This window comes from Mobula hypostoma, chromosome 2 (assembly GCF_963921235.1).
Source record: "Mobula hypostoma chromosome 2, sMobHyp1.1, whole genome shotgun sequence".
Classification (NCBI taxonomy): Eukaryota; Metazoa; Chordata; class Chondrichthyes; order Myliobatiformes; family Myliobatidae; genus Mobula; species Mobula hypostoma.
Genome location: NC_086098.1, coordinates 165,974,940 through 166,119,118, shown reverse-complemented (window position 1 = coordinate 166,119,118; position 144,179 = coordinate 165,974,940). Strand labels below are relative to the sequence as shown.

The 144,179-nt window shown below is 45.5% G+C and overlaps 2 protein-coding genes across 9 annotated transcripts; both read right to left on the bottom strand.

The window, feature by feature from the left end:
• Positions 1–4,747: 4,747 nt before the first annotated feature.
• On the bottom strand, positions 4,748–44,983 carry LOC134342644 (14-3-3 protein beta/alpha-1-like). Of its 4 annotated transcripts, none has more exons than XM_063041013.1 (6): positions 44,833–44,983; positions 22,576–22,874; positions 17,551–17,674; positions 13,800–13,963; positions 8,723–8,818; positions 4,748–6,603 (listed from the first exon to the last, which is right to left on the bottom strand). In XM_063041013.1, exons 2-6 carry the CDS (start codon positions 22,864–22,866, stop codon positions 6,547–6,549), a joined length of 732 nt encoding a protein of 243 aa, XP_062897083.1. In that variant the 5' UTR covers positions 22,867–22,874; positions 44,833–44,983; the 3' UTR covers positions 4,748–6,546. The 4 variants fall into 4 exon arrangements, with proteins under 4 accessions (XP_062897083.1, XP_062897081.1, XP_062897082.1 ...); XM_063041011.1 differs by lacking the exon at positions 44,833–44,983 and adding an exon at positions 37,770–37,849; XM_063041012.1 differs by lacking the exon at positions 44,833–44,983 and adding an exon at positions 37,778–37,819.
• A 33,782-nt stretch (positions 44,984–78,765) lies between these two features.
• LOC134342642 (neurocalcin-delta-like) lies at positions 78,766–139,551 on the bottom strand. 5 transcript variants are annotated; one of them, XM_063041005.1, is made up of 6 exons: positions 139,287–139,411; positions 118,992–119,119; positions 102,533–102,660; positions 91,122–91,513; positions 86,097–86,202; positions 78,766–83,808 (listed from the first exon to the last, which is right to left on the bottom strand). In XM_063041005.1, the coding sequence occupies exons 4-6, from the start codon at positions 91,497–91,499 to the stop codon at positions 83,711–83,713; spliced, it is 582 nt and encodes a 193-aa protein (XP_062897075.1). In that variant the 5' UTR covers positions 91,500–91,513; positions 102,533–102,660; positions 118,992–119,119; positions 139,287–139,411; the 3' UTR covers positions 78,766–83,710. The 5 variants fall into 5 exon arrangements, with proteins under 5 accessions (XP_062897075.1, XP_062897077.1, XP_062897076.1 ...); XM_063041007.1 differs by having other exon boundaries at positions 118,992–119,116; positions 139,287–139,404; XM_063041006.1 differs by lacking the exon at positions 118,992–119,119 and having other exon boundaries at positions 139,287–139,425.
• Between the last annotated feature and the right edge of the window lie 4,628 nt (positions 139,552–144,179).

Sequence of the window (144,179 nt, the reverse complement as noted above, 5' to 3'; positions counted from 1 at the left end):
GTCACACCCTCTTGCCCCTGACCACAGACCAAATTTGAGGCAGCTAATCTAATGGTGTGTCTACCTCCTGAAACAGAGAATCCAGGTAACTCTCCCCCTCCCTGATGTGCCACAGTGTTTGAAGCTCAGATTCCAGGTTGACTTTGAGCCCAAATTCCTCAAGTAGCCAACACTTGCTGCAGATGTGGTCACCAGGAACCACAGTGGGTTCAACCAGCTCCCAAAGCACACAGCAACCACCTGATCCTGCATCTTCCTTACTTTATTTAATTATTTATAGTTTGGTGACTTTTTATTCAACCACTACAAAAGCTTTAGTTGCTACCAACTGTGCCTCCTCATTGAAGCCCAAGCCAAAGGTGGTAAACTCTGCTCTCTCCACCAGTGAACTATACCACAAAGCGACTTTTAGTCCCACCTTGTAGAGGTGCTGTTAGGCTTTCCTTATAATATTTATATGGTGGGTCCAGGACAGATCCTCTGAGATAGTGACACCTAGGAATTTAAAGTTACTGACCCTCTCCACCTGATTACCAGCTCATGGACCAGAAATTTCCCTCTTCTGACCAGTTCCTTAGTCCTACTGACATTGAGCAAGAGGTTGTTGTTATCACACCACTCTGCAAAATTTTCAATCTCCCTCCTGTATGCTGATTCTTCACCCCCTTTGACACAACCTACACTGGTGTCATCAGCAAAATTGTGTACAGTGTTGGAGTTGTACTTAGCCACACAGTCATAGTGAGCAGAGTGGGGGCCAAGTAGATATCTCTACCATGCTGATGAAGATTGTGGAAATGTTTTTGCTAATGTGAATTGACTGGGGTCTACAAATAAGGAAATCCAGGATCAAACTGCACAAGCAGCCCGAAGCCACACACTCAATGATTCAGGAACAACTTCTTCCCCTCCACCATCAGATTTCTGAATAGACAATGAACCCACACACATGACTTCACTAATATTTTTGTTCTCTCTTTGCACACATATAATTTTTTATGTATTGCAATGTACTTCTGCTACAAAACATTTTACACATGCCAGTGATTTAAAACTCGATTCTGAATCATTGTGTACAGTACTGTTCACCACACTATCTGATGTGGTAGCAACTGAGTGCAGAATAGATCCCATGCACCAAGATATTGCATGGCTCAAGTTATAAGGGAAGGCTGTGTTTATTCTAACTGTAATGTAGTTGGCTGAGGACAAACTTAGAGGTTTATAACATCATGAGGGATCTATATAAGGTAGTCTTTCCCAGGGCAAGAAGGGATCTAGAAATATAGGGCACAGGATGAAGGTGAGAGGGGAGAAATTCAAAGGGGATCTGAAGGCAAGTTTTTCCGTCTGATAGTGCTTACTTGCAATAAGGTGTCAGGGAAGATGGTATTCTGAAGCTGAGACCTATGGTGGGAGAGTCCAAGACCAGAGGACACGGCCTCAAAGTAGAAGGGTGTCCTTTTAGGACAGAGAGGAGGAATTTCTTTAGTCAGAGAATGGTGAATCTGTGGAACTCATTGTCACAGGCAGCCGTGAAAGCTAAGTCATTTAAGGCAGAGATTGATAGATTCTTTCTTAGTCAGGGCATGAAGGTATACAGGGCAAAGGCAGGAGATTGGGCTGAGAGGGAAAGTGGATCAGCCATGATGAAATGGAATAGCAGACTTGATTGGCTGAATGGCCTAATTATGCTCCTATCCATCTCTCTGGCCCTACATTCCTCCTTAGAACACCTGGAGAATAAAGACACAAATGTAAGGCTCCTTTTCATTGACTACAGCTCTGCCTTTAATACCATCGTTCCAAATAAACTGATTCCTAAGCTCCGGAACCTGGGCCTTAGCACTCAGATCTGCACCTGGATCTTCAACTTCCTCACAGACAGGACCCAGGCTGTAAAAATAGGGGACAAGCTCTCCTCTACAATCACTCTGAGCACCGGTGCTCCACAAGGCTGTGTACTCAACCCCCTGCTGTACTCACTGTACACCCATGATTGTGCAGCCAAGTTTCCATCACTCAATATACAAGTTTGCTGATGACACAACAATTGTAGGCCGTATCTCGGGTAATGATGAGTTTGAGTACAGAGAGGAAATTAAGAACCTGGTGGCATGGTGCGAAGACAATAACCTATCTCTCAACATCAGCAAGGTGAAGGAGTTGGTTGTTGACTTCAGAAGGAGTAGCAGACTGCACAACCCAATTTACATCAGTGGTGCGCAAGTGGAACAGGTCAAAAGCTTTAAGTTCCTCAGGGTCAATATCACAAATGACCTGACTTGGTCCAACCAAGCAGAGTCCTCTGCCAAGAAGGCCCACTAGTGCCTTTTCTTCCTGAGAAAACTAAAGAAATTTGGCCTGTTCCCTAAAACCCTCACTAATTTTTATAGATGCACCATAGAAAGCATTCTTCTAGGGCGCATGACAACCTGGTATGGAAGTTGTCCTGTCCAAGACTGAAAGAAGCTGCAGAAGATCATGAACACGGCGCAGCACATCACACAAACCAATCTTCCATCTGTGGACTCACTTTACACCGCTGTCGGAGCAGTGCTGCCAGGATAATCAAGGACATGACCCACCTAGGCAACACACTTTTCGTCCCTCTTCCCTCTGGGAGAAGGCTCAGGAGCTTGATTTGGGAACAGCTTCTTTCCAACTGTGATGAGACTGCTGAACCGATCCCGACCTGGATCTGGGCCGTACCCTCCAAATATCCGGACCTGCCTCTCTGTTTTTTTGCACTACCTTACTTTCCATTTTTCTATTTATGATTTATAATTTAAGTTTTTAATATTTACTAATTTTAACTATTTTTAATATTTAGTATTTGTAATCCAGTCAGTGGGAAGCGCAGAATCAAATATCGCTGTGGTGATTGTTCGTTCTAGTACCAATTGTTTGGCGACAATAAAGTATAAAGTATAGGCTAAATGACAAGATTTCAGGTTATGCTGCAGATGCTGGAAATCTTGGGCAACACAGAAAATACTGGAGGAACTTAGGTCAGACAGCATCTATGGAAGGGAATAAACAGTTGATGTTTTGAGTCAAGATCCTCCATCAGGACTGGAAAGGAAGGGGGCAGAAGCCAGAATGAGGAAGTTGGAGGTGGGGCAAGGGGGAGAAGTACAAGATGTCAGGTGAAAGAGGGATGATATATGTGAAGTTGGGAGGGTATAGGCTGAAGAAGGAACTTGAGAGGGCAGTGAACCATAGAATAAAGGAAGGAGGTAAGAAACTAGAGGGAGGTCCTGAAGTTGGGGGAGAAGGCCACCAGCATGGGGCCATTGGACAGGTAATTGTATAGCAGGATATAGGCCCACTATAGACAGATGGGATTAGTGTAGACAGGCATTGCAATCAGCATTGCGAAAATGGGCTGAAGGGCCTATTTCTGTGCTGTATAATATCACTCCGGTATCCTTTTTTAGAGCAACTGACTCATAAATGCCTAAGTTTGAGCACAGTTACTGAGCTTCATGTTCTGTGACTGAAGCTATTCAGGTTTCCGTCACCTTTGCAGGGAGAGCTGGTGCTTTTTAGACAACATTTCTGAGAACACGTGGGCACTGGTAAGTATCCGGAACACTTTGCCAGAGAGAGTGGTGCAGCCAGAGTTACTGACAGTATTTATATAGATGAGCACTTGAATCAGCCAGGTATAGAAGCCAATGGGTTAAGTGGGGAGAGAACAGATTAGTACAGATAGTTACCCAATCTGTAACCAAGGAGTTATCTCTTTTTTTTTTAAAAACCTTGTCACCTCTACTGAGGCTGAGGCTGCTGATAGCAGCTCACCAGTCTCCTCTGCTCTGGGCCAATCTTTCAAGTCCAGACGTAGCCCATCTACACATCTTCTAGGCAAAGATCCTCTCTCTCCCAGGGATGAGGTCTTTGTAGCCTGAGTTGGTGTTTTTGTAGCTCTGGGATTTTACCGGATGTGCTCAATCCTCCTCCTTTCATAGCCAGGCTTGGAGTTATAGCAAGGAGTACTGGACAATAATTATGAGTAAATAGAAATACTGCTAATTTCCCAATGATTAAATTATCCTACCCGCCAAGAGGACTACAGACTTGCCGCAGTTTGGAGGCTTGTGTACCTCAATGATCCAGAGAGCTATTTTGGCTTTATGCTTCGGCTCTTTGTAGGGTCTCCCATGCCAAACAGGTCAAAGGATAGAGGCCAGACTAAGAGTGGTCCACCAGTCCTCCAGGTTCAGGGGTTCAGCTCAGGGACAACAACCCTGACTGGTAAAACAAAACTGTTATGGAAACAGCAATGAAGAATCATTCTACATCCGAGTGTGATGGTATTCCTGGGGTCTCCAACTGGGACGTGCACGACCCCCAGTAGTGAAAACTGGAAGGAAGCTACTGATATGATGAAGGAAACCCTGAACACCACTAGTGATGGAAGACTTTCAATGCCTGAACACCAGTGGTGTAACGGGCAGGAAGTAAACTTCCTATGGCTATATGAACTAAAAGCTTACAACCCATCGCAAACAACTCCAGATATCTTAAGTCATTAGTATAGAAACAGACCTTTCAACTCAACTAGTGGTGTAGTTATAAAATTCTCACCCTGCCCAAGGGAACAGAGATCATTAAGCTCACGGTAAGACAGGAAGTATACTACTTACTCAATAAAACTTTTATTTTCACTTTGAACTGTCTTGCACATGTTCAGGATTTATTTTCCTTGCAGTCCATTTAGAAAAAACTTACACAAATCTAATTGTACATCAAAAACAAATTTTAATATGTTTGTCCTACTGTTCCACAATCACGTGTGTGCTACAACAGCAACAGAAGTGAATGGAGGCAGAATACTGATCCGTAAAAAACCAAGCAGGTGGGCAGCTGCAGGATAAACAGATGTTGGACAAGGGGCCGTTCCAAATTCACTACCAGAGATCACCTAAAAGTCGGCTAGAAGAAATTTCAATAGTATTTTTTTAAATTCAGTGCATGGTGCATTTTTCCAGTGGACAAACAGACTAAAATGACAATCAGATGAGGGGTGCGCATCTGTGAAATGTGATCAGAACAGAAGTCAGAAGTGTATTTTGCGACACTGACTACTGTTGTACATTCACACCCAGACTGTTCCCTCTCCTTTCCATTCCAACTATGCAGATAAGAATGCATTCTAACAGAACCGTGACGCCACTCAGCTGATGCCCCTGGGTGCAGCTGAGGACAAGCCTTTCCAGTAAATCCTGACGGAAACCTAGCTATCGATACTTGGTGCCAGGGAAGTGAACAGTGTAGGTTGATGCGAGGACTGTTCTTGGGTCTAATTTAGAAAACATCATTACTTTGGGGGTGGGAGGGTAAATGAGAAATTAAATGGATGACATTGACCCCCACCCTTCTCACCAGCTCTATGAAAAGAAAGCTTCAGAGCATCAAGGTAGAATTTACAGGAAAGGTCAGGGCCGATGCATCAGTGAAGAAAAATACTACTTTAATACCAAGAATATGTGTGCACAGTGACTAGAAATAGGCTACAGCTGGTTACCAAAGTTACCAGTTACTACCACAGGTGAGTAGACATTATAACATTGGATGGATGTGAATGGAAGACAGAGAGAAACAACAACAGAAATGATCCCCATTGCATGGAATGCCAGGAAATGGAGATGGTGGTGGTGGGGGCAAGCACAAGGAACCCAGAGCAGAGGGAACAGACAGCTGATGTAACCGAGCACACCCTGATATGAAACCTGAACCGCCCATGGGAGGCAGTCAGTGGCCCACAGCGGATTGTGCAGAAGTGTGGGGAGGGGTAGGGACATGGACACTGAAACTACAAACAAACACTGGGGTCATCAGCATTTCGATTGTGCAGAAGGTAGTCCCAACTGGCTGGCTCGAACTGAAAGCCCACCAACTATTACACTATCAATTATCTGTCAAGACTCCCCACTAGCACCCAATTCCCAGAGCAGGAACAATTACTGAAGCAATGATGGAAGCCAGCGATACCATCTGTTCACAAGGCCATGCTGACAAAGTGGTGGGGGTGGGGTGGGGAGTGGTGGAGATTGCACAGGACAGTCTTGACAATGGGATCTTACCTGCAGGAAAATAGAGGAATGACCAGAGGAAAGTCACAGAACAGGAAGATGAAGAAAAGCTCTCTACCTAACAGGGCTGACTGATTAATTAATTTAACAAAGCAATGAGTCTCTCACCATGAAGTGCTCCAAGAATGTGATCCCTACACTTGTCTCTTCACTACACTTTCTCTTCAAAATTATCACAGGCTAACATTTAAATCCAAGAGAAATTTCAACTTACACACCAGGTAACATCCACCCACCCAAACCAAGATGTGCAGTAACCATGACAGGTTAGAGCTACTGCTGGTGACAGACTTCTCTCAGTGTTTGCTGGTGCATTGAAATACAGGCTGCTGGTGATGCTGGTATCTACGGGATGGGGAATCAGTGATATCTAACAGGAGAACAGTGGGGCAGTTAGGCAGACAGGAGGTGAAAGTGAATAAAGGGGGCAGGAAGTGACATGAGTTTAGTTCTCCCCTTCGGCCTGCTCCACTTCCTCTCCCTGGTTGTCTGAGGTCCACAACTGTAGGAAGGAAACAAAGTTCCAGTAAGAATCATTCACACAGCAAGTAGAAATCTTCCATTTAGAGAGTTTCCAGCACTATAAAACAATTCAAAGTTGGCAGCAAGTTTCAGCAACGTAGGAGAAGGAATCAACATACACCCTGGTTCAATAAAACCATCAGCAACCTTATTATTTTATTTAGAGATACAGAATGGTAACAGGCCCTTCTGGTCCAACTAGTCCACTAACCTGTACTTCTATGTAATGTGGGCGGAAACAGGAGCATCTGGAGGAAACCCATGCAGTTACGGGGAAGATGTACAAGTTCCTTACAGACAGCGGTGGGAATTGAATCCCGATCCCTGGCTCTACTCACCCTACCATTACGCTGCTGGTGTACAGGGCAGCAATGAAGGTCCTCCGTCTCTGGTGGTGTTCAGGGTTTCCTTCATCTCGGTTTTCACTACTGTCAGTCATGCAAATCTTGGGTGAAGACTCAGGAATACTGTCACACTCAGATGTAGAAGGATTCTGCATTGCTGTTTCTGTAAGTTTTGTTTGCCCAGTCAGGGTTGATCGCCCTGTGCTGATCCCCCCGAACATGGAGGACCAGTGGACCACTCTTAGTCTGGCCTCTACCCTTTGACCTGTTTGGCGTGGGTGACCCTACCAAAAGCCAAAGCATAAAGCCCTAACTCTGGCCATCATAGCTCTCTGGATCATTGAGGCATGCGAGTCTCCAAACCATGACAAGGTGTGTCCTCTTGGAGGTGGCATTGTAAAGCTCTATGCTAACCAGCACACTACTAGGCCACCCGAATATCACACCTTTCGGTCTTACTGTCAAACGGCTTCAAGAGTAGTATTACAACACCAGCTGTAGGATCATTTGATTTCCACTGCTGTTTGTGCATTCTGAATTAGTGATACAAAGCCCCAATGCTCTACCATATCCGGGGAATATTTAGTGTAATTGACTTTTACTTTTATATTCTCAACTGTGCCATGGTAGTGTAGTGGTTAGGGCAATGCTATTACAGCTAGGGGTGGAGCTCTGAGTTCATTTCTGATGTCAACTGTAACTGTAACGATGTAACTGTAACATTCTGCCAGTGGAATGTGTGGGTTTCCTCCGGGTGCTCCGGTTTCCTCCCACAGTCCAAAGACGTACCGGTTGGTAGGTTAATTGGTCATTGTAAATTGTCCTGTGATTAGGTGAGGGTTAAATCAGGGGATTGCTAGGTGGTGTGGCTTGAAGGGGCAGAAGAGCCTGTTATGAACTGTACCTCAATAAATAAATAAATAAATGCCCAACCATGGTCAGCATGGACAAGATGGGCCAAATGGACCCTTTGCTGTGCCATACGTTTTGCTGATACTAAACAAAAAAAATCCAAAAGCAAGCTGTTGCAGATACTAGAAATTCAAAAATAAAAACCAAAATGCTGGAAAGACAGAGATTGGATGTATAGGCATCATCCTGAAGTTTTTCCCTCTCCAGTCATTGTTCAGTACTTTCAGCATTTTCCCATTTTTATTACATAAAAAGTCACTAGTTTCTCTCTAGCAATGAACGTCACTGCACGTGTTTGTGCGTAGTGAGAACTAGCAGGTGTACCGTGGAGAGCACTCTAACTGGTTGCATCACCGTGTGGTACGGAGGGGCCACTGCACAGGATGGGAACAAGCTGCAGAAAGTTGTAAACTCAGCCAGCTGCATCACAGGCACTAACCTCCCCAGAACTGAGTTCTCCTTCAAAAGGCAAACCCCATTACCTAAGCGGTGCCCTCTTCTCATTGCTACCATCAAGGAGATGGTACAGGGGCCTGAAGACACACAGTCAACGTTTTAAGAACAGCTTCTTCCCCTCCACCATTAGATTTCTGAATGGCCCACTAGCCCATGAACACTACCTCATTATTTTGTGCTCTTTTTGCACTACTTTTTAAAAATTTCTTTTTGCAAATTAATAGTATTTAATTTTTATGTACTGCACCATACTACTGCTACAAAACAACAATTTTCACAACAATATGTCAGTGAAAATAAACCCGATTCTGATGCACAAAGTGCCTGAAAAGGCAAGCTGGGGAATCGATTTAATTGTTAGGAATTTGCTCTGTGCGTGATACTTACAGTTAAATTGTCCCGTAGTAACTGCATAATCAAGGTGCTGTCTTTGTATGAATCATCAGTCAAAGAGTCTAGTTCTGTAATAGCATCTTCAAACGCCTGCAACATAAAATGGTGACGATATGTTCATTCATCAAACAACAGACTAATCAATATCTGAGCAGTCAGCAACTTGTTATTGTGAAGCTTTCTACAGAGCCTGCAGCAGGGCTTGGACAGATGGGATGAATGGGCAACATGGCAGAAGGAATACAGTGTAGGGAAAGGTATGATTATGCACTTCGGTAGAAGGAATAAAGGTGTAGACTATTTTCTAAACGGAATGAATTCATAAATCAAGAGATGCAAAGGGACTGGGTTGTATTCATGCAGGATTCCACAAAGGTTCACTTGCAAGTTGGGTCTGTGGTAATGTGATGTCAGCATTCATTTTGAAAGGACTAGAATATAAAAGCAAGAATGTAACGCTGAGGATTTATAAGGCATTGGTCAGAGTGCATTTGGAGTATTGTGAGCTGTTTTGGATCCTTCATCTTAGAAAGGATGTGGTGTCATTGGAGGGGGTCCAGAAAACATTTGCAAGGATGATCCCAGGAAAGGAAGGATTAACATGTGTCTTATTGTCTTGAACTGAATTGAAATTTCAGCCCAAAACTGTAGGGGCAAACCAGTCAAAGCTAATCAGCTTGGAACACAGATAAACTTTTACTGCACAGTTTCAATTTAAACTACGCAAAGTGTCTACTTTAACCACACGGAAGATTTGTTGGTCTTCATGACTAGGCTTAGAGAGCAGTGTGAGAAGTAAATTTATTATCAAGCTACATATCTGTCACCATGATCTCCCCCGAGATTAATTTTCTTGCAAGTATTCAAAGGAACAAAAAGATATAACAGAACTTGTATAATTACAGTATATAACTATACATAACAAAGACTGACAAATAACCAATGGGCAAAATAGGTCAAATTGTGCAAATAATAAATAATAAAAAAGTAAATACTGAGAACATGTGCTGTAGAGTCCTTGAAAGTGAGTCTACAGGTTGTGGAGTCAGTTCCTACTGAGTTGCACGATCACAATACAAAGCACGTGCTTCGCTGACGAGATCTGTAATGGTAGTCCTGTTTACTATTCAGGTCTTAGAAACACAGAAAACATACAGCACAATACAGGCCCTTCAGCCCACAAAGCTGTGCCGAACATGTCCCTATCTTAGAACCGCCTAGGCTTTACCCATAGTCCTTTATCTTTCTGAGCTCCATGTAGCCATTCATGTACCTGTAGCCCTCTATTTTTCTAAGCTCCATGTATTCATCCAGGAGTCTCTTAAAAGACCCTATCATTTCCGCCTCCACGACCACCGTTGGCAGCCCATTCCACGCACTCACCACTCTGCGTAAAAAAACTTACCCCTGACATCTCCTCTGTACCTGCTTCCAAGCACCAACTGTGCCCTCTCGTGCTAGCCATTTCAGCCCTGGGGAAAAGCCTCTGACTATCCACACGATCAATGCCTCTTATTATCTTGTACATCCCTATCAAGTCACCTCTCAACCTCCGTCACTCCAAGGAGAAAAGGTCCAGTTCACTAACCTATTCTCATAAGGCATGCTCCCCAATCCAGGCAACATCCTTGTAAATCTCCTCTGCACCCTTTCTATGGTTTCTATGTCCTTCCTATAGAGAGGCGACCAGAATTAAGCACAGTACTCCAAGTGGGGTCTGACCAGGGTCCTATACAGCTGCAACATTACTTCTCGGCTCTTAAAGTCAATCCCACGATTGATGAAGGCCAATGCACTGTATGCCTTCTTAACCAGAGTCAATATAGACTCAGATCCCAAGATCCCTCTGATCCTCCACACTGCCAAGAGTCTTGTCATTGATGCTACATTCTGCCATCATATTTGACTTACCAAATGAACCACTGTACACTTATCTGGGTTGAACTCCATCTGCCACTTCTCAGACCAGTTTTGCATCTTCTCTCAATGTCCCATTGTAACCTCTGACAACCCGCCACACTATCCACAACACCCCCACCTTTAAGTCATCAGCAAATTTACTAGCCCATCCCTTCATTTCCTCATCAGGGTCATTTATAAAAATCACAAAGAGTGGAGGTCCCAGAACAGATCTGTGAGGCACACTACTGGTCACCGGCCTCCATGCAGAACATGACCTGTCTACAACCACTCTTTGCCTTCTGTGGGCAAACCAGACACAAATGTGTGCTTTGCACAATAGTTATTCTCAATGGACACTATGCAAAAGCAATTTTTTTTTTTTTTTTAATTAAAGCTTTTTCCACATGGGAACATGGTGGCAGTCTCCTCTCCCCACCTCCCACCAATTTAAACTATTGTTAGAGTGGGATGTGAAGGTTAATTTTCTTGTAGTTTAAATTTCCTATGCTTTCTTGTAATTTTATATAATCTCCTGTAGACATGTAATTGTTCAGTGAATTGTTTGGATCTGATCTGGCTATTTCATAGGTTAATTGTTATCACTGGAATGTTGTTATCTCCAGTTTGAGTGTGAGATGACCACAACTGCTTCACCCTTTCTCTTCCTTTGGTCTCTCTTTTTTGCCTGTCATTCTTATAATATTTAATAAAACAGCTGTAAGCAACAAGTTTTATGCCTCATTCTCGACTTCCGAGAAACCTACGGATCGCAAAAGTTTCAGGATCCGACACTGCTGTGGGTACTTCAATGCAGTTTCTTTCATTTCTATCCAGCCTGCATTTAGCAATGCATAAACACAAGAGGTTCTGCAGATGCTTGAGATCCAGGGTAACTAACAATACTGAAGGAACTCAGCAGGTCAGGCAGCATTGATGGAGAGGAATGAAGAGTTGATAAACAAAGCTTCCCTGCACATCTGCTCTCACTCCCTTTCACCTGCTACTCACCTCCTATCCCAGCTTCCCCTTCAATAGAAGTCCTTCATAACTTCTGACAGCTGCAATGTGACCCCACTACCAATCACACCCCTTCACCTCCTTTCTGCACTACAGAGACCGTTCACTTTGTGCCCATCCATCAAGTTCCATCCCACACAACACCTGTCTATTCATTTGTCTCCCAGTTAACAAACAGCCCAATCATTCTGGTTGAAGTCATGATTCACTCAAATTTCTTCAAATCCAGTGCACTGTATTTTCTGTTCATATTGCAGCCTCCTCCACAAGCGACAAATGTAGAACACTACAGCACAGTGCAGGCCAATCACCCCACAATATTGTGCTGACCTTGTAACCTACTCGAAGATCAGTCTAACTCTTCCCGCCCACATAACCTCAGAATCTCAGGATTGTACGTGGTGACATGTATGTACTCTGATAATAAATTTTACTTTGAACTTTGAATATTAGGCAAGAATTTGCAGCTTTATAAAACTCTGGTTAGGCTACATCTGGAGTCCCGCATTCAGTTCAGGAAAGACGTGGAGGCTTTGGAAAGGATGCAGAAGAGGCTCACCAGGATGCTGCCTGGGTTAGAGGGACTGTACTACAAGGAGAGGTTGGATTTCAGTGGAGGGTCAGATGCTGAGGGGAGACCCGATACAAGTTCAAGAAGTTTGAGAGGCCTGGATAGAGTAATTAGTCAGTATGTTTCCCAGAGCCAAAATAAAATTAAAGGGCGTGCATTTAAAGTGAGAGGAAGGAGAGTTCAAAGGAACTCTTCCTTCACAGTGGCTTCTACGGATTCAACCAGTGTTATTGTCCTTTTTGCGACTGCAAGACCCTGCTGGACATTAAATTACTGCAGTCTACTCTATCAGTGAGTTGCTCGCCAGTAGAAACCTGAAGAAGCTGGACTTAATATGCATCGTCCTAATGTCTGTGTCAGAGGAATTAGTGCATGAAGGCTGTGTGCAGTCTAACAGCAGGTGATCATCTGAGTTGCTTTTCTTGCGATCACAAGATGCTGTTGGACATTGTTGATGTGGAACGCTGCAAGTCTGACTCATGTTTTATTGGCGGGTGGCAGGGAAGCTGCGTGGCCTCGGTTGTATCAAGCATCGGGCCTCAAGCCGCAGTGTTGCCTGTACACAGTGACCGAGGAAAGGCGGGGTCGCTGTGGCCTGGCATCCAGGCTGGAGTCAGTGCTGCCTCCTAGTGTCCACTTGGCAGAAGACAAACTGTACCGTGGTCAGCTTCAGATTTCTGCAACGTTCACGGACTTGGGGCCTTGGACTATATTTTTTATATGTGACTGTATTTTATTGATATCTTATACGTGCTTGCCATCCTGCAAGTGCTTGGTGCTGTGTGTCACCATTGCTACTGTATTTGGTCCCTTGGCCCTGGAGTAATGCTGTTTCGTTTGGCTATATTCATGGACATTCATGTACGGTTGAATGACAATTAAACTTGAACTTGAAGGAGATATGTGGGGCAGTTTTGTTTCATAAACAATGGTGGGGACCTGGAATGTGCTACCAGGGGTGACAGTGGAGGAAGTTAAAAGGCTGACGGATAAGCACATGAACAGACAGACAATGGAGGAAAATGAACAGAAGTGATGAAGTATCATTAACCCAATGACTTTGGCCCGAGATAGTCACAGACTACACCCCATCAGCAGGCCCTTACGTCCATGTAGCCTATGCAGAATTGTTATTCTGACTAGTCCCACCGACCTGCATCTGGACCATAGTCCACCCCAGAACCAAAGGACGTACTCCTCTGACGTATTGCTGTATGTAACCATGGTGCCCCCCCCACAGTTGGCTTAGTACACCTAGCTTCAGTTAAGATGAATCTGTGGAATTCATTGACATAGACGTCAGAGGAGGCCAAGTCATTGGGTATACTTAAAGCAGATTGATAGGCTCTTGATTCGTCAGGGCGTCAAACGTTACAGGGAGAAGGCAGGGGAATGGGGTTGAGAGGGATAATAAATCATCCAATATTCAACAGTGGAGCAGACTTGATGGGCTGAAAAACCTAATCCTGCTCCTATGTCTTATGTATGAAAGGCTGGACAATTGAACCAGGGAGCAAATGACGAGTGCCTCTAGCTAGAATGATGCAGCACACCCTCCAAACACCTTGTGATGTCACTCACCGATTTTGCCAGCTTGCATGCCTTTTCAGGAGAGTTCAGGATCTCGTAGTAGAACACGGAGAAGTTGAGGGCCAGACCAAGGCGGATGGGATGAGTTGGTTGCATGTCAGCCTCGCTGATTTGAAATGCCTCATCGTAGGCCTTTTGTGCGCACTCCACGGTAGCTTCAAAACAGAAATGCCAGTTTGGGTGATGGTAGATACTTGTGCAAACAAATCAGGTGATATGACAATGGTCCATTAACTAGCGACATGTAGAACCATGACTGCAGTAACACCTCTTCAGTATATAAACAAGCTTTTTAGTCCCATAGGATCTACATTATACATCAGCTTCCAGCCTCCCCTACATCTCACCTGATCAGCCTTTCCTTTCAGTCCTTGCTTCATGCTTCTGCACTTGCATTATTCACTCCATTGGCTCTAACACACAACTTTTCTTGCTATGTTAAAGCTGCTTCATAAATACAAATGCAGTTTGAAAACCCTAACAATCGGTAGAACCTCTCAATTCTTCAGAAGTTAATACCTCAAAAAGGTGGTATCCCTCATTAAGGAACCCCATCACCAGGCCATGTGCTCTTTTCGTTGCTACCAACAACAGGGAGGGACAGAAACTTGAAGACATACTCAGGAACAGTTTCTTGCCCTCTGCCATCAAATTTCAGAATAGACAATGAATCCTTGAACACTACCTCACTACTCTTTCCTTTGTCACTACTCATTTTAATTTTTATACTATATTTCTTACTGTAATTTACAGAATTTTTATTATGTACTGCTGCTGCAGAACATTTCACAACATCTGCCAGTGATAGTAAACCTAATTCTGATTAAAAATCCAACAGGAATGGCAAATGCAGGAAGGGTCTTGGCCTGAAACGTAGACTCTCTATTCCCCTCCACAGATGCTGCCTGACCTGCTGAGTTCCTCCAGCATTTTGTGTCTCCACCAGGAGACCCCACTGGACAGGTCATTTGGCCCACAATGTGCTAATATTGATGCCAATTTATAGTAAATGCCCTCTTCCTGTGTATCACCCAATCTCTCCATTCCCTTTACATTCATGTGTTTGGCTAAAATCCTCAAACTCCAAACTGCCTGCTTTCACTATCATCCCAGTAATCCACTCCAGGCATCTACCACTCTGCATGTAAAGAATTTGCCCCTCACAGTACCTCTAAAGCAGGGCTCCCAACCTTTCTTATGCCATGTACCAATACCATTAAATAAGGGGTCTGTGGATCCCAGGTTGGGAACCCCTGATCTAAACCTTCCTCTCTCTAACCTTAGAAGCAGGTCCTGTGGTGCTTGACAGATTTTATCAATCTTATTAATTTATTTAGAGACACAGCACAGTAACAGCATCTTCCAGCCTAGCAAGCCCATGCTGCCAATTACACTCATGTGACCAATTAACCTACTAACCCAGTAGGTGTTCAGAACATAAGAGGAAACTGGAGCACCTTGAGGAAATGCACAGAGAGAACGTACACATTCCTCACAGACAGCAGCAGGAACTGAACACTGGTCGCTGGCAGCATAACAGCTCTACACTAACCGCTAAGCCACTGTTCCACCCTACCCTAGGGAAAAGCTTCTGACTCTCTACCCTATTTATGCCTCTCAATTTTAAAAAGACCTCTATTAGGTCTCCTCTCAGCTTCCAAAACTAGTGCCATCAATTCAAAGAGTGCCACAGCACAGAAAAAGACCCTTTCGCCTAGTCCCATCGACCTGCACCTGGACAAGAGCCCCCCCTACCACTCCCATTCAAAGTTCTCTTAAATGCTGCAATCGAACCTACATCCACCACTTCCGCTGGCAGCTCAATCTACACCCACACCAGCCCAAGTGAATTAGTTTCCTCTCAGGTACCACTTAAATATTTCACCTTTCAACTTAATCCACGACTTCTCGCCGTAGTCTCACCCAATCTCAGTAGAAAAAGCCTGCTTGCATTTACCCTATCTATACCCCTCATACTCTAGGAAGAACAACCCATGTTCGTTCAACCATTCCTTATAGCTTGTTGGAAACTACTTTTTTAAAATAATACCTCTTATAAGATTTGTACTTTTTAAACAAACTTGTGTATTTTTCACAGTGTGTGGTGGTTCATCCCCACTCATTGGCAGAAAGTGGTATAGCAGCTAAGCTAACAGTTTATCACCTTCCTCATTTTTCATTGGCCAAGTATTAGCACATTACCCACGTGATGTAATTGTTTTAATTATGTAGCCTATTAACGAGCTCATTTCTATCCAAGGAAGTTTCCCTATCTTATCTATAAAATATGATGCACCATCTTTGCTTCTTTATTCTTTTGTCTTTGCCACCCATTCACCTCTTAGCATCGTTTCTCAGCTCTATCTAGTTTGCTTAGTATTTGTATGTTTGTATGTTGTTAAAATAAAAGTTTGAATTAAGACTGCCTTTATTCCTGACTCCCAGAAGAACCCCAAGGATCAGAAAATAAACAGAGATCCAACAAGCTAGTACCCTTTAATCGAGGCAGCATCCTGGTGAACAACATTGGTTCTATTTGAAACTCAGCTGCCTACACTTGAGTACTGAAACAAATAACTACAGAAAACATGGAAAGCCCGACTTCACGGAGTGGGGGGGACAGGCTTTGCCTGGTGCAGGTTATAAAATGGAACCTGATAAACCTCTCAAAATAAAATCTCTCCCAATTATGAAACGATATGGGAGCAGAATTAGGCCACTTGACCCATCGAGTTTGCTCCTTTTTATCATGGTTGATCCATTTTCCCTCCCAGCTCCAATTTTCTGCTTTCTCCCCATATCCCTTCATGCCCTGATCAATCAATAATCTATCAACCTCTGCCTTAAATATATCTAATGACTTGGCCTCCACAGCCACCTATGACAAGAAATTCCACAGATTTGCTACTCTCTGGCTAAAGTAGTTCTTCCTCACCTCCGTTCTAAAAGGATACCCCTCTATTCTGAGGATGTGTCCTCTGGTCTCCCACCATAGGGAACATCCCCTCTACTCTATCAAGGCCCTTCGACATTCCAAGGGTTTCAAAGAGGTCATCCCTTACTCTTCTGAATTCCAGTGAGCAGAGGACCAGAGCCATCAAATGCTCTTCATATGACATGCCTTTCAATCCCAGAATAATTTTCGTGAACCTCCTTTGAACCCTCTGCAAAGTCAGCACATCCTTTCTTAGATAAGAGGACCAAATGGTGGAGGATGTTTCTGGTAGTGGAAGAGTCTAGGGCCAGAGGATACAGCCTCAGAACAGAAGGAAGCCCCTTTAGAACAGAGATGAGGATGAATTTCTTTAGCCAGAAGGTGAAGAATCTGTGGAATTCACAGCTGTCTGTAGCAATGAAGGCCAAGTTATTGGGTATTTAAAATGGAGGTTGATAGGCTCTTGATTAGTTAGGGTGTCAAAGGTTATGGGAGAAGGCAAGAGGATGTGGCTGAGAGAGAAAACAGATCAGTCACGATTGAATGACAGAACAGACTCGACAGACCGAATGGCCTAATTTTGCTCCTATGTGTTATGCTCCATGTTTATCGTTTGTTTGTCAAGCTGCTCATCTGGTCCCAGACATGAGGAATCTTGCAATTATATGTTTCTGCAATTTCCAATTCTGTGCAGCTGAAGGACCTTATGAGAGATGAATGGATCCAAAACAGCAGTTTATCCTACTGGACAGGAGGTTCCCATGCAGAAAATAAATCCCAATTAAATTCTAAATTCTCCAAACGTACTCGTTTTCTTTGCCTCATTTGCAACTTCGGAGAGGTATCTGTAGTAATCTCCTTTCATCTTCAGATAGAAGACCTTGCTCTCAGAAGAAGTTGCATTGGCGATAAGGTACTCGTCCAGCAGTCTCTGAATTAAGAAAGGTAGAGGGAAAAACCATTGTAAACTGTTGAATAAGTAATAGCTTTTGCACAATCTGACTGCTATTATACCATGGCAAAGAGAATCACTCGTTAATTATATTTGCATTTATCTATTGAGATACAGCGCGAAACAAGCCTCTCTGGACCAATGGGCTGTGCCGCCAACAACCCACCAATTTAACCCTAGTCTAAGTGTGGGACAATTGACAATGACCAATTAACCTACTAGCCAACATGTCTTTGGACAGTGAGAGGAAACTAGGGCACCTGAAGGAAACCCACACATTCCATGAAGAGGATGTACAAACCCTAAATTTAGAGGATACTGGGATTGAACTCTGAATTCCAGTGCCCGAGCTGTAATAGTGTTATGCTAACCTCTAGGTTACCATGACCTGTATATATTTATTCCTGGAGATACCGATGTTGCTGCAATAATTTCACTTGTTACTCTACCAGAATGATAGGGAAAAAGTGTTCAATTACAAGGACAGATTGCAATGTTGGCCAGCCTACGAGTCTGGAACAAGGACTGGAGACACTGAAGTGCCCTTTTCCTCAGGCGAGAGGCCTGTTTCTGCATGAGAGTGGGGTGGGAAAGGGGTTTGTTTTGTGTTTGCTGCTGCTTGTGTTAGGCTGTATATTGTTGGTGCCAGAATGTGTGGCAACACTTGTGGGCTGCCCCCAGCACATCCTTGAATGTGTTGGCTGTTAATGCAATCGGTGCATTCACTGTATGTTCTGAAGTATGTGTGGTAAATTAAACTGAATCTTTCATTACTTTGGGAATGACTGAATCAAGATAGTTAAATGATCAAGGTATGTTCATAGGAGAGAGAAACAACTAATTAAGGTTGAGGGTTAAAACGAGGAGGGTACTCGAATGACTAAAATAAATTTAGAACATTTTTGTTAGGTGAGAGTTTTAAAGGTTAAATAATTAAGACAAATAGGCACTTAATTTACTGTAATAGCAAAGGCTCTGAAAGTTGGATGGACGATATCTGCCTTGTGGTATTCTCTGAATGCCATGGTCATTGAAAACCTACATGGATTGGCTCAGTAATAAACCATTTGGTCTCAAATTAGTGATACCATCTACCAAACTGCTTGTAATGCGTCGTTTGTACCAATGACCAACATAGACTGAGGATGTGCTGGGCATAGCCTACGAGTGTTGTCATGCTTCCTGGCATGGACAGAACTTACTAATGCACTTATTCATACCCTTACTAACCTGCACGTCTTTGGAAAGTGGGAGGAAACCCACATGGTCACAGGGAGAATGTACAAACTCCTTACAGACAGCAGCAGGAATCGACCCTGACTGCTGGCATTATAAAGCATTATGCTAACTGCTACTCTACCATGCCATCCCTGATCTAACACCTCATCTTTCTCAAGGGGGAATATTAATTTGGAACTCTTAGTTAGGCCAGTTTTACAATCAGCAGCTAGGGGTTTGTTGGAAAATAAACAGATGCCAGAAATCCAAAATAAATGTCATATAGTTTTTATTTAAGGTATTTCAATGTTCTGCTGCTGTAAAACAACTGATTTGTAAAACAATATGTCAGTGATATTATATCTGATGCTGAGATCTGGAATGAAAATGTCATCCTCAGATAAATTCACTTTCTAGTGCACCCATGTATTTGAGGCACAGGCCATCAGACTTAGAATTAAAATGCCATGCAGTTCAGTTCATTGTAGACGACTATACCATATCAGAAGCCAATTACCAAGTTTTATCTCGCTGCTGCAAAATGAATGACATTAGATACAACAGTGGAACATTCCTGTGATACCAAAGGCAGGTCCTATATACCAATCCTTTTGCCTTTTCTGATGTAAACATTAATTCTGTTTCACACACCACAGATGTTGCCTGACCTGCAGAGTATTTCCAGCATTTTGTTTCTTTCAGCTTAAGTTGTGTGAAGACTTAGCAGTTCAGTCAGGCACCAGCTCCAAGTGAGAACAGAATTCACGCTGGCAATGTTAGAATGCCACTGGAGAACTGAACAAGCAGTGCAGCTCAGAAACTTGACAGTATAAAGCCATACTAGTGGTTAGCGCAAGCTCTACAGCGTCGGCTGGAAGATCGGTAAGGAGTTTATATGTTCTCCCCATGGCCTCATCGGTTCCCCTGGGTGTTCCGGTTTCCTCCCACATTCCAACTACGCACTGTTAAGGTTACTGAGTTGTGGGAGTGCTATGTTGGCACCAGAAGTGTGGCAACACTTGCAGGCTGCCCAGCACAATCCTCGCTGATTTGACTGGATGCAAAACAATGCATTTCACTGCTTTTAAAATCTTTTTTAAAAATTTCATACAACCCTGAAGAGGAAACTGTTGAAGTGTTTGACAATTCTTATTACTATCCTCTTCCACAAACTGCCAACTCCACAGGAATTATTTCATAATGATCCATTTTACTTGTATCCTATCCTGAGCTCAGCAATCTAGTCAATCCTTTCACAGCTGTGATTTGGAATTAAAATATAATACAGTTCAAAAATCATCTGGAGCAGGCTATTATTACAGTACACAAGCAGTCAAATTATCCAGGGTGACGAAAATAAATCTCAAGCCACTCCTGAAGGAAATGTAACAGGTTATATTCCTGATTAGATAAGCCCTTTACTGATGTTTTAACTTCAGCATGAAAGGTGGGTCAAATCTATAACTGTCCTTCAGTGCAGTAGATCAACTGACCCATCCCACAATCTCTGTGACCCACTACCGTCCGGGAGGTGGTACAGGAGCATCAGGACTAGAACCCATCCCACAATCTCTCTAACCCACTATCATCAGGGAGGAGATACAGGAGCATCAGGACTAGAACCCATCCCACAACCTGACCCACTACTGTCAGGGAGGTGGGTACAGGAGCATCAGGACTAGGACTGTCAGACTGGGTAACAGCTTCTTCCCTCAGGCTTTGAGACTAATGAATACCTTGCCATGACCGAGGACTCGTCACTAGGACAGCAAGCTGTTTACTGGTGCTGTGTACTACATTGCATTTGGAATTACATTTTATTAACTTAATTATGGCAATATTTTAGTTTGTGCACTGTGTGTGATATATATATATATATATCTACCTATCTCGTGGGTGCACCTTGATGCGTAGGAACATTGTTTTGTTTGGATGTATAAATGTACAGTCAAGTGACAATAAACTTGAACTTGTACTGAGTTATTCTGCACCTTCAGACAAAACTTTGCCTCAGTGTTTCACTATCCCTAACTGTACCAGGAGTACAGATGCCCAAGAGCACACTCAAAGCTCCCAAAACTAATATGCCAGCTAAGGCACAGTTGGTATCACATTTGCCTCAGGATCATTTAAGAGTCAATTCTATATGACCATAAGACATGTGGGCAGAATTAGGCTACGCCTTTTGGTCCATCGAGTCCCCTTCCCTATTTGATCATGGCTGATTTATTACGCCCTGTCCCTATCTTCCTGCCTTCTCCCCTTTGACATCCTTACTAATCCAGAACCTAGCCACCTTCACTTTAAATATACCCAATGACTTGGCCTCCACAGCCACAGATTCACCACCTTCTCTCAAAAGAAATTACTCCTCATCTCTGTTCAAAGGGGATGTGTCTCTACTCTTGAGGCTGTGCCCTCTGGTCCCAAACTCCCAAACTCCCCCACTATGGGAAACACCCTCTCCACACTCACTACAGGAACAGGAGCAGCTAAATCTTGGACAAAGAATATAGTGCTTTACGATGGGTTGCTCTTGCACTGGAGAAAAAAAGTCGGGTTTAATATCACTGGCACACATCAGGAAATTTGTTGCTTTGCAGCAGTACAGTGCAACACAATAGGATAAATTACAAAATAAATAGAAGAAAAATTAAATTAAATAAGCAGTGGAAAAGGAGAGGGGGAAAAAGAGAAAGCTGTCATCTTTCAGAGAAAGAGCTAAGCCAAGACCTCCACCAATTTCTCAGACACAAATTAATTCAAAGGGCAGGAGGGTTCACCGTGGTATCTTGGGAGATTCGCTTAACCCTCAATCTTTGTCACTAAAACTAATCTGGTCATCATGCTGATGTGCGTTATAATGTGCTGTATATAAACTAGGTTTTCTACAACTGAGTATCAAATGTCAGTGGCTATAAAGCGCTCTGCAAATTTTTTTTTCATTTAGAGATATAGCACGATAACAGGTCTTTTTGGCCCAATGAGTCCACACTCCCCAATTATATCCATGTGACCAGTTAACCCACCAACCGGTACCTTTTTGGAATGAGAGGGGAAACTGGAGCACCTGGAAGAAACCCACGTGGAGAGAACATATAAACTCCTTACTGACAGCGGCAGAATTGAACCTGGGTCGCTGGCGCTGTAATAGTGTTATGCTAACTGCTGCCCTATGACATTCTAAGCTTCTTAAAAACATAATGGTTTCTTTCCATCTTTTGTGTGCCCACTTACATAAGGTGCATTCCAAATCACATAACTTGGTGTTAAAGCAAAAATCTTCCTCTGAAATTTAAACAATCTCACTCAAGACAATTAAGAGGCAGGTCATCTTTTTTTTGAACTACGTGCCTAAACTGTGGAACTCGATACCTAAAACTATAAAGGATGACACTTTTAAATGCCACCTCAAAACCAAATTAACCTTGTTTTTAACTAACTTGTTTGCACTTTATCCCATTGTAAAGAACTTAGAACGACATTGTCTGTGTAAAATGTGCTTTATGAATAATTTATTATAATAATTCCCTGGTTACCTGCCATTAGAGGACAAGATTTGTCCAGCCTTGAATGGGATATTTACACAGAGGAAGAGTAGAAACACAAAAATTCAGCTGCCTCTACAAGCCATCAATCTCGTGACAAGCACAAAGCTTTACCAGAACATCATTGCAGATATCCTGAAGCTCCTTCTCAATCTTCTCTCGGTAAGATTGTACCATCTGTATCTTATTTTCATTATCATTCTTCTGCTCGATGCTAGAGATGACTCGCCAGGACGAACGACGGGTCCCAACCACGTTCTTGTAAGCGACAGAGAGCAGGTTCCGCTCCTCGTTCGAGAGCTCGTCACCCTTCTCAGCGACGGCCTTCATCGCGGCCGCCATGTCATCGTAGCGCTCCGCCTGCTCAGCAAACTTTGCCTTCTCAACCAGTTCAGCCTTTGACATGTTTATGGCTGTAAAAACAGAAGTTATTATTACATAGAAATGCCAACTGACAAAAACACAGTTTACCTACCATCCAGATCATTCTATAACACTTCGAACACACCTACAAGCAGTGCTGTCAAAAGAGAGCAGCATTAATCAAGGAGCCCCACCATCCAGGCCACACTTACTTCGCACTACTACCATCGGGCAGGAGTTACAGCACCCTGACGACACAAACTCAACATTTTAGAACCAGCTTCCTTTCCTCTGCCATCAGATTTCTGAATGGACAATGAACACTACCTCACTTATTGCACATTTATATATGTCTTACTGTAACTTTTAGTAATTTTTAATGTATTGCACTGTTCTGCTGACACAAAACAATTTTCACGACACTTGTCCGTGATAATAAAACTGATTCTGAATACCTGGGAGCATAGTTCTAAGGTGGGAGAGGGAAAATTAAAGGGGCAAGTTACATTTTAAAAAATTAAATATAGAGTGCTGAGTCCCTGGAACAGGCTGCTGAAGGTGGTAATGGAAACAGGAAGCAGGTACGATAAGAGGCAGTGAAGGAGAACATAGAACAGTACAGCGCAATACAGGCCCTTCAGCCCACTATATTGTGCCAACCCTTTAATAGACTCCAAGATCAATCTAATTCTTCCCTCCTACATAGCCTTCCATTTTTCTATCATCCAAGTGCTTACCTAAGAGCCTCTTAAATGTCTCTAAGATATCTTCCTCTCCCACCAGCCCTGAAAGACTGACCGGGCTGGAAGTATTTATTTTCTAAAATCTCAAATTAGGCTAGAAAACAGGAAAATGATGATAGAAATAAAGAAAGCCTTTATACAAGTGGCAGAGTCAATTTTAACGCTATATTTTTGCCGTCATTGTATTAAGGGATATAATGTCAGGTTAACTAGGAATTAGGCTCTAGATTAAGCATTATCCAACTGGAGGTGTGGTTGGGAGGGAGAGAGAAAACTGGTTTGTTGTGCTGTGTTGTTCTGCTGAGCCTTGTGGACATGCTATGTTGGTGATGGAATGTATGGTGACACTTGTGGGCTGCCCTAGCACATTCTTAGATTGTACTGATGGTTAATGCAAACTACACATTTCACTGTATGTTTCCATGTACACATGATAAATAAGTCTGAATCATGATGTGCTGAGTGGCCAACCAAACCCCAGAGAGTGAATGGCCTCTTCCTTTTCCTTGCAAAGGGTAGGGTGACACAAAAAGTGTCTTCAAAAATCAAAGGAAGGTTCAATTAGGAATAAGGATGATGCTAACATTCAAGGAAGTAGTCTCAAATGAGATGGTCACCATTAATCTAGAGGAGGAATTTGAAGAAGTATTAACAAGCAGCAGGTAAAACAAGGGTTCCTACCAGCAGGGTGAATGAGATACATTTGGTCACTCATAGTTTAAAGTACAATATAGAACACTGAGATTCATCTTCTTGCAGGCAACACAAAAAACACGTCAACCTATTCAAAGAAAAATCCCACACAAGACCATCAAATACCCAATGTCGTTAAAAAAAATCATGTAAATAAAAAGTAAACAAATAACATGAGCCCCAGTTCCCAAAAATGAGTCCTCCATGCTGTGCCGATTGCTACAGTTAGTTCAAGCTGAAGCACCCTGATCAAATCACACAAATAGTAAAAAAAAAATCCAAAAATGTAAGGAATATGAACTGCAGAATCCCAAACCGTGTCCACAACTGTGGAGTGCGTTCCGCACTGAGACAAGCCCATCCAGAAGTCCTATGGTTGTGTAATTGTGCAATTTCATAACACTTTTACCTACAAATTGCTGTTAAATCTCTGATGTCAATGTTGACACTCATTACTACAAATGAATTAAAATAGCCTCTGTACATTAGGTATTTGGACAAAGATAAGGGAACTTATCTACCCGTCTTTCCCCTCACCTGTTCTCACCTATCACCCGCCAGATTGTACTCCTCCCTCTCCTCCCACATTCCTATTCTGGCTTTTTCTCCCCTCCTCTCTAGTCCCGATGAAGGATCTTGGCTCAAAATGTCAACTGCTTATTCTCCTCCATAGATGCTGTCTGACCTACTGAATTCTTCCAGCATTTTGTGTGTGTTGCTCTGGATTCTCAGCAGTGGAAAGGGTGAACAGTTTCACCCCGGGTGTCAACATCCCTGAAGATCTATCTAGGGCCCAATATATTGATGTAATTACAAATAAGGCATGCCAGTGGCTATATTTCATTATAAATTTGAGGAGATCTGGTATGTCACCAAAGACTCTAGCAAACTTCTACAGATGTACCATGGAGAACTGGTTGACTGGTTGCATCACTGTCTGGCATGGAGGAGCCAATGCACAGGGTCACACAAAGCTGCAGAGAGTTGTAAAGTCAGCTTCATCTGCCTCTCCATCAAGGAAGTTCTCAAAAGGTGATGTCTCAATAAGTTGGCATCCATCACTAAGGACCTCCATCATCGAGGACATGCCCTTTTCTCATTACTACCAAAGAGGAGATACAAGAGCCTGAAGACGCACAATGTTTTAGGAACAGCTTCTTCCCCTCTGCCATCAGATTTCTGAACGGACAATGAACCCATGCACATTACCTCATTATTTTTGCTGTACATATTAAAATATTTATATCTAAAACAAAAATAATTTAAGATACAATTTTATATAATATATACTTATAAGTTAATGTATTTTACTGCCACTGAACAAAAAAAATTCACGTTAGTGATGTTACGAGAATACACATAAAATTAAGATGTTTGCTGGCCTGGGCTAGCATCAGTGGCATCAGCAGTTGGTCTGCCACCTGCCCTCAGGGGAAGGAGAGATAAGGAACAATGGAGCAGCGTCTGGAGATGTGTAATGAAGGGATGTGGGAGGAAGAGCTGTCTGGAGCGGCTCCCCCCTTTGAACCCTGAACTGTTTGAAGTGATGGACAGGCGATACCCCAGCAGGGGGATAAAAAGGGACAGGTTCGCTAAGACAGACACACACGCCACCCGAGGTAACGAGACCCTGGAAGCGGTGCGCCTCTCACGAGTGGGTGAGAAGTGTCAGACAACGACAAGGGTGGAAAGGTACGATCAGCGGGAACCCGGTGTGTGTCCGCCCTTGCCTGGGTGCCGGGTTCACTGCAGAGGATCGACCGCATCTGGAGGAGGGGTCACAGTCGGTGACCTCAGGTGACATCACCAAGGACCTGCCCAAAAGCTGTTTGTGAGCCATCTCGCTGGTCTGTGAGCCATCTTGCTGGTCTGTGAGTGAAGCAGTGTTCTGAATGATCAGTTGTTCCTATTCTGTCTCTCTTCCCCCACCTTGTCCATCGCCATGGCAACGATTACTGCGAACTGAACTACAAACTGGACTGAACTTTGAGTCATTTTGAAATTGGTCATTTAACCCCTAGACAACGATAGAGCTTGATTGATGCTGTTATCTTAATTCTGTGCACATGTGTGGTTATCATTGTTGAATTGTTGCATTTATTATCCTTTCGATTACTGTGTTGCTTGTTTCTTTAATAAAACTTTCTTAGTTCTAGTACTCCAGACTCCAACTGAGTGATCCATTTCTGCTGGTTTGGCAACCCAGTTACGGGGTACGTAACATAAGTGGGGTTCTCGTCCGCGATTTTGAACGCTAAATTTGGGACGGAGTAAATTGATTGGGTTAAAATTCCCGAAAGAAAGAAAAGACAAACAGCAGAAATGGAGGTTGAGGAATTTATAAAGGCGCCGACCTTGGAGGCATTAGAGGATGCCAGGAAATCGGAATTGATAGCTGTGGCCAAACGGGTGAATCTTGCTAGGGTGAAGTCGACAATGAGGAGAGAGGAGATACACAGAGCTATTGTAGAGCACTATGTATCTAAAGGTGTGTTTCCCCAAGGTGAGCTGGGGGAGGTGTCTATTGAAAAACCTGCTGGAGACGCAGTACAGGTACAGCTTGAAAAACTGAGACTCGAGCACGAGTTCCGGGTACGGCAGTTAGAAAGGCAGGAGAAAGAGAGAGAGTTAGAAAGGCAGGAGAAAGAGAAAGAGGTAGAAAGGCAAGAGAGAGAAAGACAGTTGGAGAGAGAAGAGAGAGAGAGGGACAGACAGTTGGAGAGAGAAGAGAGAGAGAGGGACAGACAGTTGGAGAGAGAGGAGAAACAGAGGGAAAGGGAATTTGAGCTGGAGAAGTTAAAGATAAGGGCCGAGCAGGGGCTCGTGCCGAACCAAGGTGGAGGGTTCCGGGCGACCCAGGAGGTTAGGCTGGTTCCCCCATTTGACGATACCGATGTGGATCGGTACTTTCTCCATTTCGAAAAAGTGGCCATAAGTCAGGAATGGCCGAGGGATAAGTGGGTTGTCTTACTTCAGAGTGTACTGAAAGGGAAGGCCCAACAAGCTTACTCCGCTTTATCCGCGGAAGATGCCCAGAAGTATGAGGTGGTGAAGGAGGCCATCCTCAGGATTTATGAGTTGGTCCCGGAGGCATACCGGCAGAGGTTCCGGAATGCGAGGAAGCGGTGGGACCGCACGTATTTGGAGTTTGCTCGCGAGATGCAAACATATTGTGAGCGTTGGTGCGCCTCGAAAGGGGTAGAGGGGGATTATGACAGACTGCTGCAGCTGATTCTGATTGAGCAGTTTAAAGGTTGTGTCCCTGAGGGTATGAGACCCTACCTCGATGAGAAAGAGGCAGCCACGTTAGCCGCAACTGCTAAGTTAGCGGATGAGTATGCGTTGACGCATAAAATGAAGGTTGCCCCGAGTAAAGGCTACCAGAAGGGTAGTCAGGACGGCGGGGAGAGTCCGCCGGAAAAGTCAGAAAGTAAGCCGGGGACTAGTGAAAAGGATAAGGTAGACCGGGAGCAGTCTGGTAGGAAGTCTCCTGGGGTCGTCTGTTATAATTGTGGGAAAGTCGGACACTTTGCGTCCAGGTGCTTTGCCCCAAGGAAGGAGACGGGGAAAGGAAAAGCGGAAATTTTGAATGGCTGTATTGAGCTGTTAAGCGAACCGCTAGGGAAGGACAGGTCTGAAAAAGTCCAGGAAGGGCGCGAGAGGTTTATCTCGGCCGGACTGGTGTCAGTGAAGGAGAGGTTAAAACCAGTTCCAGTACGGATCTGGAGAGACACGGGAGCGTGTCAGTCACTAATACTGAAGAGTGTATTAGAGTTTAGCTCAGAGACCCAGACTGGGGAGGTAGAGGTCAAAGGTGTTGGGGAAGGGACAGAGTCAGTCCCTTTGCACCAGATACATTTACAGAGCAACCTGGTCTCTGGACTAGTCACGATCGGGGTGAGGTCCGAATTACCGATGAAAGACGTGGAAGTCTTGCTCGGTAATGACATCGCCGGAGGAATCGTGTTCCCAGTCGTGAGATTGACGGGTCAGCCTGCCAGCATGGAGGCCCCGCCCGCGATGGTGAATTTGGCTGAAACATTTCTGCCAACCTTGTATGAGACAGGGTGTAGTGAGATAAGAGGTAGTGAGGGAGCTGGGACGGACGTAGCAGTAGCCAGGAAAGAATTTGTGCAGACGCAGGAGCGAGACGAGGGGCTGATGGTTTTGGCCGAGACCGCTCTCTCTGACACAGCCTTGACAAGCTATTGTGCGGATAAGGAGGTGCTAAGGAAGAAAGGGAAATCAAGTACAGCATCCGCAGATGAGGAGTGGGGGGTGGTGCAAAAGAGTTATGGGGATGAGGTTTTTAACATGGCCCACGAGGTACCCCCCGGTGGACATTTTGCGGTGCTGGAGGAAACAGTTGGTGGAATCATGAAAGAGAGTTACCGGCTGCCCAGGGGGAAAAATGTTATTGATCATGACCGACGCGAACTGAGACGGTCACCGGCTTTTGATATGCTAACAAACCTAGTCGGTGTTAGCGTGGAAATCAATGAAGCTAGGGGCCCCCTGCTAAGAGGAAAAAACCATTTTGAAAAGATTAGGATGGGATCGGTCAGATGGGAGAAGGCTATTGTTTTGGCCAGGTCTACTGATAAGGTCTCTCCCTTAATCCCCGAAGGAGTAATTAAACGACTCGCACCCATGTGTTTGATTGTCCCGAGGAAATGCAAAGAACTGGGACGTTGGGTGATTGTGGTTACAATAGGGCGGCCAAGTAAACAACACCCATATTTTTTGAGTAATTCAGTGACTAAAGGGCTGATGAACACAGAGGTGTGTATTGGCAATTTAACACGGCTGTCTGAAGCCAGCTTGATAGTGAACCTTGGAAAAAATGAATTCGGCCACACGAATGTCACTTACCTGGGAATTGTGGTGACACAGGGGCAGCTGGCAGTGATGCAAGCTACAGTGCAGGCTATCGCTGACCTCCCAACCCCGACAGACAAGAGGGCCCTCAGAAGGCTTTTGGAGATGGTGGGGTACTGCAGGAAGTTTTGCAATAACTCTGCGGTCAATACCCGTCCCCCTCCTACTAAGCCCTTGCGAGGGAAAATTGAGTCGGAATGGGACGACCCTTGTTGTTGTGGTCCGGGACAAAACCAAATGAGAGGTTACATTGGTCGCAATTCATCAGTGTTTTTGGCCACTATGAAGTTTGCTGAGTTGGAGCCTGGTCTAAGGGATTATTAATAACACGTGTAAAAGGAACAGAAAATGTGATGACTGTCTGTCAAGGTGTTGACAATTTCAAATTCTCTGTATTAGCTAAATAACTGTTAAAGATGTATATTGTGTATGTATCAGATAATGTAGTCATGTTTGTAATTTTTACCTCCCGGTAAAAATCCTTAAAGGGGGGAAGTGTTACGAGAATACACATAAAATTAAGATGTTTGCTGGCCTGGGCTAGCATCAGTGGCATCAGCAGTTGGTCTGCCACCTGCCCTCAGGGGAAGGAGAGATAAGGAACAATGGAGCAGCGTCTGGAGATGTGTAATGAAGGGATGTGGGAGGAAGAGCTGTCTGGAGCGGCTCCCCCCTTTGAACCCTGAACTGTTTGAAGTGATGGACAGGCGATACCCCAGCAGGGGGATAAAAAGGGACAGGTTCGCTAAGACAGACACACACGCCACCCGAGGTAACGAGACCCTGGAAGCGGTGCGCCTCTCACGAGTGGGTGAGAAGTGTCAGACAACGACAAGGGTGGAAAGGTACGATCAGCGGGAACCCGGTGTGTGTCCGCCCTTGCCTGGGTGCCGGGTTCACTGCAGAGGATCGACCGCATCTGGAGGAGGGGTCACAGTCGGTGACCTCAGGTGACATCACCAAGGACCTGCCCAAAAGCTGTTTGTGAGCCATCTCGCTGGTCTGTGAGCCATCTTGCTGGTCTGTGAGTGAAGCAGTGTTCTGAATGATCAGTTGTTCCTATTCTGTCTCTCTTCCCCCACCTTGTCCATCGCCATGGCAACGATTACTGCGAACTGAACTACAAACTGGACTGAACTTTGAGTCATTTTGAAATTGGTCATTTAACCCCTAGACAACGATAGAGCTTGATTGATGCTGTTATCTTAATTCTGTGCACATGTGTGGTTATCATTGTTGAATTGTTGCATTTATTATCCTTTCGATTACTGTGTTGCTTGTTTCTTTAATAAAACTTTCTTAGTTCTAGTACTCCAGACTCCAACTGAGTGATCCATTTCTGCTGGTTTGGCAACCCAGTTACGGGGTACGTAACAGTGATAATAAACCTGGTTCTGACCGCTCTGCAGCATCTGGTGTGTTTATAAGGAAATGCGTCTTGACCATCGAATTCAAACCCAATCCCTGCACCATGACTGATAAGAGTAATGCCACAGTGATTTTGAAGAGGGATTTGTTATAGTTGACAATGGAAAATGGAGCCAAAGCCACAGTTCATTCTGTGCAGGGGCAGGTCAGACTCCAGGGAAAGGGTTGTTGCCATTGGTAGATCCACCGTGGCAGATGGGGCCAACAAGTCAGAATTTGGGAAGAAGGTACTAATTCTGAAATCTCATAGCTAAGTAGGAAGTTTGTCAAAGAGCCCTGGGCTGAGTTATGAGCAACTCTGATTTCCATTACTATTCCTTCAACTGAAATATTATCCCACTCAATTCTACCTGCCAACACAAAATAAAGGAACCTATTGTCTTGGGGGTGTGGAATCCAGAGAGAAAAGCAAACACACGCCTGTTAACAGTGGGCAGGTCTGGACAAATTAAAAAGATGCACCAAACACAAAAGACAAAAAAAGACTGCAATGCATTCAATGCAGTTGCAACAAGAGACTTACGACCACAATAAAAGAGAGACAGGTTGCTTGCAAAGTATACATAAAAACAGAGAGGAACAGTTCCCTTGGGATCCAAGGTAACACAAACCTTAGCACACTTTGGAAACCTCACATCCTTACATGGTGCTGAGCAGACATCAAAATTCTCCTGTTTACCAAAGCAACTATGACACCCCAAACACAAATCACATGTCAAAACCGGCATTGTTTTCCATTTATTAAAGGTAGAGTTGTGTAAGTGAAAATAGTCAACATTCTCAAAGCAAACTGAACAAACTAGAGCACAACACACACAAAATACAGGAGGAACTCAGCAGGTCAGGCAGCATCTGTGGAAATGAATAAACAATCACCATTTCAGGGTGAGACCCTCCCTCAGATCTGGAAAGGAAAGGGGAAGATGCCAGAATAAAAAGATGGGGAGGGGGAAGGAGGAAAGGAATATAGCTAGAAGGGGATAGGTGAAGCCAGGTGGGTAGGAAATGTAAAGGGCTGGAGACGAAGGAATCTGATAGGAGGGGGGAGTGGACCATAGGAGAAAGGGAAGGAGGAGGGGCACCAGAGGGAGGTATTAGACCATAAGACAAAGGAACAGAATTAGGCCATTCAGCCCATTGAGTCTGCTCCGTCATTGCTGATCCTGGATCCCACTCAACCTCACACACCTGCCTTCTTGCCACATACTATAGACAGACGAGAAGAGGTAAGAGACCAGAATGGGAATTAGAAGAGGAGAGGGTGAGGGAATTTTTTTTAAAACTGGAAGGAGAATTCAATATTCATGGCATCAGGTTGGAGGCTACCCAAACGGAATGTAAGGTGTTGCTCCTGACTGAGGCACAAGAGGCAGCCATGGACCAACATATCGAAATAGGAACAGGAATCAGAATGTTTGGCCTCCAGGAAGTTCTGATTTGGCAGGTGGAGTGGAGGCACTTGATGAAGCAGCCCCCCAATTTATGATGAGTCTCACCAATGTAGAGGAGGCCGCATCAGGAGCACCAGATATAGTTGGAAGTCTCAAGGATTTAAGATGCATTTAGATAGACACACGAACAGGCAGAGAATGGAGAGATATTGTACATGTGAAAGCAGATGCAATTAGCTGGTCAGCACCAGTATGATAGGCCAGAAGGCCTGTTCCTGTGCTGTACTGTTCTATGAAGCACACTGAGACTTTCATGTACCATTTTTCAGATTCAGATTTATTAACCATGCATTATGTTGAAAAATACAGTGAAATGAGTTAACAACTCAAGGATGTGCTGGGGCCAGTTCAAATGAATGCCCAATCTCCCATTGATCTTACATCCAAGTTGGTCAATAATTCAGGATTGTTTCCCGACTAGTGCTTCAGGGTTGCTGACTGCATGGCAGCAGCAATTAGCACATTGAGCCAGATGAGAATGAAAGAAATAGCACAATGAGAGCAACGACAAATTAGGGTAACAATGAACCTCACAGGACAAACCTTCAGAAATGGTCACCACACATCAAAAATAAATCAGTGGGGAAAATTAAAGAGTAAATCCATTGGGAGCCCAAGCTAATACTCAAACCTCAGTGAACTTCTTGGGCAGATATACATGGAGGCAAAACAGCAAGGACTTGATCTACTATAAAATAAACCATAGAATATAACAGCACACTACAGACCATTCGGCCCACAATCTCCCAACTTCCCCTAATGTATCTGTCTCTACCACCCCTGATAGCATGCTCCAGACACCCGCCACTCTAAGTAAAAAAAAACCCTCTCTGATACCCTCCTATACTTCCCTTCAATCATCTTAAAATTATGCCCCCTGCTATTAACCATTTCCACCCTGGGGAAAGAAGTTAGCTACTCTCTCTCTATGCCTCTCATCTTGTAAACCTCCCACCCTCCTTCATTCTAAAGAGAAAAGCCTCAACTCACTCAACCTATCCTCATAAGACATGTTCTTTCCTCCAGGCAGCATCCTGGTATGAAGTTTAGAGAATGAGTTAAAAACTAGACAACGGGCTGACCCGTTGGGGCACCCTTTGAGAGAAGTCTGATGTGACCAGAATGAACATTAGTTTTCCTGAATGCTATTGGTATCGCTTTGCTTTGGGAACTGAAGTAGAAAACCTCAGTTTATTAAAGAAGATCGATGCATAGCAAAGCAAATATGGCTGCTCCTCATTTAACGAAGGACACTTTTGATGGCATCATTTCTGGTTTATCTGCCACCCTTGTGCCTCTCATTGTCATTCTGGAGACATGCAGCCCTTTCATTCCCCGTCTCTTCATCTCTTCTGCTGTTTGTCTCTGATCCTACAGATGTGCACACCTCTCCTCCTCTGTCTCTTCTTCCCTCATTTTTTTTTTGTCCTGACTCTTTAATCCTGGAGTCGTGCGGCCCTGGCCTCATCCAATTCTTGTTCTCTCCCTCTCCTTGCCACTTCCTGACGACATCTGGCATCATCTCTTGACCGTAATGTCCCCCCTCCCTTTCCACGTGGCATAATTAGGCTGACCATTTTTTTTTACCCTAATGCTGAACAGAAGGTACAAAGGATGCTGATTATTCTTGATGATGTGGTTGGCGCTCCCCTAAATGGACGTGATATAGTCACCGCTGTCCTTTGACTGCAGTAAAGGGTTTTATGGGTGTCTCGAAGTACGTCATTACAGTAAGATTTAATTATTTCTTATTGATGGGTGGCGGTTAGATCTCTCCCAATCCTGCACATGCTGATGGTGATTAGCCCGATGTGACCCCTTGAAATAGAGCTGCTCTGCCCTTTTGCTCCAGTAGGTGTCGCTGTTGAGGCTGGCTGTGAGCATGCGTCAGGCTGTCGCGTCCCGATTTCCATGATGGCGGATCGGCTCTTAGGTTAAAAGGGAGCCTGTTGATTTTTGCAAAGGAGCAATTTTATACGAATATATAACCCTGAACTTTGCCTGCATTCTGTAAGTTAACGCATTTTAATTCGATTGAGCCAAAAAAAGTGCCGCTGTAATGCACCGTTTGTGCTAATTGGAGGCCACAAACAGACAGAGCATGAGAGTTTTAGTAGTATATAGATTAATAAACTGCAAAGTGTCAGAATAAAAGCAACAGAAATCACTGGGATCAATAGACATCCAACAGCATGATGGAGAAGAATCTAGAAGAGAGTGAAGTTGAATGAGCCAGAAGCATCCATACCAAATGATCATTTCTTAAAATTAGCCATCACAGATAACATAGGTACCAATGCTACCCACTACAGGAAGACAGAAAACTAAACAACATGGGCTACATCCAAAAGATCAACAATGGTCCAGACAATATGCACCAGATGAAACTACAACACAATAAAGACAAGGTAGAAATAAAGGTAGATGAAAGACAATAGAGATGACAGCAAGAAAACATGCTTTAGCAGATGCCAGGCTTTTGGAGGAGACAGACAGGGTGATACAGGGTTTAGAGTACTTTATTTTAGGGGAGGAGGATGGTGGGGTGGATAGAGAGGAAGAACAGAGAACTGCCACAACACACACTGATAGGTGGGCCAGGAGCTAGAAGTATCTGCAACACATAGCACACAGATCAAGACAAAAAATGCCTTTATTACGTTGTCATCAACAGTTCAACAAGATCAAAACAGGTGATCACTCCCAGTTGCTGTGCTGCTCATCCACAGGCCTGAGCATCACTCAATCATGCTGATAAGCTAACGCCCCTATTACCCAGTGACATTTCAACCAATCAAAATGACATCCAACGTACATCTATCGTGCTACCATTAATTTCAACAAAATGTACACAAGTTGGTAGCTAGCACTATTTAGCTTTTTGGCCCTTATTCTCTCAAAGAACTTGCTCTTATTTCCCTTCTCTACAATTTTGCAATTCTTTATTTACAGCTGCACATAGAACCATAGAACACTACAGCACAGAAAACAGGCCATTCGGCCCTTCTAGTCTGTGCCAAAACCTTATTCCACTAGTCCCATTGACCTGCACCCAGTCCATAACCCTCCAGACCTCTCCCATCCATGAACCTATCCAATTTATTCTTAAAACTTAAGAGTGAGCCTGCATTTACCACATCAGATGGCAGCTCGTTCCACACTCCCACCACTCTGAGTGAAGAAGTTCCCCCTAACGTTCCCCCAAACCTTTCCCCTTTCACCCTAAAGCCATGTCCTCTCATATTTACCTCTCCTAATCCAAGTGGAAAGAGCCTACTCGCATTTACTCTGTCTATACCCCTCATAATTTTGTAAACCTCTATCAAATCCCCCCTCATTCTTCTATACTCCAAGGAATAAAGTCCTAACCTGTTCAATCTTTCCCTGTAACTGAACTCCTGAAGACCCAGCAACATCCTAGTAAATCTTTTCTGCACTCCTTCAATCTTACTGATATCCTTCAGTGCCAGAAATCAGTAGATTCAGCAAAGCCTTCAGGTTATGTTAACTGGACAAGAGCATAAGGAAATGTACCAGTTCCTATTTGAAGCTGCATATTATATCTTATATTGACCACTAACTCCTAGTATTCATTATCTGGTTCCTTAAGGTTGTTATAGCTGGGGGTGGTAATGGGGATAGGCTCCCACTACCCGATAACGTGCATCTCAAATAGCCTCTGACAACCAAGTCCAGCTCCTGTTCTTCACTTGTGGCTTAACTACTAAACCTGGCAGAATCATTTCTACTGACAGAAGGGGCAAAGGTGGGCTACTGGTGCCTTAAAACTACTCACTTCAGGCAGATGGGGCTCATCAGCTGTGGTTGGCAACACATCTAGGAAAGCTCTGATCTCAAGCCTCCGCTGCCTTGCGGCTATACCCACTCATGGGGAAGGCTTCAGGGGTAAACCCCAAGGGAAAAATCTGGAGCTGGAGTTCCCAAGCCAGTCCTGGGTGGCAACTCCTGCAATGCCAAACTGCAATCGTCTCTGCTGTTCCTTTGGATTCATCAGATGCTACACGGGCTTGCTCTCCATATTGTACCGCCCAGACTTGCAAATCTAGACTGCTAGGATGCAATATTCATCGTCGACCCCAACCAACGGAGCAAAAATCTCAACCAAAACCCCAGAGCGATTATGAGGAAATGTTTCATCAAAGATGCCAAAGTTCTCCAAATGAGACATCAAACTAGAGACATTTTGAAGAACGGTGGGACAGTCCCCACTGTCCAGAACGATATTTATTCCTGAATTAATATTCTGCAAGTTTCTACATTCAATATTATACAGCGGTTTCCTAAATTGAATGTGCCCTACATGACAACAGTAACTACACATTGAAAGGAAAAGCATTTCAAAAAATTTCTTCTTCTGAAGTTTTAACAAAGTTGCCTATTTTACCACAAGTTTGGGCCACAATAGGAAAGAGAAATTGGTAGTTTTAAATTCAGCTTTCAAGAGTTAAATTGACTGAAAAAGTGGGCCAATTCTAGGAGAGTTTAATTAGGGTGGGACACTTTTATTCTACTGGCACTGTGCCATCAAGGGACAGGAAGCAGACTCACGCCTATTCAAATGTGCTGGGTGCCTGAGGTACTGAGTGAATGGACGGCATGGATCAGTCATGTGTACAATTTAAATTAATTATAATGCCGTGAAGAAGCCAGGTCCGAACACAGACCAGACTATTGGCAAAATTGATTCTAGAGACCAGTCAGTAACTGCGTTGACCCATTCAATTAGCACCTTACTCAGTCTTCTGCTGCAATGTAGACTCCCACCCCACCCCACTTCACAATTCCTTATTCATACACTTAAAGATAAATTAAAATAATTTCACGAGTCACTCAGTAACGTCCAGAGACTAAGTAAGAGCAAAGTTGCGAGAGTCCACAACATCATGGACGGTGTAAGTGTGCTTGAATGTACCAGGAAAGCCTACCTAAAATTCATACCGTAATGTGAAATTTAAACTCACTGCTTCAGGAACAAATTTACTTTAAAGTTTTACTTTAAAATTCTAAAACAAGAAGTCCGGAGTACTTTTCAGATCTGTTATCAGTAAAGATGGCATTTCAGTGCTGGATTCAAAGCTGAGAAAGCAATGGGTGAATGGGAGAAAAAGGGTGGAGGTGGGGTTTAGGGAAACATTTTAGAGCACGAGGATTTGACAGCAGAGAAATCATTAAAAATCGGGGGCACACAGACCTGAAGAAGCACAGAGTTCAGAGGGTTGTGGGGCTGGAGTAGCTGAGGGACAAGGCAAAGGACAAGGCCATAGAGAGATCTAGAAACAAAGATGAGAACTTTAAAAGTAAGGTGTGGCCAGACTATGAGCTAGAGTGAGCCAACGATCACAGGACTGAGAGGTGCATGGGACATAGAGCGAGCAGAGACACAAGCAGAGTGCAGTGTAACCTAGGTTTCAAATCTGATTTCAATGCAACATTGCAGCAACTTACAATGTTGCTCACTGGTGTCAACTGAAAAATAGTCACCCTGTTGCAAGACTCAAGACAGTTACTACCACTGGCCAGTTAAACTGCCATCTTAATCTAACTACAGAAACACCATCCTGTGACAAATACTCCATGTAAACAATTAGTTCTACGCCGTTGAAACAAAGGAAAGTGATATTTGACGCAAGTTGAAAAATGCTATAGAATTGCAAAGCCTGCAGAAACGTTTACAACTGTACCAGTTTCCATACCCACTAGACATGCTACACAACCGCACAAGATTCCTTACCCTCTCACCTACACATTAACTTGCAATATCTAATCAGATATTCTTCGGTCTTCACTTGATCACCAACCTGTTCAGTGGGAGAATGAAACTGCAGAGGCTACACCCACAGCATAAAGCCCAAAGTACTTTGATTATGATGTAAGTTGTTTCATTGAACTGGTTTAACCAGTACTCCCAGCAAGAACAAACATGTTGTTACAGCTCACTACAAAATCAGCAGCTTTTAAGGGAGGGAGAGTAAACACCCAATACGCTACAAACTGGGTCAGACAGCACCTGGCTGTTAAACTTTCTCTAGGCACACCTAATTGTGGCAACGCCTCATATTCCGTCTGGGTACTCTCCAATCGGATGGCATGAATATCGATTCCTCCTCCCTTTCTCTCTTCTTTAATCCCCACCCTGGCCTTTTAACTCTTCTACCTGCCTATCACCTCCCATGGTCTACTCTCCTCTCCTGTCAAATTTCTTCTTCTCCAAGCCTTTGGCTTTTCCACCTATCACCTCTCAGCTTCTTTCTTCATCCCCTCTCCCACCCACCTGTATTCACCCATCACCTCTCAGCTTCTTTCTTCATCCCCTCTCCCACCCACCTGTATTCAGCCATCACCTCTCAGCTTCTTTCTTCATCCCCTCTCCCACCCACCTGTATTCACCCATCACCTCTCAGCTTCTTTCTTCATCCCCTCTCCCATTCACCTGTATTCAGCCATCACCTCTTAGCTTCTTTCTTCATCCCCTCTCCCACCCACCTGTATTCACCCATCACCTCTCAGCTTCTTTCTTCATCCCCTCTCCCACTCACCTGTATTCAGCCATCACCTCTCAGCTTCTTTCTTCATCCCTCCCTCCCACCCACCTGTATTCAGCCATCACCTCTCAGCTTCTTTCTTCATCCCCTCTCCCACTCACCTGTATTCAGCCATCACCTCTCAGCTTGGACTACCCTCCCCCCCACCTTCTTATTCCGGCATCTTCCCCCTTCCTGAGGAAGGGTCTCAGCCTGAAATGTCAGCTGTTTATTCCTCTCCATAGATGCTGCTTGATCTGCTGAGTTCTCCACGTAGGTGTAGGTGTGTCATCCTAGAGATGTCTGTTCCTTATTGACTGTGTGCTCAAGATGTTCCAAATATCACATCAGGTGCACGAGGAGACTGCAATCTAACTTTATTGTGCACATTTCTGACATGAACCATTCCGTTTCAATCTGTCAGAACACTTAGGTGTCCAGCAGGGTGAATTCATGAGCAAGCCATCCTTTGCAAGAGAACAATGCATTTGCTATTTAGTACTCCGGCAGATGGGCCTCATCAGCCGTGCTTGGCAGCTCACCTAGGGGAAGGAAAACTCTGATCTCGAATCACTGCTGCCTTGTGGCGGTACCCACTCATGGGGAGGGTTTCAGAAGTAAACCTAGAGGGTAAAATCTGGAGCAGTCCTACATGGTGTTCTATGCTGACTGGCAACTCCTGTGACGCCACTGGTGCCAAACTGTATTGGTCTCTGCTGTTCCTCTGGATTCATCAGCTACAGGGGAGGGTGTGCCTGCTGCACGGGTAACTGCTTGCTCTCCATATCAGACGGTTTGTGTACCAACTATGTAGATGGCTAACATGCAACATCCACCCTCAACTCTGACCACAGAAGCTAATTAACTTGCTATATTGTATTGTACTATATTGTACATTTTTTTTTCTAATACAGAAGTACTAAAAAAAAAGTTCAAATATGATATACTTTGCAATGCTGCACTCTTTCTGGAGTACCCACCCCTACTCTAAACTTTGCCCTGAAGTTTATACTTCATCAGTGGCATGAGTAATCGATATTTCACCTAACTTGGAGCAGACTCGATGGGCCAAATGGCCTAATTCTGATCCTATCCCTTTTGGTTTTATTAGTTTTTGATGGGTCAGGCCATTAAGGAATACAGGAAGGCGGCAGGAGATTGGAGCTGAGAGGGAAATGGATCAGCACACTGAAATGGCGGAGCCGACTCGAAGGGCCGAATGGCCCAACTCTGCTCCTATACCTTCTGGTCTAACTCCAGAGTACTGCAACACCTCATTCTTTGTGCAGTACCACAATTGCTTCCTTACATTCGGGACATTTAAGGGACTCGTGGATAGGCCATAAAAGGAAAATGGAGCAGAATACGAGAAGAAGGGTTTTGGCCCAAAACGTCCAATATTTACTCTTTCCACAGATACTACCTGGCCTGCTGAGTTCCTTTAGCATTTTGTGTGTGTTGCTTGGGAATATAGGAAGGAAGGGTTATATTGATTCTTACTTCAGTGGTAGGTAAGTTGACGGAGAAGATCCTGAGAGGCAGGAGAGGCATAATATGATTAGGAATAGTCAGCATGGCTTTGTCAAAGGCAGGTTGTGCCTTATGACCCTGATTGAATTTGTTGAGGATGTAACGCAACACACTGATGAAGGTAGAGCAGTAGATGTAGTGTATATGGATTTCAGCAAGGCATTTGATAAGGTACTGCATGCAAAGCTTATGAGAAAGTAAGGAAGAATGGGATCCAAGGGGACATTGCTTTGTGGATCCAGAACTGGCTTGCCCACAGAAGGCAAAGAGTGGTTGTAGACGGGTCATATTCTGCATGGAGGTTGGTGACCAGTGGTGTGCCTCAGGGATCTGTTCTGGGATCCCTACTCTTCGTGATTTTCATAAATGACCTGGATGAGGAAGTGGAGGGAGAAATGGGTTAGTAAATTTGCTGATGACACAAAGGTTGGGGCTGTTGTGGATATTGTGGAGGGCTGTCAGACGTTATAGTGGAACGTTGATAGGATGCAAAACCGGGCTGAGAAGTGGCAGATGGAGTTCAACCCAGATAAGTGTGAGGTGGTTCATTTTGGTAGGTCAAATATGATGAAAGAATATAGTATTAATGGCAAGACTCTTGACAGTGTGGAGGATCAGAGGGATCTTGAAGTCCGAGTCTATAGGACATTCAAAGTTGCTACACAGGTTGACTCTGTGGTTAAGAAGGCATATGGTACACTGGCCTTCATCATTCGTGAGACTGAGTTTAAGAGCCGAGAGGTAATGTTGCAGCGAGATAGGACCCTGGTCAGACCCCACTTGGAGTACTGTGCTCAGTTCTGGTTGCCTCACTACAGGAAGGATGTGGAAACCATAGAAAGAGTGCGGAGGAGATTTACAAGGACCTTGCCTGGATTGGGGAGCATGCCTTATGAGAATAGGTTGAGTGAAATTGGCCTTTTCTCCTTGGAGTGACCGAGGATGAGAGATGATCTGATAGAGGTATACAAGATGATGAGAGGCATTGATCGTGTTGATAGTCAGAGGCATTTTCCCAGGGCTGAAATGGCTAGCACAAGAAGGCACAGTTTTAAGGTGCTTGGAAGTAGGTACTGAGGAGATGTCAGAGGTAAGTTTTTTTTTTAACGCAGAGAGTGGTGAGTGTGTGGATTGGGCTGCTGGTGACAGTGGTGGAGGTGGATACGATAGGGTCTTTTAAGAGACTCCTGGATAGGTACGTGGAGCTTAGAGAAATAGAGGGCTATGGGTAACCCTAGGTAATTTCTAAGGTAAGGACATGTTCGACAGAGCTTTGTGGGCTGAAGGGCCTATATTGTGCTGTTCATTTTCTATTTCTATTGATCTTGGCGCAGGTTTAAGGGTCAGCACAGCATCTCCCAAAATCATTCCAGCACCTGTGCAATGTAATTTAAATGCTGTAAACACAGGAGATTCTGCAGATGCTGGAAATCCAGAGCAACACACACAAAATGCAGGAGAAACTCAGCAGGCCAGGTAGCATCTATGGAAATGAATAAAGAGTCGACATTTAGGGCAGAGACCCTTCAGCTGGACTGGAAAGGAAAGGGACAGAAGCTAGAATAAGGTGGTGGGAGGAGGGGAAGGAGAACAGGCTAGGTGAAAGGTGAAGCTAGGTAGGTTGTGGAGGGGTGGGTGAAGTGAGAAGCTGGGAGGTGATTGGTGGAAAAAGGAGTGAAGGAGGAATCTGACCGGAGAGAAGAGTGGACCATGAAGGAAAGGGAAGGAGAGGCACCAGGGGGAGGTGAGGAAAAGGTGTAAGAGGGGAACTGAAAAACAGAAGGGGAGGTGGAACTTTAATGTTCTGCATTTCTCCATTACTTGTCCAGCACACCGTGAATCAAGTAATTCCTCTACAGTCCTAAGCACTGCTTCTCCAATGGCTCTAGCCTTTCCTCATCGCTGCAATACCTTGCACTCTGCCAATCAGCCCACTTTCCTTATACTGATGACCCCAATCACTGTGCACTGTTTCAATTTGACTCTGCCCCCTCTTGCACACCTCAAACCTATTAAAAACGAAAACAGAAATCTGAATCTGTTGTGCCTGATTTTCATCATTCATTTCAGCACTATTTTCATGTACCAACCCCATATCCATTGATTCCCTTGGTATCTACAAGAAATTGATCACAGTTTACCACTGGTTGGCAGCTGCAAAGAAAGCAAACCTCGCTTCCAATTTCTGACCCGAGTGGCTGATTTCTTGAAACAAAACTTCTCCAGGCAGGGAAACATCAACTTAGCATCTGCCCTGTAGAGCCTGTAAGAATTTTGACTTGTTTCAAAGAGAACATCTCTAATTTATGCCATAGAGCCTTACCATTAACCAAAGGGTCTGTGAAAACCAGGTTGGGAACCTCTGTCCTAAAGGTACACTCTCATCACGAGGCACATCAAGACCCTGCTGCCCCCCTCACTGGACCCCCTGCAGTTCGCGTACCATCCCAACCGTTCATCAGACGATGCCATTGCCATCACCCTCCACCTGGCCAAAAAAGACACGTACATTCGAATGCTGTTCATAAACTTCAGTTCAGCATTCAACACAATCATTCCTCAGGAACTGACTGGAAAGCTGAGCCTACTGGGCCTGAACACCTCCCTCTGCAACTGGATCCTAGACTTCCTGACTGGGAGACTTCAGTCAGTCTGGATTGGAAGCAGCATCTCCAACACCATCACACTGAGCACAGGGGCCCCCCAGGGCTGTGCGCTCAGTCCACTGCTGTTCACTCTGCTGACCCACGACTGAGCTGCAACACACAGCTCAAACCACATCATCGAGTTCGCCGATGACACGACCGTGGTGGGTCTCATCAGCAAGAACGATGAGTCAGCATACAGAGAGGAGGTGCAGCGGCTAACGGACTGGTGCAGAGCCAACAACCTGTCTCTGAATGTGAACAAAACAAAAGAGATGGTTGCTGACTTCAGGAGGACACAGAGCGACCACTCTCCGCTGAACATTGACGACTTCTCCCTAGAGATCGTTAAGAGCACCAAATTTCTTGGTGTTCACCTGGCGGTGAATCTCACCTGGTCCCTCAACACCAGCTCCATAGCAAAGAAAGCCCAGCAGTGTCTCTACTTTCTGCGAAGGCTGAGAAAAATCCATCTCCCACCCCCCATCCTCACCACATGCTACAGAGGTTGTATTGAGTGTATCCTGAGCAGCTGCATCACTGCCTGGTTCAGAAATTGCACCATCTCAGATCGCAAAACCCTGCAGCGGATAGTGAGGTCAGCTGAGAAGATCATCAGGGTCTCTCTTCCCGCCATTACAGACATTTAAACCATACGCTGCATCCGTAAAGCAAACAGCATTATGAAGGACCCCACGCACCCCTCATACAAACTCTTTTCCCTCCTGCCATCTGGCAAAAGGCACCGAAGCATTCGGGCTCTCACGACCAGACTATGTAACAGTTTCTTCCCCCAAGCCATCAGACTCCTCAATACCCACAGTCTGGACTGACACCAACCTACTGCCCTTTACTGTGCCTATTGTCTTGTTTATTATTTATTGTAATGCCTGCACTGTTTTGTGCACTTTATGCAGTCCTGGGTAGGTCTGTAGTCTAGTGTAGTTTTTATGTGTTGTTTTACGTAGTTCAGTGTAGCTTTTGTATTGTTTCTGTAGCACCATGGTCCTGAAAAATGTTGTCTTGTTTCTACTGTGTACTGTACCAGCAGTTATGGTCGAAATGACAATAAAAAGTGACTTGACTTGCTTAATCCTGCTCGACTCACCAAATCATTAATCAATACGGTGATCATTTATCACAAATATATCCTTGCTGAACAATTTCAACTTCTTAGTGATTAATGCACACCAACAATGTCCAATTGGTTAAACAACACTCCACTTTTTTTTTATTATTCGGGCAGTAGGAAGTCATGTGCCATGTCTTCTCCCACTCACTGAGCCCATCTACATCATGATAAAACCTGCCTGCATCTTCCTTCCTTCCATCTAGCATGGTACCATTAGCAAACTTGGATATATTGTACTTGATCCAGTCTTCACTGGCTGGGAACCCAACTCTGATCCCAGCTGCAATCAGTCACACTCACTTAATCCAAAAATTACCAGCTTTCTAGTTTGTCCATAATTTCATCCACCAGCACCTCCGGGGTCCCTATCCTGGTGCCTGCTCCATCATGACTCGTACACTCCCCCGACTCCAGTATCCACTTCTTCGTTTAAAATAACTTCTCCCGCTCCTCCTTCCCAGATTCCTGCCCCACCCACCCCTTCCTTGCTACTTGCCCCTATTCCACCCTCCTTCCCCAGACCACGCCCTACCTTCCCTCTTTCCTCACCCCTTTCCTACTCCTCCATAGACCTCAGACCCTCGTTCCCCAGATCCCTACACCATTACCCTCTCCTTCCCAAATTACCCACCTACCTTCCTTCGCCTTTCTAGACTCCAGCCCCGCCCTTCCACTCCACCCCAGTACCTCGCCCCTTCCTCAGAGTGGCCCCCTTGGCTCCATTTCTCTTTCTCCCAGACCCCCAATCCCTCCCACACCTCCCCAGAACCCCGCCCATTCTACCTTCCTTTAAATTCCACAACACACAGACTGAGATAGGAACACCCAGCCCAACGAGTCTGCTCCGGTCCTTCCCTCTCTGTCCTCCCCAGACCCCATATTCGCCTCCGCTCCCCCGCTAGAGCGCAGCCACCTCCCACCCCTCTCTGCCCACGTCGACCCTGCAGCCACCTCCCTCACACTCACCTTGTCGCTGTTCCCTCAATTCAGTCTCCGAATACACGCTTCCGCTCCCCGCTCCTTTCCGCTTCCGTTTCTCCCTCCACCCATCACCACCACCCTCCCGGGGTCGCCAAGGGAACGGCTCGGCACGGGTTCGCCAGGCGAAACTTACAAGGACCTGAACGTCACCGTTACCGCGGCAACCACCGAGCCGCCGCTGTTGTGGATCCGCAGTGCGCTTGCGTGTAGTGGGAAGGGCGGTGGCCGGGCGGAGGAACGGCGAAATACGACGCATGCGTGGCGCCGGCAGAGACGGCACTGCTCCGGATGTACGCATGCGCAGTGCCTGCCTCTTCGTCTGTTGGCTGTGAATGGTCTGGGCGGGTCCTTAGTGAGCAGATTGGAGTCTAATCGCCTCTGCTACTGAGCCTCGTCACCCGGGGGAGTGGGTGGATCATTGCCTCCGGTCCTGAGCCCCGTCACCCGGGGGAGTGGGTGGATCATTGCCTCCGGTCCTGAGCCCCGTCACCCGGGGGAGTGGGTGGATCATTGCCTCCGGTCCTGAGCCCCGTCACCCGGGGGAGTGGGTGGATCATTGCCTCCGGTCCTGAGCCCCGTCACCCGGGGGAGTGGGTGGATCATTGCCTCGGCTCCTGAGCCTCGTCACCCGGGGGAGTGGGTGGATCATTGCCTCCGGTCCTGAGCCCCGTCACCCGGGGGAGTGGGTGGATCATTGCCTCGGCTCCTGAGCCCCGTCACCCGGGGGAGTGGGTGGATCATTGCCTCGGCTCCTGAGCCTCGTCACCCGGGGGAGTGGGTGGATCATTGCCTCCGGTCCTGAGCCCCGTCACCCGGGGGAGTGGGTGGATCATTGCCTCGGCTCCTGAGCCCCGTCACCCGGGGGAGTGGGTGGATCATTGCCTCGGCTCCTGAGCCCCGTCACCCGGGGGAGTGGGTGGATCATTGCCTCGGCTCCTGAGCCTCGTCACCCGGGGGAGTGGGTGGATCATTGCCTCTGGTCCTGAGCCCCGTCACCCGGGGGAGTGGGTGGATCATTGCCTCCGCTCCTGAGCCTCGTCACCCGGGGGAGTGGGTGGATCATTGCCTCGGCTCCTGAGCCCCGTCACCCGGGGGAGTGGGTGGATCATTGCCTCCGCTCCTGAGCCCCGTCACCCGGGGGAGTGGGTGGATCATTGCCTCGGCTCCTGAGCCCCGTCACCCGGGGGAGTGGGTGGATCATTGCCTCCGGTCCTGAGCCCCGTCACCCGGGGGAGTGGGTGGATCATTGCCTCGGCTCCTGAGCCCCGTCACCCGGGGGAGTGGGTGGATCATTGCCTCCGGTCCTGAGCCCCGTCACCCGGGGGAGTGGGTGGATCATTGCCTCGGCTCCTGAGCCCCGTCACCCGGGGGAGTGGGTGGATCATTGCCTCCGGTCCTGAGCCCCGTCACCCGGGGGAGTGGGTGGACCATTGCCTCCGGTCCTGAGCCCCGTCACCCGGGGGAGTGGGTGCATCATTGCCTCTGGTCCTGAGCCCCGTCACCCGGGGGAGTGGGTGCATCATTGCCTCGGCTCCCGAGCCCCGTCACCCGGGGGAGTGGGTGGATCATTGCCTCGGCTCCCGAGCCCCGTCACACGGGGGAGTGGGTGGATCATTGCCTCGGCTCCCGAGCCCCGTCACCCGGGGGAGTGGGTGGATCATTGCCTCGGGTCCCGAGCCCCGTCACCCGGGGGAGTGGGTGCATCGTTGCCTCGGGTCCTGAGCCCCGTCACCCGGGGGAGTGGGTGGATCATTGCCTCTGGTCCTGAGCCCCGTCACCCGGGGGAGTGGGTGGATCATTGCCTCGGCTCCCGAGCCCCGTCACACGAGGGAGTGGGTGGATCATTGCCTCGGCTCCCGAGCCCCGTCACCCGGGGGAGTGGGTGGATCATTGCCTCGGGTCCCGAGCCCCGTCACCCGGGGGAGTGGGTGCATCGTTGCCTCGGGTCCTGAGCCCCGTCACCCGGGGGAGTGGGTGGATCATTGCCTCTGGTCCTGAGCCCCGTCACCCGGGGGAGTGGGTGGACCATTGCCTCTGGTCCTGAGCCCCGTCACCCGGGGGAGTCCCATCTCCTTTGGACGAGCCCTGTGACCCAGTGAAGTTGGGGTGCCCTATTGTCAATGGCCCTGAGCCCCGTGACTCAAAGGGAGATAGGAAGGAAGCTGAGAAGCAGGACCTCAAGGGCAGTAATCTGGGGATTGCTGCCTGTGCCACGCGATATAAATATGTGGCCTAAAGAATTGGAGCAAGGGGCAGGGATTCTGATTTCTGGATAATGGGTCCTCTTCTGGGGCAAGTGTACAAAAGGGACGGGTTGCACTTGAATCCGAGGTGGAGCAATATTCTTGCAGGCAGGTTTACTAGAGCTGTTGGGAGTGGTTTAAACTAATAATGGCAGGGGGATGGGAACCAGGATGATAGAGCTGAGGATGAGCCAGCAGGTTTACAAGTAGATGGTGTAAAACGAATGTAAGTAAGGACAAGCCAATGATTGGGTACAATTGCAGACAAAGACAAAGAATTAAATTGTACCACAGAGTCAAAATTCAAAAGGGTGAAGACTGTATGACTCAAGCTGCTGTATTTAAACACGCGTAGCATTCGGAATAAGGTGGACAAACTCGTGGCGCAATAACAGATTGGTCAGTATGACATTGTGAACATCACTGAGTCACGGCTGAAAGGAGCCCATAGTTGGGAGCTTAATATAGAATAGAACATAGAATAGTACAGCACAGTACAAGCCCTTTGGCCCACAATGTTGTGCTGACCCTCAAACCCTGCCTCCCATATAAGCCTCCAATTTAAATTCCTCCATATACCTGTCTAGTAGTCTCTTAAACTTCACCAGTGTATCTGCCTCCACCACTGACTCAGGCAGTGCATTCCACGCACCAACCACTCTGAGTAAAAAACCTTCCTCTAATATCCCCCTTGAACTTCCCATCCCTTACCTTAAAGCCATGTCCTCTTGTATTGAGCAGTGGTGCCCTGGGGAAGAGGCGCTGGCTATCCACTCTATCTATTCCTCTTATTATCTTGTACACCTCTATGATGTCTCCTCTCATTCTCCTTCTCTCCAAACAGTAAAGCCCTAGCTCGCTTAATCTCTGATCATAATCCATACTCTCTAAACCAGGCAGCATCCTGGTAAATCTCCTCTGTACCCTTTCTAATGCTTCCACATCCTTCCTATAGTGAGGCGACCAGAACTGGACACAGTACTCCAAGTGTGGCCTAACCAGAGTTTTATACAGCTGCATCATTACATCACGACTCTTAAACTCTATCCCTCGACTTATGAAAGCTAACACCCCATAAGCTTTCTTAATTACCCTATCCACCTGTGAGGCAACTTTCAGGGATCTGTGGACATGTACCCCCAGATCCCTCTGCTCCTTCACACTACCAAATATCCTGCCATTTACTTTGTATTCTGCCTTGGAGTTTGTCCTTCCAAAGTGTACCACCTCACACTTCTCCGGGTTGAACTCCATCTGCCACTTCTCAGCCCACTTCTGCATCCTATTAATGTTTCTCTGCAATCTTTGACAATCCTCTACACTATCTACAACACCACCAACCTTTGCGTCATCTGCAAACTTGCCAACCCACCCTTCTACCCCAACATCCAGGTCATTAATAAAAGTCACGAAAAGTAGAGGTCCCAGAACAGATCCTTGTGGGACACCACTAGTCACAACCCTCCAATCTGAATGTACTCCCTCCACCATGACCCTCTGCCTTCTGCAGGCAAGCCAATTCTGAATCCACCTGGCCAAACTTCCCTGGATCCCATGCCTTCTGACTTTCTGAATAAGCTTACTGTGTGGAACCTTGTCAAATGCCTTACTAAAATCCATATAGATCACATCCACTGCACTACCCTCATCCATATGCCTGGTCACCTCCTCAAAGAACTCTATCAAGCTTATTAGACACGATCTGCCCTTCACAAAGCCATGCTGACTGTCCCTGATCAGACCATGATTCTCTAAATGCCTATAGATCCTATCTCTAAGAATCTTTTCCAACAGCTTTCCCACCACAGACGTAAGGCTCACTGGTCTGTAACTACCCGGACTATCCCTACTAACTTTGTTGAACAAGGGGACAACATTCGCCTCCCTCCAATCCTCCGGTACCATTGCAGTGGACAACGAGGACAGAAAGATCCTAGCCAGAGGCTCAGCAATCTCTTCCCTCGCCTCGTGGAGCAGCCTGGGGAATTTTCCGTCAGGCCCCGGGGGCTTATCCGCCCTAATGTATTTTAACAACTCCAACACCTCCTCTCCCTTAATATCAACATGCTTCAGAACATCAACCTCACTCATATTGTCCTCACCATCATCAAGTTCTCTCTCACTGGTGAATACCAAAGAGAAGTATTCATTGAGGACCTCGCTCACTTCCACAGCCTCCAGGCACATCTTCCTTCCTTTATCTCTAATCGGTCCTACCTTCACTCCTGTCAGCCCTTTTTTCTTCACATAATTGAAGAATGCCTTGGGGTTTTCCTTTACCTGCCAAGGTCTTCTCATGCCTCCTTCTTGCTCTTCTCAGCCCCTTCCTAAGCTCCTTTCTTGCTTCCCTATATTCCCCAATAGACCCATCTGATCCTTGCTTCCTAAACCTCATGTATGCTGCCTTCCTCCACCTGACTAGATTCTCCACCTCACTTGTCACCCATGGTTCCTTCACCCTACGATTCTTTATCTTCCTCACTGGGACAAATTTATCCCTAACATTCTGCAAGAGATCTCTAAACATCGACCACATGTCCATAGTACATTTTCCTGCAAAAACATCATCCCAATTCACACCCGCAAGTTCTAGCCTTATAGCCTCATAATTTGCCCTTCCCCCATTAAAAATTTTCCTGTCCTCTCTGATTCTGTCCTTTTCCACAATAATGCTAAAGGCCAGGGAGCGGTGGTCACTGTCCCCCAGATGCTCACCCACTGAGAGATCTGTGACCTGACCCGGTTCATTACCTATTACTAGATCGAGTATGGCATTCCCCCTAGTCGGCCTGTCCACATACTGTGACAGGAATCCATCCTGGACACACTTCACAAACTCTGCCCCATCTAAACCCTTGGAACTAATCAGGTGCCAATCAATATTAGGGAAGTTAAAGTCACCCATGATAACAACCCTGTTATTTTTGCACCTTTTCAAAATTTGCCTCCCAATCTGCTCCTCTGTATCTCTGCTGCTACCAGGGGGCCTATAGAATACCCCCAATAGAGTAACTGCTCCCTTCCTGTTCCTGACTTCCACCCATATTGACTCAAAAGAGGATCCTGCTACATTACTCACCTTTTCTGTAGCTGTAATAGTATCCCTAACCAGTAATGCCACCCCTCCTCCCCTTTTCCTGCCCTCTCTATCCCTTTTAAAGCACTGAAATCCAGGAATATTGAGAATCCATTCCTGCCCTGGTGCCAGCCAAGTCTCTGTAATGGCCACTACATCATAATTCCATGTATGTATCCAAGCTCTCAGTTCATCACCTTTGTTCCTGATGCTTCTTGCATTGAGGTACACACATTTCAGCCCTTCTACCTTACTGTCTTTACACTGTTTATTCTGCTTCTCTTTCCTCAAAGCCTCTCTATATGTTAGACAACAGGAATTCTGCAGGTGCTGGAAACTCAAGCAACACACATCAAAGTTGCTGGTGAACGCAGCAGGCCAGGCAGCATCTCTAGGAAGAGGTGCAGTCGACGTTTCAGGCCGAGACTCTTCGTCAGGACTAACTGAAGGAAGAGTGAGTAAGAGATTTGAAAGTTGGAGGGGGAGGGGGAGATCCAAAATGTTAGGAGAAGACAGGAGGGGAGGGATGGAGCCAAGAGCTGGACAGGTGATTGGCAAAAGGAATACAAGAGGATCGTGGGACAGGAGGTCCGGGAAGAAAGACGGCGGGGGGGGGGGGAACCCAGAGGATGGGCAAGGGGTATTTTCAGAGGGACAGAGGGAGAAAAAGGAGAGTGAGAGAAAGTATGTGTGTATAAAAATAAGTAACAGATGGGGTACGAGGGGGAGGTGGGGCATTAGCGGAAGTTAGAGAAGTCGATGTTCATGCCATCAGGTTGGAGGCTACTCAGACGGAATATAAGGTGTTGTTCCTCCAACCTGAGTGTGGCTTCATCTTTACAGTACAGGAGGCCATGGATAGACATGTCAGAATGGGAATGGGATGTGGAATTAAAATGTGTGGCCACTGGGAGATCCTGCTTTCTCTGGCGGACAGAGCGTAGGTGTTCAGCAAAGTGGTCTCCCGGTCTGCGTCGGGTCTCGTGAATATATAAAAGGCCACATCGGGAGCACCAGCCGACTCACAGGTGAAGTGTCGCCTCACCTGGAAGGCCTGTTCGGGGCGCTGAATGGTGGTAAGGGAGGAAGTGTAAGGGTATGTGTAGCACTTGTTCCGCTTACACGGATAAGTGCCAGGAGGGAGATCAGTGGGGAGGGATGGGGGGACGAATGGACAAGGGAGTCGTGTAGGGAGCGATCCCTGCGGAAAGCGGGGGGGGGGAGGGAGAGATGTGCTTAGTGGTGGCATCCCGTTGGAGGTGGCGGGGAAGTTACGGAGAATAATATGTTGGACCCGGAGGCTGGTGGGGTGGTAGGTGAAGACCAGGGGAACCCTATTCCTAGTGGGGTGGCGGGAGGATGGAGTGAGAGCAGATGTACATGAAAGGGGGAAGATGCGTTTAAGAGCAGAGTGATCGTGACCCCACTAAGGAGCACCAGGCCATTGTCTCCCACACCATCACCGACTTTATCCGCTCAGGGGATCTCCCATCCACTGCTACCAACCTTATAGTTCCCACACCCCACACTTCCCGTTTCTACCTCCTACCCAAGATCCACAAACCTGCCTGTCCTGGCCGACCTATTGTCTCAGCTTGCTCCTGCCCCACTGAACTTGTTTCTGCATACCTTGACACGGTTTTATCTCCCCTTGTTCAATCCCTTCCCACCGATGTTCGTGACACTTCTCACGCTCTTAAACTTTTCGATGATTTTAAGTTCCCTGGCCCCCACCGCTTTATTTTCACCATGGATGTCCAGTCCCTATATACTTCCATCCCCCATCAGGAAGGTCTCAAAGCTCTATGCTTCTTTTTGGATTCCAGACCTAATCAGTTCCCCTCTACCACCACTCTGCTCCGTCTAGCGGAATTAGTCCTTACTCGTAATAATTTCTCCTTTGGCTCCTCCCACTTCCTCCAAACTAGAGGTGTAGCTATGGGCACCCGTATAGGTCCCAGCTATGCCTGCCTTTTTGTTGGCTTTGTGGAACAATCTATGTTCCGTGCCTATTCTGGTATCTGTCCCCCACTTTTCCTTTGCTACATCGACGACTGCATTGGCGCTGCTTCCTGCACGCATGCAGAACTCGTTGACTTTATTAACTTTGCCTCCAACTTTCACCCTGCCCTCAAGTTTACCTGGTCCATTTCCGACACCTCCCTCCCCTTTCTAGATCTTTCTGTCTCTGCCTCTGGAGACAGCTTATCCACTGATGTCTACTATAAGCCTACTGACTCTCACAGCTATCTGGACTATTCCTCTTCTCACCCTGTCTCTTGCAAAAACGCCATCCCCTTCTCGCAATTCCTCCGTCTCCGCCGCATCTGCTCTCAGGATGAGGCTTTTCATTCTAGGACGAGGGAGATGTCCTCCTTTTTTAAAGAAAGGGGCTTCCCTTCCTCCACTATCAACTCTGCTCTTAAACGCATCTCCCCCATTTCACGTACATCTGCTCTCACTCCATCCTCCCGCCACCCCACTAGGAATAGGGTTCCTCTGGTCCTCACCTACTACCCCACCAGCCTCCGGGTCCAACATATTATTCTCTGTAACTTCCGCGACCTCCAACGGGATCCCACCACTAAGCACATCTTTCCCTCCCCACCCCCTCTGCTTTCCGCAGGGATCGCTCCCTACGCGACTCCCTTGTCCATTCGTCCCCCCCATCCCTCCCCACTGATCTCCCTCCTGGCACTTATCCGTGTAAGCGGAACAAGTGCTACACATGCCCTTACACTTCCTCCCTCACTACCATTCAGGGCCCCAGACAGTCCTTCCAGGTGAGGCGACACTTCACCTGTGAGTCGGCTGGGGTGATATACTGCGTCCGGTGCTCCCGATGTGGCCTTTTATATATTGGCGAGACCCGACGCAGACTGGGAGACCACTTTGCTGAACACCTACGCTCTGTCCGCCAGAGAAAGCAGGATCTCCCAGTGGCCACACATTTTAATTCCACATCCCATTCCCATTCTGACATGTCTATCCATGGCCTCCTGTACTGTAAAGATGAAGCCACACTCAGGTTGGAGGAACAACACCTTATATTCCGTCTGGGTAGCCTCCAACCTGATGGCATGAACACTGACTTCTCTAACTTCCACTAATGCCCCACCTCCCCCTCATACCCCATCTGTTACTTATTTTTATGCACACATTCTTTCTCTCACTCTCCTTTTTCTCCCTCTGTCCCTCTGAATATACCCCTTGCCCATCCTCTGGGTCCCCCCCCCCACCTCCTTGTCTTTCTTCCTGGACCTCCTGTCCCATGATCCTCTCATATCCCTTTTGCCAATCACCTGTCCAGCTCTTGGCTCCATCCCTCCCCCTCCTGTCTTCTCCTATCATTTTGGATCTGCCCCTCCCCCTCCAACTTCCAAATCTCTTACTCACTCTTCCTTCAGTTAGTCCTGACGAAGAGTCTCGGCCTGAAACGTCGACTGCACCTCTTCCTAGAGATGCTGCCTGGCCTATATGTTAGATCTGGCTTTACTCCATGCACTTCTTTCACTGCTCTATCACTCTGGGTCCCATCCCCCTTGCAAATTAGTTTAAACCCTCCCAAAACATGCTAGCAAACCTACCTGCAAGGATATTGCTCCCCCTCGAGTTCAGGTGCAACCCATCCAATCTGTACAGGTCTCACCTTCCCCAGAAGAGATCCCAATGATCCAAAAATCTAAAACCCTGCCCCTGCACCAACTCCTCAGCCACGCATTCAACTGCCATCTCCTCCAATTCTTACCATCTCTGTCACGCAGCACTGGCAGCAATCCTGAGAATGCCACCCTTGAGGTCCTGTTCTTCAGCCTTCTGCCTAGTTCCCAAAACTCACACTTCAGGACCTCTTCCTGCCTATGTCGTTGGTACCAACATGTATCACAACTTCTGGTTGCTTTCCCTCTTGTACCAGGATGTTATGCACCCTGTCAGAGACATCCCGGACCCCGGCACCCGGGAGGCAACAAACCATGTGGGTGTCCTTCTCATGTCCACAAAATCTCCTGTCTGCTCCCCTGACTATAGAGTCTCCAATGACGACAGCTCTCCTCTTCTCCGTCCCACCCTTCTGCACCACAGGGTCAGACTCAGTGCCGGAGGCCCTGCCACCATGGCTCACACCTGCTCGGTCGTCCCTGCCAACAGCAGTATCCAGGATGGTGAACTTATTAATTATTAATATCGAAGTATGCACTTTGTATCAAAAGGACAGGCAGGAAGGCATAGGTGGTGGTGTGGCTCTATTGGTAAGAGATGGAATTACCTCTTTAGAAAGAGGAGACATAGGGTCAGAGAATGTCGAATCTTTGTGGGTGGAGTTAAGAAACTGCAAGGGTAAAAAAATGGGAAATCATAGTTAGGTCTCCGTATAGTAGCCAAGATGTGGAGTTAAGATTGCAAAGGGAGCTGGAAAAGGCATGTAAAAAGGGTAATGACTCAATTGTAATGGGGAACTTCAATATGCAAGGAGATTGGGAAAATCAGGTTGGTGTCGGATTGCAAGGGAGGGAACTTGTTGAATGCCTACAAGATGGCTTTTTAGAGCAGCTTGTGCTTCAGCGGACTCAGGGAAAGGCTATCTTAGATTGGGTGTTGTGTAATAACCCAGATCTTACTAGGGAGCTTAATGTAAAGGAACCGTTAGGAGGCAGTGATCATAATATGAAAGGATTCATACTACATTTTGAGAGGGAGAAGCAAAACTCACATATATCAGTATTGCCATGGAATAAAGGGAATTACAGAGGCGTGAGGGAGAAGCTTGCCCAGGTGGATTGGAGGAGGATACTGGTGGGGATGACGACTGATCAGAAATGGCTGAAGCTTCTGGGAATAGTTCACAAGGTTGATATGTCCACACGGAGGAGGAAGTTCTTAAAAGGCAGGAGTAGGCAACCATGGCTGACAAAGGAAGTTAAGGGCTGCATAAAAACCAAGGAAACGGCTTTTACAAGGTAGCAAAAGTGAGTGGGAAGTAGGATGATTGGGAAGCTTTTAAAATCCAACAAAAGGCAACTAAAAAAAAGCCATAAGAGGGGAAAAGATGAAATATGAGTGCTGACTAGCCAATAATATAAGGCAAGATACAAACAGTTTTTTTCTGTAATGCAAAGAGTTAAAGGGAGGTGAGAGTGGATATTGGACCGCTGGAAAATGATGCTGGTGAGGTAGTACCGGGAGACAAAGAAATGGCAGATAAACTTGTTGGGTACTTTGCATGAGTCTTCAGTGTGGAAGACTCTAGCAGTGTGCCAGAGGTCCATGAGTGTCAGGGAGCAGGAGTGAGTGCCATTGCTATTACAAAGGAAAAATACTACTACATCGACTCAGGCCTAGGGGGCCGGCGTCGGGTACAATGACGGACTCTCCAATTCTCCCTCTCCCTCATCAGTGTGTTCAGTTCATCGACATTGGCCGTGCCGCTGTCTTCTAGGAGCACGTTGACCATAGTCTTGGGAGGGAGCCCAGGGTTCATCCTCCCGTGCTTGGGCTCCCATATGATGACTATGCTGGCAGGTAGCTCGGGGTGGCGTAGACAGTGCCCCGCTAGTTGCAGTCTTCTTGACTCGATTTTAATGGTGAGCGTTGGTAGGTCGTTGTAGAGCTCGACGTTCGTCATGTGCTGTTGCCAACTCACGTCAAGAGCCATCCGGAGCATTCGTGTATAGCAACCGTCTAGAGACTTTCGCGTAGTCTTGGTGAGTGTCCATGTCTCGCATCCGTACGTGAGAATGGAATCTATGACTGCTATGAAAATCCTCTTTTTAAGCCCTCTGGTCAGGTTCGTCTTCCAGATTTCCTTCATGTCGTTCATAGCCCTCCACGCCAGCGCCTTTCATATCTTTATGTCCTTCTCCGAACTCATCGTTCTTGACCCAAAGTACTTGTAGTCAAAGACTTCCTTAATGGTATCATTTTTTACGGTCTTGAGAGTACCTTCGTCACAGTTAAACACCATGTACTCTGTCTTTTTAGCGTTTTTACCTAAACGCTAAACAAAGGAAAAAGTCCTTGGCAAACTGAAAGGTCTTAAGGTGGATAAGTCATCTCGGCCAGATGGACTACATCCCAGAGTCTTGAGAGAAATTGCTGAAGAGATAACGGATGCATTGATCATGATCTTTCAAGAATCACTTGATGCTGGCATGGTTCCAGAGGACTGCAAGATCGCCAATGTCACTCCACTCTTTAAGAAGAGAGGAAGGCAAAGGAAAGGAAATTATAGGCCAGTTAGCCTAACCTCAGTGGTTTGGAAAGTGTTGGAGTCTGTTATTAAGGTTGAGGTTTTGAGGTACTTAGAGACTAATGATAAAATAAGTCAAAGTCAGCATGGTTTCTGTAAAAGGAAGTCTTGCCTGACAAACCTGTTAGAGTTCTTCAAGGAGGGAAGTAACAAGCAGGGTGGACAAAGGAGAGGCAAAGGATGTCATTTACTTGGATTTTCAGAAGGTATTTGATAAGGTGCCATACATGAGGCTGCTTAACAAGATAAAATCCTGTAGTGTTACAGGAAAGATATTGGCATGGATAGTGGAATAACTGACAGGCAGGAGGCAGCGAGTGGGAATAAAGGGGGCCTGTTCTGGTTAGCTGCCACTGACTAGTGGTGTTCCTCAGTGGTCAGTATTGGGACCGCTGCTTTTCACATTGCTTGTCAATGATTTAGATAATGCAACTGATGGCTTTGTGGCACTGTTTGCAGATGATACGAAGATAGGTAGTGCTGAGGAAGCAATGCGATTGCAGTAGGATTTGGACAAATTGGAAGAATGGGCAAAAAAGTGGCAGATAGAATACAGTGTTGGGATGGTAATGCATTTTGGTAAAAGGAACAATAGTGCAGATTATTATCTAAATGGGGAGAAGGTTCAAACATCAGATGCGCAGAGGGACTCAGGAGTCCTTGTGCAAGACTCCCAGAAGATTAATTTAGAGGTTGAATCTGTGGTAAAGAAGGGAAATGCAATGTTGGCGTTTATTTCAAGGGGAATAGAATACAAAAGCAAGGAGATAATGCTGAGCCTTTGTAAGACACTAGTCAGGCCGCACTTAGAATATTGTCAACAGTCTTGGACCCCATACCTCAGAAAGGATGTGTTGTCATTGCAGAAAGTCCAGACGAGATTCACGAGGATGATTCCAGGAATGAAGGGATTAACACATGAGGAGTGTTTGGCAGCTTTGGGCCTGTACTCACTGGAATTTAGAAGAATGCAGGGAGGGGGCATCTACAAACGTAATTGAAACCTACCAAATATTGAAAGGACTAGATAAGGTGGATGTAGAGAGGATGTTTCCTGTGGTGGGGGTATCCAGAACTAGAGGGCACAACCTCAAAACTGAGGGGCGACTGTTTATAACAGAGGTAAGGAGGAATTTTTTTTAGCCAGAGAGTGGTAAATCTGTGGAATGCTCTGCCACAGGAGGCCAGGTCCGTGGGGATATTTAAGGCAGAGTTTGATTGTTTCCTGATCAGCCAGGTCATCAAAGGAAATGGCGAGAAGGCAGGTGTATGTGGTTGAGTGGGATCTGGGATCAGCCATGATGAAATGGCGGAGCAGACTCGATGGGCTGAATGGCCTGATTCCACTCCTGTGTCTTATGGTCTTATTGCCTCTGGTCTTGAGCACCATGATGCAGGAGAGTCAGAGTGTCCCATCGTCTCTGGTCCTGAGCTCAATAACCTGGGGGTAGGGAGTGTCCCATCGTCTCTGATCCTGAAGCCAGTAACCCAGGGGAGTTGGGGTGTCCCATCATCTCAGATCCTGAAGCCAGTAACCCAGCGGCGGCGGTTCCACCGCCTCTGGTACTGAGTTCAGTTACCTGTGAAGGCAGAGGGAAGTGTCCCATTGCCTCTGGTACCGAGCCCCATGACGTGAGGCCTCGGCCTGGAAAGTACACTCAAAACCCCTTGCCTTTCTTTGAGTCCTAATGGGGAGAGGGGAGTGGGATACAGGAGAGGGGCGGGATATAAGTAGGGGCGGAGGCATATACGAGGAGCCAGGTGGGGATACAGGAAGAGCAGAGGGAATATGAGGGATATGGGAGAAAGGAGAAGACGAGAGTGGTTATGTGGGAATAGGAGAGAGGAAAGGGAAATGTGGGGAAGGAAGGGGGATATTTTATTTTAGAGACACAGTGCTAAACAGGTCCTTCTGGCTTAACGCGGCTGAGCTGTGACACAATGCCCAAGGACCACTGACAGGATGAGTTCCTGCAGCTTGAGTGGGTTCTGCTTAACCCTGACCCTTTATACGTTTGCAGATCAGTTGAATAAGTTGAATGTTGTTTTATTCTTACTCTGTTCTCTCTTTCACAGTACGCTGTTGACTATTGGTGAAAACTTATTTAAGATCAAAATTAGAAACAGGTTTAACATGACTGGCATATGTCATGTAATTTGTTGTTTTGTGGCAGCAGTACATTGCAATACATAATAAAAAAACAGCACATTACAATAAGAATTATGTATAGATACAGTACTGTGCAAAAGTCTTAGGCATTCTAGATTTTTTAATACTGTTTCAGATGGTATGGCCTCCACAGAGCCCTGATCTCAATGTCATTGAGACTCTCTGGGATTACCTGGAAGCAAGTGAGACAGCCAAAGTCTGCAAAAGAACTGTATCAAGTTCTTCAAGATGCTTGGAACAACCTACCAGCCGATTTTGTTATAAAACTACTCGACAGTGTATCTAAGAGAATTGATGCTGTTTTAAAGGCAAACGGTGCTCATACCAAATATTGATTTGATTTAGATTTTTTTCTCTGTGTACTGCTCTTAGTAAAATTTTTGATATTCAGAATCTATTCAAATCATTATTTATGAAAGCATCTTCACTTTACAGAATTTTTTTCACTTGGCTAAGACTTTTGCACAATAAAGAGAGCAAAATAAGAAAAAAAAAATGAGGTAGTGTTGATGGGTTCATTGTCCATTCAAAAATCCGATGGCAGGGGGGAAAAAGCTGTTCTTAAAACATTGAGAGTATGTCTTCAGGCTCCTGTAGCACTACCTTGATAGAAGCAATGAGAAGATGGAATGTCCTGGGTGGCGAGGGTCCTTAATGATGGACGCCGCCTTTCTGAGGCATCACCTTTTCAAGGTGTCCTCGATGTTCTGGCCATAATGGCCATGGGGAGCTTCTCAATTAGGTGTGCTCTAATAATTTTATGGTAGCTTTACTGCAAGCTCGTTAATCACTATGCTACCATGTCCCTGAGTAATCTGACCAGTTCACGGGAAATTAGACACTAGAAACTAGACACTTGAATACTACAGCACAGTACAGGCCCTTCGGCCCTCGATGTTGTGCTGACCCATATATTCCTCACAAAGAAAAGTACTAAACCCACACTACCCCGTAACCCTCTATTTTTCTTTCATCCATGTGCCTGTCCAAGAGGCTCTTAAATATCCCTAATGTTTTAGGCTCCACCACCATCCCTGGCAAGTCATTCTAGGCACCCACAACCCTCTGTGTAAAAAACTTACCCCTGATGTCTCTCCTAAACTTCCCTCCCTTAACTTTATACATATGCCCTCTGGTGTTTGCTATTTGTGCCCTGGGAAACAGGTACTGGCTATCCACCCTGTCTATGCCCCTCGTAATCTTGTAGACCTCTTATCCTTCCCCTCTCATCCTTCTATGCTCCAAAGAGAAAAGCCCCAGCTCTGCTATCCTTGCCTCATAAGACTTGTTTTCCAATCCAGGCAACATCCTGGTAAATCTCCTCTGCACCCTCTCCACAGCTTCCACATCCTTCCTATAATGAGGTGACCAGAACTGAACACAATACTCTAAGTGTGGTCTCACCAGAGATTTGTAGAGTTGCAACATGACCTCTCTACTCTTGAACTCAATCCCCCTAGTAATGAAACCTAGCATCCCATAGGCCTTCTTAACTATTCTGTCAACCTGTGCAACAACCTTGAGGGATGTATGGATTTGAACCCCAAGGTCTCTCTGTTCATCCACACTCTTAAGTAACCAATCATTAACCCTTTATTCAGCCTTCTGGTTTGTCCTTCCAAATTGCATCACCTCACACTTATCTGGATTGAACTCCATCTGCCACTTTTCTGCCCAACTCTGCATCCTGTCTATATCCTTTTGTAACTTTCGACAACCTACAGCTCCATCCACAATTCCTCCAATCTTTGTGTCATCCGCAAACTTACTCACCCATCCTTCCACCTCTTCATCCAGGTCATTTATAAAAGTCACAAAGAGCAGGGGTCCCAGGACAGATCCTTGTGGCACTCCACTAGTCACCGACCTCCAGGCAGAATACTTTCCTTCCACTACTACCCTCTGCTTTCTTCCTGTAAGCCAATTTTTTATCCAAACAGCCAAGGTTCCACTGATCCCATGCCTCATGACTTTCTGGATGAGTCTCTTGTGGGGGACACAGGCCTGTTCTATTTTGACCTCACCCTGATCAAGCTCCTTTTCACTTGTGAATACTGAAGCAAAGTATTCATTTAGGACCTCCCCAACCTCCTCCGCCTCCAGGCACGTTGCCTTCTTTATCTTTTAGCGGCCCCACCTTCATCTTTGTCATCCTTCAGTTCTTCACATACACATAGAACGCCTTGGTGTTTCCTTAATCCTACGTGCCAAGGCCTTCTCATGCCCCCTTCGAGCTCTTAAGCTTAAGCTCCTTCCCGGCTACCCTATATTTCTTATGAGCCCCTCCTGCTTCCTGCTTCTTATATCTAACATATGCTTCCTTCTTCCTCTTGACAAGTTGCCTCATGTGTTTTGTCAGCCATGATTCCCTTTTCCTATCATGTTATCCTTGTCTCAGTGGGACAAACCTATCCTAAACCCAGCACAAGTGGTCCCTAAACTTCCTCCACATTACTTCTGTGCTTTCACCCTTGAACATCTGTTTCCAATTTACTCTTGCTCGTTTTTGCCTCATCCCCTCATAGTTAGCCCTTCCCCAGTTAAGCACTTTCCCATTTTGTCTGTTTTTATCCATTTCCATAGCTATGCTGAAGCTAAGGGAGTTGTGGTCACTCTCACCAAAATGCTCCCCCACCAAGAGGTCTGCCACCCGACCAGGTTCATTACCCAGAACTAGATCCAGTATGACCTCTCCTCTCATTGACCGGTCCACATGCTGTGTCAGGAATCCTTCTTGAACACACCTGACAAATTCAGCCCCATCTATCCCCCTTGCAGTCAGGAGGTGCCAGTCAATATGAGGGAAGTTGAAATCACCCATAACTACAACCCTGTGTTTCTGGCACCATTCTAAAACCTGCCTGCTTATCTGCTCCTCGATATCCCGAGGGCTATTTGGGGGCCTATAGACTACTCCCAGCACAGTGATTGATCCCTTCCTATTTCTGACTTCCACCCACACTGACTCAGTGGACACTCCCTCTGCAGCTTCCTCCCTTTCTATAGCTGTGATACTATCCCTGACCAGTAATGCTACTCCCCCCACCTTTTCTACCTCCCATCCTATTCCTTTTAAAACACCTAAACCTCGGTACCTGCATCAGCCGATCCTGCCCTTCCTCCAGCCAAGTTTCAGTAACGGCCACAACATCATAGTTCCACGTACTGATCCGTGCTCCAAGTTCATCCCCTTTATTCCTAATACTCCTAGCGTTGAAATAGACACATTTCAACCCCTGTAACTGGCTACATTTATGTTTTATCCCCAGCCTGTCCTTCCTCACCAACTCAGAACACATAGCATCATGCCCTTGTCCTTCTACCCTAATCTCTGCACTCACATTCTGAATTCTACCCCCCTGCCAATCTAGTTGAAATCCTCCCCAACAGCTCTAGCAAACCTGCCTGCCAGGATACTGGTCCCTTTCCAGTTCAGGTGCAGCCCGTCCTTTTGGTACAGGTCAGACCTTTCTCAGAAGAGATCTCAATGATCCAGAAATCTGAACCCCTGCCCCCTGCACCAAGTCTTCAGCCACGCATTCATCTGCCGTAGCTTCCTAATCCTACCCTCTCTGTCTCGTGGCACAGGCAGCAATCCGGAGATTACCATCCTTGAGGTCCTGCTTTTTATCTTCTTTCCTAACTCCCTATATTCCTTCTTCAGTACCTCATCCCTACTCCTATCTATGTCATTGGTCCCCACATGGAGCACGACATCTGGCTGCTCACCCTCTCTCCTGAGAATACCGAGAACTCGATCCGAGATATCGCGGACCCTGGCACCAGGGAGGCAACAGACCATCCGGGATTCTCGATCTCTCCCGTAGAACCTCTTATCTGTCCCCCTAACTATCGAATCCCCTATCACTACTCTTTTCCCTCTTTCCTTTCTGAGCTGAGGGTCCAGTCTCGGTGCCAGAGACACGACCGCTGCAACTTATCCCTGGTAGGTCGTCCCCACCAACAGTATCCAAAACGGTATACATATTGTTGATGGGAAAGGCCACAGGGGTGCTGTGCTCTTTCTGTCTACTCCCCTTCCCTCTCCTGACAGTCACCCAACTACCTGCCTCCTGACTTTTAGGGGTGACTATCTCCCTGAAACGCCGATCTATTACTGCCTGTGCCTCCCAAATGATCCGAAGTTCATCCAGCTCCAGTTCCCTAACTCATTTGACAGGTTAGGTTACTAGTCAGTGGATAAAAAAAGGACTAGGGTATTTTACAGGGGTGGGGTGAGGGGATTATGAACAATTTTATTCCAAAAAGGATCTAGTGCTTTCCTGGTGTGTATGACGAATAAATTCTTCTCGGGCTTCCAGCCGGGTGCACATATCTATTTTAACTGATTTTTTCCCTCCAAAAATATATTTTATTCAGAAATATTACAAAATAAAGTCATTTACGTATAAAAGAACATTCATTGACCGTGAGCCCATATTCAATAAATAAAGTTATTTACAATAAAATTATGCGTTGATTCTCAGTCCATATTCAAATGAAAGATGTTTACAATAAATGGTTTGTTGACTCTCAAACCTTAGTCAAGAATTAAGACTTATTTACAACAAAAAAATTATTAACAATAAAAAATTACCTGATGTTAATTTTAATTTTAACTGATTTTTTAATTTCAAAATATATCTTATTCAAAAATAAAATTATATGCAATAAACCATTCAATGACTCTCAATCCTTTACATATGTTTCCTTAATGGTCTCTACATATCCATACTTCTGGCCACCCACGTGACACTCGGTTGGTTCACTGTACCACACCATTGTTGAGGGGTATACTCTCCGCCACCCGACCCCTCCCACTCCCGCCGGAGAAGAACCCTAAACCGTGGTCCTTCCCCACCGGGCCCTTGCGGTGGCTGCACCGAGTTTCAGCGCGTCCCTCAGCACGTACTCCTGCAGCCGTGAATGTGCCAGTCGGCAGCATTCTCCCACGGACATCTCCATGTGCTGGTAGATCATCAAGTTTCGGGCTGACCAAAGAGCGTCTTTCACCGAGTTGATGATCTGCCAGCAGCACCGGATGTTGGCCTCCGTGTATGTCCCCGGGAACAGCCCGTAGATCAGAGAGTCCTCTGTTACGCAGCTGCTGGGGATGAAACGTGACACTAGCCCGTCCATCCTCCTCCACACCCTCTCTGTGAACTGACTGTGTGCAAAGAGGTGGGTCACAGACTCACTGCAGTCCTCCTGTGGGCAGCGGGGTGTGGAGGCGACGTTCCAGGCATACAGGAGGGATCTGACTGGGAGGGCCCCTCTCACCCCCAGCCAGGTGAGGTCCTGGTGCCTGTTGGTGAGGTCTGGTGATGAGGCAATTTGCCAGATGAACTGGGCGGTCTGCTCAGGGAACCACCCCACTGTGTCCATCACGTCCTTCTCCTGCAGTGCCTGCAGGACATTACGTGCTGACCACTGCCTGATGGCCCTGTGGTCAAAGGCGTTCTCCTGGAAGAACGTTTCTACGAAGGACAGGTATGGCGCAATGACCAGCTGACTGGGGCGTTGTGCAGGAGTGGGGCCAGACCCATTCTTCGTAGCCAGGGCAACGATAATGAAGTTGAATCTAATCTAAATGTCATATTGGCAGTGGGGCAGAATATGGAGTGCTAGAAGGTTCAGATATCCCCTTTAAGTGTGGGTAAGTCCTCTTGTTGAGTGCTGTCGGTGCTTTGTTTTTTTTTGTACTTATTGCTGCTCAGCTGATCTTAAGTCAGGTTTCTTCTTCTCCGGAGTCACATGATTGTTATAAAGGGTTATGACCAGTAATATATTAAAATTGTGCATTTGGAACATTAAGGGGAGTCATTCACCAATCGAGAGAAAGAAAATCCACTAAACCTGAAAAAAGCAAGGGTGGTTTTAGCCTTATTGCAGGAGACACATTTAAATGATAAAAGCAAACATGAGGAAATCTGCAGATGCTAGAAATTCAAGCCACACACATCAAAGTTGCTGGTGAACGCAGCAGGCCAGGCAGCATCTCTAGGAAGAGGTACGGTTGACGTTTCGGTCCTGACGAAGAGTCTCGGCCCGAAACATGGACTGTACCTCTTCCTAGAGATGCTGCCTGGCCTGCTGTGTAAAACTGCGAAAGAGTGGATTTGATCAAAGATGCTGCCTGGCCTGCTGAGTTCCTTCAGCATTTGTGTGTGTGTTTCAGCCAGATCCATCATAGACACAAGCCTCCCCAGCACTGAGGACATCTTTAAAAGGGGATGCCTCAAAAAGGTGGCATCCATCATGAAGGGCCCCCATCACCCAGGACATTGTTTCTTTTCATTATTACCATCAAAGGGATGGTACAGGAACCTGAAGACACACATTCAACATGTTTAGGAACAGCTTCTTCCCCTCTGCCACCAGGTCTCTGAATGGACAATGAACCGATGAACACTGCCTCACTGCCTTTGCTCTCTTTTTGCACTACTTATTTAAACATTATATATATTGCTTGTTGAATTCGTTCTTGTAATTGTTTCCTCCAAGAAACAAATTCCATTTCTGCATTTGTGCTGCTGCTATTAGTGGAAAATCCACCCTTCTGTGGATGGAAAATGGACACCAATGGTTGACGATCTGTAATGAGGGTAAACTCTCTCCCATACTGGTTGAAATGCTTTGCACTCCTTACCAGACTCAAGGCCTCTCTGTCAATCTGTGAGTGATTGGCTATGGGGCAAACATTTCGATCACTCATAACATGCGATATAATTGCACATATATCATAAGGCGAGGTGTCACAGGCAAGCTTCACCAGATGATGTCAATCTATTAAGTTAGACAACCTCTCCTCCTCCACTTTCACCCTGAACACCGGCGTGCCTCAAGGCTGTGTGCTGAGCCCTCTTCTGTACTCCCTTTTTACCTATGACTGTGTTCCTGTACATGATTTTAACTCCATAATCAAGTTTGCAGACTACACCACTGTGGTTGGCCTGATCAGAGGAGATGATGAGACGGCCTACAGGGGCGAGGTCCAGCACCTGGCTGCATGGTGTGCCGACAACAATCTGGCCCTTAACACCCAGAAGACCAAGGAGATCATTGTGGACTTCAGGCATGCCAGGAGTCACACTCACGTCCCCATCTACATCAACAGAACTGTAGTGGAGCGTGTATCAAGCTTCAGATTCCTTGGTGTCCACATTTCCGAGGATCTCACCTGGTCCCTGAACTCCTCCATCCTGATCAAAAAGGCGCAAGAGTGCCTTTATTTCCTGCAGAGCATCAAGAAAGCTCACCTCTGTCCCAGGATACTGACGGACTTTTACCGCTGTACCATTGAGAGCATACTCACCAACTGCACCTCAGTGTGGTATGGCAATTGTCCCGTATCGGACCGCAAAGCACTCCAGTGTGTGGTGAAAACTGCCCAGCGGATTATGGCACCCAATTACCCACCATTGAGAACATCTATCATAAACGCTGCCTGGGCAGGGCGAAAAGCATTATCAGGGATGCATCTCACATGGACTTTTTACTTTCCTCCCATCCAGTAGGTGCTACAGGAGCCTGTGCTCCCGCACCAGCACGCACAAGAAGAGCTTCTTCCCTGAGGCTGTGACACTACTGAACCTCTCACCACAGCGCTAAGTAATATTGCATCCATATTGTACTGTCTCAGTACTTCTTTTTTTATTCGCAGTTATTTTGTAAATAACACTATTCTTTGCATTTCTGGTCAGATGCTAAATGCATTTCATTGGCTTTGTATCTGTACTTGGCACAATGACAATAAAGTTGAGTCTAATCTAATCCAATCTAATGATGTGGATCATAATGTGTGAGTACAGTGTCTGATGTCACCATATCCTTTATTTCTTGGAATCCCATCTCACACTGCTTTGTCAATTGCCATTTCTTCTTGATCTGTAGTAATGAGTACAAGAGGTGGGAGCATGGTAGCTAGGTTTGGCAGGAACCTGTTATATTAATTGACAAATCCTAAAGAGGACTACAGCTGTGACATGTCCTTTGGCCTCGGAGCATCCACTACTGCTTGAATTTTCTCAGCACACTTGTGTAAACCAGAAGAAGATGGCACCAGTGAACAATGTGAACAAAAACAACATCCTCCAGATGGTCCACAAAACTATTTACACTTCTTTTACATCTTCTTTGTCTTTCAAATGTGGTTCTGGTACTGTGGGAGCCTGTGATCTACAGTTTGATGTTTTCAGGCCGATTGAGCGATCTGGCACTTGTCTGTCCTCAAGAGGGTTCCGTGAAGCGTGCAGCCCCGAGGCCAAGAAACTTGGAGACGGGGCACAAGCCCAATATCGACTCCATTTCTCACTGATTAAAGCATCGAAGAAGATTGAAAACATTGAGGTGAATGAGTGTTCAGCACTGTCTACCAGCCTCTCACTCGCTGCTGCCAGAGGAAGGTGTCTGTGTGTAATGGTGACTCTCTCTCTCTGTTGCTCACTGCTTCCAAAGGAATGTTCCTGTGTTCAAATGGTCTCTCTCTCCCTCAGTGTTGTTGGAGGATGGTACCAGAGCAAGGTTGAATCAATGCAGTTTATGGTTTAGACTCTGAAGTTCATGTTATGATGTGTTTCTGATTTCTAGTCACTCCTTTTTTCTGTTGCTGTTTTGGGCAACTTTGAATCAGTGCAACCTACAGATAACAAACATTGAACTGAACTGAATAATGCCTGGACTCTTGATTTGATGTTTTATATTCTGTGTTTTTTTATGTTGCCATTTGCACATGGGGGTGGGGGGTTGTTGATGTTTTTCTTTGAATGGGTACAGGTTTCATGTTCTCTTTGTTTCGTGGCTGTCTGTGGGGAAGACAGAATTCAGGGTTGTATACTGCATACATATATTGATAATAAATGTACTTTGGCTTTGAATCTTTAATTCTTGTCTCTCAATAGTGTTGCCACATCAAGTGATGCCTGGTTTAAAGAATTCACACTTGGTGCATCATGCTCTGAGCCCATAATCTTCTAATCTTTTTAACACTGTCTTGAGATTTGGGAGATGTTCCTTGTCATACTTACAGGTAACAATGATGTCATCCAGATAACACTGAGTGCCTGGGTAGTCCATATCTTCCTGCTAGAGTGCAGGTGCAGATGCTACTTCAAAAAAAAATTGTTACAGCAATAAAGCCTTTGTAAGTGTATATGGTGAGAAATACTTTAGACTCTTCTTCCATCTTCATCTGCAAGTAGGCCTCAGCTAAGTCCACTTTGCTGAAGTGTTTCCCTCCAGAAAGATTTGCAAAGTAATCCTCCATCCTGGGTATTAATCTACTCTCAGTACTGGGTTGTTGATGACTTTAAAATCACCACAGATCCTGACAGACACATTCTTCTTGGCTACTGAGACCATTAGCATTAGCCATGGGCTTCACTCAATCTGGGAAAAAAATTCCTTCAGTGTCCATGCAGTCTAGCTCACTAGTTACTTCATCAAGGATGGTATAAGGAACCAGACAGACTTCGTAAAACTTGGACTTGGCATTTTCATTTAGCGCTATTTTACCCTTGAGATGTTTGAGTTTTCCAGTGCCATCACTGAACACTGTTGTGGCATCATCCAGTATCTCTCAATTCGCTTTCAGTTGGCTTCATTGCAGAGGATGTGGCATGCAAATTGTGGATGGACCACCAATGAAGTTGTAGTTGTCTCAACCAATCATGCCCCCACTATGCTGGCGCTCCTGTTTTTACCACATACAAGCCCAATGTGGTTTGTTGGTTGTTGTATTTCATAGTTACAGATGTCATTCCTCTAGGAGTTATCTTTTCTCCAGTATAAGTTCTTAGTTGGATATCTGCAGGCTTCAGTTCAGTATCTTTGAAAAGCCATTCAAATTAATTTTGTGGATGACTGTAAACAGCCAAATCAGTGCCTAATTTGGCTACATGAAGCAGTCTAGGTTCGAAGCCTACACTGGTGACTGTCCTGGATTTTTCCTACGCTACATCGCGCTGATTCCTCAACCCATGCTGAACTCGTTGACTTCATCCACCTTGCCCTCAAATTTACCTGGTCCATTTCTGACACCTCGCTTCCCTTTCTCGATCTCACTCTCTATCTTTGGAGACAGCTTATCCTCTGATGTCTGTTATAAACCCATGGACGCTCACAGCTATCTGGACTATACCATGTCCCACCCTGTAACTTGTAAAACCGCCATCCCTTTCTCTCAGTTCCTTCACCTCCACCGCATCTGCTGTCAGGATGAGGCTTTTCATTCTAGAATGAAGGTGAGATCCTCCTTTTTCAAAGAAAGGTGCTTCCCTTCCTCCGCCATCAATGCTGTTCTCAACTGCATCTCTTCCAGTTCACGCTTGTCTGGTCTTACCCCAACTTCCCATCACCCGACCAGGGATAAGGTTCCTTTTGTCCTCACCTACCACCCCACCAGCCTCTACGTCCAGCACATAATTCTCTGAAACTTCCGCTGTATCCAACAGGACCCCACCACCAGGCACATCTTTGCTCCCCACCCCCGCTTCCTTTCCTTGTCCATTCATCCCTCCCCACTGATCTCCCTCCTGGCACTTATCCTTGCAAGTGGAACAAGTGCTACAAAGTAAAAGTGGCAGGCCGACAAATCCAGGGCAAGCATCAAAAAGGGCCACTTTTCAACATAATTGTATAAGGGCTAAGAGAGTTGTAAAAGAGTGCCTGAAGGCTTTGTGTGTCAATGCAAGGAGCATTCGTAACAAGACGGATGAATTGAAAGTGCAGATTGTTATTAATGATTATGATATAGTTGGGATCACAGAGACATGGCTCCAGGGTGACCAAGGATGGGAGCTCAACATTTAGGGATATTCAATATTCAGGAGGGATAGACATGAAAGAAAAGGGGGTGGGGTGGCGTTGCTGGTTAAAGATGAGATTAATGCAATAGAAAGGAAGGACATAAGCTGGGAAGATATGGAATCGATATGGGTAGAGCTGCATAACACTAAGGGGCAGAAAACGCTGGTGGGAGTTGTGTACAGGCCACCTAACAGTAGTAGTGAGGTCGGAGATGGTATTAAACAGGAAATTAGAAATGTGTGCAATAAAGGAACAGCAGTTATAATGGGTGACTTCAATCTACATGTAGATTGGGTGAACCAAATTGGTGCTGAGGAAGAGGATTTCTTGGAATGTATGCGGGATGGTTTTTTGAACCAACATGTCGAGGAACCAACTAGAGAGCAGGCTATTCTAGACTGGGTTTTGAGCAATGAGGAAGGGTTAATTAGCAATCTTGTCGTGAGAGGCCCCTTGGGTAAGAGTGACCATAATATGGTGGAATTCTTCATTAAGGTGGAGAGTGACATAGTTAATTCAGAAACAAAGGTTCTGAACTTAAAGAGGGGTAACTATGAAGGTATGAGACGTGAATTAGCTAAGATAGACTGGCAAATGACACTTAAAGGATTGACGGTGGATATGCAATGGCAAGCATTTAAGGATTGCATGGATGAACTACAACAATTGTTCAACCCAGTTTGGCAAAAGAATAAATCAAGGAAGGTAGTGCACCCGTGGCTGACAAGAGAAATTAGGGATAGTATCAATTCCAAAGAAGAAGCATACAAATTAGCCAGAAAAAGTGGCTCATCTGAGGACTGGGAGAAATTCAGAGTTCAGCAGAGGAGGACAAAGGGCTTAATTAGGAAGGGGAAAAAAGATTATGAGAGAAAACTGGCAGGGAACATAAAAACTGACTGTAAAAGCTTTTATAGATATGTAAAAAGGAAAAGCCTGGTAAAGACAAATGTAGGTCCCCTACAGACAGAAACAGGTGAATTGATTATGGGGAGCAAGGACATGGCAGATCAATTGAATAATTACTTTGGTTCTGTCTTCACTAAGGAGGACATAAATAATCTTCCAGAAATAGTAGGGGACAGAGGGTCCAGTGAGATGGAGGAACTGAGTGAAATACATGTTAGTAGGGAAGTGGTGTTAGGTAAATTGAAGGGATTAAAGGCAGATAAATCCCTAGGGCGAGATGGTCTGCATCCCAGAGTGCTTAAGGAAGTAGCCCAAGAAATAGTGGATGCATTAGTGATAATTTTTCAAAACTTGTTAGATTCTGGAATAGTTTCTGAGGATTGGAGGGTGGCTAATGTAACCCCACTTTTTAAAAAAGGAGGGAGAGAGAAACCAGGGAATTATAGACCAGTTAGCCTAACGTCGGTGGTGGGGAAACTGCTGGAGTCAGTTATCAAAGATGTGATAACAGCACATTTGGAAAGCGGTGAAATCATCGGACAAAGTCAGCATGGATTTGTGAAAGGAAAATCATGTCTGACGAATCTCATAGAATTTTTTGAGTATGTAACTAGTAGAGTGGATAGGAGAGAACCAGTGGATGTGGTATATTTGGATTTTCAAAAGGCTTTTGACAAGGTCCCACACAGGAGATTAGTGTGCAAACTTCAAGCACACGGTATTGGGGGTAAGGTATTGATGTGGATAGAGAATTGGTTAGCAGACAGGAAGCAAAGAGTGGGAATAAATGGGACCTTTTCAGAATGGCAGGCAGTGACTAGTGGGGTACCGCAAGGCTCAGTGCTGGGACCCCAGTTATTTACAATATATATTAATGACTTGGATGAGGGAATTAAATGCAGCATCTCCAAGTTTGCGGATGACACAAAGCTGGGCGGCAGTGTTAGCTGTGAGGAGGATGCTAAGAGGATGCAGGGTGACTTGGATAGGTTGGGTGAGTGGGCAAATTCATGGCAGATGCAATTTAATGTGGATAAGTGTGAAGTTATCCACTTTGGTGGAAAAAATAGGAAAACAGCTTATTATCTGAATGGTGGCCGATTAGGAAAAGGGGAGGTGCAACGAGACCTGGGTGTTATTATACACCAGTCATTGAAAGTGGGCATGCAGGTACAGCAGGCGGTGAAAAAGGCGAATGGTATGCTGGCATTTATAGCAAGAGGATTCGAGTACAGGAGCAGGGAGGTACTACTGCAGTTGTACAAGGCCTTGGTGAGACCACACCTGGAGTATTGTGTGCAGTTTTGGTCCCCTAATCTGAGGAAAGACATCCTTGCCATAGAGGGAGTACAAAGAAGGTTCACCAGATTGATTCCTGGGATGGCAGGACTTTCATATGAAGAAAGAGTGGTGAATCTGTGGAATTCTCTGCCACAGGAAACAGTTGAGGCCAGTTCATTGGCTATATTTAAGAGGGAGTTAGATATGGCCCTTGTGGCTACGGGGATCAGGGGGTATGGAGGGAAGGCTGGTGCAGGGTTCTGAGTTGGATGATCAGCCGTGATCATAATAAATGGCGGTGCAGGCTCGAAGGGCCGAATGGCCTACTCCTGCACCTATTTTCTATGTTTCTATCTCTTCCCTCACTACCATTCAGGTCCCTAAACAGTCCTTCCAGGTGAGGCGACACCACACCTGTGAGTCTGTTGGGGTCACATACTGTGTCTGGTGCTCCCGGTGTGGCCTCCTGTATATCGGTGAGACCCGACGTAGATTGGGAGATTGCTTCTCCAAGCACCTACACTCCATCCGCCAGAAGAAGTGGGATCTCATTCGTAAGGCCAATGATGTTGTGGGGATGGAAATGGACTCTCTCACGGTGGTGTCCGAAAAGAGGATGCTGTCTAAGTTGCATGCCACCTTGGACAATGTCTCCCATCCACTACATAATGTACTGGGTGGGCACAGGAGTACATTTCAGCCAGAGACTCATTCCACCGAGATGCAACACAGAGCGTCATAGGAAGTCATTCCTGCCTGTGGCCATCAAACTTTACAACTCCTCCCTTGGAGGGTCAGACACCCTGAGCCAATAGGCTGGTCCTGGACTTATTTCATAATTTACTGGCATAATTTACATATTACTATTTAACTATTTATAGTTTTATTACTACTTATTATTTAAGGTGCAACTGTAACGAAAACCAATTTCCCCCGGGATCAATAAAGTATGACTATGACTATGATTATCTCCCAATGCCACCCATTTTAATTCTACTTCCCATCTGCATTCTGATATGTCCATCCATGGCCTCCTCCACTGTCATGATGAGGCCACACTTAAGTTGGAGAAACAACACCTTATATTCTGTTTGGGTAGCCTCCAACCTGATGGCATGAACATCAATTTCTCAAACTTACGGTAATACCCCCAACCCCTCCCTTCCTTCACCATCTCCCATCCACTTCTCCCTCTCTCACCTCATCTCCTTGCCCACCCATCACCTCCCTCTGTGCTCCTCCCCCTTTGCTTTCTTCCATGGCCTTCTGTCTCTTTAACCAATTTACTTCCCAGCTCTATATTTTACCTATCACCTTGTGTTTCTCTCTCCCTTCCCCCACTTTTAAACCTATTCCTCAGCTTTTTTTCTGCAGTCGTGCCAAAGGGTTTCGGCCTGAAATGTTGACTGTACTTTTGTACATAGATGCTGCCTGGCCTGCTGAGTTCCTCCAGCATTTTGTGTGTGTTGCTTGGGTTTTCAACATCTGCAGATTTTCTCTTGTTTGTGATTTAATTAATTTTCCCTTCATTTCTGGTGTAAGCTATATTGCGTGTTTATTGTTCATTTTCACATTGTAAATATCAAGGCTACTCAGTCCTCTGCCACTCTTATCATGATCAGATTTTGCATCAACAGCATGCAGATTAGTGCTCTTTTTGAAACTGTAACTTCTCAACTTTTTCTCTTCCTTGTGCAGTTCATTTATTTTTGTTTGCTTGACATGCTGTTTGTGTGTGTCCTAGTTGGTTGCATTTTCTGCAAGTTTCACCTTTAAATCTGCATATGTGAGCCCCCTGCCACAACGGTAACAAAATTTGCTTGGCCAGGCTGGTTTCTGTTTTGATATCACACTTTCGTTCCTGACTTCAACTCAATTGCATCTCTGTCTGTTGTTTACATTGATACAGCAATTTCAACTGCTTTTTAAAATGTGATTTGTGCTTCAGTTAGAAGTTGGTTTTGAATGCTTTCTTGTGAGATTCCACAAACTAAATGATCTCTCAGTGCATCATTAAGCCTATTACTGAACTGATAATGCTCATACAACTTCTTGAATTCACTGATTCTGCTTATGGAACCTAAATATTCTGCAAACAGGAAGGTTTCAGCTATACATGTTTCTGTATTATTTTCATATCAGCAGCAAAGCTCATTTCAGCTGGTTTGGTTGGAGTAGTTAAACTTCTAAGCAAACTGTATGCTCTTCCATCAGGTACACTCAGCAATACTGACACTCTTTTCTCCTCGGCTATTCTGTTTGCTTTAAAATACAGCTTAATTCCCCCAGCAAACAATATCTAGTTATCTCATGCAATCAAATCCATCTATCCTTCCCATGTAGCTAGCCATTTCTGCTTTTTAAAAATACTTATGATTATCTCATATTTAGTGTTTATGAACCCATTAATTTGTCTATCTTCTGCCTTTATTTTAACTTGACCATTTTGCTGATTTTTAAAAAAAATTTGAATGTCATTTTCTCTTTGTGAAGAAGACAAAAAAACGTGCTGTGCTTCTACAGGTAGGTGGTTGCCTTGGGTTCATTTTAAATCTCGCTCATTTCCACTGTTACGTTTTGTAACTCCAGAAATTAATTGAACGAAAAACATGGAAGAGCTGGAGACACTTGTGTCTAGTTTCATTTTTACTTCTAGTCGGGCACACTCTTATGATGTGGTTGTGTGATAATGTATGCCATTCATGTATTTTTGCACTGTTGGCGCATGGCCAAGTGGTTAAGGCTTCGGTCTAGCAATCTGAAGGTTGCTAGTTCGAGCCTCGGCTGAGGCAGCGTGTTGTGTCCTTGAGCAAGGCACTTAACCACATTTTGCTCCGCGAGAACACTGGTACCAAGCTGTATGGGTCCTAGTGCCATTCCCTTGGATAACATCGGTGGCTTGGGGAGGGGAGACTTGCAGCATGGGCAACTGCCGGTCTTCCATACAACCTTGCCCAGGCCTGCGCCCTGGAAACCTTCCAAGGCACAAATCCATGGTCTCATGAGACTAACGGATGCCTACATTACTACATTACTTTTACATTGATGTAATCTGTAATCAATTATTTACACAAACAAACAAGGAATGCTTAATCAAACAATATATTTGCAACATTACTGAAATATTAAATACATAACAGCCGCCATGTATTCTGGCAGCACCATGGCATGGCCACAATGCTCAAGTGAACAACACCACACAACAAAACAACACAGCAAGACAAGCCCTGTTCCTCTCTTCCAACATATACAAGCAGTCCTCCAACCCCAGGACAGGCCGTCTCCGGCTTCCAGTGGACTTGTGGTTCAGAGACACTAGGCTTTAACTTCCCCAGTAAATGAACTCCAGGGCTCCAGCCATTGGGCCTCAACTTCCAGACATCAAATCGACCATCGGGCTTCAATCTTCGGTATCGACCCCAGACCTGCCGATGACAACAATGAAGACCCTGAACTCTAGGTCTCAAACTCTGGACTCTTCGATGACTGGGACCTTGAACACCAGACCCTGTGATGATAGGGACCCGAAACACTGGGATTTGAACTCCAGACTGTCCAGTGACTGGGCCCCTGAACATTAAGCCTTGAACTCCAGACTGTCTGATAGCTGGGACCTTGAACTCTGGGTCTTGAATCCTCTACTCTCCGACAACCGAGATCCCGAACACTAGACCTTGAGCTCTGGACTCTCTGATAATTGGGACCCTGTACAATATGCCTCAAACTCCAGATTTTCCGATGACCAGGACCCTGTACACAGGCCTCGAACTCTGGACTCCCTGATAACCAGGACCCTGTACACTAGGCCTCAAACTCCAGATTTTCTGATGACCAGGACGCTGAACACAGGCCTCGAACTCTGGACTCCCTAATAACCAGGACCCTGTACACTAGGCCTCAAATTCCAGATCTTCCGATGACCAGGACCCTGAACACTGGCCTCGAACTCTGGACTCCCTGATAACCGGGACCCTGTACACTAGGACTCAAACTCTGGATTTTCTGATGACCAGGACCCTGAACACAGGCCTCGAACTCTGGAGTCCCTGATAACCGGGACCCTGTACACTAGGCCTCAAACTCCAGATCTTCCGATGACCAGGACCCTGAACACAGGCCTCGAACTCTGGACTCTCTGTCAACTGAGATCCTGAACGCTAAGCCTCAAACTCCAGACACTCTGCTGACCGGGACACCAAACATTAGCCCTTGAACTCCAGACTCTGATAACCAGAACCCTGAACAGTAGGTCTTGAACTCCAGACTCTCCAATGATGGGGACACCAAACACTAGGCCTTGAACACCAGACTCTCTAATGACCATGACTTGAATATCTTCTGTAAGTATGATCCCCAACACTGAGGTGGTTCATGTGCAAGAGACAAGCTTTGATGAATAGTGATATCAAAGGGTTAAAAGCTGATCTGAATGTGACGCATTGTCTTTTGTATGAGAGGAAGTGCCTGAGACCCTGTTTCCTGCTGTCTCATTTGATTCTATTTGTAATCCTGCAGATATAATCTTAATGCAGTATGAAAGTGGGAGGTAGCTAGATTCAATGTTGGGTGTAGTTTCACACAGATGTTCGAATTCTGTGTCAGCCTTACTGGTGAAGTGTGATTGTTTGTAACATTTCAGTGGACGTCCAGCCCTTGCAAATGTTCCAGTCTCATGCCTGCACAAGTCAGAAATGAAGGGAATGTGGGCATGTCATTCACAGGTGTTAGAACCATGTTGTTTATTTCTCATAGAGTTTAAAACCAGGCCCAATATGGGTGGGGTAAAAGGCTCCCTTGGCAGCAGTTGTCAGAAGAATTGCAGTCTTCAGCACATTCCATGGCTTTAGGATGACTTGAAGGGATTTATACCAACCAGATTATTTGAACATGTAGTCACTAGAGTGGGCACGCTATGTTGACGCCAGAAACATGGCGATACCTGTGGACTGTCTCCTTGGACTATGTTGGTTGTTAACGCAAGCATCACATTTCACCGCATGTTTCAATCTACACGTGACAGCTAACGTTGATAGAGTCATAGAGCACTACAGCATAGATAAAAGCACTTCTCGTCTGTGCTAAACTGTTCTTCTGTCTAGTCCCATCGACTTGCAGCCAAACCATGCCCCTCCCATCCGGGTACTGTACCTATCCAAATTTCTCTTATATGTTGAAATCAAATCCACGTCCACCACTTCCGCTGGCACTCTCACCACCCGCTGAGCAAAGATGTTCCCCTTAAACAGATCTGCTCTACCCCTCATAATTTTGTATACAGTACTGTGCAAAAATCTTGGGCACATATATATAGATAGGGGGCCTAAGACTTTTGCACAGTACTGTAGTAATTTTAAATATTGCACTGAACTGCTGCCACAAAAAAAAATCATGGCACATGTGAGTGATGATAAACCTGATTCTGATATGGGTCCCTATGGTGGACTGAGAGTGGGAAGGGGGAAGGGGGCAGGGAGAGGGGAATCATGGTTGGGAAAAGGGGGAGAGGGGAGGGAGCTGGAAGCACCAGAGAGACATTCTGTAATGATCAATAAACCAACTGTTTGGAATCAAATTACATTACTTGGTGTCTCAGGGCTGGGTGTGTCTATAACTACGCCAACCCCACCTTGGTACTTCTTCCCTGTCACCTGTCCCCAACCCTCCTGCGGCACTGCACCCTTGCCATTCCCAGCATCCTTTGCTCCTGCCAGATTTACAAACTGGTTCTCCACTCCACGGTGACAAACACAGTAGTAAATTTGATAATACATTTCCTTTGAACTTTGCAATCAATTGCAGTTCAGAAGAAGTAATTGTTTTGTGAGCTGTCTGGAGGCTGTCACTGCTGGTTGCTGACACCATCTTGTCTGTTTATTTTATTGGTACTCTGTTGTTACTTCTTGGGAAATGAATAGTGCTGAGGAGGTTGGTAGCGTTATGGAACATGGAAACGGAGTCCTCCATTCAGCTTCTCCACGCAGACCAGTTTCTCTACCTGGCCTAGTCTCATCTGCCTGCATTCACTGAATATCCCTCTAATGCTTTCCACACCGCCTCTTTCCAACAAGTGGAAATCCTGTCCCTTCTGACCTTAAACCAATCCCCTCCAACTCAAGTAATCAACTTGGTTGATCTGGACGAGTTTGGCTGAAGGACTATTTCTGCACTATCCAACTCAATGTAACAAATGAAGTCGGTAAGATACTGTGACCCGAGATGGCTCTGGTGACAGGCAGCTAACGAAACTACCGACTATCTTGCTAAATATACTTTTTCTGTACTATGATCACCGCAGTCCTCAGCCTGTAATTTCCCTTTGGGAGTTGTGCTTTTGAAACATCTGAACGACCTGCGTTTTTGCAACAACCTGGAGGATTTAGCGAACTGGACTCTCGGGATGCGGGTATGGCTGCGGCAGCCATTGCTGGAGTGGATTTCAGGCGAGACTGAAGTGACATGGGCCGTGCCTGAGAGTGAAAAACAAACTGATGTTTACTCGATTTAAGAACTAAGCCAGATTAAAAACTTTAAGGCATCAAGCCCGAGGGTGAAGGACCAATCAGTGTTCTGCTCACTACTCTGTAAGGCTTCAGCTGCCTCAACACTGAACTGTTTCGACAACCGTGACCTGCAGCCATCGGGCTTCGTGTTACCTCGCGCTGAACTTACCCCACAACCGTGACCTGCAGCCCGTGATCAGGCTCCGCGTCTCCTCGTACTGAATTGTTTCGACAACCATGACCTGCAGCCATCGGGCTTCGTGTCACCCTGCGCTGAACTGGCTGTGTGCCTGTGATCTCTGTGGTTCATGTCTGTTTATTCTTTGCACAACTTGTTCGTTCTTTGTACATTGGAGGTCTGATGGTCCTTGAGTGGAATTTTTCGTGGATTCTATTGTGTTTCTTTGTTCTTCTACTTGCAAGAAGATGAATCTCAAGGTTGTTTATGGTTTACATACTTTGATAAGAAATGCACTTTGAACTTTGACATAGGAGCAGATTGAGTAGAACAGCCTTTGCTCCCGCCAGATTTACAAACCTGCTCTCCATTCCACATTGACAAATATAGTACTGAGCAAAAGCCTTCGGCATCCTAGCTACATATCACTGAATGTGCTCAGACTCTTGCACGGTACTGAACACCCCCAAAACAGATCAAAGGTGCTGTAGTGTTTCATGAAAAATAAATCCAAAGACACAAATGATTGGGTGAATTGTACTGCTTTAATTTTTAGTTAGATGAAGGCAAATGTAAACATTAATGTTCCCTTTTGGACCTTAAGGGGAACACTGAATCCCATCAGTTACTTGGTACCAGCCTGAGAATGGAGGAAACAGCACACACCTCATGTAAGTACTGAAAAGAATAGTTTACAAGTTAATAAGTGCTGCTCAACTTTAAACAAGCTGATTGGTACTTTTCCCTTCATAAATAAACCTGAGGTTTTATCCACAATAAATCAGAAAGACAAAGAATTCTTCAATAGAATCATCACAGAAGCACCTTTTATTCGAAGGAAAGAGTTGAACAAAGTAAGTTCAGAAACACTGGATCAGTTCTAGATGCCCCCCCCCCTCCAAAGCACATCAGATCTAGATGGGACCCCCTTCTAAAGCAGCCTTAAGACTTGCTATCAGTGTTGGATTGTGGAGATGAGTATATCATGGTACTCTGCGGCCACGTGGTTTAGGATTTGGCTAGGCGGTGTCTGGCAGCATAAACAATGACACAAGAGATTCTGCAGATTCCAGAGGTTCAGAGTAACGCACACAATGAGGAAATTAATAAGTCTATTGAGGAGAATAAACCTGATCTTGGCTTGAAACGTTGACTGTTTATTTATTAGGTGCTAAAACACCAGACTTCTTGATGGAGAGCCAGGGATTATCCAATTTTATAACCATTTTGCTTCGTTTCATATTTCGGACAACCAATAACAACTAGCTTTGACAAAGAGTAAAACAAGAGATTCTGCAGATGCTGGAAATCCAGAGCAACACACACACACACACACAGAAACAAAATGCTGGAGGAACTCAGCAGATCAGGCAGCATCTATGGAGAGGAATAAACAGTTTACGTTTCAGGCCGAGATCCTTCATCCCTGAGTTGAAATGTTAACTCTGACTACTTTCTTTGAAGTCTGCAAAGATTCTTCATGTTATCTAAAACTTTGAAAAACTTCTACAGATGTGCGGTGGAGAGTATACTGACTGATTACATCATGGCCTGGTATGGAAACACCAATGCTCTTGAATGAAAGACCACAAAATGTAGTGGATACAGCCCAGTCCATCACGGGCAAAGCCCTCCCCATCACTGCGCACATCTTCAAGGAGCGTTGTTCTAGGAAAGCTGCATTCATCGTCTAGGACTCCCACTACTCAGCCATACTCTCTTTTCACTGCTGCCACCAGGAAGAAGGTACAGAAACTTCAAGAGCCACACCATCAAATTCAGGAACAGTTGTTACCCCTCAACCATCGGTTCCTGAACCAGAGGGGTTAACTTCACTCACACCATCACTGAACTGTTCCTATAATCTATGGACTCATTTTCAGGGACTTTTCATCTCATGTTCTCAATATTTATTGATTATTATTTATTTTTTTCTTTTTGTATTTGCAGTTTGTTGTCTTTTGCACACTGGTCGGTTGTCTGTCCTGTTGGGTGTGGTCTTTCATTGATTCTATTGTGCTTCTTGTATTTACAGTGAATGTCTGCAAGACAACAAATCTCAGGGTTGTACATGGTGACATACATGTAGTTTGATAATAAATTTACTTTGAACTTTGAGTATCTTTGTTTTAGATTTCCAGCAATGGCACTTCATTAATTGACAGGACAATGGGTCTGAGACAGCTATAGATACAAAGTCATGGGACAACACTGTACTTATCGTGAATTGGAGAAGGCTGACTTTTGCATCCAGATTTCTGTTGTTATGAGGGAACACTCTGGAGGATTTGAGGGTGAAAACAGCCATCATTTCAGGCCTATTTGATGGCTCTGGGCCTTTATTCACTGGAGTTCAGAAGAATGAGCAGGGTGGGTTCCTCATTGAAACCTATCGAATATTGGAAGGGCTAGATAGAATGAACATGGGGAGGATGATTACTATAGCGGGGGAGTCTAGGACCAGTGGGTACAGCCTCAGAATAGAATGATGTCGCTTTAGAACAGAGATGAGGAATTTCAACTTTTTAATATACAGTATTTCTGTTTTTGCATGTTTAAAAAAATCTATTCAATATACGTAATTGATTTACTTGTTTATTACTTGTTAATTGTTTATTATTATTATTTTTTCTCTGCTAGATTATGTATTGCATTGAACTACTGCTGCTAAGTTAACAAATTTCACATCACGTGCCGGTGATTATAGACCTGATTCTGATTTCTTTAAGCAAGGGGGAGCGAATCTGTGGAATTCATTGCCACAGACAGCTGAAGGGCTGAAATTGAGTATATTTAAAGCAGAGGCTGATCGGTTCTTGATGTGTCAGGACGTCACAGGTTACGGGTAGAAGGCAGGAGAATGGGGTTGAGAGGAAATTGAATCAGCCATGATGGAATGGCAGAGCGAACTCGATGGGTTGACTAGCCTGTTCTGCTCTTGTGTCTTAGGGTCACACACTGGAGTCTTTATTCAGACACATTAAATGTTGGTAAACCATTGAGACTGAGATTTGGAATGGCATTTTAAATCACTTGGGGAGTTCCAGCTTCTCTTGTAATGGGGCACCTTGGTGCAGGAAGTAAATTTGTCCTTTTTAATACCACAATTGTAAATCTGTCCTTTTTAATACCACATTTGTAAATCTGTCCTTTTTAATACCACAATTACTCTGTAATGTCCCTTCCCTCACTCACTGTGTGGCTACAGATGAAATCCTGAAAGGACATTGAATATTCCACCGTGGAAAGGCATGATGGCTTCACTAGAAGTTGCCTTGGGCAATGGACATTAAAGCCAAGGCAAAGGGAGAAAAGACTACAAGTGGTCGGCGTCATTTTCTGATAGTGTTGCTTGATAATTTGGCCAGCAGCCGTAGAGGGCTTGTTGGCAATGCTGATAAATCTATGTGGATTGGAAGTTAGAACTGCCCATTTTTTTTACACAGGGAGTGGTGGGTGTGTGGGACACAACACTAGCGGTGGTGGTCAAGGCAAATACATTAGGGATATTTAATAAATTCTTAGATAGGCACATAAATGATTGAAAAGTGGAGGATTTGTGGGAGGGAAGGGTTTATTTATTTGTTTGAAATACAGTGGAGAATAGGCCCTGCTGGGCCTTCGAGCCACCCTTGACAACCCTGATTTAATCCTAACCTAATCACAGGCCAATTTACAATGACCAATTAACCGACCTAGTAGTTCTTTGGACTGCGGGAGGACATGGGCGCACCCGGAGAAAACCAACGTGTTCCAGGAGGGTGTACACAGAATGCTGGCCTGAACTGTGAACTCCGTTGCTCCGAGCTGCAATAGTGTTGCTCTAACTGCTACGTGGGTGTGGCACCCTGGATTAGATTGATTTTAGAGTAGGGTAGAAGCTCAGCACAACCTTGTGGACTGAAGGGCCTGGACTGTGCTGTAATATTCAATGACCTATGTTCCTACACGTAGTATAAGACAAGGAAGGGATATAATGGAGGCTGCATCATGTTTCTCTTGGTTTTCCAAACATCATCTGTAATCGCATGAATTGACTGGGGAGGGGGAAGCGAGACAGGAGATTGCAGGCTATTCAACCCTTCTATGTTGTTCTATAACTTGATGTGACCGGGACTAATCTGTGACTCTGTGTGTGTGCATGTGAGTAAATGTGATTGGCTATTGTTTTGTTGTATGTTGGCTGCGTGTTGTTCTGCTGAACATGTTGGATACGTTATGTTGGCTCTGGAATGTGTGGCAACTCTTGCTGGCTGTCCTCAGCCCATCCTAAGTTGTTAATCCAAATGACACATTTCGCTGTATGTTTCGATGTACATGTAATAAATAAATCTAATATAATCAAAACTGCCTTTTTCTACATCCTTTAATACATCCAGTTAACTTACCTAAAATTTAAAATCTAACAATTTCACATGGCATTTACTGCTGTTTGTAGGAGAGTTGCAAATTTCCCCCCACACTTTGCATAGAAGAGTTTCTTCATTGTTAAAAGGCCTGGCTTTACTTTTGCCCCCTAGTCCAGGGGAAATAATTCCTCACTATTGATTTAATACCTTCAAGAGGACCACAGCCTTGTCACAGGGTTTGGAGGCTTGCTTCTCAATGACCTGGAGAGCTATGTTGACTGGAGTCAGGGCGTTATGCTTTGGTTCTTGGTAGGGTCACCCATGCCAAACAGGTCAAAGGGTAGAGGCCAGACTAAGAGTAGTCCACCGGTCCTCCGGGTTCAGAGGTTCAACTCAGGGCTAACAACCCTGACTGGTTAAAAAAAAAATTGTTATGGAAACAGCAAAGAAGAATCCTTCTACATCTGTGTGTGACAGTATGGACAGACAGAAATAAAGGGCCTTCAGTGCTTCCCTAAATGCCAGTGGCACAATGGGTAGTAATAAGAATATAATGCCTTGTCTCCAAATGCCTTGAAAACTTTTTTCATTGAATCACTGAAATTCACAGTTAATGGGTTTGCTGAACTTGGAGAGGGTGAGTGGAAGAGGACGGTTGATACTTGCATCTAGAAGCAATAGAAATGGGTAAAACCTTGTCTGTGCCAGGCGCATGAGAGTAAATATTAATCCATCAATTTTTGCTCTTCACTCTTCCTTATGTCAAGTATAAACTGAAACTCTGAGCTATTAATTTAAAATAAAAAAAAATACTATTATCTACTAAAAGCTATATCCACAACGGAAAGGGGCACAAGTAAAGATGAGGCGTTTTCGCTCAGCTGGACAGCAGGGTTCCCTTATCTTGGCACATTGACTTGTGTATCATCATATACTGTAAGATGCAGATCTGTTGCATGCAGTTATCTTCATTGGAAGGTTGAAGGTTGCTCAGTTTTGACCAGGCTTTCGTTTGACTGGTCTTAGTCTGTCACACCAGCCCGCTGTGGGCTGGCACAGAAAGAAATGATGCAGAGGAACAGCATTTGCCCCCTGGACAATCCTTCAGAACTGGCCCGCCGTGCTGGGGTCACACTGCAAGAGGCGGACGATAGATGGATCTTTCTTCGCACCGTTAATGAACTCTTCTAGAGAGAGTCTTCCTGGTAAAACCAATAGAGGACAAGTAAGAATCTTCAGGAACAGAGAAAGAATAAAGGATCAACTTTATTCATCAGTCTACACCCAGTGGCTACTTTATTAGGGACACCTGTACACCTACCCGTTAATGCAAATATCTAATCAGCCAATCATATGGCAGCAACTCTATACATAAAAGCATGCAGACAGGGTCAAGAGGTTCAGTTGTTGTTCAGACCAAACATCAGAATGGGAAGAAATGTTTTCTAAATGACTTTGACTGTGGAATAATTGTTGGTGCCAGATGGGGTGATCTGAGTGACTTTGACTGTGGAATGATTGTTGGTGCCAGATGGGGTGATCTGAGTGACTTTAACTGGAATAATTGTTGGTGCCAGATAGGGTGATCTGAGTGACTTTGACCATGGAATGATTGTTGGTGCCAGATGAGGTGATCTGAGTGACTTTGACTGTGGAATGATTGTTGGTGCCAGATGGGGTGCTCTGACTGACTTTGACCGTGGAATAATTGTTGGTGCCAGACAGGTAGATGGGTGCCTGATTCTGCTCCTATATCTTATGAGGAGGTTTGAGTATCTCAGAAACTGCTGATCTCCTGGGATTTTCACTCACAACTGTCTCCAGAGTTTATAGAGAGTGTGAAAAACAAAAAAACATCTAGTTCCATGGGTGAAAATGCCTTGTTAATGAGAGAGGTCAGAGGAGAATGGTTCAAGCTGACAGGAAGGTGACAGTAACTCAAATAACCATGTGTTACAACAGTGATGAGCAGAAGAGCATCTCTGCATGTACAACACATCAAACTTTGACAGCAGCAGTAGACTGTACCAGGTTCCACTCCTGTACCTAATAAAGTGGCCACTGAACGTACATATTAGGAACTTGCCGTGGTGCGTTGGTGCGACATGCAATGAAAATCAGCAACACTCAACAATGATAAAGAATAAAAAATAAAGTTAGAAATTAAAGTACAGACATGGAACAAAATATGCATAAACACATAAATACCAGTGTGTATTTACAGAGTAAACAGCATGATATAAAGTGGTTTAAAGTGTTTACAGTGCAGTGACAGGGGTAATAGATAGAGGGTGTGGGAGTGTAGAAAGATCACATAAGTACATCAGAGCATAAGAAATTGTGACCTGAATATGATTTTCATGAGGGTGTCAAGGGGGGTCAGCTATGATCTTTCTGAATGGTGGAGGGGTCTACACTTATTTCTTGTGTTTCTGCTTACCTTGTGAACCTGCTTATCTTTTTAATCAGGTCATGACCGACCCTACATCTCAACTTCACTTTCCTGCCCAATCCCACTTCCCTCGATTCTGATAGATTTCTACAATCTATTGATCTCACTGTGAAGAAACCCATAATCTGAGTTTTCGCGGTTCTCAGGAGAGAGGCCCGATGTCTGCGAGTCTGGGCCAGGGACTGGGAGGCTGGAGGCCTGCAGGTGGCCTGTGCAGGGATTGAGGTCTGTCTGTGTGGGTGCGGGGAAGCAAAGGGTTGTTGACTCTGTTCTTCTGCTGAATATGGTGGCAGGCAATGTTGGTACCAGAATGTCACTTGTGGGCTCCTTGGGAGTGTTGGTTGTTAACACAAATGACACATTTCACTGTATGTTCTGATGTGTATGCAATAAATAAATCTGAATCTAGAGTCTTGGAAAAGCCTGCCACTGGCATTTTTAAATTTCATCCCGTCACCTTAAACCTACGCTCCCTTTAGTCCTACACCCCCATGTCCTGGATAAAAGACTGTCTATCCTCTTTACTGCATACCTGCGGTCTAGCTTTTTGTATTCATGCAAATCTTTCAGAAAATACATTTGGTTCCGTGAGTTTAGTCCACCAATCAATCATTTCCTGGTTTATCTGACTTTAGATGTTTGGAGGGAAAGATAGGGAGTTGTCATAGGTAGAGGTGTGGACTGTGCTGCCAGAGGTGGTGGTAGAGGCAGATACATTAGGGACCATTTAAGAGACTCTTGGATAGAAGGATGATAGAAAAATGGAGCACTATGTGGGAAGGAAGAGTTAGCTTGATCTTAGAGTAGGTAAAAAGGTTGGCACAACATTGTGGGCTGCACTGTGCTGTAGTGAACTATGTTCTATCAGAAACTGGAGTAATATTTGTATACAGAAACAACTGAGGGACTGCATGGACAGTCCAGGTTAAGGAGAGTAATTGGAAGACTCCCTCCAAGAGCTAGCACATGGGTGACGGGCCGAGTGCCTTCTTTCTGCACAAGTCTCCGCACAAGCCACCACAAGATGGCTGCACTTACCGTCTGCATTGGTATCCATCTGTCGGAAGATCTTCTCTGTTCTTTTCTCTGGCGTAGCTTCATCATCTGACAACTTCATCACCGAAGACACCATCTTGTAGATTGCCTGTCGGTATGCAGGGTCTCTGGGTTACAGATATGGATCTGACTGGTGAGGCACAGCCTCTCACTCAAACTACCCACAGCGGTTTGGTTAGAAACAGGTTCCACTCCTGACATTGGAGTCTCCAGCCAGAGTTTTAGATCAGTCCCTCCTGATCCCTGATCATACTATCCTCTGATACTGTATCTCATTACCTGTCTTCTGCAGTATTTATTTACTTATTTTGTAACTTACAGTAATTGTTATTCCCTGCACCGTACTGCCACCATGTAACAAGGTATGGTAGTGTAATGTTTAACATAACACTATTACAGCACCATTGGTTCCAAGATTGTCAAGCTGAGGAGTGTTAGTGGGGACAAGCTCCCACTACCTAAAAGTGCTCCTCGTGGCATGTGCCACAAATAGCCTCTGACAACCAAGTCCAACTCCTGGCCTTCTCGTGAGGCTTAGCCCCTAAGCCCGGTGGAACTGTTTCTACTGACAGGAGAAGGGGCGGAGGCGGGTCCTGGAGCCTTAAAACCAGTGCTTTGTGTAGATCAAGGGTCGGCAGCCTTTTTGCCTCTGTGGGCCGGATCATGTAGTAATGAGCAGACGGTGGGCCAGATAAATGCCATAAAAAACTTGAAATATGGTAATTATCCATTTAAATACATCTAGTTATGTTTTGCCTCAAATTAATGAATAACACATGCTAGAAAATCATTTGTGCTTAACCAAGGATGCCAATTAGTAATCAAAGGACTCAGTTTAGTTGTAATTTATTTAAATCAAGGCATCTTTTGAATCTATTAAAAGGACACAAAGAATCTTTAAACGTAAAATGTATGAACATGATGCACTGAATGGTGGTAAATTAAGTATAATAAAAAAGTAAATTTTAATGCTCTGGTTAGGCCACACTTGGAGTACTGTGTTCAGTTCTGGTCGCCTCACTATAGGAAGGATGTGGAAGCATTGGAAAGGGTACAGAGGAGATCTACCAGGATGCTGCCTGGTTTAGAGAGTATGCATTATGATCAGAGATTAAGGGAGCTAGGGCTTTACTCTTTGGAGAGAAGGAGGATGAGAGGAGACATGACAGAGGTGTACAAAATATTAGGAGGAATAGATAGAGTGGATAGCCAGCGCCTCTTCCCCAGGGCACCACTGCTCAGTACAAGAGGACATGGCTTTAAGATAAGGGGTGGGAAGTTCAAGGGGGATATTAGAGGAAGGTTTTTCACTCAGAGAGTGGTTGGTGCGTGGAATGCACTGCCTGAGTCAGTGGTGGAGGCAGATACCCTAGTGAAGTTTAGGAGACGACTAGACAGGTATATGGAGGAACTTTAGGTGGGGGTTATATGGGAGGCAGGGTTTGAGGGTCGGCACAACATTGTGGTCTGAAGGGCCTGTACTGTGCTGTACTATTCTATGTTCTAATGCAAACAGTGGATAAATCAATGTGAAACTTGATGCTGTTTGTTGCTTGAAAGCTTCTCAATATTGGGTGTCAGACTTGTTGATGCCAAGAGCAAGGCATTATCCAGATGGGCATCAGCCAGTCTTGTTCTCAAATGGTTCTTGGTGTGCTTCAGTTTTGAAAATAATTGCTCACACAGATAAGTGCTGCCAAACAATGATGCCATCTTTTTTGCATGGTCCACTAAGTTAGGATACTTCCCACTTGGATGAATATATTTTCCATAGAAGTCAAGCACTAACACATCTTCAGAATGAAATTTCGATCTCAATATGTCGTCACACTGCATCTCAATCAATTCCATTTGAAAAATTTTTGATGCAGTGTCCACTTCCACATCAAACGGAGTAGCAAACAACTTGAACTCATTTGCACGTAAGCGAAAAATCAGCAAAACGAGATGAAAACTCTTTTCTCAATTCTTGGACCATATTCACAAAAATGCCTGGATCTTGTGCTTTACTTTTTTGAAAAGTGGGAAAATGTGCAGTTTCCTTTTTGAAGCTGGTATTCCCATAACTGCAGCTTCTTTCAAAGGTCACAATATGACCATACATCTCATGTATCAGCTGATTTTTTTCCTTGAAGTTGTAAATTCAAGTTACTTAAATGAGATGTAATGTCCACAAGAAATGCCAAGGTTGCAAGCCAATCAGGATCACGAAAATGTGAAGCATCCTCATTTTTGCTTTCAAGGAATATTGCCACCTCTTCATGCAATGCAAATACTCTTTCCAGCATTGACCCTCGGCTAAACCAGCGTACATTCCAGATATAAGCCAGGTCCCCATATTCTGCCTCCGTATCCAACAAAAACTGCTGAAACTGGCGATGATTCAATCCATGAGATAGGATCAGATTCACTGCCTTCACAACGATGTCCATAACATCCTTTAATTTCAAAGACTTGGACCATAATGCCTCTTGATGGATAATGCAATGAATTTTAACCAGTTTCTGTGATTTCAAGGTTTTCCACTTGTCCTTGCAGCAATGCGATGATGCCTTTTTTCTGTCCCACCATTGCTGGTGCCCCATCAGTTGTGATGCCAATTAGCTTTGACATATTAAGGTCCATTTCTGACATCTGGATGTTCAGCGTGGATTTCTTGTTAAAACATAATGACGCTGTTTCTGTTTACAAATTTGAACAATCCCATTTGAAAATCCGCGCGTGCACGGAGAGTATCTAATACGTATTAACAAGGTAGTCTGCCTTCCCGTCATTCGTATATACCAGTGTTTGGTTTGGAACAAAACGGAACCTGGGGCCGGTGTAACAAGATGCCATGCATGTCCATCAGTGTGGTCTTGTGAAAGACTCAGAATAAGGAAAAATTGCTCCTGGGCCGGATAAGCATAGTATCCCAATATTTGCTCGTGGGATGGTCAAAATACCTTCACAGGCCAGATCTGGCCCGCGGGTCGTAGGTTGCCAACCCTGGGGTAGATGGAGCTTGTCAGTCTGGGTAGGCAGTCCATCGAAGAGAGAGAAAATGCTGATTTCAAACCTCAGCTGCCTTGCGGCCATACCCACTCATGGGAAAGGCTTCGGGAGTAAACCCTGAGGACAAATCCGGAGCTGGAGTCCCTAAGGCAGTCCGACGTTGCCTTCAACCTCGTTCTGGCAACTCCTGCGATGACACTTGTGCCAAGCTGTATCAGCCCCTGCCCTTCCCTTGGACAACATCGGTGCCATGGAGAGGGGAGACTTGCTGCATGGGCAACTGCCAGTCTTCCATACAACCTTGCCCAGGCCTGCGCCCTGGAGAGGACACTCTAGCGTCGCCTCACCGCGACGGCGCAGAGACTTTCCAGGCGCAGATCCACAGCCTCGTGAGACTAACGGATGCCACCAGTACAGCACCAATGATCCGGGTTCATTTCCCACTGCTGTCTGTAAGGAGTTAGTACATTCTCCCCATGTCCACGTGGGTTTCATCTGGGTGCTCTCGTTTCCTCCCACATTCCAAAACCGTACAGGTCAGTGGGTTAATTGTTCACACGGGTGGAATTGGGCAGCGAGGGCTCGTTAGGCCAGAAAGACCTGGTACTGTGCTCTATCTTCAAATAAATAACTAATTTCACAACATATGTCGGTGCTAATAAACGCAACTCTGATTGGAGAGCCCAAACTTAAATACTCTTGATTGAAATCAGTGAAGGCCCAGGGACTTATAGAACAGTTCCACAGAGCCATACCTTCTCCTCAAGGAGCTCCCGCTGTCCCAAACGAGGGACAGATCAGGGCTAGGGTGATGTATGTGCAGCCACCCTCCACCGGGAACTTCTTGAAAGTATAATTTTATTGAAATAAACTTCAATGTACCTGGAATTAAAGATAATAGGGGGATGTCAGAGGTAGTTCTTTAAACAGAGTGGTGAAACATGCCGCCAGGGCTGGTGGTTGAGGAAGGTACATTAGGGGCATTTAAGAAACTCTTAAGTAGACACAGATGGAAAAATGGAGGGACCTACAAGAGGACACAACCTTGTCGTGGTTTGGAGGTCTGTGTGCCTCAATGACTCGGAGAACCATGTTGGCTCTTGGTAGAGTCACCCATGCCAAACAGGTCAAAGGGTAGGAGCCAAATGAAGAGTCATTCACCGGTCCTCCCAGTTTGGGAGTTCAGCTCAGGGCGTAATCAAAGAGCCCTACGCACCCACACATTCTCTCTCCTCCCCTCTCCCATTAGGCAGAAGATATAGAAGTCTGAAAACATGTAACATCAAGCTCAGGGACTGCTTCTACCCCGCTGTTATAAGACAATCAAATGGTCCTCTAGTATAGAGGTTCTCAACCTGAGGTACATGGACCTCTCAGTTAATGGTAGGGGTCCATGGCATAAAAAAGTTAGGCAACCCCTCCTCTAGTATGATAAAATGGACATGACCTCACAATCTATCTCAGTATGGCCTTGCACCTCATTGTTCACCTCCACTCCACTTTCTCTGTAACTGCAACACTTTATTCTGCATTCTGTTATTGTTGTCCCTTGCTCTGCCTCAACGTGATGAAATGATCAGTATGGACAGAATGCAAGACAAAGTCTTTTCACTGTGCCTCAGTACATGTGCCAATAATAAGCCAATTTACCACCCAGTCCATTGTTCCTAAGGACTGGGTCATCCATTGGTCCCAATCCCTCTTCTCTTTCCCCTCAGAGCCCAATTTCATTTGATGTTGGATTTTCCTCCCCTGCCCCTCCCCCTCCCCCTCCCAGCACAGCATCTACAATAGCAGAGGCAACGACCAGATACTCATCACCCCTCTGGCTCACAGTGGTCTAACTGCCACCTGGAACCAGCCCTTCAGAGGTACAGCCAACGCAAGCAGTGGCCTGCCTCCTCCTCAGACTGGACTGGGAGAAAATTGGGAATTCACGCAAACTATTCCGAAAGGACGCAGCACAGCAAAAAAAGGCTCCAGACGACAAGTTTGGGGGAATTCAAAGCATACCTGAACGATTTCCAGCATTTCTGCCTTGCTGATGTAGCCATTCCCATCGACATCGTACATGTTAAAGGCCCACTTCAGCTTCTGCTCCAGACCTCCTCGGGAGGTGACGCTCAGCGCAATGATGAACTCGCGGAAGTCTATCGTGCCGTCCCCATTGGCATCGAAGGTACGGAAGACGTGCTCTGCAAACCGCGAGGCATCACCATAAGGGAAGAAGTTGCCGTAAAGTTTCTTGAACTCGTCTATGGTCAGGTAGCCACTGGGGCAATCCTTCACAAACCCCTTGTACCATTCCTGGATCTCGTTCTCTGTGAACTCTGTGTTCTCCCGCAAGTCCTGCAGCACCTCAGGACGCAGTTTGCTGTTGTGTTTCCCCATCTTTGTCTTGTCTCCTGACAGATACGAAGAGAGAAAGAATAATAGTGAGAAGGAAAGAATAGGGGTGGCATTTGAGCAAAGCACAGTGACCAGGGTTCAATTCCCACCGCTGTCCAAAAGGTGTTTACACTGGGGTACACGACAAGATCGCTAATTAACCCTTCCTCATTGCTCAAAACCCAGTCCAGAATAGCCTGCTCTCTAGTTGGTTCCTCGACATGTTGGTTCAAAAAACCATCCCGCATACATTCGGAGTACCCCGGTGGCTGTGCCCCTTAACAACAGGTACTCCTGTTTGAGTACTGTTGGGGGGGACAGCTTACCCGGGGGAAGCAACAGTGGCCGTGCCTCCGGCACAGAGTCTGGCCCTGTAGCTCAGAAGGGTAGGGCAAGGAAGAGGAGGGCAGTTGTGATAGGGGACTCGATAGTAAGGGGGTCAGATAGGCGATTCTGTGGACGCAGTCCAGAGACCCGGATGGTAGTTTGCCTCCCTGGTGCCAGGGTCCGGGATATTTCTGATCGTGTCCAAGATATCCTGAAGTGGGAGGGTGAGGAGCCAGAGGTCGTGGTACATATAGGTACCAATGACATAGGTAGGAAAAGGGATGAGGTCCTGAAAGGAGAATATAGGGAGCTAGGAAGGGAGTTGAGAAAAAGGACCGCAAAGGTAGTAATCTCGGGATTACTGCCTGTGCCACGCAACAGTGAGAGTAGGAATGCGATGAGGTGGAGGATAAATGCGTGGCTGAGGGATTGGAGCAGGGGGCAGGGATTCAAGTTTTCGGATCATTGGGACCTCTTTTGGCACAGGCGTGACCTGTACAAAAAGGACGGGTTACACTTGAATCCTAGGGGGACCAATATCCTGGCAGGGAGATTAGCGGGGGCTACTGAGGTGACTTTAAACTAGAATGGTTGGGGGGTGGGAATCAAATTAAAGAGGCTAGGCGTGAGGAGGTTAGTTCACAACAGGGGGATGGGACCTCTGGCTCCTCACCCTCCCACTTCAGGATATCTTGGACACGATCAGAAATATCCCGGACCCTGGCACCAGGGAGATAGAGGGGTGTAAAGTGAGGGTAGAAGCAAAAAGTACAAAGGAGAAAAATAAGAGTGGCAGGCCGACAAATCCAGGGCAAGCATTAAAAAGGGCCACTTTTCAACATAATTGTATAAGGGCTAAGAGAGTTGTAAAAGAGTGCCTGAAGGCTTTATGTGTCAATGCAAGGAGCATTCGTAATAAGGTGAATGAATTGAAAGTGCAGATTGTTATTAATGATTATGATATAGTTGGGATCACAGAGACATGGCTCCAGGGTGACCAGGGATGGGAACTCAACGTTCAGGGATATTCAATATTCAGGAGGGATAGACATGAAGGAAGGGGAGGTGGGGTGGCGTTGCTGGTTAAAGAAGAGATTAACGCAATAGAAAGGAAGGACATAAGCCGGGAAGATGTGGAATCGATATGGGTAGAGCTGCGTAACACTAAGGGGCAGAAGACGCTGGTGGGAGTTGTGTACAGGCCACCTAACAGTAGTAGTGAGGTCGGAGATGGTATTAAACAGGAAATTAGAAATGTGTGCAATAAAGGAACAGCAGTTACAATGGGTGACTTCAATCTACATGTAGATTGGGTGAACCAAATTGGTAAAGGTGCTGAGGAAGAGGATTTCTTGGAATGTATGCGGGATGGTTTTTTGAACCAACATGTCGAGGAACCAACTAGAGAGCAGGCTATTCTGGACTGGGCTTTGAGCAATGAGGAAGGGTCAATTAGCAATCTTGTCGTGAGAGGCCCCTTGGGTAAGAGTGACCATAATATAGTGGAATTCTTCATTAATATGGAGAGTGACATAGTTAATTCAGAAACAAAGGTTCTGAACTTAAAGAGGGGTAACTTTGAAGGTATGAGACGTGAATTAGCTAAGATAGACTGGCAAATGACACTTCAAGGATTGACGGTGGATATGCAATGGCAAGCATTTAAAGGTTGCATGGATGAACTACAACAATTGTTCATCCCAGTTTGGCAAAAGAATAAATCAAGGAAGGTAGTGCACCCGTGGCTGACAAGAAAAATTAGGGATAGTATCAATTCCAAAGAAGTAGCATACAAATTAGCCAGAGAAAGTGGCTCACCTGAGGACTGGGAGAAATTCAGAGTTCAGCAGAGGAGGACAAAGGGCTTAATTAGGAAGGGGAAAAAAGATTATGAGAGAAAACTGGCGGGGAACATAAAAACGGACTGTAAAAGCTTTTATAGATATGTAAAAAGGAAAAGACTGGTAAAGACAAATGTAGGTCCCCTGCAGACAGAAACAGGTGAATTGATTATGGGGAGCAAGGACATGGCAGACCAATTGAATAATTACTTTGGTTCTGTCTTCACTAAGGAGGACATAAATAATCTTCCAGAAATAGTAAGGGACAGAGGGTCCAGTGAGATGGAGGAACTGAGTGAAATACATGTTAGTAGGGAAGTGGTGTTAGGTAAATTGAAGGGATTGAAGGCAGATAAATCCCCAGGGCCAGATGGTCTGCATCCTAGAGTGCTTAAGGAAGTAGCCCAAGAAATAGTGGATGCATTAGTGATAATTTTTCAAAACTCATTAGATTCTGGACTAGTTCCTGAGGATTGGAGGGTGGCTAATGTAACCCCACTTTTTAAAAAAGGAGGGAGAGAGAAACTGGGGAATTATAGACCGGTTAGCCTAACGTCGGTGGTGGGGAAACTGCTGGAGTCAGTTATCAAGGATGTGATAACAGCACATTTGGAAAGCGGTGAAATCATCGGACAAAGTCAGCATGGATTTGTGAAAGGAAAATCATGTCTGACGGATCTCATAGAATTTTTTGAGGATGTAACTAGTAGAGTGGATGGGGAGAACCAGTGGATGTGGTATATTTGGATTTTCAAAAGGCTTTTGACAAGGTCCCACACAGGAGATTAGTGTGCAAACTTAAAGCACACGGTATTGGGGGTAAGGTATTGGTGTGGGTGGAGAATTGGTTAGCAGACAGGAAGCAAAGAGTGGGAATAAACGGGACCTTTTCAGAATGGCAGGCGGTGACTAGTGGGGTACCGCAAGGCTCAGTGCTGGGACCCCAGTTGTTTACAATATATATTAATGACTTGGATGAGGGAATTAAATGCAGCATCTCCAAGTTTGCGGATGACACGAAGCTGGGTGGCAGTGTTAGCAGTGAGGAGGATGCTAAGAGGATGCAGGGTGACTTGGATAGGTTGGGTGAGTGGGCAAACTCATGGCAGATGCAATTTAATGTGGATAAATGTGAAGTTATCCACTTTGGTGGCAAAAATAGGAAAACAGATTATTATCTGAATGGTGGCCGATTAGGAAAAGGGGAGGTGCAACGAGACCTGGGTGTCATTATACACCAGTCATTGAAAGTGGGCATGCAGGTACAGCAGGCGGTGAAAAAGGCGAATGGTATGCTGGCATTTATAGCGAGAGGATTCGAGTACAGGAGCAGGGAGGTACTACTGCAGTTGTACAAGGCCTTGGTGAGACCACACCTGGAGTATTGTGTGCAGTTTTGGTCCCCTAATCTGAGGAAAGACAACTTTGCCATAGAGGGAGTACAAGGAAGGTTCACCAGATTGATTCTTGGGATGGCAGGACTTTCATATGAAGAAAGACTGGATGAATTGGGCTTGTACTCGTTGGAATTTAGAAGATTGAGGGGGGATCTGATTGAAACGTATAAGATCCTAAAGGGATTGGACAGGCTAGATGCAGGAAGATTGTTCCCGATGTTGGGGAAGTCCAGAACGAGGGGTCACAGTTTGAGGATAGAGGGGAAGCCTTTTAGGACCGAGATTAGGAAAAACTTCTTCACACAGAGAGTGGTGAATCTGTGGAATTCTCTGCCACAGGAAACTGTTGAGGCCAGTTCATTGGCTATGTTTAAGAGGGAGTTAGATATGGCCCTTGTGGCTACAGGGGTCAGGGGGTATGGAGGGAAGGCTGGGGCGGGGTTCTGAGTTAGATGATCAGCCATCATCATAATAAATGGCGGTGCAGGCTCGAAGGGCCGAATGGCCTACTCCTGCACCTATTTTCTATCTTTCTATTCTCCCCGTAGCTGCGCAAGTTTCCTCTGGGTGAACACAAAACAGTACAGCACAGTACAGGCCCTTCGGCCCACAATGTTGTACCAACCTTTCAACCCACTCCAAGATCAATCCAATCCTTCCTTCCTACATCACCCTCCTTTTCTCTATTGTCCATGTGCTTATCTAAATGTTTCTTAAATGTTCCTAATGTATCTGCCTCTACTACCACCCCTGGGAAGGCGTTTCACACATTCACCACTCTCTGTGTGAAAACCTACCTCTGACATTTCCCCCCTATACTTTCCTCCAATCACCTCAAAATTGGGCCCCATGGAACCAGCCATTTTCACCTGGGGAAGTCTCTGGCTGTCTACTCTATCTATCTGTGACCATGTGGGTTTTCTCTGGTGCTCCGGATTCCACCCACCCTCCAGAGATGTACGTGGCAACACTTGCAGGCTGCCCCCTCCCCCCAGTACAATCTTTGGACTGTGTTTGTTCATACAAAAGATACATTTCAATGTACATATGATAAACACAGCTGATCTTTAAGATAATCCTTAAATCTTGCGAGTTTGTACATCCTCCCTGTGAGCACATGGGTTTCACACGCATGCTCCGGCTTGAATATAGGGGGCAGTTGACGGAAATGGGCGGGGGAAAGAAAAACCTGGAAGTGTGGTGATTAGGGAGTGGTGCCAACTTGACAACCTCTCTCTGTTACTAACAAGACAGTTACAGGCAATGGATCTGTATAGACATCAACTTCACCAGCTGGTAACCCTTACATAATCAATTATTTTATTTGATATCTCAGAACCCCCCCCTCAGTACATGTGCCAAATTGTGTAATCTACTTGCCGTACCAGAATCTGACCTCACAAAGTGCATTCCCTCACACTCCACCTGCCACCGCTGCCCCAGTTTCCGCAGCCTGCATTAAGTCCTTTGTAATCCATGATTCCATTGGTTTCATCTCACCTCCATACTTACCAAACGCATCACATATATTCTCATGCAGGCCAGTTCAGTTACTTTTAAATAGTTCCAAAACATGCCTAATTTGTTTCGGTTCTCTATGACTCTAAATTCCCAAAGCATTCGATCCAAACAGAGAAGTAATTGACTCGGTGTGTAACTCTGTCCAGACAAGTACTAAACTGGCAGATGTAGATAGTTGCAGCAATCTGCTCCCTCCTTTACCAGAGCTTACTCACCATTGAATTATTAGAGAAAAGAACTGGGACACACCCATACCCAGAGGAGAATAACTGGGGGGGGGGGGTTCTGAGATATCAAATAAAATAATTGATTATGTAAGGGTTACCAGCTGGTGAAGTTGATGTCTATACAGATCCATTGCCTGTAACTGTCTTGTTAGTAACAGAGAGAGGTTGTCAAGTTGGCACCACTCCCTAATCACCACACTTTCAGTTTTTTCTTTCCCCCGCCCATTTCCGTCAACTGCCCCCTATATTCAAGCCGGAGCATGCATGTGAAACCCATGTGCTCACAGGGAGGATGTACAAACTCCCAGCAGACAGCGGCAGAATTGAAACTGGACCAGAGATCATGCAAACCCCGATCGGTAATTGTACAAACCCTGACTGGAGAACGTACAAACACCAATCGGAAATTTTACAAACCCCGATCGGAGAATGTACAAACCCCGATCGGGGAAGGTACAAACTCCTTGGCAGGACTGAACACTGAATGGTGATTGCCGACTAACTGATACGCTACCTCGTAGGGTTGTGTTCCTAGAAAACTGTCCACAACACAATTTCCTGTAACATGAAAATTGACAAATTTTATTGGGTTTTTTTGCATTTTTGTGTTTATTTGGTTATTTATTTTTCTCTCACTTAAATTCCTTGAGCAAGTTTTTGTTTTGGAACATAGACATCACAGCACAGTTACAGGTCCTTCGGTCCATTTTGTGCCAACTTTTTAACCTACTGTCAGATCAGTCTAACTAGCCTCCATTTTGCAATCATCCATAGGCCTGTCTAAGTGTTTCTTAAATGTCCCTGATGTATCTGCCTCTCTCACCGCCCTGCAGGGCGTTTCACCGATGCAACACTCTGTGCAGAAAAAGATACCTCTGACATACCCCCAATGTTTTCCTCCAATCACCTTTAAATTATAACATCTCATATTAGCCATTTGCACTCTGGGAAAAAGTCTCTGCTGTTCATCGATCTGTGACTTATCATCTTGTACACCTCCATCAAGTCAGCAAATCGTCCTGCACCTCTATGTTCTTGGTAGTGCATTTTGTAATGGTGAAGTTCTGTTACCCCTAAACATGGGGTTCACTATATTTAGAACTCACTCAAGCCCAAGGGCACATTTGAAGTATCCAGAGACAGACCATACGGTCGCTCAGTCCCACAGGACAGCTCTCCTGTGGTTCCCCGCTGACACATAATCATTTACAACGCTGAAGTATTATCTGATTAATGTGACTGGGGAGCAGAGTGGCCTAACGCTCAGCATTGTGACCTCACATCATCAGCAACCGTGCTTAGTCCTGTCCACTGGCGCTCTCTGTGTGGAGTTTGCAGGGCTGCTCTTTGTAGGAATGAATGTGTGTGGGTACATTGGACTTCAGAATTCATAATAGGGGCTTGTTGGTATGGTACATGGGGCCCAGATTCATTAATTTATCACAAGTACATCAAGATGTCCAGTGAAACGCAACATTACACCAACAACCAACACAACCTTGGGGAACTGGGGGCAGCAGGTGTCGTCACACATTCCCGTACCAACAGAGCTTGTCCACAGTGCTTGGCAGAACAACACAGAACACAACAGCAGCAAAACAAGCCCCTTTCCTCCCTCCCACCCACCCATGCACAAACGCAGGCAGGCCTCCAGACCCAGCACAGGCCCCCAGACCCAGGACAGGCCTCCAGACCCAGTTCAGGTCCTCTCCAGTGGACTCACAGAGTCCGTTAAATTGGGGCTTCACAGACATCCCACCTCTCCCGGAAGTTCCGGGAGTCTCCCGCATATTAATAGTGGCTCCCTGATGCCTGCAAGTTATATACAATATCACGGAAATCTATTTTTTTGAGCCGAGCGAGAGAAAGCAAGAGAGAGCGCGAGAGTGACCACGAGAGACAGCGAGAGTGCGTGAGCGAGAGAGCGAGAAAGCAAGTGAGAGCGCTTGAGAGCGCGCGAGTGAGAGTGCGCGAGCGAGAGCGCGCCATGGCAGAGTGTTCCAAAAAAAATATAAAATATAAAATAAAATAAACAAACTGCTAGCAGGAGGACTTTCTTAGCAGTTAACATAACAAAGAAGCCATTTTAATTAGTCTACTCAGTAACATAAAAGAAGAAACCCCTTACATATGAAATACACAACAGTTGGAGGGGCGACAGGACTCCCTTGGTTCCTGTTGGGGAAGGAGTTTCAGAGTTTAGACCCATTGAACAAGAAGGAATGACAATATATTTCCAAGCCAGGCTGGTGTGTGAGGTGGAGAGAAATCTGTGGGTGGAGGCATTCCCCTGCATCTGCTTCCCTTGAACACAGGTTCAGGAGATGCTGTCAGGGCTGCTTAGCTGTCTAATTTTATAGATTGTGCACACTACAGTCCCCGTACACCAGTGGTGGAGGGAGGTGGTCCATCAGACAAACAGCCTGCTGTGTCCTGGATGGTGTCGAGTTTTGTGAGTGTGGTTGGCCCTGGTCTCACCCAGGCCAGTGAAGAGTGTTCAGTGAAGAGTGAACACAGCACAATACTGGCCTTGCTGTATAGATGCTGGGAAGGTTTCTGCAATGTCAGGGATGAATTGCTCATACAGCACCCCCTCCCCCTCCTGCTCCGTACTGGGTGACTGCAGATCAGGAGCTTGGCAGTGAGGTGCAGCCAGAACGTGAGGATCATGTTCAGGTACTCAAACGGGCGGGGGTGTGGGGGGCAACCTCTCACTCTCTCCATACACGTGCTACGCTGGTCTCCTCCCGGCGGCCGCGCAGTCCGTAAACCAACTTAAGAATCAGTGGCACAGTACTGCCATGTCACCCCAGGACCCCAAGGGAAAGGGGGACGACTCCCAATAACTCCACATACAATAACATTGGAAATATCTACTCTGATATTTGCATGGACTTTTACCCTTAGTTGGTGGGTTGTAAGGCACAGTCACTGCCCAATCCCGCATCATCCTTGTTACATCCAGGACCATGTAGGGTTTTGTCCCTAAGTACCGAGGATTCCTTGCCTTCACAGATGCCGCTCGACCTGCTGATCACTTGTTGCTCTGTCTGCTGTCATTTGTGCCTCCATTACAACCTGACGAGGTGTCTCAGCCCAAAACATTGACTGTTCATTCCTCTCTGTAGACGCTGCCCAACCTGCCAAGTTCCTCCAGCATTTTGTGTGAGTGCTTTGCTCAAGGTTTCTAGCATCTGCAGAATCTCACGTGTTCTCCATTACAACCAGCTGGTTTGCTTGATCACTTTTATTTACCTTTGGGATCTGTGCAAGACCTGCCTCTCTGGCCCCACCCTACTGCAGAGATACTGAAATCAGCAACAGTGAACAAAGATCAGCAAACATCTGGATGGACCAGCTACACCAGAACCTCGGCCACCTCTTCAGAGTGACAAAGACCAAACTTGTGTGATTAGCCCGAGGCCCAAGCTGCAGGTTTTCCTTCCTCAGGGATCTGATGGCTTCTCAATTACAGCCCCGGGGTGGAGGAGTCCATATTCACTGGGATTAGACCAGGTCCACACTAGTTCACTTGAGGCTGAAAGACGTGATTGAAATGTTTCTACCAGTATGACACATCCCTGAGTTATGAAGCCAGACATCCCACCCTGCAAAAACTCATTTCAGGGAGGTAGCACCATCAATTTGCGGGAGACTGCCAGGAGAGGTGGGATGTCTGCAATAGAGTAGCTCCTTAGCAGCTGGCCAGCTAGTTTAAATAACGTTAGCTATGCTAATGAACGAATGACACCTTTTACAGTCCTAACCCACCATGGGCAATAGAAAAGTCACTGTTGTAAACAGTGCAGTGAGCAACACTGTCAATATTTTGACCCCTATTGGGCAGGGGTACACTTTAGTGTAGTCTGGGGTGACGTACATTTTATGTTATTGATAAGAGAGTGAACGAACCAATTTGGATAGATGTTATTCTTTCTGGTGTGTCTGTAAGTTATTGTGATGCGCGGGTTTTTGGGCAGAAGGCGCGATGGAGAGCGAGGGAATGGACAAGGTGCTGTGAGCTGGCTAATGGGGTCGGACCCCGAGCAGGAGTCCGAGGTCCAGGGTCTTCGGCGAGGAGAGGAGGTGGAGACCGACTCGTGTGGAGCGTCTGGTCGACCACCGTGGTTGGTCCCAGGTGGCGGGTCGAGGTGGTCAGAAGGGATTGAATGGTGAAGAGAGAATGGTTAATCATTACTAGAGCTCCAACTGTTTGTGTACGAAGAGATTGAACTTCGATAAGTGTGGCGCCTTTTATTTCCTTTCATATTTTATCTCTATTAATGATCTAGTTCCAGTAAACTGTAATTCATTTAATCGTATCTGGTGTATTGTCTGTTATTTGGCGGGGTGGGGTACATCACACAGCATCCACACAAACTTATTTACCCAGATTGGCGGGGCCGAGGGCTATTTCCCAAGACGACAGCGAGTCGAGTGACCCTGAGGCCTTCCGGGGGGCTACACATATATCAGTAATATTTGGGTAATATTGTACATACATTGTTAGATGAAGCATTTTTTGTTTGTTTAAATACTTCATTACGAGTTATATGTACACGCGAATGGCATACGTCATCACAATACCACATCGAGCATGCACCTTTTGAGATGCCAACACACGCAGGAGAAAGGTGTCCAGAACTACACGCACAAAATTCTGGATGAACTCAGCATCTGTGGAAACAAACAGTCAATGTTTCGGGACAAGACCCCTCTTCCGGTGGCCAGAGCTGTCAGAACCATTTCCTGCAGTCTCAGAGTCAATTCCTACCACAGCCTCAGGCCCCAGGACCTGAGATTGTTTCACAGACACAAATCTCACCTTTAATGACATATGTTGCTTAAAGTAAAAACAAAGTTAGACTTGCATTATGGACTGCCACTCCATTGGTTTTATGTTTTGAACATGACATTAATCTTCTCAAGGGAGATGAGGGACAGCTAATAACCAACTGGGAGATGTTCAGAGCCAGAAAATGAAACAACAAAACACTTAGAAAAAAGCACAAAGAAATATGAAAGATCTAATACATTGCTTCCATTACACAACATCACAGTCCTGAGTGCCAAAGCTGAATGTTCAAGACAGCTCCCTAAACACTCCCCCCTCTCAAATCACTCTCCCCAAACACTCAACCCACTCTTTCTCATCCCAATCACTCCCCCAGTCTCTCCCTCCCCAATCACTCCCCCAATATTTCTACCCCAATCACCCCTTCCCAGTTTCTCTCTCCCCAATCATTTTCCCTTCGCAATCTCTCTCTCCTCAATCACTCCTGTCCTTCCTGAATCACTCTCTTTTCTCTCTAATCAATACTCTCCCCAATCACTGCCCCTAGCCTCTCTCCCCAATCTCTTCCCTCCCCGGCTTTTCTCTCCTCAATCACCCCAGACTCTCCTTCCCCAATCACTCCCTGTTCTCTCTCACCAATTACTCTTCCCTAATCACTAGTCACTAAGTTCCTTCCTATCTTCCCACCCCACCTCCTCCAATTACGCCCTCCCTCTTTGTCTCAGTCCCACACCTGAGGGCCTTTTATCTTTTCTTCAATGCTTCTGAGGTCTCCGTTGAAAGCATGCCCACATTTTCAGGCCGCACGTTGTAGAACAGAACGGTGGCAATGTTAAACAGCATCGCCTCTTTCACTCCACTTCCTGACTCCCCTGTCACGGCTGAGGGTTTTTAGAGAGAGCAGAAAAGTTAAATATAGAAGCATTACCTCAGGTCTAGATGTTTCGTGTCCTACTTTTCTGCACCGAGACCGAGTTTCATTGACTGTTTAGCCGTTGATTTTAGACGTTAAGATGGATCATGGTGGTGATTCCCAGTAAGATCCGTCCCTCCTTCCTGTACAGACATCACACAAGCAACATGGTCACTGGTGCTGCCCGAGGAGTGTTAGCCAGCACATTGGGCTTGCCTCCACATCATCGATAAGCTCCTTACATCCAGAGCAGCCTGGGGTTAACACAATTAACTCAATAACACTGTGCCAAGACTCTTTTACCACATCCGTTCCTATTTGTGGGTCTCAAATTGTTATCTGAACAGGAAGTAAGGCACAGCTGCAGGGAGGGATCTAACTAAGTCGACAAACCCACAAGGTGAACAGATAGAGGCTTATTTAGAGACTGTCACGCCACACCTTCACCCTGAAGTGAAGTGCACCCAGTGGCAGCACTCTCTAATCTCTCAGGCAGAGACCCCTGAGCTCGAGTCCTGCTCCAGAGTTTTGGGCTCAAATCCAGGCCAGAGCTTGGGGTCACATGTTCACCCGCGGACCCCGTGTTTCCTGTGGAGTGGGCGGAAAAGATCTCACAGAACTTGCTGGGAAAGAGCACTGAAGTTTCTCCAGTTCCTCAGCTATTATCTAGTCATTATCTCCTTGCTGCTTGTGGGAACTTTTAGTTTACAAAATGGCTACATCCTTTCCTTCACATTGATGGCTATGAAATGTTTTAGTGAAGACATGCAGGAGTCCTAATTAACGCAGACACAGAATGCTGGAGAATGCTATCTATTCCCCTCCATAGATACTGCCTGACTTGCACTTTGTGTGTCTCACCAGTTTTAATCCCTGCCTGTTCTGTCCTCTGGACAGAGGGATCCCACAACACTGATTTGCAAACTAGTACATTGGCCTTTATTAATCAAAGTATTGAGTATAAGAGCTGGAATGTTATGATGAGGTTGTACAAGGCATTCGTGAGGCCAAATCTGGAGTATTGTGTTCAGTTTTGGTCACCAAATTACAGGAAGGATATAAATAAGGTTGAAAGAGTGCAGAGAAGGTTTACAAGGATGTTGCCGGGACTTGAGAAACTCAGTTACAGAGAAAGGTTGAATAGGTTAGGACTTTATTCCCTGGAGCGTAGAAGAATGAGGGGAGATTTGATAGAGGTATATAAAATTATGATGGGTATAGATAGAGTGAATGGAAGCAGGCTTTTTCCACTGAGGCAAGGGGAGAAAAAAAACCAGAGGACATGGGTTAAGGGTGAGGCAGGGAAAAGTTTAAAGGGAACATTAGGGGGGGCTTCTTCACACAGAGAGTGGTGGAAGTATGGAATGAGCTGCCAGACGAGGTGGTAAATGCGGGTTCTTTTTTAACATTTAAGAATAAATTGGACAGATACATGGATGGGAGGTGTATGGAAGGATATGGTCTGTGTGCAGGTCAATGGGACTAGGCAGAAAATGGTTCGGCACAGCCAAGAAGGGCCAAAAGGCCTGTTTCTGTGCTGTAGTTTCTATGGTTATAGTTTCTAGTTTTTTTGGAAGGCTGGAGTTCAATCTTTCTGAAGCAATATAATAAAAGCAGACTGGTTGACCATTGCTAATTCTGTTTGCCTTCTTAAAACCTGTCCCTGAACAGGGTAACCCAAAGCAACACACACACAAAAGTCTTAATGAAGGGTCTCAGCCTGAAACTTCAACTGCTTACTGTTTTCCACAGATGCTGCCTGACCTGCTGAGATCCTCCAGCATTTTGTATCTGTTGCTCGGATTTCCAGCGTCGCAGATTTTCTCTTGTTTGTGATGCACGCAAAATACCAGAGGAACTCAGCAGCTCAGACAGCATCTACGGAGAATACTAAACAGTCAGCGTTTCAGGATGAGACCCGTCATCAGCACTGAAGGGTCTTGGCCCAAAATGTCAACTGTTTATTCCCCTTCATAGATGCTGCCTGACCTGCTGAATTTCTCCAGCATTTTGTGTGCGTTACTTTGGATTGTCAGCATCTGTACAATCTCTTGGGTTTGTGAGATGTCCAAATTAAATGTAATTCAAAATTTGATTGGATTGGATCCGAACCCAAAGCTAATAAACTAAGTTGTTAAAAGTTCCTCCCCCATTATAGCAGGGACACAATGCAATAGGTTCTTTAGCCAGAGGGTGGTGAATCTGTGGAATTCATTAGCACAGACGGCTGTGGAGGCCAAGTCATCGGGTATACTTAAAGTAGAGATTGATAGGTTCTTGATTAGTCAGGGCATCAAAGATCAAAGATTATGGGAAGAATGGAATTGAGAGGGAAAATAAATCAGCTGATGTGGAATGGTGGAGCAGACTCAATGGGCCGAGTGGCCTAATTCTGCTCCTGTGTCTTATGGCCTTTCAATCACTTCGCTCTGAGAGCCAGTGAGAGTGAGGGTAATGTGGACTCAGGCACTTCCATCTCCACCATCAGTACTGTCCACAGGAGGTGTTGCCCCAGGAAGGCAGCATCCAGCATCAAGATCCCCACCACCCAGACCACGTCACCTCCTCACAGCTCCCACTGGGCACGAGGTTCAGAAACCTGAAGCCCCACAACACCAGCTTCGGGAACAGCTACTTCACTTCAGCCATTCGGTTCTTGATCCAACAACCACAGTCCGAATCGCTCGCTCAGCACGGCAACACCGGGAGCACAGTGCATCCAATGGACCTTGCCTCTTTGTCCTTTCTGGTCCAATTTGTGTTTGGTCTGTTACTTTGTGAACGTGTGTAAGATGTTGGTGTGCTTGTGATGCTGCTCTAAGCACAGGCTGACAGGATGGTACAGAAACTGCATGCTACACTGCCTTTATTTAGTCAAGACTCTGAGTTCAAGAGTCAGGAAGTTATGTTGTAGCTTTATAAAACTCTGCTTAGGCCACATCTGGAGTGTTGCATACAGCTCTGCTCACCGTATTATCAGAAGGATGTTGAGGCTTTAGAGATAGTGCAGAAGAGGTTTACCAGGGTGCTGCCTGGATTAGAGGGCACGCGCTATAATGAGAGGTCGGACAAACTTGGGTTGTTTTCTCTAGAGTGGCGAAGGCTGAGGGGAAATCTGATACAAGTTTATAAGACTATGAGAGGCATAGATAGAGCAGACAGACAGCAGCCTTTTGCCCAGGGTTGCAATATCTAATACCAGACGGTATGCTTTGCAGGTAAGAGGGGATGTGTGGGGCAAGGTTTTTTTGGGATAATAAAAAAATTTATTAATAAAATTTACTTTGAACTTTTTAAACAAAGAAAGTGGAGGCTGTCTGGAATGCGTTGCTAGGGCTGGGTGAGAGACTGGGCGGATATGGACATTGTACAGGCTGAAGAGATTCAATTACCAGTTTAGTTACTTCAACACAACATCTTCAGCAGACGGTTCTGTCGCTGTGCAGTACTCTTCTACATTCTAAGTAAAAGCTAGGGATCTTCTCTTTGGAGCAAAGGGGGATTGCAGGTGGCTGGACAGAGGTGTACAAGATGATATGAGGTTTACAGTAGATCAGGTGCATAGTCAAAGGATGGAAATGGCTAATACAAGGGGAATCATTTTAAAGTGATTGGAAGAAAGTACAGAGGAGATGTCAGAAGTGGGTGTGTGGAACTTGCTGCCAGGAGTGGTGGTAGAAGCAAGTATATTAAGAACATTTAAGAGACTCTTAGATAGACACATGGATGATAGAAAAGTAGGAGGTATGTTGGAGGGAAGGGTTAGATTGATCTTAGAGAGGGTTAAAGCAACCGTACAGCATTGTGGGCCGAAGGGCCTGTACTGTGCTGTCGTGTTCTCTGTTCTCCGTTAACTTTCCGTTGCACCTGAACATACACGTACTTGTACACTTGAGAGAAAACGGTGACCCACCCTTGCCACAGTGACCAGTCCACAGTCTTGTACTTCTGAGAATGGCTATGTAACAAGCGAATATACAGAAATAAAACCAGATTCTTCGTATTACTACATAACCAGCTGAGGTTTGGGGCAGGTGGAAACTTGTTTAAAGTTCAGCTAATTTTAGTGGTTTCGAGCTGCATGCATCCGCAGTCTCTGGTCGCCTATTTTAGATGACACCTGGCCAATTGCACACAGTGCATTGTTACCCTCTCTTCTCTCTTCCTGCTGCCTGTTCACAGTCACTACAACAACCGAGCCGACTTCTGACCTCTCAACCCTGACTTTTTCTTCCTGCCATTGACTAAGTCACACTTGCTCTCTTTCTCTTTCACACACACACTCAAACAAACAAACAAAATGACAAGCAGGCTTTTTCCTCTGAGGCTGGGTGAGAATTGAACTAGAGCTTGTTAGTTAATGGTGAAAGGTGAAATATTTAAGAGGAACTTCTTCACAGGGTGGTGAGAGTGTGGAATGAGCTGCCAGTGGAAGTAGTGGAAGCGGGTTCAATTGCACAATTTAAGACAAGTTTGGATAGGTACATGGATGGGAGGGATATGGAGGGCTATGGTCCAGGTGTGGGTCGATGGGACTAGGGAGAAGTTTGGATAGGTACATGGATGGGAGGGATATGGAGGACTATGGTCCGGGTGTGGGTCGATGGGATTAGGGAGAAGTTTGGAGAGATACATGGATGGGGGGGGGGGGGGTATGGAGGATTATGGGCCGGGTGTGGGTCGATGGACTAGGGAGAATAATAGTTCGACGGTCTAGATGGGGTGAAGGGCCTGTTTCTGTACTGTAGTGTTCTCTGACTATGACACACACAGAGGAACTGAGGAAGGCATTGTTGTGGTTGCACTGAGACACTGATCGTTGTATCCGACGCTGACACGCATCATTAGAATTCACTTTGGAAATTGTTCATTTCCTCCACAGACACTGCCTGACCTGCTGAGTTCCTTCAGCACTTTGTGCGTGTTGCTCTGGGTTTCCAATATCTGCAGAATCTCTTGCGTTTCAGATTTCAGAGATCTGGTTCCAAGGGAGGGAAGGATATGGATTTTGCCCTCCAGAGATTAACGCTGAAAGATGAGCTTTATTTGTCACACGTACATTGAAACATACAGTGAAATGTGTTGTTTGTGTCCAATCAAATCAGCAGGGGTCTGCTGGGGGTCGCCACGCTTCTGGCATCACATGGCACAGCCACAGCTAGCCCGCATGCCTTTGGAATGTGGGAGTCAAGTGGAGCAGCTGGTTCACAGGGAAAACGTACAGACAGCCCCGATGGGTGATTGCTACTGCTGTCAAGCCACTGCGCTAACTGCTATGTTGCCATGCCAGCCAGCCCTCGTGTGCGTGAGGCGGGGATGGATGGCAGGCCAGGGAGGTGGCTAGGTTTGGGGGAACAGATGAGGGCAGCTTGCTGGAGATAAGGAGGGGTGAGAGTGAGAGTGAGAATCGATACAGCAGAGGGTCTGGATTCCCAAATCCACCCTGCTCATGGACTGTCTGATCCCATTCCCATCAGGGAGGAGGCTATGTAGCATCTACACCAGGACCACCAGACTCAAAAACAGTCACTTTCCCCAAGCAGTGAGGCTGATCAACACCTCCACCCACTAACTCACCCCTTCACACCCCCAAACACCACTAGTTTCTCCTTTCCTGTCAGTCACCTTATGTACAGACGCTCCTCAGCTCAGTGTCACTTTATGAACATACAATCAATGTATATAAGCTAATTGTATGTATTTACATTTCATGTGCTGTTCATCCTATTGTGTTTTTTGTGCTGTATCAAATCAGAAGTATCAATGATTTGGTTCTTCATTGCACTGGTGTACTGGAAATGACATGGAACAATCTTGAATGGAATTGAAACCAGCAACCCCAACAACAGCTGCCTAAAGTACAGGGGAGGGAAAAACTCAGACAGCGAGTGATGAGTCTTACACGGAAATGAGGGGCATTGCATGCATTGTTACATGGAGAGTGAGGGCAGTATGTGATGCAAAATGATACAGAAACAGCAGTTATTGTGCCTTAATTTGTTAATATAATCAATTTCTAATTTGCAAGGAGGAGTGATGTGACATATACAGCTACTGCTTTGGAGTTTGGCAGCTTCAAGTCAAGTCGTCACTTTTTATTGTCATTTCAACCATAACTGCTGGTACAGAACATAGTAAAAATGAGACAACGTTTTCCAGGACCATGGTGCTACATGAAACAATACAAAAACTACACTGAACTACGTAAGAAAAAAACACAAAAACTACAGTGGACTACAGACCTATCCAGGACTGCATAAAGTGCACAAAACAGTGCAGGCATTATGATAAATAATAAACAAGACAACAGGCACAGTAGAGGGCAGTACGTTGGTGTCAAGCCAGGCTCTGGGTATTGAGGAGTCTGATGGCTTGGGGGAAGAAACTGTTACATAGTCTGGTCGTGACAGCCCGAATGCTTCGGTGCCTTTTGCCAGATGGCAGGAGGGAGAAGAGTTTGTATGAGGGGTGCGTGGGGTCCTTCATAATGCTGTTTTCTTTGCGGATGCAGCGTGTGGTGTAAATGTCTGTGTGGCGGGAAGAGAGACCCTGATGATCTTCTCGGCAGACCTCACATCTGGGGATATCAGATCAGAGGTTGAACAGAGTAGATTAAAGGAGGAAGGGTTAAGGCTGCAGGGAGGTTGCCGTGTTTGGCAGGACCAGTGGGTAAAAAGGGTTTTTTTGTACCACATCCACTCTCTGGTCAGGGAGGTTGCCGTGTTTGGCAGGACCAGTGGGTAAAAAGGGTTTTTTTGTACCACATCCACTCTCTGGTCAGGGAGGTTGCCGTGTTTGGCAGGACCAGTGGGTAAAAGGGGCTGTTTTCGTATTATATCCACTCTCTGGTCAGGGAGGTTGCCGTGTTTGGGAGGACCAGTGGGTAAAAAGGGTTTTTTTGTTCCATATCCACTCTCTGGTCAGGGAGGTTGCCGTGTTTGGGAGGACCAGTGGGTAAAAGGGGCTGTTTTCGTATTATATCCACTCTCTGGTCAGGGAGGTTGCCGTGTTTGGGAGGACCAGTGGGTAAAAGGGGCTGTTTTCGTATTATATCCACTCTCAGTCATTGTCGGACTGCTGAGATAAAGGCTTTCAGGCTAACTGGCCCATAACAACTAAGATGCTTTCGGGGACTTGAGGACGTGAGTTATAAGGAAAGTTGAATAGGCTGGGACCTTATTTCCTGGAGTATCGAAGATTGAGAGGAGATTTGATAGAGGTAGACAGTTATGGAGGATAGAGATAGGGTAAATGCAAGCAGGCTTTTTCCACTGAGGTTGGGTGGGACGAGAGCTGGAGGTCGTGGGTTAAGGGTGAAAGGTAAAATGTTAAAGGGTAACATGTGGGGAACTTCCTCACTCAGAGGGTGGTGAGTGTGTGGAATGAGCTGCCAGTGGAAGTGGTGCATGCGGATTTGAGTGCAACACTCAAGAGAAGTTTGATTGGATAGATCCATTGGTATTTTATTGAAAGTAGAGAGTCACAGATGCATTACAGGTACACAGACATACAGATAGTAGAAGAGTAGTAACAAAGAACAAAAAGTAAGTTACCTCAATCAGTCTAACAAGAGGGGGATCATCACTTCCTTGGCTCATTACAGAGCCTCATGCCGACGGTAAGAATGACCTCATATAGTGCTCTTTGGAGCAGCGTAGTTGTCTTAGTCCAATACTAAAGGTGTTCCTCTGTTCAGCCAAGGTGGCATGCAGAGAGTGAGAACCATTGTCCAGAATTGCCAGGATTTTCTGTCAGGTCCTTTGTTCTACCACAGCCTCCAGTGTGTCCAGTTTGACTCCTATAACAGAGCCAGCCTTTCTAATCAGTTTATTGAGGCTGTTGGCAATCACCCGTGTTGATGCCATTGCCCAGCACACCACACCATTCTGTAGAAGATTGTACTGGTGACAACAGACTGGTAGAACATGTGAGGAGAGGCCTACATACACCAAAGGACCTCAGTCTCCTCAGAAAGTAGAGGTGACTCTGGGAGGGGTATGGAAGGCTATGGTCCAGGGGCAGGTCGATGGGACTAGATAGATTAATAGTTCAGCACTGACTAGATGGGATGAAGGGCCTATTTCTGTGCTGTATTGCTCTCTGATTCTAAGCCATGCTGGGTTATAACTGTAGTTTTTGATGGACTGATATCATGGTCTCTTCGGGATTTTTGCAATTGCTTGCTTGGTGGGTGGTGGGAGGGGCTTATGCTTCCTGCTGGAACAAGTGGGGGGAGGGAAGGATGGAGGGTCGATGCTTTGCTGCTACTTGTGTGTGTGAGGGGCTTTGGGGTTCTAACATCTTCTGACATTCATTCTTTGGGGGTTTTCCTTCTGTTGCGAGAATGTCTGCGAAGAGTAAGAATTTCAGGTTGTATACCCGTGTACATTCTCTGACATTAAATGGAACCATTGAACTCAGCAATTCGGGCAGCATCTTTAGAGGGGAATAAACAGTTGCTGTGAGACCCTTCATCAGGATTGTCTGATCATCTGATGTAAGGTCTAGGCCCCAAAACGTCGGCTGTTCATTCCTGACCTGCTGAGTTCTTCCCGCATTTTGTGGGTGTTTCTCCAGATTTTGAGCATTTCCAGAATCTCTCCTGTTTAAGGTTTTCACTGTACCTTGAAATGTGACAATAATAAACCCATTTATTTATTTCTTTAAACAACAGGAATTCTGCAGATGCTGGAAATTCAAGCAACACACATCAAAGTTGCTGGTGAACGCAGCAGGCCAGGCAGCATCTATAGGAAGAGGCGCAGTCGACGTTTCAGGCCGAGACCCTTCGTCAGGACTAATTATTTCTTTTATAGATTCAGTGCAATAACAGGCCCTTCTGGCCCAATGAACCCATGCCGCACGATTACACCCGAGACCAATTAATCCACTAACCTGTACGTCTTTGGAATGTGGGAGGAAAGTGGAGCAGCATGCAGTTACAGGGAGAACATACAAACGCCTGACAGACAGTGGCGGGAATTGAACCTGGATCGCTGGCACTGCTACACTAGCACGCTGCATTGTCATCAAAGGTGTTTCACGGCTGAAGGCTCCTTTTGTCTGATCAGGAAGAACAGGGACGTTATCTGTGGGACATCTCAGTTCTGTACGAAAAGTCAAATTTCCAACTGCTGTGCTAACAACAGGCTATTGATAACTTAATCTGAATAACACTGTGCCCAGAGGGAGCTGGTCTAACTAATACGTGTTATAAAACAATCCAAATTAAAATAGAGTCATCTTGTATTCACATTACACCTGTCTAGGAATATTTTGTAGCCAATAAAACATACTGGATCTGTAGTGAAAGACAGCTTGTACCCTGATGTCAGATGGCTTCTGAAGAGCTCCCAGTATGATAAAAGGGACTTCACAATACTGTATACCTGGTCATGACCTTATTGTCTGCCTGCACTGCACTTTCTCTGTCACTGTAACACTTGATTCTGCATTCTGTTATTGTTTAGCCCTTGTGCTAACCTCAATGCACTGTTGTGATGAAATGATCTGTGTGAACTATCTACAGGACAAATTGTTCAAGGTACACGACTACAATAAACCAGTTTACTACTTTACTGATCTAACCTGTGTACAGTACGTTTCCTCAGAAGTAACATCAAAACAGTTTGTTATTTGCACTTTCTGGTCATGCTCTCCATCAGGCAGGAGGTACAGGAGCTTTAAGTCCCACACCAGCAGGTTCAGAAACAGTCGTTACTCTCCAATCATCCGGCTCCTGAACTAGCGTGGATAACTTCACTCACCTCAACTCGGAACTGATTCCACAACCTACAGACTCAGTTGTCAATGATCCTACAGCTTGTGTTCTCAGTGTTATTTATTTTTTATTTGCACTATTTGTTTTCTTTTGCACTTTGGTTGGTTCTCAGTTTTTGTTTCTATAGTTTTTAACTATATGGGGCTTGTCAGCCGTGGTTGGCAGCTCATCTGGGAGAAGGAAAACTCTGATCTCAAACCTCCGCTGCCATACCCACTCATAGGGAAGTCTTCAGAAGTAAATCTGCAGCTGGCGTCCCTAAGTCAGTCCTACACTGAGTTCAATGCTGACCGGAAATTCCTGCAATGCAGCTGATGCCGAACTGTATCCGTCTGCCATTCCTTTGGGTTCATCAGCTGTGTGGATGGGGAGACTGCTGTATGGGCAACAGCTTGCTCTCCATATCGTACTGCCCTGGCTTGCATAGACAGCTAGGATCCAACATCCACGGTCGACCCCGACAATTGCCAGTTTAGTTGTTATTGTGCTGCAGGAAAGGGAAGAGGCAGTTTCAGCACAGTCAGCTCCGACAAACAGCAGAGGTGATTAGCAAGGGGATCGGAACAATTCCTGTTCCTGTTCCTCAAGGGAAGTGATAGCTGTGGCCAGAACTCTTGTGACTGCAATGGGGAAACTGGAGATGACGTTGGTGTCTCTGCTTTCCCTGGGCACCCTGCTCCCTTCCGCCCGTCCGCAGCTCTCTCAGGGTACATAGCAGGGGTAATCAGCAGAGCAGGCCCACGGGAGTATGACATGCCTCTTCTCAGCACTGCCATCAGGGAGGACGTATAACAGTCTGAAAGCACACACTAAGTTGTTCAGGAACAGCTTCTTTCCTCTGCCATCTGGTTTCTGAATGAACCTACAGTACCGTGCAAATGTTTTTGGCACATATTATAGCTAGGGTGCCTGAGACACTTGCACAGTACTGTAATAATTTTATGTATTGCACTGTAATGCCGTTGCTGTTGCAAAAAAAAATTATGGCATACGTGAGTGATGATAAACCTGATTCTGAGATGGGGCTCTATTGTGGACTGAGAGTGGGAAGGGGGCAGGGAGAGGGGAATCACGGCTGGGAAAGGAGAAAGGGAGAGGAGAGGGAGCATGAAACACCACAGACCATCTAATGATGAACAAACCACTTGTTTGGAATTAAATTACCTTGCCAGGTGTCTCAGGGCTGGCTGTTTCTGTACCTGTCCCCCACCACTGGCCCCTGGCACTCCTACACAGCCACCTGCCCCTCACCTTCTTGAGGCGCTCCACTCTCGCCATTCCCAACATCCTTTGCTCCGGCCAGATTTACAAACGCGCTCTAGTTCCATGTTGACAATACAATACTAGCTAGATATATGTGCCTAAGACTTTTGCATAGCACTGTAAGTACACTCTTTCTGTTTTTTGCTCTCTTCTTGCACTATATACTTAATTATGTGTGTATATATATAAAATCTCATAGTAAATTATAGTATTTAAAATTATACATTGCCGCAAAACAACAAATTTCACGACAGAGGCCGGTGATATTAAACCAGATTCAGCTTTTGATCCTGTCACATGAGAGCAAGTCCATGCTCTGCTATACCACAGCACAGTAAGATAGTTCAACTCAGAGAGGCACACTGTAACAACACACACCTGGATAAGCTATAACCCACAGATACACATCCTGATAACCTCAAGAGATTCCGCAGATGCTGGAAACTTTGAGCAACACACACAAAATGCTGGAGGAACTCAGCAGGTCAGGCAGCATCTATGGCAGGGTTCCCACCCTGGGGTACACAGGCCCCTTGCTTGATGGTATTGGTGCCTGGCAGAAGAAAGGTTGGGAACCCCTGATCTATGGAGAGGAAGAAGCAGTTGACGTTTCGGCCCAAAATATCGATTGTTTATTCACGTCCATAGATGCTGCCTGACCGCCTGTGTTCCTCCAGCAGTTTGCATGTTGCTCTGATGACCTGAGCACAAATGAGCTTTCGGTGCAAATCCGAGGGACACCCGAGTGTTTCGGGTGTGACCTTTCAGAGTTAAACTGGGGCCTCATCTCCTCTCTGAGCTGGATCCAATGGTCTGCTCACTGCTTTGGAGGAGGCTTATGAGGCGCTCCAGAGTTGTTTTGAGGTGACAGACTGGCAGGCACTCTATGAGCCACATGGAGAGGATATTGATGGGCTCACAGAGTGCATCACTGATTACATCAACTTCTGTGTGGACTGCAATGTTCCGACAAGAACCGTCCTTTGTTATTCAAATAACAAGCCATGGGTGACAAAGGACAATAAGGACATCCTGAACGCTAAAAAGAGGGCATTTAGAGATGGAAATAGGGAGGAGCTGAGGGCAATACAGAGTGACCTGAAAGCCAGGATCAGGGAGGCTAAAGACAGGTACAGGAGGAAGCTTGAGTGGAAACTCCAGCAGAACAACATGAGAGAGGTCTGGAGAGGGATGAGGACCATCACTGGGTTCTGGTAAACTAGCAACAGAGGAGCTGAAGGCAGTGTGGACAGGGCCAATGAACTTAACCTGTTCTTTAACAGATTTGACAGTGTGGCCCCCGCCCACCTCCCACATGAGTCATCTGTTGTCGGCCCCCAACCAACACATATTCCACTCTCCCCTCCTACCCCTCCTCACAGTCCCCCACCCTGCTCTCATGACTATACCCCTTCCCCACACGAAACCACCACGGTGGGCTTCACAGCTGAACAGGTGAGAAGACAGCTGAAACGTCTCAACCCAAGCAAGGCTGCAGGGCTGGATGGTGTCAGTACCAGGGTGCTCAAAGCCTGTGCCCCTCAGCTATGTGGAGTACTTCACCATGTATTCAACCTGAGCCTGAGGCTCCGGAGGGTTCCTGTGCTGTGGAAGACGTCCTGCCTCGTCCCTGTGCCGAAGACACCGCGCCCCAGCGGCCTCAATGACTACAGACCGGTGGCATTGACCTCCCACATCATGAAGACCCTGGAGAGACTTGTTCTGGAGCTGCTCTGGCCTATGGTCAGGCCACACTTAGATCCCCTCCAGTCTGCCTACCAGCCCCGACTAGAAGTTGAGGATGCCATCGTCTACCTGCTGAACCGTGTCTACACCCACCTGGACAAGCCAGCGAGCACTGTTCGGGTCATGTTTTTTGATTTCTCCAGTGTGTTCAACACCATCCGCCCTGCTCTGCTGGGGGAGAAGCTGACAGCGATGCAGGTGGATGCTTTCCTGGTGTCATGGATTCTTGATTACCTGACTGGCAGACCACAGTACGTGTGCTTGCAACACTGTGTGTCCGACAGAGTTATCAGCAGCACTGGGGCTTCACAGGGGACTGTCTTGTCTCCCTTTCTCTTCACCATTTACACCTCGGACTTCAACTACTGCACAGAGTCTTGTCATCTTCAGAAGTTTTCTGATGACTCTGCCATAGTTGGATGCATCAGCAAGGGAGATGAGGCTGAGTACAGGGCTACGGTAGGAAACTTTGTCACATGGTGTGAGCAGAATTATCTGCAGCTTAATGAGAAAAAGACTAAGGAGCTGGTGGTAGACCTGAGGAGAGCTAAGGTACCAGCGACGCCTGTTTCCATCCAGGGGGTCAATGTGGACATGGTGGAGGATTACAAATACCTGGGGATACGAATTGACAATAAACTGGACTGGTCAAAGAGCACTGAGGCTGTCTACAAGAAGGGCCAGAGCTGTCTCTATTTCCTGAGAAGACTGAGGTCCTTTAACATCTGCCGGACGATGCTGAGTCTGTGGTGGCCAGTGCTATCATGTTTGCTGTTGTGTGCTGGGGCAGCAGGCTGAGGGTGGCAGACAGCAACAGAATCAACAAACTCATTCATAAGGCCAGTGACGTTGTGGGGATGGAACTGGACTCTCTGACGGTGGTGTCTGAAAAGAGGATGCTGTCTAAGTTGCATGCCATCTTGGACAATGTCTCCCATCCACTACATAATGTACTGGGTGGGCACAGGAGTACATTCAGCCAGAGACTCATTCCACCGAGATGCAACACAGAGAGTCATAGGAAGTCATTCCTGCCTGTGGCCATCAAACTTTACAACTCCTCCCTTGGAGGGTCAGACACCCTGAGTCAATAGGCTGGTCCTGGACTTATTTCCTGGCATAATTTACATATTACTATTTAACTATTTATGGTTCTATTACTATTTATTATTTATGGAGCAACTGTAATGAAAACCAATTTCCCCTGGGATCAATAAAGTATGACCACTACCACTACTACTACTACTACTACTACTACTCCCCGGCTCTGCGCTGAACTGAAGCTGTGGCCTGTTTCGGCTGCAGTGGGAAGGAGGTAGAAGAAGGGAATTATGGTTGGGAAAAGGGGAAGGGAGCCTGAAGCACCAGAATTGCCTGGCTTCATGTCTGTAGTCTCACAATGTTTACATGGCTCTATACTGAACTGAAGCTGTGACTTGCTCCAGCTACAGTGATAGCTGGCTTCATGTCTTTCATAAAACTTTAGTTCTGAAGCTATTTGCTTACTTGTATTGTTTGCACGATTTGTTTCTTTTCATTGACATATTGGCTGTTTGATGGTCTATTTTTAATAGGTTCTATTGGGTTTCTTTGTTCTGTGGCTGCCTGGAAGGAGACGAATCTCAAGTCTGTATAATCTATGCATACTTCGATAATAAACGTACTTTGAACCTGTAGCCCACAGACACACACTCTGATAGCAAGGGACAGCCCCAAGTATTCAATACTTGTATCTAGTCTTTGTCTATTTGTACAATGAGTCACAGGTTTGTTTTTTACACCAGGAATGCTGTGGAGGCAGCTCATCCTGGAGTCAGGATGTTCTGGAACTGTTCCTGTGCTGTTCGATGTTCTAGTCCCCGGCCACACACTTGAGAACAAATGAGCCTCCGGTGTTGATCCAAGGGAGACCTGCAGTGTTCCAGGTGTAACCTTTCGGAGTTAAATCCAGGCCTCATCTCTTCTCTGAGGTGGATCCAATGGATCTGAAAGTTGCAGAATTATCCCTGATACACTGGACGATATTTATCCTGACACAAATTGTCTGATCCATTACCATTGTGGGAACCAGTCAAGAACAAAGCTCGCTACAATCCCAAATGATCACACCAAGGATAAACTTCACTGGTTATAAAGGGTTCGGGGACACGGAGGTCATGAGAGGTGCTCTGTAACTGGAAGTCTATATGCATTTCAGAAAAAGGGAACCAATAAAACAGAGAAGTGTAGACCAACCACCTTAATGTCCCTCTGTAACATTCCCTCTAATTTACTTTACAGCTGCATGGGCCAACCATTGATCTGAGCAGGACAGTTTACAAGGCTTGAAAATTGTGTGTCTTTTTTGTAAAATGCATGCTATGAATATTTAGAATGAAAATTGAAAAATCACATACTTTTGATTTTCTTTATTAATTGAAGGGTATAATGAAAATCTTTCATGTTTCGAAAACTTTTAAACTTAAGTGTTCAGTGGGCAGCTGTTTATTAACAATGAACTTCCATTCTGTATTTATTGCTACAATTTGTAAATGTTGTAACTTAAAACACTGAAAATGCAAATACGTTGAAGCACTAAAATGTTTCAAAGTTTGTGATGTATTTATTATTTAGAAAATTTATGGATTACATTGATGAACATGTTATTACAGGGTATTTCATTATTATATTGACACAGATTTCAAATGCTGGCAACATTTCAGTACTGCGTGACTGCACAGCCATGCAGGTTAGAGGGAACCCAGTGGTCCACAGTATCAGTATCACTGAGGATGTGGTAGAAGAGAAAATAATGTGACCACATGGAGTCAAGCTGGATTTATGGAAGAGAAATAAGGTAGTACACAACATTACAGAACAGTACAGGCCCTTTGGCCTTTGGAGTTGTGCCAACCTTTTAACCAACTCTAAAATCAATCTAACCCTTCCCTCCCACATAACCCTCCATGTGTCTATCAAAGAGTCTCTTAAATCTTTCCAATCTATTGCCGATTGCATCGCCTCTGATCTGGGCCGACAATTACGTGTCGGGCGGCACCTAATTAATTAGCATGTTTATTTCGGCTTTTTTCTTAAAGATGTGCTGTGTGTCTCCCGGCTACCGCTGCATTCTCCGCGAATCAGTATCTGTCCGCGGCCTGGGGGTTGGGGTGGTGGGACACTGAGGTGTCATCTTGTCATCTGTTTCCATTAGAGCAGGCAGCTCATCTTCTCCTATGACTGCCTGCCTCGATGTCGAAGGTCGAGGTTCGTCGTCTGCTATGGCTGATGTGGAAGGCTTGCTTGACTGCTGAGCCTCGTGCATTTTTCTATCATACAGTTCTTTGTAAAGACTCAAACCATCCTGCAAATATCCCCTAAACCTACGTATCCCTTCAAAACTAAAGTCATACTTTATCATTGCAGCGAAAATATCATGCAGTTGCTTCACGTTCATTTCGCTAATGAATTCGGTTTCGATTGTTATCCTTTCCTCTTCCAATTGCATCAGCTCTTCATCTATCAGTTCTTGGTCATGGGAAGCCAAAACCTCTTCAACATCATCTTTGTCAGCTTCCACAAGCCAAACTCACATTGTCCTTACTTTGTTCACCATGATCAAAACGCTTCATTATGTCTAGTTTTACGCTAAGTGTAACACCCTTACGAGCTCTTTCAGGCCTTTCCGACACCTTTAGAACTCACCTTGCTAACAGCTGCTCAATGCAATGTGTTAAGGCAATGCCGTTCCAAATCCGGGGGACAGCGGCTGCTCGGGGCGCGCACTGCCTTTTATCGCGCGCTGATTTTTTTCATAACAGTGGAAACACCTTCTGAAAGCAAAAACAGGGTGCTAATGTAGGTCTTTTATAACAGTGAGGTTTCGTAATGCGAACATTCAAAAAGCGGGGGCCACCTGTATTCATTGAGGATCTCGCTCACTTCCACAGCCTCCAGGCACATCTTCCCACCTTTATCTCTAATCAGTCCTACCTTCACTCCTGTCATCCTTTTGTTCTTCACATAATTGAAGAATGCCTTGGGGTTTTCCTTTATCCTACTCGCCAAGGCCTTCTCATGTTCCCTTCTTGCTCTTCTCAGCCCCTTCTTAAGCTCCTTTCTTGCTACCCTATATTCCCCAATAGACCCATCTGATCCTTGCTTCCTAAACCTCATGTATGCTGCCTTCTCCCACCTGACTAGATTTTCCACCTCACTTGTCACCCATTTGTGTTAATATTATGTGAAAGTTTTTTCCCCCGATTATCAATAGGTTTCAATAGGTACATTTAATGTCAGAGAAATGTATACTATATACATCCTGAAATGCTTTTTCTTCACAAACATCCACGAAAACAGAGAAGTAGCCCAAAGAATGAATGACAGTTAAATGTTAGAACCCCAAAACCGCCCCAACTCCCCCGCCCACGCACAAGTAGCAGCAAAGCATCATTAAAGACACAGATTTGCAGTACCCCAAAGACTACTCGTTCACCCAGTAATTCAACATACCACAGCCTCTCTCTCTCTCCCTAATAAGGGAAAAACACTCAAAACTTTCTACAGGTGTAACATAGAGAGCATTGTAACCGGCTGCATCACGGTCTGGTATGGGTGGGGGGAAGTGGCTGATGTACAGGATCAAAATCTGCTGCAGAGGGTTGTAACCTCAGGGGTGTATGCTTAGCCCACTGCTCTACTCTCTCTATACACATGACTGTGTGGCTAGGCATAGCTCAACTACCATCTATAAATCTGCTGATGATACAACCATTGTTGGTAGAATCTCAGATGGTGACGAGGGCGCATGCAGGAGTGAGATATGCCAACTAGTGGAGTGGTGCCACAGCAACAACCTGGCACTCAAAGTCAGTAAGACGAAAGAGCTGATTGTGGACTTCAGGAAGGGTAAGGTGAAGGAACATATACCAATCTTCAGAGAGGGATCAGAAGTGGAGAGAGTGAGCAGCTTCAAGTTCCTAGGTGTCAAGATATCTCCGGTCCCAACATATCGATGTAGTTATAAAGAAGACAAGACAGCGGCTATGCTTTATTAGGAGTTTGAGAGATTTGGCATGTCAACAAATACACTCAAAAACTTCTATAATTGTACCGTGGAGAGCATTCTGACAGGTTGCATCACTGTCTGGTATGGAGGGGCTACTGCACAGGACCGAAAGAAGCTGCGGAAGATTGTAAATCTAGTCAGCTACATCTTGTGCACTAGCCTACAAAGTACCCAGGACATCTTTAGGGAGCGGTGTCTCAGCAAGGCAGCATCCATTATTAAGGACCTCCAGCCCCGAGGGCATGCCCTTTTCTCACTGTTACCATCAGGTAGGAGATACAGAAGCCTGAAGGCACACACTCAGTGATTCAGGAACAGCTTCTTCCCCTCTGCCATCCGATTCCTAAATAGACACTGAAGCTTTGGACACTACCTCACTTTTTTAATATACAGTATTTCTGTTTTTGCACATTCTTAAAAATCTGTTCAATATATGTAATTGATTTACTTGTTTATTTATTATTATGTCTTATTTTATTTATTTTTTTCTCTGTCTGCTAGATTATGTATTGCATTGAACTGTTGCTGCTAAGTTAACAAATTTCACATCACATGCCGGTGATAATAAATCTGATTCTGGTTTAGCCCACCCCATCATGGGCACTCGCCTCTTCAGTATCCAGGATATCTTCAAGGAGCAGTGCCTCAAAAAAAGGTTGCGTCCATTATTAAGGACCCCGAAACACAGGTCATGCCCTGTTCTCATTGCTACCTTCAGCGAGGAGGTACAGGAGCCTGAAGACACACACACGGTGATTCAGGAACAGCTTCCTCCCCTCTGCCATCCGATTTCTGAATGGACATTGAACCCATGAACACTACCTCACTACTTTTTCATTTCGATTTTTGCACAACTTATTTTTTTTAACTATAATATATATTTACTGTAATTCACAGTTTTTCTCTATTACTATGTATCGAATTGTACTGCTGCCACAAAGTTAACAAATTTCATTACATAAGTTGGTGATATTAAACCTGATTGATTCTAACTGTGTACTTCCTACCTCACACACAAGAGTAGTACAGTAAAAAGACGATAACGCAGCTGGCCAAACAGTGTACAAACAGTCGACGGACGTGAATAACAAATATTACGAACAATAGAGAATCTGCAGATGCTGGAAATCCAAAACACACACACAAAATGCTGGAGGAACTCAGCAGGCCAGGCTGCATCTATGGAAAAAAGTACGGTTGATGTTTCGAACCGAACCCCTTCTGCAGGACTGGAGAAAAAATGCTGAGAAGTAGATTAAAAACTGGGGGGAGGAGACAGAGTAACTTGGAGGTGAGGGATGAAGTAAAGAGCTGGGAAGTTGTTTGATGAAAGAGACAGAAGGCCATGCAAGAAAGAAAAAAGGGGGAGGAGCATCAGCAGGAGGCGATGGGCAGGCAAGGAGATAGAGTGAGAGGGGGAAAAGGGGATGGGAAATAATGAGGGGGGAGTAGGGGAGTCATTACAGAAGTTCGGGAAATCAATGTTCATACCATCAGGTTGGAGGCTACCCAGACGGTATACAAGGCGTTGTTCCTCCAGCCTAAGTGTGGCCTCATCACAACAGTAGAGGAGGCCATGGATGGACATATGGGAATGGGAATGGGAAGTGGCCATGAGGAGATCCCGGTTCTTCTAGTGGACGGAGTGTAGGTACTTGGTGAAACGGTCTCCCAATCTACGTCAGGTCTCACCGATATACAGGAGGCCACACCGGGAGCAATGAACACAGTAGATGACCCCAACAGACTCACAGGTGGAGTGCCACCTCACCTGGAAGGACTGCTTAGGGCTCTGAATGGTAGTGGGGGCAGGTGTAACACTTGTTTCACTTGCAAGAATGTACCAGGAGGGAGATCAATGGGGAGGAATGAACGGACAAGGGAGTTGCGTAGGGAGTGATCCCTGTGGAAAGCAGAAAATGGGAGGGAGGGAAAAATGTGCTTGGTAGTGGGATCCCGTTGGAGAAATGCAGAAGTTCCGGAGAATTATGTGCTGGACCAATACAAAATGACGCTGCAGATATTGTAATGAGAGATGCAGAGATGGCAGAGGAACTGAATGCCTATTTTGAATCAGTCTTCACAGTGGAAAACATCTGTTGTATACCAGACATTTAAGAATGTCAGGGAAGTGAAGTTTGTGCAGTGTACATTACAACTGAGAAGGTGCTCAGGAAACTTAATGGTCTGAGGGTGGATAAATCTCCTGGACCTGATGGAATGTACCCTTGGGTTCTGAAGGAAGTAGCTGGAGAGATTGCAGAGGCATTAACAATGATCTTTCAAGAATTGATAGATTCTGGCATTGTACCAGATGACTGGAAAATTGCAAATGTTACTCCGCTATTTAAGAAAGGCGGGAGGCAGCAGAAAAGAAACTATAGACCTGTTAGCCTGACATCAGTGGTTGGGAAGTTGTTGGAATCGATTGTTAGGGATGAGATTACAGAATACCTGGAGGCACATGACAAGATTGGCCAAAGCCAGCATGGTTTTCTGAAAGGAAAATCCTGCCTGACAAACCTACTGCAATTCTTTGAGGAAACAGCTTGGCAGAGATGGTGCTCGGTGCTCGGTGTTGGAGGGCTGGTCGGAGGCTCAAAGTTTTCAGACGGACTCAAGAGTCGGCTGTGGTCGGGTGTTTCCAGGGTGCTGCATCGGCAAGTTTGCGGCGCTGGAGGTTCATGGCAGGGAGAGTTTTCTTCCTTCTACCGTCTGCGTGAGATGATGGGACTTTCAAGACTTTGAGACTTTTTTTTTACCGTGCCCATGGTCTGTTCTTTATCAAATTACGGTATTGCTTTGCACTGTTGTAACTATATGTTATAATTATGTGGTTTTTGTTAGCTTTTTAGTCTTGGTTTGTCTTGTGTTTCTATGATATCACACTGGAGGAACATTGTATCATTTCTTAATGCATGCATTACTAAATGACAATAAACGAGGACTGCGTGTCCTCATAATCTAATCTAATCTAAAATTACAAGCAGGGTAGACAAAGGAGATGCTGTAGATGTGTTGTACTTGGATTTTCAGAAGGCCTTTGACAAGGTGCCGCACATGAGGCTGCTTAGCAAGATAACAGCCCACGGAATAACAGGGAAGTTACTAACATGGTTGGAGCATTGGCTGGTCGGCAGAAAACAGAGAGTGGGAATAAAGGGATCCTATTCTGGCTGGCTGCTGGTTACCAGTGGAATTCCACAGGGTTCAGCGTTGGAACCGCTGTTTTTTACGATGTATGTCAATGATTTGGAACACGGTATTAATGGATTTGTGGCTAAATTTGCCGATGATACAAAGATAGGTGGAGGAGTGGGTAGTGTTGAGGAAACAGAGAGCCTGCAGAGAGACTTAGATATTTTAGGGGAATGGGCAAAGAAATGGCAAATGAAATACAATGTTGGAAAGTGAATGGTCATGCACTTTAGTGGAAGAAACAAACGGGCAGACTATTATTTAGATGGGGAGAGAATTCAAAAGGCAGAGATGCAAAGGGACTTGGGAGTCCTTGTGCAGGATACCCTAAAGGTTAACCTCCAGGTTGAGTCAGTTGTGAAGAAGGCAAATGCAATGTTGGCATTCATTTTTGTTGGTATAGAATGTAACAGCAGGGATGTGATGTTGAGGCTCTAAAAGGCACTCGTGAGACCACACTTGGAGTATTGTGTGCAGTTTTGGCTCCTTATTTTAGAAAGGATATACTGACATTGGAGAGGGTTCACAGAAGATTCACGATAATGATTTCAGGAATGAAAGGGTTACAGTATGAAGAACGTCTGGCAGCTCTTGGGCTGTATTCCCTGGAGTTCAGGAGAATGAGGGAGATCTCATAGAAACATTCTGAATGTTAAAAGGCCAGAACAGATTAGATACGGTAAAGTTATTTCCCATGGTAGGGGATTCTAGGACAAGAGGGCACGACTTCAGGATTGAAGGATGTCCATTTAGAACAGAGATGTGGAGAAATTACTTTAGTCAGAGGGTGGTAAATTTGTGGAATTTGTTGCCATGAGCAGCTGTGGAGGCCAAGTCATTGGGTGTATTTAAGGCAGAGATAAATAGGTTTTTGATTAGCCAGGACATCAAAGGATTATGGGGTGAAGGTAGGGGAGTGGGGATGATTGGAAGAATTGGATCAGCCCATTTTTGAATGGCGGAACAGACTCGATGGGCTGAATGGCCTACTTCTGCTCCTAAATCTTATGGTCTTATGGATGTGGAGGCTGGTGGGGTGGTAGGTGAGGACAAGAGGAACGCTATCCCTGGTAGGGTGGCAGAAGGACGGGGTGAGAGTAGATGTGTGTGAAATGGAAGAGATGCAGTTGAGGGCAGCGTTGACTCAAACATTATGGATGCAAGGTACTCAAAATACACACACTACGGAAATACAAAACTGACAGACAGAGCACCTGACAACAGGTCTCATCGCAGTACAGTAGTGCAGATTATCAGTCGGTACTGCAGCACGAGCCAGAGGCTGCACGAGCACATACTACATTTGCAGAGAGGGAGACTTCCATTGAAATAGACAAACCTGGCTAGAGGCTAATTTGGAAGCCCTGCATCTTGAAAAGAGGCTGCAGCTGCAGTCTGCAATTGCCCAGGCAGAGGTATTGGGGGCAGCAGAGCAAAAGAGTGAGGAACTTTACAGTAGACAAAGCCAATCAGCAACAGTACATGAGTGTGTGAGGGACACAGACAAACATGTTAGCCAATAGTCTGGGTCTGCCTCTAACACAACACAGGATCAGTGGTCAGAACCCTCCATTCAATTTACCTCGCACACTTTGCATAAGCCTTCGGAAAGAGACAGCAATCAGCATGCCGTAGCCAATGGTCACCCGCCAGTAAGTTGCTTTCAGCAACTCTCAGAAATACTTAATCCTTCACATATGTCACACAACTCTTACTACCTGTCCAGCTCCTAACAAAGAATTCCCCACAGGTTAAAGCAGAGGAGACAATGCCAATCCACATTGACAGCCAAGGTTTAACATGCCTCAATACACAGTTTACCAGAAGCTATCCAGAGTCTTCAGTCATGATGAATATGAGGAAGTATCGGGTACATTATGAGCTCATGAGCTGTGACCTATCTCAGTCTGATGACTGCCCAGAAAGTTATAGAGCACAGAAGTTATCTTTTACTCATACAATGAAAGAGCTGGACCTTACTGCTGCTGAGGCATCGGACTTATTGTAAAAGTGGCTTGGTAAGGAATCCTCAGACTACGTTAGGCACTTTCGAGCAGTTCATATAAGCAACCCAGCTGCAGCTTTGAGGATGTCCAGGGACAGGCATGACAAATGTTACAGTGTGCCGCAGCTAACTGAAAACACATGTTTCAAGAAGCTGAACAGCTTTCCAAAGATTTCAAATAAAGATAAGTTCAGAGAACTTGAGGAACTGCTATCAGCTGCAAAGGCTGGTTATCTACCTGGCTTAGCTTAATACCTGCAGCATTAGTCCTATATTGAAAAGCAGCCACATTCTTTGCAAGAGAAATGGATTTCTCAAGGTTCAAAGTATAAAGAGAATTATAGAGTCACATATCCCTCCTTTTCTTTCTTGACTGATTTTGTCCGCTGTTAAGCTAAAATAAAAAATCACCCCATCTTGGCTCTTCTCAGCCACAGCTCACCTTGGAATAAGAAGCCTCCTCTAAAGCACACAAACATTAGGAATTCAATGTCAGTCCGTAAAACCAGTGTCTCTCAACATGCAACTCAGAACAAATCCATACTTAAAGATGACCTATGGATTGTCCTATACATAATAAACTTCACCCGTTGTGAAAGTGCCATGGCTTTAGGTTAAAAACCATTGAGGAATTAAAGTCTTACTTGAAAGCACAAGGGAGTTGCTTCTGATACTGCTCTTCATCATCACATCTTGCACGTAACTGCAAGGCCCCATTAAAGTGTGGTAAATGAAACAATGATGGTCATGTTACAGCCCTACGTCCTGGACCTCCTCCATGGGCATCCAAGGTATCAGGTCACACTTCGGAGAGCGGCAGGGCGGAAGAGGAAGAAACTTTGCCGTCTGTGAACTCTTTATACACAGAGGTTTGTAACAACAGTCGAGGTATTAAATCCTTTTCCAGTTAAAGTGTATCCGAAAGGGCAATGAGAGAATGCTTTCAAGATGTACCCTATGCTTGATGACCAGAGCAACAGATCCTTAGCCCGGTCAGAGTTCTTTGATGTGCTTGGCATCTATGGTGATTCATCATCATACATCTTGAAGACCTAGCTGGTGTAATGGGGAGATCAGGTTATCAGATTGAAGCACAGAATGGTGACATTACTCTTACACTTCCAACACCAATGGATTTTAATGACATTCCAAACAATCGTGAAGAACTACCAACTCCTGAGGCTGCTCTATCACACCCACTTCACGAACAGATCCCACCTCTGTACGATAAAGCCCAAATCCTGCTTCTGCTAGGAAGAGATATTCTCACAGCACGCAAGGCCAGGAACCATAACTATGGTCCTGGGAATGGACCCTTCACACGGAAGCAGGATCTAGGATGGATCCTCCTCATTGACGATTTTGTTTAGGGTACATCCACAGGCCTACAGTCAACAGCTTTAAAACTAACATTCTGGAAGTTCGGCACCATCTACTATTCAGCCCTTGCACAAACTACATTAACCTTAAAAAAAAGATAAACTCCAGTTCACAGCCTCAACACGGCCTCTTGCGAAGCATCAATATCAACAGACCATCCCAGACCAACCTGTCTCCTGGGGTAGAGGCAGCAGTCACTGGACTTGGCCAGTGAAAACAATCAGCTCAACACAGTTTCTGTAGCCAACACCCAATTACTAGACAAATCTACAAGTCAAATGCAGGGTATGGTTGAAAATTTCTGAAGACTACTGGAACTGTTCCCAGATATGAAGAGACAACTGGGCAGCCATTAAGAAACAAAAGGTGTGTAGATGAACAAGTGCCACCATCACGAAGAGGTGGTGCATCAATGAGATGCACATTCACAGACGGGTTCGCAAAGTAAAGCTCAAGGTGACAAAGCAAGGGTCAAGCAAGTTCTTCAGGCCTGTGTCTGAGATTGTTCTGGAAAAGTAGAACTGAACTTTGTAACCTGTTCAATGAACTTATTGTGACATCTTCATAGATGCCAGGTAGGGAGTGTTTAGGCTTTTATTTTGAAATATAGCCCTGGTGACTTTTAATTCTGATCGTGCTGCTGACTTTAATTTCCCAATCCAGTTGGATCACAAGAGCAGCACTCTTGAGTGGTGCAGTTTTTTTGAGTCAGACTGGAAGGACATTTACACAATCCCATATTTCCTTCCTTTGCACCAACGTAAGCCATTGTCTGTTACTGTTGGTTCAATTCATAAAGGAGAACGCTATCTGAGCAATATTTTGTGTTAATATTATGTGAAAGTTTATTTTGATTATTGGTATAATGATCGATTAGCCTTGTCAATTTAATGAATGCTAACATGATATTAATCATCATACAGTCTTTAAAACTGTGCTTACTCACATTGTGTATAATTTGGATATTTTATGTGCAAGTCTAGCCTGAGATATTCCTAATTTGTTATGAATTTATGAGTGAATCGCCAGAAGCGTGCTGCATTAATCACTGTCCGTGTTGTTCTGGCTCAGGTTCAGTTTTACTCTAACTCAATCGTTCGTATTTGTGCTGCGTAAACAGACCGTAGTTTTGACACTACATCCTGACTCCCATGTTCAGATGAGTGGGGTTGGGCTTACTGCTGAATTCTGTACTCTCTACATCACAAACAAGGAGAACAGCACAACCTTTCCTCCGAAGATGTGCTCTTTACTCCAGGCAACACCCTGGTACATCTCCCCTGCATCCTTTCTAAAGTTTCCACATCCTTCTGATAATGAGATGACTAGAACCAAAAATAATGCACACAAGGTTTGACAAATCTGCTGGTGTAGATGGGGTTATACCAGGGGATGTGGTATAGTTGGATATTACAAAGGCTTTCAATAAGGTACTACACAGGAGAGTTTTAAACAAAATTGACAGGGCTTGGTAGTAGGGGTCATACAATGACATGGTCCAAGGGTCAGCGAAGAGGCAAAGAAAAGAATGTAAGAATTAATAAATATCTTAATGACAGAAGGCTGTGAGGAGTTGGGTGCCTCAGGGATCAGTACTGGGACCACACCTATTCTGTGAGTCTGTGAGGAGTTGTGTGTCTCAGGGAGCAGTACTGGGACCACACCTGTTCCATGAGTCTGTGAGGAGTTGGGTGTCTTATGGATCAGTACTGGGACCACACCTGTTCTGTGAGTCTGTGAGGAGTTGTGTGTCTCAGGGATCAGAAAAGGGACCACACCTGTTCTGTGAGTCTGTGAGGAGTTGTGTGTCTCAGGGATCAGTACAGGGACCACACCTGTTCCGTGAGTCTGTGAGGAGTTGTGTGTCTCAGGGATCAGTACAGGGACCACACCTATTCTGTGAGTCTGTGAGGAGTTGTGTGTCTCAGGGATCAGTACTGGGACCACACCTGTTCCGTGAGTCTGTGAGGAGTTGTGTGTCTCAGGGATCAGTACTGAGACCACACCTGTTTCATTGTGGTTCAGATGAGGGGATCATTTGTGATATATACAGATTTGTTAACGATAAAAAGCTCGGTAGCAGTGTGGATTGAGAGGGGGTATAGATGAAATGTGACTCTATGCCAGTGGCTCTTCTTGGAAGTTCAAAGTTCAAATTTTTTTTATATCAAAGTACACATCAGTCACCATATACTCCCCGGAGATTCATTTCCTTGCGGGCATGCACTGTAAGTACTGAGAAAGACAATAGAATCAGTGAAAAACTGCACAGAAGACAGACAAACAGGCAGTATACAGGAGGCAACCAACTGTGCAAATACAAAAAGAAAAAAAAAACAAAAAAAAGCAATAAATATCAGTGGATTTGAATGAATACACCATATTTGTCACAGATTTTATTAAAAGAGTTGGAGATCGTTTGTCCCGACGGAATCATTCAGTGTCTTCTCCAACCAGAAGCCCTGGATGAACTATGAGATTCGCAATCTGCAGAGACCCTGGTCAGAGGCATTCAAGTCTGGGGACCAAGAAAGTTACAAAAGGTTCAGGTACGATCTCACCGGTCAAGTGGCAACTCCAGATGAAACTCGAATCAATGAAGACTGCCTGATAGTTATGGCAGGGATTGAATACCATCACCTCTTTTAAAGTTAAATCAAGCAACATTGACGTCAACAGGGCTTCTCTTCCAGATGACTTTAATGCCTTGTACTCTTGCTTTGACTGTCAAAACAATGAGGAGCCATCGTGAGCTCCCCCAGTCCCCGATGACCCTGTGATTTCAGTCTCTGAGGCTGATGTGCAAGCAGCCTTTAGGAGGGTGAACCCAGGAAAAGCATTCAGTCCAGATGGGGAACCGGGCCACGTACTCAAAACATGTGCTGACCAACTGGCTGGGGTATTCACTGAGATCTTTAACCTCTCGCTTCGGCAGGCTTACGAACTCACTTGCTTATACCAGCGCCGAAGAAGAGCATGGTAACCTGTCTCAACTATCATCCGTTAGCACTTACATCCACAGTGATGAAGTGTTTTGAGAGGCTGGTGCTGAAGCATATCAGCTCCTGTCTGAATGTCGACTTGGATCCACTCCAATTTGCCTACTAAAGCAACAGGCCTACAGTAGATGCCATCTCGTCAGCAAGACCAAGAAGCTGATTATTGACTTCAGGGGGAGGAAACCAGAGATCCAGGAGCCAATCCTCATCAGAGGATCAGAAGTAGAGATGGCCAGCAACTTAAAAATTCCTTGGTGCTATTATTTCGGAGGACCTGTCCTGGGTCTAGCATACAAGTACAATTATGAAGAAAGCACAGTAGCACCTCTACTTCCTTAAGAATTTACGAAGGTTCAGCATGACATTTAAGACTTTGACAAACTTCTATAGATGTGTAGTACATTGACTGGCTGCATTATGGCCTGGATGGAAACACCAAAGCCCTTGAATGTAAACCCTGCAAAAAGGAGTGGACACGGCCCAGTCCATCAAAGGTAAAGCCCTCCCCACCATTGAGCACATCTACACGAAACATTGTCGCACTGAGGCATAATTTACTTTGTGGAATCTTACAAGAAAGCATTCAAAAATGCCTCCTAACTGAAGCACAACTTGAATTTAAAATAGCAGTTGTAACAGCTGTATTGATGGAAACAGCAGACAGAGACACAATTGAGTTGTAGCCCAGAATGAAAGTGAATGTGAATAAAATTGCAATGTCTGAACAGAGGCCTCCCTGGCAGAACAAATGGTGTTCCTGTTGTGGCAGGCACTCATGTACACCAGACCAATGCAGGTTTAAGGGTAAAACTTGCAGAAAATGCAACAAAGTAGGACACATACATAGAGCGTGTCAGGCAGACAAAAATAATTGGCCTGCACAGGGAGAGAAAAAGATAAAAAGTCAAGTTGCAGTTTCAGAAAGAACGCTAATCAGTATGCTGTTGCTGAAAAATCTGATAATGATGAGAGGGATATAGGACTGCGTTGCCTTGAGATTTATAATGTGAAAACTAACAATAGACCAGCAATATGACCAGACATGAATGGCAAATTAATTGAAATGGAATTGGATACTGGCTTGGCTGTTTCAGTCATTTAACATAAAGAGTTTGCACAGCATTTCAAAAATACTGAACTGAAACCTGCAGATGTCTAACTAAGAACTCAAATGAAGAAAAGATAATTCCTGTGGGAATTACATTCATACCAGAGAAATACAACCACAATGGGTTGGTCTTTGATAAAAAACAGGAACATCAGCATTGTGGGGTTGCATTGGCTGAGACAACTACAACTTGATTGGAGATCCATCCACCATTTGCATACCACATCCCCTGCTATAGTCAACTGAAAGCGAATTAAGAAAGGTACTAGATGATGCCACAACTGTCTCCATGCTGTACACCATGAACCGTTGCCCAACAGAAGACAAACAGGTGTTGGTATCAACCTCTGAGCCTCTGGTTGAAAAGCATATTGGACTAAGGAAGGACCAAGCTGCCCAGGGGAATTGAGAAAGTGATGAAAGTAGTGGTCTGACTACAACAGTTTCTGCAAACAACATTTCTGAGATGCGAAAACAGAGATTCATCAGGTGATGCTGTGGGTGAGGAAACCAAAAGGAGAGATCACATCGTAAAGGGAGAAATAGAAGGATTAATAAGAGAATACTCTAGTGAACTTAATGCACCTTCCCAAGATCAAGATGCACAACTAGAAAGATGAAAAAGGAAGACAAGAAATTGAAAAGGAGAGAAGACAGAAGGAATGAATGTAAGCGAGACTGTGATAGGGATTGTGGGAGAAACACGGATAAGGAAAGGGACTACGACTAAGAAAGGGATCAAGAGTGAAAGAAGCTGGGATTGGGAGAGAAGCAAGGATCAAAATAGATCCAGAGAGAAAAGCCAAGACAAGTTGAAAAAAGTTATCAGAACCACTTCCTGCAGTCAACTCCCACAACCACCATGGAAGAGGCCCCAGAACCTGAGATTGTCTCACAGCCACAAGTCTCACCTGCCAAGCAGAGTGATCCCACTTTCAGCAAAGACACTATCCCACAAGAGTAAGAAATCCTCCACAGTGATTAAATCTTCAGGCCCAAATGAGATCTTTTAAAATTTCCTATGCTGTGGATGTGTATAGAGTAGTTGGATTATATAGTATACTGTGTATATAGTTGAGGTGCATTCTCTATTGAGTTGGAGTTTGTAGCCAGGCAAGGAGTAGTTTTGTGTATTTAATAAATCAGCAATATTTGAGTAATATTGTAAATACATTGTTTGATTTAATTTGATTAAATAATTCATTACAGGTTATATGTAAAAGTGCGTAAATGTCAGTAAGCCACCACGCCAGCATGTGACATGTGTGCACCTCACTAAAAGTAAACACAAAGTTAGACTCGCCATCTTTTACTTTTAATTAGCTTAATGTTTTGGAGTTACAAAATGCAACAATAACTGTTCCTGAACCTGGTAGTGCGGGTCCTGGGGCTCTTCTACCTCCCTCCAGACTGCAGCAGCGAGAAGATAGCAGGAGATTTTGGGGGTTCGGTAAGTCACCAAAGACTCCAGCAAATTGCTACTGATGTACGCTGGTTACATTACAACCTGGTATGTAGGCTCCAACGCACAGGATCACTCAGGCAGTTTCATCTGTCCCCGCCACTGAGGACATCTTCAATAGGCAGGGCCTCAAGAAAGCAGCATCTACCACCAAGGACTCTCACCATCTGGAACATGCCCTCCTCTTAATACTACCATCGGGGAGGAGGGACAGGAGTTTGAAGGCCCACATTCAATGATTCAGCTACAGTCTCTTCCCTTCCACCATCAGATTTCTGAATGGTCTATGAACCCATGGTCTCGCACTATTTATTAGGTTGTACTGAGTGGCAGGGTGGAGGTATGTCAGTACGAAAGGCATTCCTTCCCTCCGCTAGCCTGTAGGTCACCCTTAGACAAGGTGTAGCACCTGTTTAGCCCCCGATCAGGGTCATGTGAAGCCATGGGTGCAGGTACTGGATGGTCATATGAGCCTGGTGCGTATCACAAACCCGGTTATGTGATCACTGACGCCAGGCAGACAGTCTCTGAACAGTATTGATAATGGCTGAGGTCACCCTTCCTGTAAAGACTGCCCAGAAGAAGGCAATGGTAGACTACTTCTGTGGAAAAATTTGTCAAGAACAATTATAGACAGGGAAAGACCATGATCACCCATGTCATATGACATGGCACATAACAAGAGAACAATTACTTTGTAATTTTTTTAACTTTGCACTGTACTGCTACTGCAAAACAACAAATTTGATGTTATATTCTTCAGCTATAATTAGTCTAATTCTGAACAGGTGAGGATGTGGCAGATATGTAAAAAGGAAAAATGAACTGTCATTGACTTTGGTGGAAAAACAGAAAAGGGAAGTATAGTAACACACCGTAATGTTGGAGGAACAGTCCACATTTTGGGCCGAGACCCTTCATCAGGGGGCCTGATAAAGTCTCAGCCCGAAACGATGGCTGTTCATTCCCTTTTATAGATGCTGCCTGAACTGCTGAGGTCCTCCAGCATTTTGTGTGTGTTCAAAGTAAGTTTATTGTCAAAGTACGTATATGTATATTGCACCATATACAACCCTGAGACTCATTTTCTTGCAGGCATACTAAGTAAATCAAACTGATGATAAGAGAATCACTGAGAGATCGTACCAACAGGGCAAACAATCAGAGTGCAAAATACAACAGACTGAAAATCCAAAAAGAAAGAAATTTATTGATAATAACAAGTAAATAAGCTATAAAGAACATGAGATGAAAAGTCCTTGAAAGTGAGCTCATAGTTTGTGGGAACAGTTCAGTGATGGGCTGAGTGAAGCATCTACAGAATCTCTTGAGTCTATATTTTCTAAATGGTGAATGTCTGAAAGGTGTTGGTGTTTAGAGCGATCTGGATGCTAGTGTATATGAGTCACCAAGTGTTAACACACAGGTAGAGCAATTAGGCAGAGAAACTAGTTATTGCAAGAGGATTTGAGGAGCTTTACATGGGGTTTCGCTGACATACAGCGTGCACAGGTCTGGTCTCTCCAGCTAAGGACGGGTAGATTGACAGTACAGGTTGTAAAGCCAGAATGATCCCTGTTAAAGGACATGTCAAATTGGGAAGGAATCTTCGGATTATCCCTGCATTCCCTCCCTAGAGTATAAAGGATGGTAGATTGTAAACCGGAGCACCCGGAGAAAACAGACACATGCCACGGGGAAGACGTACAAACCCCTTACAGATGGCCTGAGAATTGAAGTCCGAACTCTGATGCCCCAAGCTGTAATAGTGTTGTACTAATCGTGTTGCCCAGTGTTGTTTTTTGTTGAGTCTCGTGCCAACAGACTACAGCAACTTTCAAATACGCATGTGTAAATGTATCCGGTAAATAAATTGACCCTGATGGAACGTTGGAGGTTCTTACAGAAGATTAGATGCAGAGCAGGTATTTTTGTCACTGGGCTCATGGTCTCAAAATATGCCATTCAGGACAGAGAGAAGAAATACTGCCTTCAGTGGTGAATCTTTGGAGCTCTCTGTCCAAGGGGATCTGCAGTGTCAGTCACTGACTTAGTTTAAGAAAGATCTCTGAGGATTGTCACCTTGTCGTGGTGGAGAGCCTTGTGAGTCCCTGAGACCCCTAGAGTTTAGTTCCTAGTAGGGTCTCCCACAGCAGTATGGTCACGGGGGAGGATCCAGATCAACCAAGACCTCAGTGGTGAATCTGGCAGAACTTGATGGCACATCCCAACGGCAGTGAAGGTGGAGGAAGACCACAAAAGGGAAGAGTTCTCAGTCAGTTTGCATTCCATGTCACTGGACCCTGATCCCTGATCCCAATCTGTCAAGGTGGCTGATCGTGCATCAGCCTCCCCACGTTAAACAAAGTCACACACAGGCGTTCTCCGTTAAGGGAATTCACCCCAACTCTCTGGATGGCAACCCATTAGGAGTACATTATGCTTGCTTCGAGTGATCGCACCACTATATTAAGACAAAGATCGACAGATGCTTAAACAGAAAGGAAATCAATGAACACAAGTTGACTATTTCATACTGATGCAATCACGAAGAAGGCATGCAATCAGCCATATTTCATTAAGAGTTTGAGGAGATTTGGTACGTCACCAAAGACCCCAGCAAATTTCTACAGCTGTACCGTGGAGACCATTCTGACTGGTTGCATCACCGTCTGGTCTGGTGTGGGGGGAGGGGGCCACTGCACAGCACCGAAGAAAAGGGATGTGTAAACTCATGGGCACCAGCCTCTCTACCACTGAGGACAACTTCACAAGGCCATGCTTCAAGAAGGCGGCAATCATCATTAAGGACCCTCATCATCCAGGACACCACCTCTTCTCATTGTTACCACCAGGGAGGAGGTACAGGGGCCTGGAGACCTACACTCAACATTTCAGGAACAGCTTCTTCTCTTCCACCATCAGATTTCTGATTGGTCCATGAACCCATGAACACTACCTCACTATCTTTGTTCTCTTTTTGCTCTGTTTATACATACTGTTTACACTCATTGGCCACTTTATTAGGTACATATATACACCTGCTTGTTAATGCAAATATCTAATCAGCCAATCATTTGGCAGCAACTCCATGCTTAAAAACATGCAGACATGGTCAAGAGGTTCAGTTATTGTTCAGATCAAATATCAGAATGGAGAGGAAACATGATCTAAGTGAATTTGACCGTGGAATGATTGTTGGTGTCAGATGGGGTGGTTTGAGTATCTCAGAAACTGCTGATCTCCTGGGATTTTCACACACAGCAGTCTCCAGCGTTTACAGAGAATGTGGAAAAACAAAAAAAATCCAGTAAGCAGCAGTTCTATGGGTGAAAACACCTTGTTAATGAGAGAGGTCAAAGGCGAATGGCCAGACTAGTTCAGGCTGACAGGAAGGCGATGGTTTCTCAAATAACCACAGTGGTGAGCAGAAGAGCATCTCTGAATGTTCAACACATTGGACCTTGAAGTGGATGGGCTACAGCAGCAGAAGACCATGAACACACACTCAGTGGCCACTTTATTTGGTGCAGGAGGTACCGAGTGTATTTCATTAGGAGTTTGATGAGATTTGGTATGTCACCACAGGCTAACGGACCTGTACAGATGTACTGTGGAGAGCATTCCTACAGGCTGCATCACCACCTGCTATCTGCACAGGATCGGTCAAAGCAGCAGAGGGCTGTAAACTCAGTTACATTCCATCATAGGCACTAGCCTCCCAACATCGGGGACATTTTCAAAAGGCGATGCTTCAAGAAGACATCATCCATAATGAAGGACCCTCACCACCCAGTACAAGCCATTGCTACCATCAGAGAGGAGGTACAGGAGCCTGAAAACCCACATTCAACGCTGTAGGAACAGCTTCTTCTCCTCCATCATCAGATTTCTGAACAGACAATGAACCCAAGAACATGACCTCACTATTTTTGCTTTACTTATTTTGTTTATATATTCTTGGGTAGGAAGGTGGAGATAAGTCTCTACCAAAGGAGGTGTAAGGCACCCATTGCCTCTGCTAGCCTGTAGGTCGCCCTTGGACAAGGAGCAGCACCTGCTCAGCCCCTGATCAGGGTCACGTGAAGCCATGGGAGAGGTGGTGGATGGTCGTATGAGCAGCTGCTGCAGATCACAAGTCCTGGTTATGTGACCACTGACGCCAGGCAGACAATCTCTGAAGAGTATTGGTATTGGCTGGGGTCACCTGTCTTGTAAGGACACTGTCCAGAAGAAGGCAATGGCAAACCACTTCTGTAGAAAAATTTGCTGAGAACAATCATGGTTAAAACCATGATCGCCCAAGTCATACGACACAGCACGTAATGATGATGTCATATGCCACGGCACATAATGATGATGTCATACCACATGGCACATAATGATGAATGTAATACGACACAGCACATAATGATGAAAATGATTACATACTCTTAATGTAATTTTTTTGTAATATTTTATGTATTGCTCCTTACAGCAGATGTGAAACAATACATTTCATAACATATGTCAGTGATATTAAACCTTGTGCTCTCTTCTCGAGCAGATGAGTATGTCTGGTTCAGGGGCTGGGGAGTTTCTCTTCTGCTTATGCACACGAGGAAGACAGGTGTGCTTGGTCTGGTGAACACGGTTCAGTGTATCATGCAAACCAGCCTCCCCCCCAGTGGACTGTCTCTGTAAAGCACCAAACATAATCAAAGACCCACTCACCCTGGACATTCTTCCCCCCCAAATCAGACAGAAGGTATAAAACCACAAGCGATTCTGCCAGTTGCACGAAATCCAGAGCAACACAGAGAAAACACTGGAGGAACTCAGCAGGTCAGGCTGCATCTCCATCTCCACAGAAGATAAAAAAACCTAAGGAACCTACTACGAGGTTCAAACGCTCCTACTCACTGTTATAGGACCATCGAACAGTCTCCCAGTACAAGAACCTCATAGTCTACCTCGTTATGACCTTGCACCTCATCATCTGCCTGCACTGCACTCTCTCTGTCACACTTTATTGCTTTCAATGTGACGATCTGATCTGTACAGACAGTGTTTGTCACTGTACCACAATAAATGTGACAATAATAAACCAATTTTCATCATTATTTCCTAACTAGCGGTTATCATTTTTGTTTTATAAACTGCATGGAGCTGATGATTGGGTTGATATTTCCTGTTCTCACACACAATACAATCCTTACCCCTGAAATGGTTCATTAATCTGGCTGATTCTGCCCAGGCTAATGTCACATCAGTCTGGAACATGTCTAGGGGAACAGCCTCTGAGTTAGCTCGAGCTGAAGCTTTCTAAGGCATTGGTCAGACTGCATTTGAAATACTGTCAGCTATTTTGGGGCTGGTGTCTAAGGAAGCACATGCTGGCCCTGGAGAAGGTCCAGAGGAGGTTCACAAGGACGATTCCAGGAATGAAAAGCTTAACGTATGAGGAGCATTTGATGTCCCTGGACCTGTATGCGAAAGGCGAGGAGGGATTTCCTCGAAACCAAACCGGATGCTGAAAGAATGCATGTGGAGAGGATGTTTTCAACAGTGGGGGAGTCTAGGATCCAAAGGCACAGCCTCCTAATAAAGGGACGTCCCTTTCGAACAGAGATGAGAACGAATTTTTTTAGCCGGGGGTGGTGAATCTGTGGAATTTGTTGCAGCAATCCTGAGGAAGGATCTTGGCTCTAAACATCAACTGTTTATACCCCTCAATAGATGCTGCCTGACCTGCTGAGTTGCTCCAGCATTTTGTGTGTGTTGCTCTGGATTTCCAGCATCTGCAGAATTCTCTTGTATTTATCACTTTCCATATGAGTCTGGTATTGATCCCAATTACTACCGATCACTACACTTATGAAGTCTATAAAGAAGTCACAAACACTAACACTCACTGTAAACACTAACGTCAGCTAACAATAACAGGATAGTGGCAGGTTTATAAACTGCTCACATCTTTGCACACTCAGACTGATTCCTGTACTTTTTAAAAATCTGACAAATCTTCTGCACTGATGATGTTAAACAACAGGAATTCTGCAGATGCTGGAAATTCAAGCAACATACATCAAAGTTGCTGGTGAACGCAGCAGGCCAGGCAGCATCTCTAGGAAGAGGTGCAGTCGACATTTCAGGCCGAGACCCTTCGTCAGGACTACAGATGCTGCTTGGCCTGCTGCGTTCACCAGCAACTTTGATGTATGTTGCACTGATGATGTTGTCACCTTGACTTTTAAAATTTATTGATTCACCCACCCGGTCTTACTAGTTGACTGTAAATGTCCTTCATTTTCAAACACTTTCACAGATTTTATTTTACAAACACACCAATTTTGCACATTTGGTTTAGGCTCAGATACTTCACCACCACCACCACTCCTCCCACCCACCCACTTCCTCTTCCAGTGGCTGGTTTTGATTTTGTTACACTGATTCTATCACAATCACTATCACTCACACACTGAGTGGTACACTGGGCAGGTCAGGCAGCATCCGTGAGGGAAGAGAGAGGCAGAAGGCATGTTTCAGGCCAGGACCTTTACTTCAGGCTGGATTCACTGGCGGTCCTCTCCCCACAAAGGCTGCTCCTTCTACTGAGTGTTTTCAGCATTGACACCACACGGTTTTTTTTGCACACTCACTCATGCTCACAATCTTGCACAATGATTTTCTCACACTACACTTATCGGCTTCCCTCACACTCTCCCTGCAATGATTTTCACACATACGTACCCACACAAACACACACTCACACACACACGCAAGTCCTTCTGAACTCACCCTGCAGCCGATTCGCAACCACGCCGCCGGCCAGCTTCACAACGGTGGTCTCCTTGCACACTCTCTTGCACACTCGAACACCTATCCGGGTCCCGTTTGCTTTTGTCCCGGAGTGCGGCGACGAAGGAGCGCTGGGCTCCGGAGCCCGCCACCGGCGCCACAGCCGAACCACCGCGTCCCGGAGCCGGGCGGAACTGGAGCGACGGCCGGTCTCCCGCAGCCGGCCCGACCCGAGAGCGGAGGGAGCGGCGGCGGAGGAAGAGGAAGTGAGAGGCGGCTGCAGTACTGCGCTGGGACGGTGGGGGCACGGCGCCTCACACTCACTGCGGTACTGTCACAACCGGACACACTCACCGTGACGCCAGACACTCTCACAGACACTGCGACACGGTACCGGGCACACTCACTAACACTGACTCACACACACAGACAATGGGTAAGCTCACTAATGCTGTGACACATACACAGACAATGAGAAAACTCACACTGACAGAGACACACACAGACAATGGGCAAGCTCACTAACGCTGTGACACATACACAGACAATGAGAAAACTCACTTACACTGACAGAGACACACACAGACAATGGGCAAGCTCACTAACGCTGTGACACATACACAGACAATGAGAAAACTCACACTGACAGAGACACACACAGACAATGGGCAAACTCACTAACGCTGTGACACATACACAGACAATGAGAAAACTCACTAACACTGACTCACACACACAGACAATGGGCAAGCTCACTAACGCTGTGACACATACACAGACAATGAGAAAACTCACTTACACTGACAGAGACACACACAGACAATGGGCAAGCTCACTAACGCTGTGACACATACACAGACAATGAGAAAACTCACTTACACTGACAGAGACACACACAGACAATGGGCAAGCTCACTAACGCTGTGACACATACACACAATGAGAAAACTCACTTACACTGACAGAGACACACACAGACAATGGGCAAACTCACTAACGCTGTGACACATACACAGACAATGAGAAAACTCACACTGACAGAGACACACACAGACAATGGGCAAACTCACTAACGCTGTGACACATACACAGACAATGAGAAAACTCACTTACACTGACAGAGACACACACAGACAATGGGCAAACTCACTAACGCTGTGACACATACACAGACAATGAGAAAACTCACTAGCACTGACTCACACACAGAGACAATGGGCAAACTCACTAACGCTGTGACACATACACAGACAATGAGAAAACTCACTAACGCTGTGACACATACACAGACAATGAGAAAACTCACTTACACTGACAGAGACACACACAGACAATGGGCAAACTCACTAACGCTGTGACACATACACAGACAATGAGAAAACTCACACTGACAGAGACACACACAGACAATGGGCAAACTCACTAACGCTGTGACACATACACAGACAATGAGAAAACTCACTTACACTGACAGACACACACAGACAATGGGCAAACTCACTAACGCTGTGACACATACACAGACAATGAGAAAACTCACTTACACTGACAGAGACACACACAGACAATGGGGAAACTCACTAACGCTCTCTCTCACAGACACACGCACACGCACACTGACAATGGGCAATATCACTAACACTGTGACACACAGTATGGGCGGTAAATTGATGGAGAAGATCCTGAGAGGCAGGATTTATGAACATTTGGAGAGGCATAATATGATTAGGAATAGTCAGCATGGCTTTGTGAAAGGCAGGTCGTGCCTTACGAGTCTGATTGAGTTTTTTTAGGATGTGACTAAACACATTGATGAAGGAAAAGCAGTAGATGTAGTGTATATGGATTTCGGCAAAGCATTTGATAAGTACCCCATGCAAGGCTTATTGAGAAAGTAAGGAGGCATGGGATCAAAGGGGACATTGCTTTGTGGATCCAGAACTAGCCTGCCCACAGAAGGCAAAGAGTGGTTGTAGACGGGTCATATTCTGCATGGAGGTTGGTGACCAGTGGTGTGCCTCAGAGATCTGTTCTGGGACCCTTATCCTTTGTGATTTTTATAAATGACCTGGATGAGGAAGTGGAGGGATGGGTTAGTAAATTTGCTGATGACAAAAAGGTTGGAGATATTGTGGATAGTGTGGAGGGCTGTCAGAGGTTACAGCGGGACATTGATAGGATACAAAATTGGGCTGAGAAGTTGCAGATGGAGTTCAACCCAGAAAAGTGTGAGGCAGTTCATTTTGGTTGGTCAAATATGATGGCAGAATATAGTATTAATGGTAAGACTCTTGGCAGTGTGGAGGATCAGAGGGATCTTGGGGTCCAAGTCCATAGGACACTCAAAGTTGCTGCGCAGGTTGACTCTGTGGTTAAGAAGGCATACGGTGCATTGGTCTTCATCAATTGTGGGATTGAGTTTAAGAGCCGAGAGGTAATGTTGCAGCTATATAGGACCCTGGTCAGACCCCACTTGGAGAACTGTGCTCAGTTCTGGTCACCTCACTACAGGAAGGATCTGGAAACTATAGAAAGGGTGCAGAGGAGATTTACAAGGATGTTGCCTAGATTGGGGAGCATGCCTTATGAGAATAGGTTGAGTGAACTCGGCCTTTTTCCTTGGAGTGACGGAGGATGAGAGGTGACCTGATAGAGGTGTATAAGATGATGAGAGGCATTGATCGTGTGGATAGTCAGAGGCTTTTTCCCAGGGCTGAAGTGGCTAGCATGAGAGGGCACAGTTTTAAGGTGCATGGAGGAAGGTACAGAGCAGATGTCAGGGGTAAGTTTTTTTACGCAGAGAGTGGTGAGTGCATGGAATGGGCTGCTGGCGACGGTGGTGGAGGCGGATACAATAGGGTCTTTTAAGAGACTCCTGGACAGGTAATGGAACTCAGAAAAATAGAGGGCTATGGGTAACCCTAGGTAATTTCTCAGGTAAGGACATGTTCGGCACAGCTTTGTAGGTGTAGGTCTTCTATGTTTCTGTACACACACACAGACAATGGACAAACTCATTAACACTATCACACACACACACAGACACACAGACAATGGACAAACTCACCAACACTGACATACATACACACACACACACACACACACACACACACACACACACACAATGGGCAAACTCATTAACACTATCACACACACACACACACACACAGACAATGGGCAAACTCATTAACACTATCACACACACACACACACACAGACAATGGGCAAACTCATTAACACTATCTCACACACAGACAATGGGCAAACTCATTAACACTATCACACACACACACACAGACAATGGACAAACTCATTATCACTATCACACACACACACACACACACACACACACACAATGGGCAAACTCAACCAACACTGACATACACACACACACACACACACACACACACAATGGGCAAACTCACCAACACTGACATACATACACACACACACACACACAGGGCAAACTCACTAACACTGACTCACATACACAGACAATGGGCAAACTCACCAACACTGACGCACGTACGTACACACACACACACACACACACACACACGCGCACACACGTGGATAATGGGCAACTCACTAACACTGTGACGTACACACACACAGTCACAGTGTGAAACATCAGAACACAAACATCGACACACTCTCAGCCACTGAAACACACTGTGTCAGGGCACACTCTCACTGACACTCTGATACACTCACACAGTGTGAAAGACTGACACACACTACCTTTGCCCAAACAGTGTGGCACTCTCTTTCTCACACTGACACACACCGTTCATGTAATGAATACTCTTTCCCCTCAGGGCCACACCCTGCACCAATGTTCCTTCAGTGTATACGCACCTATTGATCTCTGACTCACATACTCTGTCACAGAACCTACACCTGTTGTGGGGAGAGTTCCACCTCCTGCAGGAGGACATTTCTCCTGATCTCTGTCCTGAGTAGTTAATCCCTTAGTGAGAGTCAGGTTGACTCTGTGGTTAAGAAGGCATATGGTGTATTGGCCTTCATTAGTCGTGGAATTGAACTTAGGAGCCGAGAGGTAATGTTGCAGCTATATAGGACCCTGGTCAGACCCCACTTGGAGTATTGTGCTCAGTTCTGGTCGCCTCACTATAGGAAGGATGTGGAAACTATAGAAAGGATGCAGAGGAGATTTACAAGGATGTTGCCTTGTTTGGGGAGAATACCTTATGAAAACAGGTTGAATGAACTCCGTCTTTTTCCTTGGAGCGATGGAGGATGAGAGGTGACCTGATAGAGGTGTATAAGATGATGAGAGGCTTTGATTATGTGGACAGTCAGAGGCTTCTTCCCAGGGCTGAAATGGTTGCCACAAGAGGACACAAGTTTAAGGTGCTGGGGAGTAGGTACAGAGGAGATGTCAGGGTTAAGTTTTTCACGCAGAGAGTGGTCAGTGCGTGGAATGGGCTGCCGGTAATGGTGGTGGAAGCAGATAGGATAGGGTCTTTTAAGAGACTTTTAGATAGGTACATGGAGCTTTGAAAAATAGAGGGCCATGGGTAACCCTAGTAATTTCTAAGGTAGGGACATGTTTGGCACAACTTTGAGGGCCGAAGGGCCTGTATTGTGCTGTAGGGTTTCTGTGTTTCTATTTTCTATGGGAGTGTCAGAACCCAGTTTATTGTCACTGACATATGCCACAAAATTTGTTGTTTTGTGGCAGCATGCAGTGCAATATATAAAATATATGATAAATTACATTAAGAAATGTATATACTATATATATAAACATGAGATTCTGCAGGTGCTGGAAATCCAGAACAACACACTAAATGCTGGAACATCTTATAATCACTCATCAGGTCAGGCAGCATCTGTGGAAATGAATAAACGGTTAACGTTTCAGGCTGA

Bases quoted from the DNA above. Each gene is read 5' to 3' on its own strand.
- LOC134342642 (XM_063041009.1), bottom strand. From the start codon at position 91,499: ATGGGGAAACACAACAGCAAACTGCGTCCTGAGGTGCTGCAGGACTTG. The intron at 86,203-91,121 runs GTATGCTTTGAA...GCATACCGACAG, and splicing joins AAATGCTGGAAATCGTTCAG to GCAATCTACAAGATGGTGTC. The intron at 83,809-86,096 runs GTAAGTGCAGCC...TGGTTTTACCAG, and splicing joins GATGGATACCAATGCAGACG to GAAGACTCTCTCTAGAAGAG.
- LOC134342644 (XM_063041010.1), bottom strand. The intron at 13,964-17,550 runs GTACGTTTGGAG...TCTGTTTTGAAG, and splicing joins AAATGAGGCAAAGAAAACGA to CTACCGTGGAGTGCGCACAA. The intron at 6,604-8,722 runs GTAAGTATCACG...TCCTTCCTACAG, and splicing joins TACTACGGGACAATTTAACT to TTGTGGACCTCAGACAACCA.